The sequence below is a fragment of the Clupea harengus genome, chromosome 3, assembly GCF_900700415.2.
Source record: "Clupea harengus chromosome 3, Ch_v2.0.2, whole genome shotgun sequence".
In the NCBI taxonomy this organism is placed as follows: domain Eukaryota; kingdom Metazoa; phylum Chordata; class Actinopteri; order Clupeiformes; family Clupeidae; genus Clupea; species Clupea harengus.
The window spans coordinates 4,325,931-4,443,430 of NC_045154.1; the positions used below are offsets into that span (position 1 = coordinate 4,325,931).

General features: G+C 45.1%; 7 protein-coding genes and 1 long non-coding RNA gene across 13 annotated transcripts in view; 4 read left to right on the forward strand and 4 right to left on the reverse strand.

Moving 5' to 3' along the window:
* Positions 1–16,845, reverse strand: part of lrriq1 (leucine-rich repeats and IQ motif containing 1) — a 36,968-nt gene extending 20,123 nt beyond the window's left edge. Inside the window, exons 1-12 of the mRNA XM_031564286.1 lie at positions 16,339–16,845; positions 16,005–16,157; positions 15,666–15,816; positions 14,640–14,833; positions 13,625–13,752; positions 12,984–13,057; positions 12,117–12,210; positions 7,770–7,940; positions 3,458–3,973; positions 2,990–3,161; positions 2,014–2,139; positions 906–1,022 (exon numbers count right to left, since the gene is read on the reverse strand). Coding sequence (XP_031420146.2) covers positions 906–1,022; positions 2,014–2,139; positions 2,990–3,161; positions 3,458–3,973; positions 7,770–7,940; positions 12,117–12,210; positions 12,984–13,057; positions 13,625–13,752; positions 14,640–14,833; positions 15,666–15,816; positions 16,005–16,157; positions 16,339–16,833 — 2,391 coding nt within the window. The 5' untranslated portion in view covers positions 16,834–16,845. The remainder of the gene's footprint in view (positions 1–905; positions 1,023–2,013; positions 2,140–2,989; positions 3,162–3,457; positions 3,974–7,769; positions 7,941–12,116; positions 12,211–12,983; positions 13,058–13,624; positions 13,753–14,639; positions 14,834–15,665; positions 15,817–16,004; positions 16,158–16,338) is intronic.
* Positions 16,846–28,487: 11,642 nt separating this feature from the next.
* On the forward strand, positions 28,488–46,093 carry slc6a15 (solute carrier family 6 member 15). 3 transcript variants are annotated; one of them, XM_012825043.2, is made up of 12 exons: positions 28,488–28,851; positions 30,280–30,770; positions 33,255–33,412; positions 33,730–33,856; positions 34,291–34,472; positions 38,840–38,950; positions 39,980–40,221; positions 40,719–40,911; positions 42,407–42,599; positions 42,818–42,977; positions 43,423–43,585; positions 43,821–46,093. In XM_012825043.2, the coding sequence occupies exons 2-12, from the start codon at positions 30,470–30,472 to the stop codon at positions 44,205–44,207; spliced, it is 2,217 nt and encodes a 738-aa protein (XP_012680497.2). In that variant the 5' UTR covers positions 28,488–28,851; positions 30,280–30,469; the 3' UTR covers positions 44,208–46,093. The 3 variants fall into 3 exon arrangements, with proteins under 3 accessions (XP_012680497.2, XP_031420149.1, XP_031420150.1); XM_031564289.1 differs by lacking the exon at positions 28,488–28,851 and adding an exon at positions 28,859–29,796; XM_031564290.1 differs by lacking the exon at positions 28,488–28,851 and adding an exon at positions 28,859–29,753.
* A 606-nt stretch (positions 46,094–46,699) lies between these two features.
* ctsd (cathepsin D) lies at positions 46,700–52,758 on the reverse strand. The gene is given in 9 exon segments (NM_001309828.1): positions 46,700–46,861; positions 47,281–47,379; positions 47,689–47,833; positions 48,469–48,591; positions 48,766–48,965; positions 49,090–49,208; positions 49,710–49,833; positions 51,265–51,421; positions 52,697–52,758. Coding segments are annotated over 9 exon segments (1,191 nt in total).
* An 802-nt stretch (positions 52,759–53,560) lies between these two features.
* Positions 53,561–64,781, forward strand: rfwd3 (ring finger and WD repeat domain 3). Of its 3 annotated transcripts, XM_031564288.2 has the most exons (14): positions 53,561–53,768; positions 54,480–54,804; positions 56,320–56,568; positions 56,599–56,816; positions 56,969–57,030; positions 58,390–58,602; positions 58,793–58,884; positions 59,086–59,200; positions 59,321–59,519; positions 60,639–60,789; positions 61,074–61,250; positions 61,612–61,826; positions 62,293–62,489; positions 64,501–64,781. In XM_031564288.2, exons 2-14 carry the CDS (start codon positions 54,515–54,517, stop codon positions 64,642–64,644), a joined length of 2,322 nt encoding a protein of 773 aa, XP_031420148.1. In that variant the 5' UTR covers positions 53,561–53,768; positions 54,480–54,514; the 3' UTR covers positions 64,645–64,781. The 3 variants fall into 3 exon arrangements, with proteins under 3 accessions (XP_031420148.1, XP_031420147.1, XP_012680500.2); XM_031564287.2 differs by having other exon boundaries at positions 53,562–53,768; positions 56,320–56,816; positions 64,501–64,780; XM_012825046.3 differs by lacking the exons at positions 53,561–53,768; positions 54,480–54,804 and adding an exon at positions 55,621–55,726 and having other exon boundaries at positions 56,320–56,816; positions 64,501–64,778.
* Positions 64,782–66,084: 1,303 nt separating this feature from the next.
* On the forward strand, positions 66,085–90,433 carry glg1a (golgi glycoprotein 1a). Its single transcript, XM_031564291.2, has 26 exons — positions 66,085–66,488; positions 75,544–75,573; positions 76,229–76,315; positions 76,724–76,939; positions 77,244–77,447; positions 77,979–78,050; positions 78,893–79,079; positions 79,303–79,514; positions 80,308–80,429; positions 80,920–81,021; positions 81,493–81,646; positions 82,289–82,426; positions 82,956–83,042; positions 83,321–83,383; positions 83,723–83,836; positions 84,023–84,111; positions 84,294–84,411; positions 85,104–85,196; positions 85,366–85,503; positions 86,701–86,824; positions 87,450–87,592; positions 88,604–88,705; positions 88,853–88,960; positions 89,647–89,767; positions 89,893–89,999; positions 90,198–90,433. The coding sequence occupies exons 1-26, from the start codon at positions 66,171–66,173 to the stop codon at positions 90,363–90,365; spliced, it is 3,417 nt and encodes a 1,138-aa protein (XP_031420151.1). The 5' UTR covers positions 66,085–66,170; the 3' UTR covers positions 90,366–90,433.
* Positions 90,434–95,915: 5,482 nt separating this feature from the next.
* On the reverse strand, positions 95,916–100,130 carry LOC122132795 (fibulin-7-like). The gene is made up of 6 exons (XM_042707411.1): positions 100,119–100,130; positions 99,140–99,221; positions 98,686–98,862; positions 98,299–98,364; positions 96,929–97,064; positions 95,916–96,480 (listed from the first exon to the last, which is right to left on the reverse strand). The coding sequence occupies exons 1-6, from the start codon at positions 100,128–100,130 to the stop codon at positions 95,985–95,987; spliced, it is 969 nt and encodes a 322-aa protein (XP_042563345.1). The 3' UTR covers positions 95,916–95,984.
* Positions 100,131–100,673: 543 nt separating this feature from the next.
* On the reverse strand, positions 100,674–102,878 carry LOC105898034. Its single transcript, XR_004163194.2, has 3 exons — positions 102,603–102,878; positions 101,328–101,499; positions 100,674–101,005 (listed from the first exon to the last, which is right to left on the reverse strand). It is a non-coding gene; the product is annotated as an uncharacterized LOC105898034 (long non-coding RNA).
* A 5,213-nt stretch (positions 102,879–108,091) lies between these two features.
* The window catches only part of LOC116219966 (RNA-binding Raly-like protein), a 31,270-nt gene continuing 21,861 nt past the window's right edge, over positions 108,092–117,500 (forward strand). Inside the window, exons 1-2 of one of the 2 annotated variants that reach the window (XM_031564292.2) lie at positions 108,092–108,359; positions 113,884–113,959. In XM_031564292.2, coding sequence (XP_031420152.1) covers positions 108,323–108,359; positions 113,884–113,959 — 113 coding nt within the window. In that variant the 5' untranslated portion in view covers positions 108,092–108,322. The remainder of the gene's footprint in view (positions 108,360–113,883; positions 113,960–117,500) is intronic. The other variant, XM_031564293.2, reaches the window with a different exon arrangement.

Genomic DNA, 117,500 nt, shown 5'->3' on the forward strand with positions numbered 1-117,500 from the left:
TGATATCCCCAAACATAAGCTTTTGTATCTCGTGTCATATCAGTCGCAAGTAGAAATACGTTAATGACATAAACTCTTAACCATGTTAACTCTCCCTACACAGAGATGCTCTCACCGTCTGTATTTATTAGAGACCAGCTCTCCTCCCATGAGCTCCTGACAGATAGGACCCTACTCCAAGAATACCAGTTCCAGCCCGAGCACCAGGCCAAGGTTATTAAGTGCTTCATGTGACACCTCACACTCTTCAAAAACAGGTTCTGAGTTACTAAATCATTTCCAAGAATACAATTCCCTTTTTTCCCCTCCCGTGCTTCCACAGATGAACTGTTTTACTGCACTGTTCTAACACCCCTTCCCCTCCTCATCCTCCACCTCCTTCTCCTCCTCCTCCTCCTCCTCCTCCTCCTCCTCCTCCACCAGCCCATCCTGGCTCTGTTCACCCCAGCACGCCTGCATCTCTGGTCTGGCCCCCGGGGGCGCGCTCCCTCTGAGGTCTCTCTCCCAGTGCGTTCGTTAAGAGGGGGAGATCTCTCAAATCTCCCCCATCTCTCCCCGCCAGCAGCTGGAGCCCATCAGGACGGGACTACCGGAGATGTGGAGCTCAGCGCTCTCCAAAGAAAAGAGCCACGGCCGAGGTAACGGAGCCAGAGCCCCGTGTCTGAGGTATCCCATCTGCCCCTGGTGAGGAGCCTACACCTCCCTACACCTCCCTACACCTCCCTACACCTCTCCAAAACTACCCACACAACCCCCCAAAAAACACACATACACACACACACACGCACACACACACACACAGGCTCGCATGGACACCCAAAGGTGATAAATCCGGGTGGTAAAGAGAGGACTGTCCAGCACACCAGCGCGTCCTGCAGACAGAGAGAGGGAGGGAGGGCTGTTACCTTTGGCAGCGGGTGCCGCTCACAGAACGCTGACACCGGCACCGGCGCTCCTGGCGGCTCTCGGGGAGGCGAGACGCCATCAAAACGCAGCGCCGTCCAGTCCCTCTCCACAGCTTCCTGTTCGCCATAAAAATAAAAAAAAGGAGATGAGAACAAATCAAGAGGCCAACAAATGCAAAGCCATGGCACCCGCGAGCAGCGAGTCACACGAGTGCTCGTGAGGAGACTGAGTTCAGCTGCTCAGTGCTTTGCCCATGCCCCAAACGGAGCCATTGTGCTAGTGATGAAGCGGCTCTCCCCGGGGGGAATAGTCCCTTCAGAGAGAGAGAGAGAGAGAGAGGCCTGGTGAGGTTACGCCCGTGCTGATGTCAGGCACAGGGGCCGCTTGGCCGCTTGGATCTCTGACGAGAGCTTTCTCTTATCAGGCTGCACAAACACTCGAGTAGCACGTCCACTCTGAAACAGGAAGGAGGCACTCAGTTCTGCTCGCGGTGCTGTCATTTGCATATGACAAATGGCGGTAATTCACAATTTAAGGTGTGCTTTCCAAAGCAAGCTATACATTTCTGAAAAATTAAACATGAAAAGCACATTTATAAATTAAAACTATTTTAACTATTGATAGAGGGATTTAAAACTTTAAATGATTGGTCTATGCCTTCTTTTCATCAAAAAAAATAAAAGATGAATATTGAATGTTTGAACCCAAGGCAGATAAATAATGTGGGGTCAGGTCCCAGTCTGTGTGCAGCCACCGGAGCCTCCACCACTGCATGACTGCTGCGGGGAGTAACAAGCTTTTCTGTAGGCGAGTGAGGGAATGAGCAGCACTGTGTCATGTCAGTGCATGGCAGATCTGGGTAAACTTGTGTGTGTGTGTGTGTGTGTGTGTGTGTGTGTGTGTGTGCAGCAAAAAAACAGCAAGTCTAACTGAATACCTATTCCGAAATACCTAAATACCTCAATTACATCCATCTACGCTTGCGTGAGGGTTTCAGTCTATCCACGTATGGAGATGTGTATGTGTGTCCATGTGCGTTGCTTTGAGTGTGCATACCTGTGCCTGTGACAGAGTGTGTGTGTGGGTCACCTGTGTATCGGTACCCACCTCATCAAAAACAAATTCGTCCATGTCAACCTCCTCGAGGCCCTCGTCTCCCAGGTCGGTGCCCGCCGCTGCAGCAGCCAGCGCCAGGGCCAGTCGAGAGCGCAGCGCGTGGCCCCTCCACACCGCCTACAGGGACCACAGCACAAAGGCCCATAAGTCAGGCACCAACGTAAATATTGTGTGTTATCCCATTAGGAAGATAAAACATGCTAACCCCCGTTTAATTGCCCAGCGGTCTGCTGTTTGAACTCTCTGTGACTCGGGCGCTACAAGACAAATGGAACACCAGGACGTCTCTAAATCTCCCCAAAATTCCCAACGGGACCCGAAATGCCTGCGCGAGCCGAGCGCACTGGAATCCCAGCGCTCCCACTTTGGCAAAGTTTTGGAATCTGATTAATCTTTTTTTTTTTTTTCACCCATGGCCCAACCCTGCAGGGACCCATTAAACATAGAGAAAGAGAGAGAGAGACAGAGAGAGAGAGTGAGAGAGACAGAGAGAGAGAGAGTGAGAAGAAGAAGAAAAGAAACTTCAGGAGAAGTTAAGCATCTAGGACAGCATGTTTTCCCAAACAGTATCTACCAATTTAACACATCTTAATGGCAGTAAGCTCTGCTGTGGCGACCTCAGCCCTACTCAGACCCAAAAAGGCTGAGGTTTGTATTCTGTTATGGCTAAAACGAAAAGAAAAACATGGAACAGTTCAAAGACAAACATTGAAACACTTGGATTGCGGGTGATTTAAGGGATACTCACCATTAATATGAAGTATGACTTTGCACAGAGACTACAGAAAAAAGTTTTTTTTCCTCTCACTCACTGGACTGAGATCTAACCATTACAGGATAAAAAAGTAGAGAACTTGGAGGATGATTTGAAGACTGTCAAACTAAATACTCCCAACCAAATACAGGTCCAGAAATTCAACAAATTCTTTCAACATTACAAACAAGCGCAAGGGTGAGACAGCCATACCTGAATTACAGTGGCAGCATGGTCCCTGTCTGAAGGATTTGGCAATGCCATCCCGAACCTGCTCACTCCTGAAGGACTACATCTCCCACGAGCCTCTGGGTTTTCAGGTAGGCACTTCCTTATGCGGCACCGGTGTTCTCGCCAGTGTTTCTGGATGACCATAGCTGCCATGCTGCACAGACAGGATTAAATCACAGCTGACATCATACCTCCTGTGAACCTCTGTAAAAACATCTGGATGACACGTTCAGCATGATCTGTCGAGACGTGCTTCGACTACAATAAGTTACCAAGATAAATTCCCCACAATAAATACAGCCCTGATAAAACACATGTGAACATCCCATCCTCGAACAAGAACGCACCTCAATAATTCTTCATAGAAGCTCTGTAATGATGACAAATATGAGCTGACAGAAAACCAATATAGTGCACGCTGACAAGAGAATCCGTTCCAGGGGCTCATACCTCCTGAGGTCCAGCTTAGGGTGACGTGAGCCTGGGCTGCGTTGAGGGAGGCTGTGGCTGGGCAACCGCTCAGTCTGGCCCAGGGCTGGATCACCAGAGGCAGCTGGACGGACGGGTCGGCAGGCTGAGCCGGTACCATGAGGGTCAGTGGGCCGTGGTGCTGGTGGGGAAGGGGTCTGAATGCTGTGCTTCACAACTGGCATCACCTCTCCAGCACCAACGGGCATCACCTCCCTGGCACCAACGGGCATCACCTCCCCAGCACCAACTGGCATCACCTCTCCAGCACCAACGGGCATCCCCTCCCCAGCACCAACGGGCATCACCTCCCCAGCACCAACGGGCGCACATGCCACCGGGGAACAAGATTCCAGAGGGTTTGTCTCCACATGGTGCGTGTGTGTGATGCTGGTGTCTCCATATTCGTGGGCGTATCGCTGTTCTTCTGTGAGCCGGAAAAGTGCCTCGCTATGGCAACCAGATAGGAGCTGGGCCTCCAACAGCGAAGGAGCTGAACTGTTTAAAGGGAAGAGAGAAGGAGAGAAAGGAAAAACAAAACAAGACAGAAAGAAAAGGACACTGTTAACGTATTATTGCAACTATTAAATACTGTTGTGGAAATGAAACATCACAACTTCCATAATGGTTTATGCCAAGGCAATCATGGCAATAACCGAGTAATGACTGAAAATGTACAAAATATCTGGGCTGCGGTTCCCGATAACAGTGTCTCTGAGCGTTTTCCAAAGAGGTGGTATACAACTTACTAAAGCTGTATTTTGTAGGTTTGAGCATGCGTGAGATGAGTTTAACTCAGATTGGAGTGCAGGTGATCATTACTAGAAAGAACATCAACTAGAAATACTATCCAAAAAACATCCCAAATAACGACAGCCGTAGGTAGATGTTGTATTCGAATAATCATTCATTTATGCCAATGTATCTTTCTTTTTTATAATAAAGCACAAAATGTAATGCAAAATGTATCTTGGTCTTACATCGCAGTCAATGTCTACGTCCAGACACTAAGTGAAAACGTATCTGAAAACTATGTTAAGGTATAGCTAAGAGTGGTCCAGACCAACCATACAAAAGTATCTCTTACAGTAGGAATACGTAACTAAGGACGTTTTGGGAAACATCTTGAAATGTTAAGGTACAGCTTAAGGTATAACTTACGAATGACGTAGAATTAAGAAGGCTTCTGAAAGTGCAGCCCTGTTCATTTTCGTGTCAATCAAGAAAACATCACACAATCAATCATCTCTCTAAGTGAAACTAGTGAGCTGTGTATTTGACATATGCGCTGGTCTCTGACACGCTATGCAGGTTTCTGTCGCACAATGACTCTTTCAACTGGGCAGATAAGGCCCTCTACAAAGCCACCTCAATAGCACGCTTATCATGCTATTAGCACCAGCTACTTCTGACCCCCCCTGGAGGCTGACCTCTTGGGCCAATCCTCTTCTAGCCTCAGGTACCCCTGGCTGATCCACACAGAGACCCCGCTATTCAGCCACCCCCCAGGAAGGAACAGAGGGGACCGGACGGGTCCAGACAGACAACAGACCCCCCAGTATCTCTTGCCTCTCATACCCTCTGGTTCACCATGGGGTCGTAGTGAAAGTGCTGTCTGAGTGGAGAGAGTGAGTCTGTCCAAGGCATTACATTATACAAAAAGAAGAGCTACTATTGAGATGACTGTATTGCAGAAGTGAATGAATGAATGACTAGTGCTGATCCAATTTCTTCAATAAATAAATGAATGTCAAATTGTCTTGGCGAGCTTATATGATCTCTTTAGAAAGCACAACATTATTGCAAGTGAAGGAAAAAGTACTCCAAGACAAACACCAAAAACGTAAACCTTACACACACTCTCTAGTTAATGACTCAGATTACACATTACCCTCTGACACCCTTGCTATGCATTTATGAGTACATGACACACTTACTAGTTCAACTACTAGCAGGTCAAAGCGAGTGGTTCAGTCTGTAAGTGAAAGCTCGAGACGCCCATGGTTTTCAAGCAGCTGAGACTCAAAACTCGAATGAGGCCCGGGCTTGCCATGATGTGATGTGGTGTGATGTAACCAGAGCCCCAGGCCCGGTCCCTTGGGGCCCGCGGAGGCGGTTTGATGCCGGGCAATCTGGCCGCCGATCAGACCTGGCCCGCATCACACATCCAGGCAGCAGACTCCTCACCTTACTGAACCCTGGGGTTGACACCGGGTCGGGTCAGAAGTTAAATGGTGATGGTAAGGCGCAGTGCAGCCCCAAAAGACCCATTGTCCACACGGCCAAAGGGTTAGCGGTTGGGAGGGGCACATGTGTGTGAGTGTGAAAGTGAGTGTGTGTGTGTGTGTGTGTGTGTGTGTGTGTGTGTGTGTGCGTGCGTGTGATCTGTGTTGGGGTGTGACTGGGCTTAGCCTAACCCTTAGAGCCATGCGAGACCTCCGACTGAACCAGTTGGGGGTTACACTCCCCCGCTGCTTTCATCCACGACGCAATATCATTTCGCAAGGTCACGCCAACCAATGTCAAAACAGGCAGCAATGATGGCTGTTTCATGTGTAGGTGGTCTGCTGGGCGGGGGGGCGCTGTGGAATCTCCATTGTATTGGCTAGAGGTGCAAACGGCCCCGTGGTGCACAGTGTCTCTGCTCAGCAGCAGAGTGTAAACATCTTCGCCTACACAGACTCTTGGGTGGACTGGCTCTGTGGCTGACTCCGACCGAACGGAAACACGGGCGGACTGCACACGAATGCAGCAGTAGGTCGTATTACCAAATTACGATGCTTGTTTTCCATCTTTATTTATTCAGACTTAATACTGCTTGCGATGTCCAACAGAACTCTTTTCATTCATAGAGTTCTGCAAGTGCAAATACTTGTGACCAATGAGATATATTACTCTTTAACACATCTCAGCTGAATTCCCCAACAAAAAACCACACTAGCTCGAAGAACCTTTCCAAACAGGCTCTCAGCTTGATTGTGCAAGCACTGTGTTGAAGTGGTACTTCAGAGCCACTGTTCATTAGGGGGGTGCTGAAATATCAACTGACTTGACTTGATAAAGACGAATAAATGGTTGCTTCATCGTGGGTGTACATTGTGAATGATTCCTTAGTAAATTCAACAGACCATATACAATAAAAACACAAAAGCAAAGACAAAAAGAAAAATATTATTTTGGCATGCAGAAAAGCACCATTTCAACTAAATGTATTTATTGTTATCATTTGAAACAATTAAACTTATTTTCATCATTTAAATGTATAGGCTACTAAAGTCAGGAAGACCATTTTTGAAAACTGGAAATTCAGTCTATAAGCAGCTGACCCAAATGAATGTTTCTGTCTGAAATGCACTTCTATGTAACATGTGTTAGCTACGACTACTCAGGACTACTCATTAGTTAGAACTGTTTTCAAAAACGACTTAGATATGATGCTTTGGGTAAATCTGTAAATCTGTAAATCTATAAATCCATCTTTACCACTTAAGGTAAACATGCTTTAGGAAACCAGAAACCAGGATAGTAAGTCAATTGTATGTCAATTCATATCATCGAGGTGAAATAATCTCAGTATACTCTGAGTTTTATTTATATTTATTTTATTTATTATTTTCCTGTTTATTTTGTTTAATTTTGCACTCAGGCGAATCTGCTCAGACAAGACACCCTGGCATGAATAATACATTAATGCGTTGATTTTAGGCAATGACATTTCGAGTCATAAAGCCCAGCAAAGCAAACCAATATTTCACCCCTACAGAAGAAATACTAAGAGCACACAAGCAAGAAACTCAGAAACTATACAAAGGGCCTCTGTTAAAAGACAACATGGCACACTGATGAGTGTACTGTGTTGTACTATGGTATACAGTGCTGTTTAGATCACCTGTCCTGGGTGTGCAGTGTTGTGTTATGATACTCACCTGATCACTGTATACGGTAAGTACTGTGTTGTGTTGTGTTGTGTTGTGTTGTGTTGTGTTGTGTTGCGTTCTGAGACTCACCTGATCACTGTATGCGGTGAGTACTGTGTTGTGTTGTGTTGCGTTGCGTTGTGTTGTGTTGTGTTGTGTTGTGTTGCGTTGTGTTGCTGCACAGTGCTGTGCTATGAGACTAACCTGATTTCTGTGTGCTGTGATTACTGTGTTGTGAGCGTTCTAAGACTCACCTGATCTGTGATTACTGTGTTGTGAGCGTTCTAAGACTCACCTGATCTGTGCTTGCTGTGTTGTGAGCGTTCTAAGACTCACCTGATCTGTGCTTGCTGTGTTGTGAGCGTTCTGAGACTCACCTGATCTGTGCTTGCTGTGTGTGCTGCAGAGAGAGGAGCTGCTGCTGCTGGGCCTGGCACAGGGCCTGGAAGCTTCCCTCCGGGGGTCGGCTGGCCCGGGCTGACAGCGAGGCTCCAGTCGGCTCTCCGTCCACCAGCAGCAGGCCTGGCACAGCTGTCAGGAGAGAGGACCTGAAGGAGAGCACCCACACACACAACATCCCACTGTCATTGTTTTTCAGGTGAGTTTCACATTTTTTATTATTTTTACTATGAGTTCAACTTTCCACCTTTCATGGGCGGCAAAATTCTATTCTATTCTATTATTATACATCATACAGGTTATTCATAGAATTTTTGCAGACTGTCTCTGAATTAAGATAATTGAATTATATTGACAGTGAATCGTTCTGTCAGAAAATAAACTTGGTTAAAATAACAATGTATTTTCTGAGACGTGTGGCCCAGCCATTCCACACATTTGCATCTAGACCTAAGTGGTTACCCAGTCTGCTCAGGATGGTGGCTAGACAGCACATGACATGAGTCACACTCTGTCATTCCACATTACTTCAGACGCACAGAAAACAGAAACACAAATAGACACAAGTTCTGCTGCAATTTCTATGCATACTTTGTTATGAATAAAAAATCTTCAACTAAAAACACATAATGGCATTTTTAGCATCATTTTTTTTAAATAACAGTAAGGGACGTTTTTCAATTACCTTCGTTTAAATTGTTATGAATGCACAACCATTCAATGCTTGAGCCAGAATCACACCAAACCCACATGTGTGAAATATTCCAGCATTCAACAGGGAGCTAAATACACAATTCTACTCTGTGCTCCGCTCCAATCACGCAATGCCCTCCTCCAACTATCTATTTCCAGCCCTGGTTCCCTCCTTATGCAGGCTTTCATGGGAGAGTACTGTATTTACATTCAACAGATGACATTGGTTAGGGAATGGGAATGAGAAACTATAATGAGTTTGACATTTCGGGCCCAGGAGAGTCAACAAAAAGTGGCTCTGGTCAGAGAGAGAGAGGGGGTCTGGTCACAGTGCGCTGTTCTCAGGACAGAAGTATGTGATGACACGCCGTTTAGATTGGGAGAGCAAGCGGCCCTTTGGGCGCCGCGCCAGAGATGAGGCTGCCAGTCAAGCAGGGGGCCTTTTGATTCTTTATTTAAAATGTTACGACTTCTGACTCAAAGGTCTGGAGCTGGCTGCTGTGTTTGTGTGTGTGTGTGTGTGTGTGTGAGTCCACATGTGTGTGTGTGTGTGTGTGTGTGTGAGTCCACATGTGTGTGTGTGTGTGTGTGTGTGTGTGTGTGTGTTTGTGTGTTACCCATGTAAGTGGGTACTGAGTATGAGTAAGTTTAAATATTTGTGCATTTCTGTGTATATTTTATGTTTTAATGTGTTTGCATGTGGTATTTGCGACTCCACACTCTGAGTGAGTGTGTGTGTGTGTGTGTGTTACTGGTGGGCGGTAGGGCATGGAGAGAGGTAACTTGCCTCAGGCTGCGTTAGGGAGGACTAAGGAATGTGAAAAATCTGGCCGAGGAGCTGCTCCCTTACTAAACACTATAAGAGCTGATTCACAGAGATGAGCAAAGTATAAGCCTTTCATCACATCGTGTCTAATAATAACACCCAGCCCAGGATATTATTAAACACGTATTCATCCCTATTCATTGTACAATTACAAAAGCATTTAATGATGGGCCTAAGAATATAGTAACTTTCACAATAAAATATTAAATCTTTATTTGTCTTTCACCACTGTTGGACTGTCAATCCAATAGCTGATATAATGTTATATTTCTCAGTGTTTTATTAATTTACGTAGTTATTGGAAAAGTATCATAATAAGCCTAAATATTTTCTTTTTCTTGCGCTGCATAAACCCCAGGATTTTACTACATGAAAAAAACCTCATGCAGAATACTTATGAAGAAAACTGATCGCTTTAAAAACTACTATTACTGTAATTACACTAATTAAAAAAAATCCAACAACATCGTTGTAACAAAGAAGGGCATCCACACTGAACCCCTGCACATCAGTTCGACATGTTTGGTTTTATGGCAGTCTTCATTTCCCTTCCCTTTGTATAATACTCTCCAGGTACACACACACTGCTTCAGATTTAGCATCAGTAAGTACATGTGCGTGCGGCTAACAGCAGTCCCCGTGCTCTCCACACACAGGGAGGACTGTGCGCTGTGTCCTGTCACACTAATGATGTTTTGATGCGGCCAAACTCCAGGCTGCTCCGTGAGCTGGCATTATATTCCGAGTCAGCGGTCGTGTTTTCTGCCCGTCCGTCCCCAAAACAAAAGCAAACCCAAATAAAGCCCAGATCAAAGCGGGCGCTTGTTCCATGAGTCCGTTAAACGCAAAGAGATATTTACCATTAAGTTCCAATTAGGAGCATGAGCACAGACCTTGGCAGTGGCGTGGTGAGGAAGTCAAGCCCTTTTTCTTTAGGAAAAATAAATCACAATCCACGGGTTATTTGTGAAAGATAATACTTACCGGTAATTCACAAGACAACCGGGAACTGAACTGTTACTAAAATAAAATAATCTGAGTTTGACTGTGAATGTGGTTGTGTGTGTGTGTGTGTGTGTGTGTGTGTGACCTTGTCTATGTGTGTGAGCATATGTGTGAGTGTGTGTGTGTGTGTGTGTGTGTGTGTGTATGTGTGCTGACATTCAGTAGGGTGATTACAGTTTGTCTGCCTGTGCAGAGAGGATGTTCCTCTTGGCCGCGGTGTAGCGGGTCCAGCTGCGTCCCTCCTCCCGCCAGTGTAAGACCTGGTTCCATATTTCACTTAGTGAAAACTTCCCTGAAAACACAACTTTCTGGAGGGCTCCGATTAATCAGGCCAAAGCCCTGGCTCTTTCCCCTGAGCTTAGCTGCTCAAACGCAGTGTAATTCTTTCACATACCCTTTGGTGTTTTAATTTAGCTGGTGTTATGTCTGGCCCACGATGAAAGGGCCAGGGGAGAGGGGGAAAAACACTGGGACTAATTCCATTGGTGGCATTAGGGGTTAGACAAAGTTCAGCGGAATATTAAGACTGGGTCTGAGAGCACAGACGATGCTCTCCTCCCTCCCAAACACCAGACGATGACTTGAGATAGTCAAAAGAATATCACACAAACACACACACACACACACACACACACACACACACACACACACACACACACACACACACACACACACAAAAGTGAATAAAGACTCGCGTGAACCCTCTATAACACGATTATCAGATTCATCAGCAACCTCACAGACGCTGAGCATCTCATGTAAAGGCCACATTTGAAGGCGTTATGTGGGAGTGTAAAATAGCGTCTTAAATCACGGGTAAGACTGGGAGGTTACTGAGGGGAAACAAAGCGAGAGAGAGTCGGCGGAGAGAGAGAGAGAGTAGCCTGGAGCCGTGCATCTCAATAGCAGACCTGAGGCCAGTGCTCTTCTCCCTGTTTTCATTCTTCTAGGCATTTCTTAGTCTCATCTTCTTCATTCCTCCCTCCTCTCTCCATCTCCTTGGACTCACACACCGCACACCTATACACTCACAGCACTCCACATTGGCCCATTTCAGACAACTGCACATTTTTGGCACTCTCTGAGAGAGAACAAATTCACTCCGAAAATATTCCCCCCCACCTACCCCCCCCACCCCTTCCCATCACATCAATATTTTCGGAATTACGGTCACTTAAGTCCACGTGTGCAAGGATGTCGGCAGCTCATTGGGTAATCCGATCGGGCAGATTGAGGTCTGCGGAACGCTGTGGGGCGATGGGCGGGCGATGGGCCCCGGGACTATGCAGCGTAGAGCGGAGCGAAACAGACCGACGAGAGGCAACAGGAAGCCATGCGTTAGAGAGGAATGTTTATTCTGCCTTCCACGTCTTATCCAACTCCAGCCGCACCGGTCGTCTCCACATCAGTCTCACATTCTGTGACAAGTATGAAATTGTGGTGGCTTTGGCTGGAACGCCCGGGGCGCCCGATTCTACCTGGTGAGGCTCCAAAACAAACTGCTCTGGCAGAGCGTCTACTTCAAATCTCTGTGGAAGTTTCGAGATTTTCATTTTTTTTAGAGGGGGCCCTCCGATTGGCTCACTTCAAATCAGCATTGATTGAATTGAATTTTCTTCCCTGCTGTCTAGTTTCCCACGCATTGAATAAAACACAACATGTGCCAGGAATGAGGTAAAAACTCACACAGTTCACTACTGGCTGATTGTAGTAGGGTGCTGATGGAGGAAAAGAAGAAGGAAATGTAGTTTAAGACACACGTAAATGAATGCCCACTCAGTGGTGGTGACCTGGGCTTTACCTCCAGGTGCTTTCTTGCTGAAGAGGATTTCCAGCCAGGTTGAGTTGCTGGAGATGGGAGCATCGCTGAACACTCTCACAAACACTGTGCAGCTCTGTAACACACACACACACACACACAGACCACTGCATTAGGAGGGGACAGCACACACAACACAACAAGACGAACGTATCTGTAAAACATTCTTCTGCATTTCAGAAATTGTTAGTGCAGTATCTGGCAGAAATGTAGTCAGCACTACCTGTTAACACAAGCTGATGTGGTGCCTCATCACAAAACATTGTGCATGAAAACATGACAATGCTGTGATATTAATTATAATACAACGAATCAATAGAAAATACAAAATATATTCACTATAATGAAAAGAAAACAGAAATGATATATATTTAAAACGTAATATTAAATGTTCTTGGGACTAGCTGGGGCTGAAACACAGGGTGTCTATTTTATATTGATTTGCTTTTCTAAAAACAAGAAGGGAGAGAGAAAGTCCTTCTCTCCACCAGTGAGAATTACCTCTTAATTTTGATTTATTTGTGATCAGTGAGCCATCAAAAATCCTAAACACACACGGCATTATAACACAGCTTGTCAAATGTAGTGTTAATGCGCTGAGCGCAGTCGGTGGAAAGCAAATAAGCTTCTTGAGCGAGGGGAGGAAATGAGCCTGGGAGAAGCATGAGGTAAGTACAGCATCACTCCCCACCACTCCATATGAACATCAGCACACGGTTGGAGGGATGTCTCCTTCAGACAGTCAGGACATAACTCAGCGCACAGACCACCACTGTGACAGGCGGGCCGAGGGAGGGAGGGAGGGAGGGAGGGAGGGAGAGACTGAGTAAGAGAGGTGGGGGAACCTACCGGCGAGGCAGTTGTGGCCGACGTCCAGAGCCATCAGAGAGATGAAGTCAGAGAGTGGAGGGAGCTGGGTGAGACTAGAACACAGGGAGAGACCATGTGAACACCAATCAGAGCCAGACAGTTCCTGCCCCTTCTGAACACGCACAAATAGATACACCCAAGAATCTGGAGTCATCAAGACTGCCAAAAAATGTAAACACGGTCATCCACACATTTCTACACTACAGAATTGAATGGTAACAAATTCACAGGCTTTATGCTTGTTTTCTAAGTAATGATACAGTGTCAAAATGATTGCCTGCACTGAAAGAAAATGCCTTCATGATGCAGCAGAAGGAGCTCAGGTGGAACATGTGAAGGATTCCTTTAATACAGACTGATTAATCCCTCTTAGAAACAACACAGGCTTACACATGCATGCAATGACAGTGAGATTCCTCCTGCTCTTTCTACCCAAATCCACCAGGCACTGCTTCCATAAATAAACATCTGGTCACCAAAATAACATAATTGACAAAAGTGTAGTGTACTGGACAATCCCAAGTGTTTTAGGCCACACTGTTTCATTACTAGCTTATTGCTCAAGTCTTTTAAAGAGTGTAGGAGAGGTAAGAATGGTGGAAGGGAGCCACCAGGCCCACCTGTTCTGGGCCACGTTAAGGCTGCGGAGCAGAGGCAGCCAGCAGCTGGTCAGGCCCTCCAGGCAGGAGATGCTGTTGTCCTCCAGGCTCAGCTCTCCCAGCAGCACGTGGTTCTTCAGACAGGGAGCCTGCAGGAGAGACCAAGAGGCCAACACCAGTCAAGAGTAGATAGGCAAACCTAGAGGGCGATGTTGTGATACTATCACATCATACTATTTCTGTGGTGGCCTGGTGTGACTAGCAATATGCCATGTTTTATATATTTGTGATAAATATATTTATCATAACAAGTAGTGTCTGGGCTTCTGATACACTTTGCTGTGCCAATTATTGCCCACCCCTAGACACACAGTGCTGCCTAGTCTGTCTCTGAGCAGAGCTGCACCTGTATCTCCAGTCAGAGGTGGTAATTACCATGGTTCTAAGCCGAGTAACAATGAAGAACACTCATAGGAGACTTGTTTGGTTTAATAAGGCCTCTGGTGCCTGCACACACATGACTTGACAACTGACATGACAACCATAATTAAATTAAAATGGCGACAGCCTGCTTATGGTGTGGCAGATCATTAGTGTGAGGACAACTCTGTTCAGTGTTGACAAGGAATGTCATCATCGTATTGCAGTCCTTTCCCAGTGCTTGTTAGTACAATTACAGTGACAAGGTCTGCTCAGGAAATCTATCTCTGTCTCTGTAGTGGGGCCAAGCAAAAAAAGAGGGATTTTTCCAATGGTAACCAGCGCTATTATTACAATGCATTCGCTTTCTTTACAGGACCTGCAGCTTTTGCTCAGTGTCTATCCCCCGAAAGTCAACAGTCCGTCAAAACAATAAACTGCTTGAACTGGATTTTTCATGGATAAGTCCATTTTATATTGAATCAAAAGGGACCCTGCTAACTATTAGTACACCACCTATGCAATCTAGCTGAGACACAACACAGCGGGGTTCTTGGTTGGTCTTGCTACCTCCGTGATGTTATTCCTACAATGCTGGAACACTCAGAGGTCCTACCTCTGTCAGATTGTTTCCTGCCAGACGCAGTGTGCGGAGCAGGGCACAGTGGTCCAGCCCCTCCGCCCTCGTCACGTGGTTGTGCGACAGGTCCAGGTGCTGCAGCGTGAACGCCTCCATCAGGCCTCGAGTGCTGGTGAGCTGGTTGTGATCCATCCACAAGTTCTGCAGCTTCTTCAAAGCATCCAAGCCACCTTCTCAGGCACAACGACATTTAACAATATAAGAGGATGGACGTCAAGAAAATGCCATGGAAGGCCAGTGTGAAAATGACATTCAGCCACAATTTGAATAGGAACTCCAGCCGTAATCCAGTTTGGGCTGGAGGGGTAGGAGACATCTCATTGGGTACAAAGGAGAGTAAATGGCTTTAGACTCATTTAACCTCTTCCTTATGAAATATTTATTCATGACTTAAGATAGATGCCCACTTGCCTTTACTCTAACCCAGTCACATTTCAATAAATATTGAGCATTTTGTAAAACAGCTAAGGGATTGGTGGATTCAGGAAAAAGGCAAAGGCCTCCCCCAACTGGACACTCTGAGGTACACACTCCCTCTCCCTGAGTGTCTGAGACCGTGCTGATAGGCCACTCTGGCCAGAGCTGAGAATCACACACACATATGACTGCAAAAATAATCATTTAGTTATTATAAACATATATAATGTAGTTTGTGTATATGATTAAAACTAATCATTTGCGTGCAAATATAAGACATTCTTTCCGTCTTTAAGATAGCATCACTGAGAACTATTGCAAGCGGCTCTGAACACCACCAACAATTATTCCAAAACACATCAACACTGTCAGTCTAGTGATCAAATCTCAAGGCAGATACACATTATTAATGCCGAATTACTCTAAATAGATAATGGAATTACATTATCATGCCATTACCTCAGTCTGGGCCCACAATCCTTCACACTACAGAATACTGCACCGAGGAGCTGCACTGTGCTATAAATCTCACCGGAATAGAGGGTCGTGCGAGTGTGTTTCAAGGGAAGGTGGATGGGCTCTCACCGAGTCGGGAGATGCGATTGTGGGAGAGCTGGAGCTCCACCAAGGCCACAGCTGCGTCCAGGCCATGGATGGAGGTCAGCTGGTTCCTGCCCAGCCTCAACACCTGGAGCCGGGCCAGGTCCCCACAGTCCACGTACGAGACAGAATTTTCCTGGACAGCACACAAGACTAGTCAACCTCTAGCCATCATTTCTATTATTCCCAATAAATCACACCCTCAGACTCAGACAGCCTAGACAAACACAGACACAACGTGCTGAAAGGATATCCATGTAATGGAGGCATGTGGGCGGGTAAAGGAGACGCCGGCTCAGAGGATCATGCAGATCTGCCGCTGACCTGCACATCGATGTGCCTTAGCTGTGTGCAGGAGTTGAGTCCCTGGAGAGCGCTGAGGCCACAGCGCCGGAGAGTGAGGGACTGCAGCTGACTGCACGCAGACAGAGTGGACAGGCTGCAGCCGGGCAGGTCCTCCAGTGTTACTGTAGTCACCTGTTATCAGTACAGTACATCCAATGTATAGAATCATTCATAACAGATGAAGGTGGTTTATTTGGCCTCACAATGCATTTTTATGTGAAATATTTTGATATACTGTGTAAATCTGAAAAGTCCTTATCTAAAGCAACACCCAGCTGTTCTAAGTGGTTGAATGTCCCCTCTTCCTGCTTACCTGTGTAAGGGAGCTCCAGGCCCCTGATTGGAGCACGGTGTCCACAGACAGAGGCTCCAGGCTGAGTTGTGGAGGCCTCCTGGGCCCCCTCCTCTTGGCCTGCGGGCCTGGTGGTTGCTTTCTCCTGTTCTGCATGGAGAGTTTGGACCAGGGGGTGCAGTGCAGCATCCAGGTCAGGCGTTTCTGATCTGTAGTGTCAGGAAGACAAACAGACCCCGCATCAACAGCCTCTACGGTGTGGCCATTTTGGGGACCAATAGTCTGACTGCTTTCCTTTGGGTTGGCTTGATCTGGGTGAGCTGAGGTTCCTCTGTGCTCCACATTTGAGGCTTCTGGTGGAGTGCTGTGGGCCTGCTGGATGCCACTGGTCTGGGTCTGATCAGGCTTCACATCTTCAGAGCTTACTGCTCTCCCCTGGCCAACAGGCTTCACATCTTCTGCTGCCTTTACCTTCCTCTCCTCCTCCCATTTCCTTTCTTCTTCTTTTCTTTTCATCTCCTCCTCTAGTTTTCTTTTTTTCTCCCAATCTACTCTCTTTCTCTCTACCTTCTCCTCTTCTTTTATCCTCTGCTCTTCTGCCACTCTTTCTCTTTCTTCCTCCTCCTTTCTTTTCCGCTCCTCTTCTTGTCTCCGTCTCACCTCGTCCTCCTTTTTCTTCTTCTCCTCTTCAACTTTCCGCTGTCTCTCTTTTTCCTCATTTCTTTTCCTCTCCTCTTCCTCTTTCTCTCGTCTCTTCTTCTCCTCTGCTTCTTTCCTCTTTCTATCTTCCTCCTCTCTTCTCCTCCTTTCCTTCTCTAGCGTCCTCTCATGTTCCAGTCGCAGACGTTCCTCCTGCTTGGCCTTTTCATAAGCCACTCTCCTCCTCTCCTGCTCCTCTCTCTGGTATGCCTCCTCTTCCTCTCTCCTCTTTTCCTCCTCTTCTCGCTCCCGCCGAAGTCTCTCCTTCCTTTCTCTCCTCTCCTCCTCCATCCTCCTCTCCTCCTCTCTTCTCCTCTCCTCCTCTCTCCTCTGGTTCAAAGCAGGCCTGGTCCAGCGTCGGGTTAGGAATGCACGGATAGCCGCCTGTATCTTCGTCGCAGCCCCTTGTTCCTTCTCCAATTGCCTCCTTTTCTGCTCCTCCTGTGCCACCCCAAACACTCGCCTCTCCTCTTCCAATTGTTCCACCATCCTACTGATCACCTCCTTGGGAGATCATTTAAATAATCAGTCAGACTGATGTGGTCATTAAATGGCCTGGATATTCAAATACACTTGGAAGACTGTGAGAGCAACTCACCTGCTGACTGGCTAACTCCAGCTCCATTGTCTCTGCTTTGAGTCCCTCTGTCTCTTCCACTTCAGTGTTCTGATGCTGTTGAAAACCAAACGTGTCACTAATATGTAGTCCCATTATATTTAAATAGTATAGCGTATAACTACACTGTCAAGAGTGCAATTATATCTTATATAACATCTTACTTGTAAGACACACATTTAGAAAATATGTGAGAACAATGTCCAATATGCACTCAACCAAAAACCATCATTCTGAAATTATCTACAAATTCTATAGAGAAACCTATGATAATTCCTTTGAGACAAATCTGTGTGACAGCTAAGCAGTACAACATGTCCCTATTGTGCTTCCTCTAGGGTTGTTCAGACCTTGGAGAAAATGTTATTGTTTTGGCACTATATAAATAAAATTGAATTGAATTGAATTGAATTGAATTGAATTGAACTCTCTCACCCGAGTTTCCTCATCTATCTTCTTCAGTTGCTTCTCAAACTCCTTTTGCCTGAGCCTCCTCCTCTCCTCCTCCTCCTTCTCGGTGAGGAGGTGCTGCTTGCGCTCAGTTTCATGTGCCTCCCTCTTCTTCTCCTCCTCTTCCTTCAGCCTCCTCTCCAGCTCCTGCATTTCCAATTGGAGGCGCTGCTCAGACTCCAGGTACCCATTGGGCTCAGACACTAACAATGGCGACAGAATACAGATTGCATTACAAACGTAACACGGTTTTGGCTTCAGGTTAGGCTGTTGTCATCAGGAAAGAGTGACTGGGCTAATAGTCTAAGGCAATGGTAATGTTTCAGTATTTAGAATAGATTAGGCTAATAGCCTAAGGTAATAGGCTCTAATAGGCTCAAAATAGGCTAATAGCATAAGGTAATGGTTATGTTTACAGCTCAGTATTATGGAAAGCTGACTGCAAGACAAGATGAGGAAAAGGCAAAGGCAAAAAGAATCTGACATCAAGGGGAAATACTAACATCTAAAACACAAAATGTATTTCTTCATCAGCAGAGATAAAGAACCTCTGTTCATTATGTACTTTTGCCTTCTCAGTTTGTTTCCTGTTTTAGTAATAACACATAACCCTCTACTTCGGGGGAAAAAAGAAAAAACAGCTATTGCTTTGTTTTGCAACAGAGATTGTGATTCTGCATAAATGTTTAAGTGACAATATGCCTCACCTGCATGCTCACTGTGTGTCATGTCACTGTCTTCTACTGCCATCTGGTGGTCCAATGCAGCGGGTTGAGCAAGTTGTTCCTCCAGTTCAGAAATAATCTGAGGTATTTACATTTCACTTATCAGTACCTCCAATTTAACAACGTTCCCATCGATAAAATACTCAAATTACAAAACTTCTGTGGTATGCAGACCTTTCATAAACATTGCATCAAACCATCATTCTGAATTTAGTCTGCCGTGGCATCACGATGAAAAAAAATAAAAAAAATCTTCTTTTTAATATCTGCATCCAAAGCAGTAACTGAGGTAATCAACCATCAAAGTAACCAAATAAATCAACAGCATAGGCCTACAACTTACTCTTTCTTTTAAAGCTATAGGGTCATCATCAGCACTGACTGTCAGATCCTTCACAAGGTCTTCACTTTGACAGGTGACATAGGTGTCACTCCAAGACGCATCATCTGAGAAAGCAAACATTCTGGATTCAGGAAACAGGTCATCTGGACTGCCTGTGTTCCCCGTGTTGGGAAACCCTGAATCCCAAGTCTTACTGTTCTTCTCTTGGTCTTCCTGGATGTGTTTTTCAAGAACACTCATGCGGTCTCTAGCAGCTTCAAAATAAGTCAGCACTGACTCAGGCATGCTAACGGTCTGAAGACAAAAAAAAGCAAGAAACAACCTCCATCACTATTTTAATGTCAAAGAAAAATAAGTCATATAGATAGATGACAGTACATTGACTATATATTTTTAATTGTAGTTAAAACTCTATCTATCTCTCATTCCTCTTAAGCCTCTATAAACCTCAACACCTCACTTATTATTATTTTGTTACCTCCTTTCAATGACAATAGTTGACTGCTTTTTTTTTTAACTGTTAACAGTTCAGCTAATGCATAGTATGAAAGTAATTGGCAGGGATTTGCACAGCTATATAATAATGCTATCATAACCAGCAGAGGTAATTACTGTTAGCTACACAGACGTGTACAGCTCTGAATATTTATAAATAATAAAATAATAAAAACAGATAAAAATTAGCTGGAGCAGCCAAACTCACTTCATTGTCACGGTCATCCTCTGATAGGTCTAAGGTTAAGTCTTCCTCCTCATAATTGTCCAAATCTTCCTCTGAGAGAATTATCTTGTTCAACTGTTCATTAATTATTCTCTCGATTTCATCAGCATCCATTATTTGAGTAGTAAGGTTGATTCTCTAGCTATCTAGAGAAATTATATTAATCGAATTGTTGCTATCCCAATTGTAACCACCGTTGAATTTACAGCCAGCTAGCTGTTTCCATACTTTTTACATGGTATCTAGCATAATGTTTTAGCTAACATTAGCTGTTGCTAAACTCTTTCTTCATGGACTAACATTATCTGCAAGTAAATTCTAACGTCGCACCAAAGGTACAAAAAGTCATAAACAGCTACCTGTCGGCACGGTCAAAGCTTTACCGTCACGTTATTCACCGCAACAAATTAAACATGAGACTGTTTGCGAAATTAGCAGGCTGACAGCTCTTCTTCTTTCATTTGTCTGCGTCTGTATGGAGCCATGGTTTCTATAGAAACCCAAGCGGACCAGGTGGAACGGCAAGAGGGACAAACTTGGCAAGACTTTGAAACAATAATCTATCTTTGTCCCAAATGAAAATACTGGTTCGTTTGATGCGGCCTTTCACATAGACCGGTCTTACTTTTCATATTTAGCAGACTCTTCACCATAGATTTACAATACGATTGTTTTAACGTAAAAGCGGACTGATTTATAACGCGAATCTGGCCACTACTTGAGACAGTGCGGTCTCTATCGGAAGTAAAGGAAAATGCAGACAGAAATCAACTGGTTGTGCAGCTGCAATGGAGTTCACTGCTGATGCGTACTGCGTGCATGCGTATGTAATGCTGTTGCATTTTGGTTTAGTCTAGGATATAGCGGGATTATAAGTGTGATGCATGCATTATTGTTTAAGAAGTCAGCACTCCAATAGTATTTTACCCACTGACTACAGTAAAATTATCTAATAAGTTCTATTGGCCAGCCTACCTGTGGATGCATTAATAGTGTTAACAGGACGTGGTTTGGTTATTTCAAGGTGATGCACATATTTTATCATGGCTATGTGTGGCTGGGATATGTTTTGCAGCTCTCAGGAACATATCATCAAGCCATATGTATGAGGTGTCAGAGTTCTAAAGACTGTCTGCTGCACATGGCATGCCTTTTGAGGATGTGATACCTGTCCCTTGAGGGTTGGTGGTCATGCATCCAGAATAATTTTCGAGAAATATAACTCACAACAGTGCTAACCACAATGCGCTTTTAGCCAAGGTCATTCTGGGTGGTTGCCCCACTTCACTCGCTGAGCTGTGGCCTACTGGATATAGGGTGGGGATGGTCTGGCTTTTCAGCGGAGCCTGTTGTTGAAGTCAAACAGACTGACCATGTTTCATTAGACCCCTAAGAAGCATTCACCAAGTTCAATTGCTCAAAAAGGCCCCATCAGCAAGCCTTGTCCACTCCAATTAGGGGAGAGCAGTGTGCTGCCCTTTGTCAGTGGGCAAGGAGTCCAGTGCTTTTTTGTCTGTGCCCACAGAAGCCAGACAGGCACCAGACGAGCCGAGCCTGCAGATTTACACAGCAGATTATGGCCGTCAAAGGCGGCTGGGCTCCCAACGGAGCTCCGGTTTGGATAGTGTTCCCGTGTTTGTACAGTCTACGGTTTTTCTGTTACTCGACTGTAGCCGTTAACGGGCCCAAGCCCTAGGTCTTCTCCTCTCCTACTGGGTTTGCCTGAGGGTGCTTGGTGGAAGCAGAAATGGTGTCACCTGGACTCTGAGGTTCTTTGATACTTCCAAGGTGTCTGACATTAACTGTGCTGTCAGACGTTGGAAGACATTACAAATATTGAAGGGGTTAAAACAGGTTAATTCCATTTCTTATTTCCATTCCTTTCTAATAGAAACCTGAATATGTGAAAAAGTCAGGTGTTTCTCAAAGTACTCAAAAATGAGCGACTATCAACGTTGCTTAGATTCTGGCCAGTCTTCCCGCCATACAAGACATTTCTGTCCAAAATGTTGCACCACATGGAAAACCCTGCTACACCACTTTTGTTTCGCTGCAACCTATAGCCAGCATACAGCCACATAGCAGTAGGCTATGATCATCACAGAGCTCTTTTGAGTGACCTTTCGTGGGACTCTGAAAACTCATGATGGGATTTTAAGTAATGGGTAATAGGCTCATCCAGGTTGCAATGCAGTAATAGAAGTTAAAGTTGCAAACTCACGTGAGGAGCAAATACTTAACCCAGTTAATCCATGGCATAAGACCTCAGCGTTGGTTATATATTTGAAATATAATCTGCTCTAAACTGCATTCTTGAGATTAAAGGCTGCCACATTATAATGGTAAACTCACTCACACCAAATTCTAAACTAAGCAAATGTGTGAGTAAAACTCAGCAAGCAAAAACTACTGTAAACATTGCTATGAGTTTCACCGAAGCATTCATCATTTTTTGAAGTCCGAAGTACTGACATATAGTCCCCTGAGAAATAATTGGATCACTTTAACAAGTTCAAGTATGACTGCATCAAATCATGACCTTTTAAAAACCTGTGACCCATTATTTCAGGATTACCAGAGATTCCCCGCTAACCGTCAATGGCATAAAGTTGAGTGGAACGGTTAATCGAGGAGCTACATTTTATTGACTGGTGGGCATTGATAATTCTCCATTTTAAACACATAGCGTCCCACAACAGTAGGCCTAATATATTGAAGACTGCATGCTCTGCATCAATAATGAACAATCAACTAAAGCCATGATAAGTGTATACATCATTATATTTAGTTTCTACAGTAAACATCAGTGACATCAGTGCTTAGGGTTGAGGAACCCAGTGGGGCTGATGACTCGCAGGGCATGACTGGTACTGATGAGAAATATTAAAACATGTATCCCACCTCTCACAAGGCTTCCTGGAAACCAACATGGTCTCCCAGAGGAAATTCCAGTAATTACCCATCAGACCCATTCTCCACTCTGCCTGTGGTGCCCACTGTTTTCATGCTTCTGTGTTTCCACTACCAGCACTGAACTCTAAAAAACCCATCTGTGATCTATTCTATGTAATATTACCAATAACCGTAATATTAAATACTGTATAATATGAATGATGGCATTAATGCTAATAAATTATAAACATAAAATGAAATAAAATGTGTGGACAGTGGAATTTATCTAATAAAAGAGAGAGAGTGAGAGAGAGAGAGAGAGAGAGAGAGAGAGAGAGTATTATATTTTGTACATTATATTGAATGAATATGTTGGAATTCCCATCTGTTCTAGAAGTGGTCCATTGTGCTGAGTCATGTTATAGCTTGCTTGGAGATTTTTTGTAGAGTTCACAGGACCTGGCTCATCAGTGCACCTGGAGGCATGACCTTCATCCGCTAGTTGTTGATGAGAGAGAACAGATATCCCCCTTCTGGCCCTCCATTAGATGCTGGAATCCCCTCACCGAACTGTCTGAAGAACTGGAGGGATCCCTGTGGCCTGTATTCTCATGATCCCATGACTGAGAGGAGCCCCGTGACACTGGACCAGCCACAGAGAAAAGCAGGCTTTAGGCCCACACTGTACTTAATCCTCTCTTTGTCAAGCATCTCCAGCCGGAGCTTGAGAGGGTACCGACGTCCCTTTTCTAAATCCTCACATTAGTTCCATTATCTCTTTAGAGATCAGAGATTTCAAAAGGGGATGGACACCGAGCTGGCTGGAAATAAAATAAAAAGACAGAGAGAGTGAGAAAGAAAGAGAAAGAAAGAGAGAGAGAGAGAGAGAGAGAGAGAGAGAGAGAGAGAGAGAGAGAGAGAGAGAGAGAGCGAGAGAGAGAGAGAGAGAGAGAGAAGTGAAAGGTTTGGGACTCCGAGACTTGCATGGCTCTTTTATGCCAACGTTCACAAGCAAAAGGCCCGGTGAAGCCATGGGTGTCACTGACCAAGCAGACCGCTGCTGGAGACTGGGGATGTCAAGTCAAATGAAACACTGAGTCATTCCCATATCTCTGAGTGCGCGAGGGCATATCCGGACTACTGCTGCGTCTATCCTAGATCAGGCTGGGCCAATAAACTCAGGAATTAATGCAGAGCATGTTGTGACCACAGGCTAATATTATATTGTTGTCAAGATATTGTTTGTGAGCATGTTCTGAATGGAATGAATGGATTAAAGTCCCAACGATAGTGATTAGAAGAACAGATTGTATAATGTGAAGGAGAGGGACAATCAGGCAGGAGGCATTTGTACACATGAACTCTTATTGCGTCAGACAGAATAGCAATCCAGATATCATATCTTTTACTAGAGGAACAAAATGTTTTTAAATTACATTTTAACAAAATAATGTGATTGCTGTAAGGTTTTGCGTAGGCACACAGTTTCAGGAACAGTTTCTTTTATCTTTGTCTCACAACAATCATCCTCATAGTAAGCTCATCGGCCACCCTTAGTGAAAATGTTTAGTCTATTCTGGAAAGATTTTCCTGGAAGATGCAACTCTACTGTCTGGGTAAAGTTGACATGGAGGCTAAACGAGGCCAAGAAACTATAACATTCCTGGACATGGAACAAATGCAAGATATCTTTACTCTACTTGGTATCTCCATTGTATTGGAATAATTCCTTTTATCTATCTTGCTTGTTCTTTAGACTTGGAATACATCTCTTTCAGCCTTCTATGGAAGGATTGTACAGTTACAGGCATCTGTTTCTATATGCAGAACTACTAAAGCCCATTTCATCTACAATGGCAAACTAGCAATATTACTAGCAATTTTTCCATGTAAACTTTGATAAAAAAAAATTGTAACTTCACTTTTTTGTACTACTGCCATGACCTATATATATAGTATTATTATCAAGGAAAATCAAGAAACTACCACAATTCAGCAGGGTTTTCTCAAGAGGAAAGCCTCAAGTGTTTTTCTGACACTCTAGATGTAAACTCGTGACAGACTCATAGCTTCATGTTACCAGTGTCAGGATCATGTTAGCACATTAAGTATTCAACATGTAGGCAAGGCAGTCTTCCAACTGTGACCAGATCCATTTGTCATCAAACTCTCACAACACAACTCAATGGAGACTACTGTTCTCAGTGAGTGAGAATTAAATGGCCAAACAAATTTGACATGATACCCTCACCATTGTGGATAAATCATTAACCCTTGTCCCTTCTCACTCCACTGGCCCACCCTCTTGAGCTAACACACACAGAGACAAGCCACTATCACTATCCTTAGTCCCCTGAAGCTATATTAGCCCTTATGTTCATGAGATCATCATGTGTCTAAACTGACGTCCTCAGTGGAGCCACGATCCCATTTGTGCAGTGGTTAAGTCAATCTCTGAGAGATAATGCTACAAGGTCCTGAGAGTTGTACCCATCTCACTTGAGTTCCAGGAATCTGGGGCGTATCCGACATCATGAGCACTGCCTCTTGCCTTCCAGCCATCAGTGCAGACTGATGTCACATGTTTCCTTCACGTCTCGGAGGGGGGCACATCCTGGCCTTTCTCCTCTGTAGATACGCATGTCGAGTCATAATAACACACCCGTGTCCGAGAGGTATATTTTAGTCTTTTTCAGAGCAATTTCAATTCCTCTTCCTCCATCCTCTCACCTCTGTAAAACATGAGAGCAATATGGACACTTAGCTGTCAATGAAATTAGGGACATCTTGTTCAGACATACTGTATATGTTGCCATATTATGTAGTGCAAGTAAATATTATTATTATTATAAAAAATGAATAATTCTGTAAATGAATTACAGTTAACAGTGATGTGTCTGTTATACTGTACGTCTGGTGTTTTCTGGATGAGCTAACAGGTAATGTTCTTCTGATTTTCTTACTGTAAAAGGATTTGAACACCACACGTACCTCTTCAAAAGGATTTGCCTTCTCTTTAGTTATCTCCTTCCCCTGTAACTTTCTATCAAGTATTTTTTACCTTGAAAACTAATGCACCTTCTGTTCTGAAATTTAGAATATGTACATTAGTGTCCTTTAAAATAGGATTATGTATCTTTCTTTGAGCTTGAAATTTAAGACTGACATTTCTTCACATTAGCCAATGGTGAATGCCCAGATTACCTTTTTTTTTACTTTTTAATGAAATCTTTGCATTAAAGATGACCACATAAATACTGGTCCTGTATATTAGACAACCAGAATGGATGGTGAACGATGTGGCTGGCAACAGTTACCTGCAGTGATCTTCTCCCCCACATCTTGGGCACGCTCTCCAGTGAGCGTGGTGAGGTAGACCATGGTGAATCTCCAACCCCGTGGTTTTGGCCCACCGTTCCCAAGCAGGGTTCCCAGGCAGACCAGCAAAATGGTGTCCATGGCGGTGGCACTGGCAACCTGGTGCTCCCTCGACAGCTCAGGTGGGGAACACCTTGGTTAGCCTCATCCAGACTCTTGGAAATATAAGCCTTTGGCCGTACCAACTCCCACTGTAGCCGTGCAATGAGCTTCTCAATCTTCTCCGGTCTCCAGCACTTCTCATCTTTGGGTTCTTCTAGAGTGACGAGTCAGCAGTGTTGCTTTTGATGAGGCCAGAAGCCTTTTATTGAGGCGACAAGAGGGCAGGGCATACTTCACAATGACGATTATACTGACGGTGGACAGATGATGTTAAACTAACACAGGTAACTAACCTAGGACTTAAGCGCCACAACATAAAGACCAAATGAACAATCACACATACTTCAACTGGACACAAAAGGGATACACAGCCTGACCACTACAGCAGAGACTACGCAACAGTCTCTCGCCTGGAAGCTCAGTTAGCCCACCCCCAACACACTCCAGTATGCTCGTTCACTGGCCTGTGATTAAACATGATGGGTAATAATTCCCAGTCATTCTGTGAGGTTTGTGTGTGACCAGTAAACCATGTTCAAGTTTATCCAAATAAATTCTATGCTAGAAATGAGAAGCCTACTTTTGGAATAGGCACCAAAATAAAAGAACAAGAAAGTTGGTCAAATTTGAGTGAGCAAAAAGTTCTTGCGTTCCTAAAAGGGCCCAATAGGTTCTTCTACTCTTGTAGTACTTTAAGGGACCCCCACCAACCCTGACTGCAATTCCAAAGAGCCAGGCTCATTGGCATGGCAGTCAGAGCACATACTCAACCATAGTGACCACTCCGTCACACCGCCCTCCCCTGCGGGAAGCGTACCCATGCGCTTCACGCACACAGGCGTCCCTCACGCATCCTCCAACCGTACTTCTCCCATCCCCACATACTAGTGCTTCACCCATCTCTGGGGTCCCTCACACAGGGGTCAACCCAACTTGGGGGTCCCTCATATGGTTCACATACTGGGGACACCTCCAATGGCCTCACGGCAAGTCATCCCACTTCTGACACCATTCGTAGCAAAGGGAGAGAGCAGTCACTCGCCCGTCCTTGAATCCTACAGGGTCCTTCGGGGAACAAACTTGCACCTTGACCGCAATGCCAAAGAGCCACGCTCGTTGATATCGCAGTCAGAGCACATCCTCAACTGTAGTGATGCCACTCACAGAAGAGTTGCATCATTACAGTTCTCACATGTGACTGTATAGCCTACTAACTGCCCCCTAATGCAGACTGCACCGGTACAGATGCTGTAATATCCATGTAACAAATGGACATCCATACAATCTGATTCCAGGTCCATCTGTCAGGAGTATCCAAACCTATGAGCCCACTGAAGGCATGCTGTCCTAGATAGAGCATATGACACAGCTCTATGGGCCTATTAGGGGCGATCAATAAAGTCTGTCTGCTCATGCCTATTCAGCTCCAGCAGCAAGGGCAGTAGCCTACTGCAGTACCACATTACTGCAGAGGGAGTTTGTTTTTACGTTGATGAGGAGACATGAATAACATAAGAACACTCAAAGACATCTTGGGTCACGAACCGTGTATTAGAAACCCCACCTTCACATCCCTCACATCACATTGAGGCTGTCCCAAACACAAACGTTACAAACACACAGAACTCACACACATTAAAACACACAAGAACATGTGCTAGTAGACTAGTCTCGTGCATGATCTCTGGACCATTGGAGGTGTAGAAAAAAATGCAGCCGTTGCACAGAAACATAACTTATCCCCGTTTTACTCACAGCCATCACGAGTTCTCTTTTCTGGCCGGCACAGACAGCAGGCTACGCTGTTAACAGCTTTCTTCACGTCCTGTTAAACTAGAATGGCAAACAGACATCCTCTTTCAAGAGAAATCGAGAACTAGCGAGTATCTCGGCAAACGATGCTGGTTTCAGGTGGTTAGATATCAGTATATTCTGTTTTTGTCATGTGAAATAGGCTGATAAAAATGAAGGAAATGTACAATGTTAAAGAAGGCACATCAGCCAACCCAGACCTTATGACCCATGCACACAGTAAACCCGCTGTAAAGATAATTGCTTTGTCGAATTTTAGTTACATAAAATTGTAAGGTGGATTAATATTAATTTATCTTCAGACTACTCTGTACCTTTCAGTACTGCAAGGAGCGCAAGCAGACCCCCTGCGGAGTGGGGTAGTACCAACTACAGTAGTAAGGACAAAACCACTTTTTAAAAATAGAGGGGGATTGGTGGCCTCTAAAATAGAATTGGCAAAGCTTACATGGGTATCTCGTACTTTTATTCGCCACATTTTAAGCGCTGTTGTCAAATTAAATATATTTTAGATCTTCTAATGTTTCTGGAGGATTTTGATACGCTCTATCCGTATTTGTAATACTGAAAGCATCGGAAAATACCCCCGCACCAAGCAAAGACGGAGAGGAGCAGGCGTCTCCGCATAGCACCGGCTCTTCTGAATCAGATGAAGTGATGATGTTTAGTGTATAGGGTTTGGCACATGTGCTCTTGACGCTGTTATAACCTGTAAGGAAATAAAATCCCAGCAAATAAATAGAAATTAAAATTAGTGTTGGGAAACAAAATCGACCCAATTCTTTTGGCAAAGCAGGTAATGTACCATTATTTTTAATTGATGGGTAATCCTTCCTCTTATTGTACTCTGAGTCTGGAGGGTTGCGGTGTCTGATGAAATAGTGCACATGGATGTCATAGACGCGGGGCGAGGGAAATGGTTGAATCTTAATTCAGGTGACAAGCCGTTTTGGAGGGATAGATTTGTATGTATCCCACATAACACAATTTCGCCTGATTTATAAAGCATTTTGATGAATCTCAAAAATTACGTAGACTATTACCCTATTTTGTGTAACATAGGGGGCATCATGTGTTCATGTAGGCTATTGGTTTAAATGAGGTAAAATGGCCTGAATTCATTTTTAGTTAGGCCACCGTTGCCCACCATTAATTGTACAATCTAGTTTATTATTGGACAAAGGAACAGACCAGCCAACGCTATTTCCTTAAACAACCCTGTTATTGTTTCACATACTTGTTATGCGATTTATGGTGGGCTATTAAGTTAGGCCTATGAATATTTTTGATGAGCTTTTTGGGGAAATATTAGTGGAATCTAATCCTAGAGGTGTAAAGAAAATCTATTAATCACTGAAGCCGCGCAGGGGAGCGCCGATAGGCTGTCGCCGTCGCTCTGCAGAACCAGAACATTGTTTTGGTAACTGACTGTGGCTTGATTTATGAACCTCTTTTTATGTATGTGCATGTGAAATATATATGTGTGTCTTGCTTATGCCTGGACAAACCAAACAGAGATGGCGTCTAAGTTTTGATTGAGCTCTCCGGGTCGTGTGGAAAACGAATGTTTGGGTTCGTATGCAAATCGCCTCGTGCATTGCGTCGGGGATCAATTATTTAGGCGCGCGGATACGCGATCTTCCAGAGCACACCCACTATTCTTGAGGATTTTCCACCTGTCACTGCATTTGGACCCATGTGAGATATCAACATATGTTTCGATATTCTAGGTAGATTTAAGGTTAGTTTTAAATCACTGAACTTCAATAGCAGGCTACACAATCCGGCATGGAGCGTCTGTGTGGTGGGGCTTGGAAATGTCACCTATTTGTCTGGTGTTGATTGTCAGTTTTGACTCAGTTATCTGCGACATTCTAAAATGTAGCTGTGCCCTCTTTTGCATTGATCGGCTGCGGTCTGTAGAGGCATTGGTTGTACTGTACACCGAGAATAGATTGAGATAGGCAATTTGGTCCTACAAATTGTCTTCATAATTGAAACTTAAGCTTTTTGTATTACTTTGACGATTGTTCCTGTCTGTGATTGAAGCTTTTCTGCCTTCATGTACAGCTGTAAGAGATATTTAATGACAGTTTTGTCTTTTCACAAGAAAGCAGATGTGACAGAGCATTGTTTGTTGGATTACTTCGTTCATCGCCATATTCACTTAATCCCATATTTACTTAATCCCACATACATTTTCTTTTCTAATTTTTTTCTGTAGACATCTGGTGACAATGAAGAATTAAACCAAGGCACCAACACTTCATCTTTTTCATTGAAACTTCGCTAAGTTTAAAACATTGCCTTACTTTGACTGGAATCCTGCATCTATCAAGTGACCATTGCACCCCACACCTTCAACCACCAAAAAGACATTACGCCTCCCACCCCTGCCTTGGTTTGTTTATCAAATGCCCAAAAACAGCAAGGCCGTCAAGAGAGAGCTTGACGATGATGTTACTGAGTCAGTCAAAGACCTGCTTTCCAACGAGGACACTTGTGACGACTCCTTCAAGAAGAGCTCACTGATTGTCAATGATGTCTCTGAGGACAAGGACAAGGACAAAGATGTTGAAGAGGCCTCCGATGATGCTGAGGAGGTGAGGCCTGCTTGGAACAGCAAGCTTCAGTACATCCTGGCTCAGGTTGGCTTCTCTGTTGGTCTGGGAAATGTGTGGAGGTTCCCCTACCTGTGTCAGAAGAATGGTGGAGGTGAGTTGTCATGTGCTACACAATTTCTGTCAATATCTGGAGCTTGATGTATATTTTTAAAGCAAGGACGAGGATATCATTTATTTGGCTGTGCACCACCTCACTCCTGCTGTTCCTCCCACATCACAAGGTCGGCTTCCTCTCTTAAATTGATCGTTGAATGTTTCTGGATTTGTTAGATGGATGTCTTCTATGCCCCACTGTTTGTTGCTATTGCATCAGATTCATGAATGATGTGCTTTTCAGTGAAGAATATGTGTCTGGGGGGAAATCCTGTGTCTGATGAAATCTAACAACATGGTTTCAAATAGGAAACATAGTCTGTACGTGTCTGAGCAGAAGGTGTTTGTGTGATGTGGATGTCTGTCTTTCAGACGTCTCTGGGCAATCATGTGTAGTGTGGCATGTTTCCTTTATGGACCCTTATGTAATGAATCATCCTCTACGTGTGTCTGGAAGATAATAGCAGGGTATATTTCCATCTGAGATTACACAAAGCCAGTGCGGGGCAACTGAAAGCTGATTACAGAGCAATATTCCAGGGTCTTCAATGGTGGCGATGACAGGTGTATATTTAGTGGTAATTCCACCACACTGTGAATGTGCTTTAACCGTTTCAAGAGGACAGTGTGTGTGTGTGTGAGGCATGAGAGTTTTTGAGATTGTGTCTGTGTGTGTTCCACCACCGTAGCAGTGACAGCGGGTGAGTGGCAGCCGGGCCTTGTCATGTGCTCCAGGTCTTTTGAAGTGATGCTGGCTGCCCTGCTGGGCTCTTCTGTAATTAGATTAAAAGAGGCTGGCCCGCGACTCTGCTTCGCTGGCAGTGCTTTGGCCACGTGTGTCTCTCTGTGTGCCTGTCTGTGTGTCGACCCCTGACTCACTCACACACTGAACTGGGGTCAGCTAAACACGGCCACACCCCGCTCCTTCACTCAGGTAGTCCTGAGTGAGACCCTGACTGAGGGCATCGGGTTTCAGAGGAAGTGTTACCAATGCTAGGCTATGGCTGTATATCACAGCTAGATACCCACAATCACATGAATGAAATGGCTACTAATACAAACACTTTGCAAATAACAAGTCATGGGGTTCAGTATGACTTTGCCCATGGATATGTTTTTGTTTTGTTTACAGTCTGTTAGTACATAGTTCTCTAACATAGGGAACTGTTTTTGAAAATATTTGTGAATAAATTGTTTTATAACTGGCACATGATATATGAATAGCAGTCATCAGTTCATGGCCATAAATCACAGGGCATGATAGAGGTCTCCCCTCATCACAAACGTTGCGGTACAATGAGGCCAAGAGAACAGTTGTAACTCAAAGTGAAATCAGAGGCTGGACTTCAGATGCCAGTGTTTAGAGGAGGAACTGTGAATAAACCAGATAAACTGGAAGAACAGTAGTAAAGGAAGTCATTCAACCCTAGAGTGAAACAGCTGACCTGACAGGAAATAATTCGAAATTTGAGTTTCATTTAGATCCCCACACTTCTTATGGTGGTTAAAGCGTTTGAATGGGTAAACCCTAAAGCCTGAATAGATCTGACCAAAACCCTCTGGGGATATTCTTCCCCAAGGTTATGACATGTGCTTGTGAGAGCTGAATAATAGGAGCTCATTCTAATACACTTACAGAGTTGTGATCTGATCAGCGTCACACTGCACACACGCAGATCCTGTGAATCACAGCCTTGTGTGCGAATGGAATGTTGTCTGTTGTTTCATGGTGCGTTCTTTTGCCTTTTTTTTTAAACCACATTCCCATATAAAGGCTTAATGTGTGTGTAAGGGTGTAGTGTGTGGGGGTGTGTGGGTGTGTGGTGGGAGGGATGGAAAGAGATTGACTGCGTGGAAGTGTACATTTGTGTTCACTTTTGTGTGTGTGTGTGTGTGTGTGTGTGTGTTTATCTTCAGCTATGAGACAAAATGTGCTGGATGTTGTGATGTTAAATCATTGCATGACATGTTCACAAGTCCTGGGTTTGTTAAAAGACACCCAATAATGAATGGCCATTGCGTACACACAGAGTTCATACTTAGCACGTGGTTCTTCTGACTCAAATCACCAGAAGACAAACACACACACACACACAGAGCATAGTTGAACCGCCAACCCACCATGGCCTCAAGCACAAGCAACACTTCTCTGACATATTCTGTTTCTCTTTCCCTCTTTCTCTCTATCCTCTCTGTCTGTCTCACACTCCCGACACCGCTTTTATGCGTCAGCTGCGTGTGGTGCCTGAAGCCACAAGATAGAAATGCCTTTCAACCATTCATGGACGACAGTGTCTGCATTTCCTGTGCTAAACAGTGTTCTGCCACAACACCAGTGCAGACCATAAAACATATCTGTGTGTATGTGGAGGGATTAGACTGTGAGCATACTTGTAGATGTGTTGTAGCCCTTGCGTATGTGTGTGTGTGTGTGTATGTATGTGTGTGTGTGGCCTTCCTGTAACTCTCGTCTCCTCCTCAGGGGCCTACCTGGTACCGTATTTCATCCTGCTGGTACTGATTGGGATCCCGCTGTTCTTTCTGGAGCTGGCCGTGGGTCAGCGCATCCGCCGCGGCAGCATCGGAGTCTGGAACTACATCAGTCCCCGCCTGGGTGGCATCGGCTTCGCCAGCTGTGTGGTCAGTCTGCGACTCTTATCACATATTAGCGTGTATACACACGCTCACGCATACATACACAGGGTGTTATAGACACACATTATACAATGTGATGCATGCATCCGCGTATTCCTTATCATATATATATATATATATAGCACTCGGGTGTATCATATATTCTAAAGTACAGACTTTTCTCTTACAGAAACGGAGGTGTGTGCTTTAAATATGTAGCCCTTTAACTTTTCCCCTAGCAAAGAGCGTGAAACAGAAGCTGGCTAAGTGGGTCACGGCGAGAGAGTTGACATGTCTAACCAATTATCCGCCTCCCTCGGCAGGTGTGCTTTTTCGTGGCCCTCTACTACAATGTCATCATTGGCTGGAGCCTGTTCTACTTCTCGCAGTCCTTCCAGCAGCCTCTGCCCTGGAACGAGTGCCCACTGGTGAAGACCAGGAACACCACCTGTAAGCCCAGATAGTTGGATGCTCTTATTGTTGTTACAAATAATACCACCCTTGCTATCTAAAATGTGCTTTAATGAAGAGATTTTGCCTTGACAGTTATGTTTAAGGTTGTGCTGCATAGTTAAGGGTCAAGATTAAGTTTTAAGGTTAAGGCTGTATTACAGTTAATGTTTCAGATGTTTGATGAAACTCACAGAAGCCAGCTGTAATGAGAATATATATATGAGAGATGAATATGAAAGTTACCCTCATAGACTGTACCATAGAAGTCTAATAACTATGCAAGCTATGAGATGATGTAGCTCTCCAAAACAATAATACTAGAAACATGGGGATAAGCTGACAGACCCAGCCCATAGAGCATTAGCATTTCACTGAAACCCCTTGTCCTCCCGTTTGCCTCTCCTGTCTGTGGTGTTCATGTCTGTGCTCAGATGTGGTGCCCGAGTGTGAGAAGAGCTCAGCCACCACCTACTACTGGTACCGCGAGGCCCTCGACATCTCCAACAACATTTCGGAGAGTGGCGGTCTCAACTGGAAGATGACAGTGTGCTTGCTGGTTGCCTGGACCATGGTGTGCCTGGCTATGATAAAGGGCATTCAGTCTTCTGGGAAGGTGAGGAGAGTCTGCATCCTTCTGGCTTGTGATGGGCGAGATCTCGTCTGCAGGGTCTGCATGCAGGGAGCAGAGCTGTTTCATATGGTCCCAAAAGAGGCCAGGTTATGTACATCAGGTTATCGATCCTGGCTACTAAAACACAGTGATAGAGGCATTTTTAAAGAGTATAAACGGGATAGAAGATTTTGTATAGCCATTTGTGGCAGCAGATTAGACCTCCAGCAGCAAAGAGACCTCACTGTCCATCCACCTGCCAGACTGAGTGGCCCCTGCTCTGGGGCCCTTACCCAAATGGTCTCCCCGATCCCTTCCATCACGAGATAGGCATTAGTGGCCCCTCAGATCCAGGTCCAGGTCACAGAGCGTCCGTGATGTTGGAGATGATTCCTGGAAGTTAGAGCCATTGCCATTCAAACGTCATCTTCACTTTGGACTCAGGAAAATGAAATGTCTGAAGATGGGAGGATTATCCTTCTCATCCTCTCCTCATGCCGTGCTGTATCCTTATTTGTCCACTGGCCGTACACAACCCATTTGTGGCTGGTTTGCCTTGCCTTGCCAATCCCCCCACCCCTAGCATCACATTCCACAAGCGGTGCATGTTTCGGTCAGAGCTTTAAATGAAACATTGTTGACATTTCAATGCGCCTTTTGCCGTCTTAACATGTTTTTTTTCAATACTTGCTTGCTATTCACTGTTTAAGAAAGGAATGGGGTATCCTGTGTGTAAGGCCCCTTAATCTGTCAGTAAGGGCCCTGCTACCTTTGGCTGCCCCCTAGCTTGTAGGACCAAGTGGGCTGGGTTGCACCGTTGGCTGTGTTACAGTGGACACAGTAGGCCTGTGCAGCTGAGATAAGACGGTTAATTTGGTCCAGCCTTTGTCCTGCTCCCTGCATCACTCTCTCTGTCTGTCCTTCCCTATCTCTCTGTCACTCTCTGCCTCTTTCTCACTCGTAGGATGCGCCTCTCTTCTGAGTGTCTCATTCTTCTCAGCTCGTAACCGTCGTGTTGGCTCGGGGTGTTGCTTTCACCAAGATAAAAATATGTTCTGGTGTGACTGTGGTAGAAGTAGCATGCTTTGTTCACATCCTGTTCCATTTACAGAAACCATTTACTGAGGTGTTTATGTTATTTGAGAGAGAGAGAGAGAGAGAGAGAGAGAGAGAGGCCGGGTTTGGTCAACTAACCTAGAGACATAAAGGTCAGATAATCTTCTGTTTACAGACACTTTGCTTAATACATTTTTTCATGTCCCATTAAGATTCCAAATTGCATCAAGAACAGTTTGTTTTCCCATTTCAGATCACATTGCCACAAGCTAAACAAAACTGTTATATATGCTGATGGCCAAGAATGGATGGAAAATTGTGTGTGTGTGTGTGAGAGAGAGAATAAGCAAGTTGGGCAAGAGAGACAGGAGAGAGCAGGTTGACGAGAGTCAGAGAGAGAGAGAGAGAGAGAGAGAGAGTGGGGCTCCCCGCTGAAAGGGGTAAAGCAGGCCTTTGAAGCCCGATCAGGGATTTGCTACACAAAAGAATATTAATGTCCCATTCACTGTTTCCACAAAGCTTATGTTCTAGGAATATCCCCGCAGTGACGAGCATTTTTTGCCATCTGAGCTGGTGTGTGTGAGTGTGTGTGTGTGTGTGTGTGTGTGTGTGTGTGTGTGTGTGTGTGTGTGTGTGTGTGTGCACGTGCATCGGGTGTGAGTGTGCTTGTGCATGAATGGAGGGGAGAAATTCATTGTGGTTGCCATGGTTATTCGCGCACTTCTTTCCAGCCTGGCGAAAATGGGAGGGAGGGGGGGGGGGGAATGTGACTCAGTCCTCGATCTGTCCACTAGGCTCAGTTATGCTAATCAAACATACCACATAACCCAGAAGATAGTCCAACTCCCTGAAGTCCTTACAGCACTGGGGCATATGGTGGAGATGCTTATGTCATTCCCCTGAGAAAAGGTAGATTCAATTGCAGCTTGTTTCATCACCCTATGAAGTGCCACATTGTGAAGAAACTACTACACAGAGGTGAAAAGGATGGCATCAGATGCAACAGATGCAACACAGATAGAGGTGGCATAATATCAGTTGGACACATACAGTCAGGCGGTGTGTGTTGTGTGTGTGGCTGAAAAGACTGTGTGTGTGGCTGAAGAGACTGTGTGTGTGTGTGGCTGAAGAGACTGTGTGTGTGTGTGTGTGTGTGTGTGTGTGTGGCTGAAGAGACTGTATGTGTGTGTGTGTGGCTGAAGAGACTGTATGTGTGTGTCTGAAGAGACTGTGTGTGTGTGGCTGCAAAGACTGTGTGTGTGTGTGTGTGAAGTGTGTGTGGCTGAAGAGACTGTGTGTATGTGGCTGAAGAGACTGTGTGTGTGGCTGAAGAGACTGTGTGTGTGGTTGAAGAGACTGTGTGTGTGTGTGGCTGAAGAGACTGTGTGTGTGTGTGTGACTGAAGAGACTGTGTGTGTGTGTGGCTGAAAAGACTGTGTGTGTGTGTGGCTGAAGAGACTGTGTGTGTGGCTGAAAAGACTGTGTGTGTGTGTGTGTCTGAAGAGACTATGTGTGTGTGTGGCTGAAGAGACTGTGTGTGTGTGTGTGTGGCTGAAGAGACTGTGTGTGTGTGTGTGTGTGACTGAAGAGACTGTGTGTGTGTGTGGCTGAAAAGACTGTGTGTGTGTGTGGCTGAAGAGACTGTGTGTGTGTGTGTGACTGAAGAGACTGTGTGTGTGTGTGGCTGAAGAGACTGTGTGTGTGGCTGAAAAGACTGTGTGTGTGTGTGTGTGTGTGTGTGTGTCTGAAGAGACTATGTGTGTGTGTGGCTGAAGAGACTGTGTGTGTGTGTGGCTGAAGAGACTATGTGTGTGGCTGAAAAGACTATGTGTGTGTGTGGCTGAAAAGACTGTGTGTGTGGCTGAAAAGACTGTGTGTGTGTGTGGCTGAAGAGACTGTGTGTGTGGCTGAAGAGACTGTGTCACTCTCTGTTTTTGGCAGGTGTGTGCACCAGGCACACTGACTCATCACGAGTTTACACCATCATTAATATTACTCATTCAAGCAGTAAACACATTGGGATAACCACAAACATGGATCCCACTTGCGCTGAGTCAGCCCAACCCAACCCAACCCAGCCCAGCCCAGCCCAGCCCAGCCCAGCCCAGCCCAGCCCAGCCCAGCCCAGCCCAGCCCATCTGGGGACACCTCAGCTGAGCACTGCCCATCACTAGGAATAGAGTTTAAAGTCAGTTGCATGAACGCCTCTTAAACAACAGGCTTAGACAAATGCCTTAGGAGTATATTTTACTTTCAAGCTAATATAAGGGCATAAGGGTATTTGAAAGCTCTTCAAAATATACTGTATATACAGCTCGGACTGAAATCACTTACCATGACAATTACATGCAATCGAGTTTCACAGTTTAGTGTTTTTTTATGCATTTTGAGTGTGGTCATGATTCACATGCAGTAAGTACTCAGGATGTCTTTGTACCAAGTGTTTTTGTGTGGCCTCCAGGGTTATTCTGAAGAGTCTGTGAGAATGAACACAAATGCAGCAACTTACTAGCAGTATTAACTAGTAGTATCCCCGACAGGATCACTAGCCGTATTAACTAGTAGTATCCCCGACAGCATTACTAGCAGTATTAACTAGTAGTATCCCCGACAGGATCACTAGCAGTATTAACTAGTAGTATCCCCGACAGGATCACTAGCAGTATTAACTAGTAGTATCCCCGACAGGATCACTAGCCGTATTAACTAGTAGTATCCCCGACAGGATCACTAGCCGTATTAACTAGTAGTATCCCCGACAGGATCACTAGCAGTATTAACTAGTAGTATCCCCGACAGGATCACTAGCCGTATTAACTAGTAGTAAGCCCGACAGGATTCTAACCCTAACCCTTACTAGCAGTATTGGCTATTGGATTCTAGAGCTTTGGGGGTAGCTGTGGCATCACACTTTCCTGCTTATGGTTGTTGTTCAAGGCTCTGCCCACAAGGGCCCGAACCACAGGGTGCCTGCTGCCACAAGTAGGCAGATGAGGGTGATTACTATGGTCACACCTTCAGAGCAGCGTTGCACAATTGTTCCAAGTTTCCGGGTTGGCAGAGTGTCCTCAACCATCTAGTTTGGGCTCTCTTTCTGATCTTGTTGACTTGCGTTACATAATACCGTATACTATAGAATACTATGAAAAGAATGAGTATTGTTAGTATGGTGCATAAAAAGTATTGAAAGTTGTCTCAAAGATGAACATTAGTGTAACCCAGAGTTTTTTTTTTTCTCAGTGGTTTTCTATGTTTTCATATGTACTGATAATGTGGCCACATAGTAAGAAATATTCCACTGTGATTGGCTGCAGATCATGTACTTCAGCTCCCTGTTTCCTTACGTGGTCCTGATCTGTTTCCTGGTGAGAGCCCTCCTCCTTGAAGGTTCAGTCGATGGCATCCGTCACATGTTCACACCCAAGGTAAGTCTGTGTGTGTGTGTGTGTGTGTGTGTGTGTTTATGAACGTGGGTTAATGTGAGGGCGGTATTAGGGTGAATGGTTCACTAGAGTTCATTTGTTATCACTAGTATCTATATCCCAGAGAATATATTCTCCTTCCTTCAAATTCCCTACTGTGCCTGCCACAAGTCAGACCATTTAAGCCCCTCTAAGTACATCATGACTGGAAACCATTGATGTTGGAACCAAACAGCCTACACTCCATCACCCAGAATGCTTGAGTGCCAGTACTATGGCAGGGTGTGGAGATGAATATGTCACACAGACACATGCCACAGAGAACTCAACTCCTCTCCACTTTGGAGATGACTCACCCTACAGTCACATTGGTATGGGCATGGCTGTGTGTGTGTGTGTGTGCGTGTGTGTGTGTGTGTGTGTGTGTGTGTGTGTGTGTGTGTGTGTGTGTGTGTGTGTGTGTGTGTGTGTGTGTGTGTGTGTGTGTGTGTGTGTGTGTGTGTGTGTGTGTGTGTGAGGGGGTGTCTGCATGCTTGAGTGTGAGAGACTTTGATGTCATGGAGAGATAAAACTGGCAGGATGTTGTAGTGTTAGCACATGTGACAGTGCAGATCATGATGACATTCAGAGATCTTTATAAAACAGAGGTGGAAACACACACAAACAAACACACATTCACCCGCAGACAACTTTAGATGCATGGATATATATATATATATATATATATATATATATATTCATTTGTACAAGTAGGCTTTCACTGTCCCTTGCATATGTCATGTTCCACTACATATTTCTGCTTGTATTGTAGTTTTCCAGATTACCAAAACCATAGACCAATCTGCATGGCATAGGAAGATTTTATTGTAAATGATCTATTTATGGAGGCTTATATAGCTATTTTATATTTAAAAACATTTTATATGCATAGATATAAGCTACACGTTACCTCACCCCATAGTAGATTCCCATCAGCTGAAGATAGTTTGTGTGTTGAGTGAGCCCACTTGGTGGTTTCCCCCCCCCCCCCAGTTAGAGATCATGCTGGAGCCGAAGGTGTGGCGTGAGGCGGCCACGCAGGTCTTCTTCGCCCTTGGCCTGGGCTTCGGAGGCGTCATCGCCTTCTCCAGCTACAACAAGCGCGACAACAACTGCCACCTGGACGCCGTGCTGGTGTCCTTCATCAACTTCTTCACCTCCGTGCTGGCCACGCTGGTGGTGTTCGCCGTGCTCGGCTTCAAGGCCAACGTCATGAACGCCAAGTGTGTTGCCGAGTGAGTGTCCCCCCCCCCCCCCAAAAAGCAAAAACAAACCGACCACAAGCAAAGCTTTGGTCCAAGCCAAGACTATAAAAGATAAGACCCACAGAGACCCACAAACCTTCAATCTGCACATCTTTGTGCTGGCGTATCTATAATCTCAACTATCTATAATCACCCATCTACAATCTTCAGTGTCATTTTTCAGATGAGAATAGACATAATAGCTATTTTCACTCAGCTAGAAATAGAAAAATAGCAGCCAATTGTAGGAAATCCAAGCCAAAATTATGATCACACTTATGCAACACCTCACTTATACAGCACAGTGTTCTTTCATGTCATTCGCAGGAAAGAGTGATCGATAGAAATTTCGTCTTTTGTGTTAACAGTCCATGCCTCAAAGAACACAATAATGCATTGCTTTCATTACTGCTATTTGTCCCTGAAGAAAAGGCAACGTGCTGTTGTTTTGTATAGCTAACAGCGAATCTGCTCTCACTCCCTGTTAGAAACACCAAGAAGATTGAGGGTTTCCTGGGTAACGGGATCAGTCGTGACCTGATCCCTCATCACATCAACTTCAGCAGCAGTGTGAGCGCCCAGGACTACACCCAGATGACCGAGATCCTGCGGGGGGTGATGGAGAAGGACTACTCAAGCCTGGGCCTGGACACCTGCAGCATTGAGGACGAGCTCAACAAGGTACACGCCGCGCTCAGCTCACATTCTAGAACAGAGGCCTTCACCAGCTGCTGATCAGGAATCAATACGCTCTTCATGCAGCCATTGTTTCTAATGACGGCATACATGACATAAGGATGTAGCCTGTAGGCCTGTCACAGCAGGCAGGGGTACTGGCCCCTCAGGAGGAAAAATGTGTCCCTTCAGTTATTCTGTTGCCCATTTGATCTTACAGGCAGTGTTCTATTTATATTTGAATCCTCAAGCAACTTTGCAGTGGTCGCTCGTTACAACCTTAGGATTGATATGACTTGTATTTAGCTTAGACCTTTGTCATGTTGACAAGACTATGGTGGTGCATAATTTCTAGGCCATTCTTAGGCCAATAACCCTCAGTTATTTCGTATGCACCCTTGATTAATGAATCCAGCAGCTTTGTCTGGTAATCTCAGAACTCAAGTGTTACCTGTATTGAAATAACAGAATGGTTTGGTTTGTGGAGCTGTAGGAGAGACTTGTGCTCGCAGACAAAACAAATGTGATCCATTTAGTTGAAACAAAAGGAAGGACAGTGCGTCACATGGTGAAGTGTTTACGACTCTCAAGGAACAGCACCCATTCAGCTGCCCTCCAGTGCTTTGTTTTTCCATCTGACTTTCTATCTGAAGATCTATTTTAGGTCCGTTTCTCTTCGTGGGTTCAGTGCATTGGCCGTGCAAGTGCTAAAGTGCTGTGAATAATTAATGGCTGAGATACTTAGAGGGAGATACACACAGGCCACAACATGTGTAGCCTCACAGCATTGCAACAGCATGGAGGGGCCGCGGATCGGTCTGGTTTGGTTTGATATAGTCGGCACTGAAAAGAAAGACCCATAATGCCCCTGTTCTAGAGTTCCCTCTGTCCACAGTGAGCTCACATAGGTATGCGTGATGGAAAGCCTGTCTCTTCATTTGGGATGATTTTACATTCAAGGCTATTATTTTCTCTATCTGAAGGATCTGTCTGTATGCCAGGCCAAACCCATGTGACTGGTCATGTTCTTGGAAGGAATGTGATTTAGTGTTTAGGAGACAGTGTGTCCAGGGCCTTCCCTGGAGACACTAGTAAGGACAGGTGCAGTTGGCACACTCCGCAGTGGGGGTGGACCACATCTGTTGGTCCTCTCCTCTCTATTATGACACAGTACCCATGACCCCTGAGAAAGGCTGGGATCGTTTGTGTTGAGGCACGTGCTCTTCATGAGTGCATGTGCATTAAAAAATGTGTGTATGTGTGTGTGTATTTTTGTACTGAGCATGTCAGCAATTTGCCAGGGGTTACAAACATGCGTGTGCTGAAGGTTGCGAGGTTAGCTGAAATCCATCTGTTCATGTACAAACAATTAACACATTTTCATGTTGAAAGCTGCACATTCTTAATACAATTTGTAAGCAATTTGATCTTAAATCTTTCTTTGTGTACCTCTCTCTCTCTCCCGCCTCCTCTTCCTCCTCCTCCTCCTCCTCCTCCTCAGGCAGTGCAGGGAACAGGGCTGGCCTTCATTGCCTTTACAGAGGCCATGACTCATTTCCCAGCCTCTCCCTTCTGGTCGGTCATGTTCTTCCTCATGCTGGTGAACCTGGGTCTGGGCAGCATGTTTGGCACCATTGAGGGCATCATCACACCCATCGTGGACACCTTCAAAGTGCGCAAGGAGTTCCTCACTGGTGAGACAGCAGGAGGCGCTAGAGGGCACTGCCATTAATGAAAATAAAGGCACCCGGAGAAAGCTTTGTGTTTCCTGATGCTGGTGATGGAGTATCTGTCTTACACAAAATCTCTCCGTCTGTATGTCTGTCTATCTCTCTCTCTCTCTCTCTCTCTATCTCTATGTCTCTCTCTCTCTCTCTCTCTCTCTCTCTCTCTCTCTTTCTCTGTCTCTCAGTGGGCTGTTGTCTGCTGGCATTCAGCTTTGGCCTGCTTTTCGTCCAGCGCTCAGGAAACTACTTTGTGGCCATGTTTGATGACTACTCAGCCACACTGCCCCTCCTCATAGTCGTCATCCTGGAGAATATTGCTGTGGCCTGGGTCTATGGCACAGACAAGTGAGTCACACACACACACACACACACACACACACACACACACACACACACACACACACACACACACACACACACACACACACACACACACACACACACAGACGGAATGCTACACACTGTGAAGCACCGGCCCTCTGCATCTGTGTTAGTTATATCCCCTCCTGTCACAGGCCCACTCTCTCAAGTCTGGACATTTGTCCTCGATCCCATTTCAAAGTGGAGCGCTGCCCTCTAGTGGTGAATACTGGCTAGTTTTTTAGGCTGAACAACACTTCTGAACATCACAGACCATACACTCACCAGTACAAATACCTCAAAATGACTTAATATGTTATTATTATATATTATTATTACTATAACATGCTCGTCTTCTGATCAGCCAAGCCACCATCCATTAGCTCCAGAGGGCCGCTGGTTCCTGACCTTGGTTCTCTTTCTCTATAAGGTTCTTTGAGGACCTGAAGGACATGCTGGGGTTCTCGCCCTCGCGGTACTACTACTACATGTGGAAGTATGTGACCCCAGTGCTGCTGCTGACGCTGCTGGGCACCAGCATCATCCAGCTGGGCATGACACCCCCCAGCTACAGCGCCTGGATCAAAGAGGAGGTGAGGACACCTTCTGTCAACGGACCTCCATTCTTACTGTTTTTATAGAAGAGGATGAAGGCTGTATATGCAATAGTTTGAAAAAAAAATGATTAGCATGCTGATCATTTTCTAAACGTTATATAGCAATTGAGCATTCACAATACATTTATAAGGAGATTAAACAAGGAGACTGTCATGTGTTATGTTGAATCACTTGCCTTTCCTCATTTCCTTGTGTGTTTGTGTGTCCCAGGCTAAAGAGGTGTCCCTCAGCTACCCACCGTGGGGTCTGGCCGTGTGTGTCTCTCTTGTGGTGATGGCTGTGCTGCCCGTGCCCGTGATCTTCCTGCTGCGCTACTTCAACATCATGGACGACAGCGCCGCGGGCCTGTCCGCCGTCTCCTACCGCAAGGCCCGCATCATCAAGGAGAGCGTCCGGCGCGAAGAGGACGACGACGACGACGCCAGCCTCCTCAACGCCAAGACCCCCAGCCAGGCGCCCTCGCCCATGCCCCCCAACAGCATCTACCGCAAGCAGAGCGGATGCCCGCTGCCCGATGTCAACACGGCCCCTAATGGACGCTACGGCATCGGCTACCTCATGGCCGACATGCCTGACATGCCTGAGTCTGACCTGTAGAGGGCGGTAGTGTTTCACCTTAACCTGTGGATCATGTCCCTCCCGCGTTACCTTATCACAACATTCCTTTGCAAAGTTACACACATCCTGATACACTTCAACTCTTGTAAAAAAAAAAAAGAACATTGTCTTACATAATACCTTTTATTCATGTCCACATACAGCACAACACCTCCCCCCCCCCCCCCCACACACACACACATACACACTCACTACCCTGGCTTAACAGCAATCACCAAAACAGTATCATATCCCTCCTCCTCCACCTCCCACAACTCAGAGAGTACCCCCGCTCTCTCAAACACAAACACAAAAACACATCACCCTCTCCCCATTCTCAGCAGCTAGATTTGGCAACTCCCTCAGCAATCCAGCCCCAACCACCTACATTTAACGTCAGCAAAGGTACTCTTGACCTTGACTCTTCACCTGCGTCAGCTTCTGACATCACCTTTGCTTGGCATCTCCACTGGCTGTGCATTTCATTGCGTTTGGGGAAACGTCTGTGTATTTCAACTTGTATATATTCTATGTGCGTATGGCTGTAGATAGGTTAACGCCCCACTTTCTGATATGACCGTAGGGGTGTGCCATAGAATGGCAGGACATGTACCGATCACGTCACGGGTCAGTGCAGTAACTGTCCACCAACCCATGATTGTTAGAAGCAGCATAGCCGCTTTTTCTCCAGTGAGCCTAGAAAGTACTGATTTATGTTTAAGGCACAATTACAGACTTATTTCGCATGAGAATGAGACTAAAAACAACCAGCTTCATTTTCAAGTTAAAGGACAACGAAAGGGACAAGGAAATGAAAATGTAGCTTGCTTTGTTGCTGGTAGTGTCAAATCCTAGTGACATTTAGTAAGACTACCAACCTATCAAGCAAGCAAACGGCCAAGTCTGCAGTCCTACACGTCCCTTGGGCCTCTTTGAGTATTGAGTATTGCCACACCAGTATTTGTTTGCTTTATCTGCACTTGCTTTTTTTATTTGTTTTGCAACTCCAGTCTGTAATGAGAATTGGCTCCAAACCACTTTGAAATTGATTGAATCAGCTTATAGACTCAGAGGGAAAATCTGAGCTTGCACTATTTGACTTGCCAGTGTGAGGCTGAAGTAGAGGAAGTGAATCCTTCTCTCTTTATGCATCTTGTGATGAAAAGGATCCATCCGTACATATCTGCTTCGGGCCCTTCAGCAGTCGCCATGCTGTAGCTGGACCTCAAATGAAAGTCCTTCCTCCTCATCTTCACAAACTCCTCCCCATAACTCGCTGATTGGATCATCATGAAAATGGCTGACAATACTGTTCTAAAAGGAGTCTCTACACCATAATCCCAACAGTAAGAGTTGAGATGTAGCCTGGCATTTAGACAAACTTCTCTAATTGAAAGAGATGGTTTATTTGAGTCACTTGCCAGATCTCTGTCTTTCTCATGAATTAAGTTACCCGTTGTGCTTTTAAACACGCAATCGGACTTGTCTCTAGTGGGTTCACCACGTAGCACGACAGTGAATGGAAGGCATAAACACCACAAATGATTGTTCTAAGCAAAATGTGTGCCTAATTTCTGATATTTCTTAATAGACTACAAGGTGGATGTTGTATATTTACAGTACTCTGTAAATTATATATATGTATATTATAAATATATTTGACTTAAGTTTCGATATCAGAACATGTTTTTGGTAAGTGCTGAAAATCCAAAACTCTGGTCTCTTTTTGTCCCATCTGTCTTTTGTGTCCACTGATGTGCAATCATCAGAAGTTCCAGAAATCTTTTTCTTTTGTACATATTGTATTTTTCCATGAAACTGCTTTGACGCGCAATGTCTTTCTTTCTCCTTGCATTGAGATTAAAAATTCCATAACTGATCCATAATGGGCTCTATTTGTTCATCATTAATATCCAAACTTACTCTTTCCTTCCCATTATGCACAGAGTTGTTCTGGACGACGTATAAATACATAAGTAGAGATGGACACTCTTCAAATATGCTTCTATAGTGTCCGTTACATGAGAACATTTTTAAATGTCAGCAATATCACTTGACAACAGTAATGACCATTCACCCACTAGACTTTAAGGTGTTTATTTCATCATCAGTTTCACACCACTCTTGAAGTCCTTTCCAAAAAAAAAATCAACAACAGTTTTAAAAATCATGATCCTTTCCCATTTAGCATGAATAAGAAAAGACATAAAACAAAACTAAAACCCATAGTGTTGATGCCAGTTAGCACAGGCCCTGAATACGTTCTCAAAAATGCTTCATTTTCTGTCTTGACACATTAAAATTCCACAAGCTATATTTGCCTTAAAATTGATTTTAAAACAATTTGTAAGCTAGGTTAAGATCAGTGCAAATAGACAACAATATAGTAATGCTACTCCCCACTCCCACCATGACAAGTTTTCACTGAGATTCGTACCGCCCTTCACACCTCACTACCCGTTGATTGACATGCGGCCTACGTCAAAATGGACTTAGGTGGACTTGGCAAAGCCCACTCTATTGCTCTCGCGGTCAAACACAGTGTAGTACTGGCCAATGAATACATCTCCCAGAATCCACAGGGGCCCAGCAGGAGGAGGGATCTCCAGGCCCATGAATCCGCTCAGGCAGATGGTCTTCCCGCCTTGGCTCTCCTGCGTGCACAAGAACAAAAGCATGAGTTCCACAGCTACATGGGAGTGCACGCTTCCAGTGCCACACGTGACAGATGAACACGCTGAAGTAGCACACAGCGACGGCAACCTTCTTGGTGGTTGCATCAGCCAGAAAATGCCCAGAAATAATCTATTCCACAGTCAACCGCTATCTTGATGAGGGATTAAGCTCCACTCGCTGCTCTTTGTTCACGTTACACCCTACACACTGACTAGAGAACAGGTCACATGCTGACATCTAGTGGACAAAAGCGCCCATGGCAACAGACTGGTCATACACACATGCACTCACATGCCTGCCACATGTCCTTTGTAAAAGACTAGCAGGGAACAAACCCGGACATGGCAGGAAAAAAAACAAGAACATACACAAAAAGGGAAGTCAAGGCAGGACCAACCTTAAGGACGTACTGCTCTCCAGTGAGCGAGTATGTCTTTCCACCCACGTTGAACGAGATGGTGGGGAGAGTGGGCACTTTCTTGCAGTCGATCATGTACTGTGAAAACAAAGAGTAAAAACTGCTCAGACTTGGGCAGTCATCCGTGTTCCTAAAACAGATCATTCCTCTTGCAACTGGTACAATACCTCAAGAGGTGGGGAAAAATAAATAAATAAATAAAAGGCTTTCGTTCTCAACTTTGCACCTGGGCATAACTATAAGGACGTTTCTGAGGTTACTCTAACTTGTGTGGGTTAGGTCGAGATAAACATTAATGAATTCATTAAGCGGGTTGAGGATAGAGGATGTATGATTTGTTTTTTCAGTGCATGAAATGTACTTGGATTAACATGAGCAAGTGTGTACCTCTCCCTGGATGAGAGGGATGGCTCCGATGGCCTTCTGCAGGGCCTTGACCTCAGCTGGGGGGCCGGTGATGAGGGAGGTACCCGTGTCCACAATGGCCTCACATCCATCCTTACACAAGGTCAGCTGGCTGCCAATGCTCATTCTGGATTCATCAACAAGGACAAAAATCAAACACAGGTCTCATATCGACACCATTTGATAGAAAGAGACTTGGGGAACAGTAATGGGCTATTCCAAGGGCCCCTGTGTGAGATCTATTGTGTCGGACCGACGAATAAGAACAACCTTTTGGAGCAGTGAATGTAGGTGAGGTTTCAAGCACCTTTGTGACTGAAGCGCAACACTAGGGTATTGCCACTGGAAAAGAGGCCAGGCTGTGCGATCAGAGAATGTTTCAATGTTAATGCGCCTGGCCCTGTAAATGTCAGCCAAGAGCTCTGTGTCCTTGGAAGGGGGATTCCAGGCCTGGACACTGCCCCGTGTTTGGAAAGGGCACTTCACCTTTGTGGACAGAGCACAGTGCTGGGAACAAACCCTGACCCAAAGTCTCAGGTCTTCTTAGCACTGGGGTGGATTGGATTGGATTTCTGAAAGGGCTGCTAAGGGCGTCTACCTCATTACTGGGTAAGCTTTTACTGGCTAAGAGGGAAGCTAAAGTTTGTTGGTTGTTGTGGCTGAAAAACAATCATCTGAAATGCCAAACCCTGGGATTACATTTCCCAAAACCTCAAGACAAATCTTGCGTGACTAGAAGCTTCTAGAAGTTTCTGTGCTCACCCATCCATGTGAATCTGCCAGTAGGCCTGGCGGGTGACGGGCACGTAGTTGAAGTCTCCAGTGTAGTACTTTGGGTCGGTTCCCCCGAGGAGCAGCTCACCACCTGGTTCAGTGTCGGGATTCCTGAGAAGAGGCAAGATGGTGAGAAAACACTGAACAGGGCTGCAGTTAGGCAAGTCAATCCAATCCAAAAGAAGTCATTGTATTATTAAAACAAAGTAAGCAACACTGACCACTGCAACTTTTATATGTATTCCCTTGCACACATATATAGCCATGTGTAGAACCTTCACACACCTGTTGAGGTAGAAGGAGAAGACATTCTGCTCCACCTTCTTCTGGCTCATCATCATATCAAACACAGGTGGTACTCCATCCACGGAGATTCTTGGGTATGCCATGCCCAGGATGCCATCGAACTTGGCAGCAATGAAGGCCACCCCAGGCTGCTTGATTGCTTCTCCAAACAACTGCTTCTCTACAACTATGTCTCCAATCTGACAATAGAGCAAGAGGGAGATGCAGAAAGAAAATCAGACCTTCGAAACGCTACTCCTTTAAAAAAAAAAAGCTCCTTTGTTTGCCAAAATGTGACCATGACCAGAGCATTTAAATGCCTACCGTGCAGCTGTCCTGACTCAAATAGCCAGAAAGGCTCCCAGACCCATACTGGATTGCAAACTCCGTGCCATTCTTCACATATGTGCTGGACTTGGCTCCGTTGTACTTATGATGAAGCACTGCAAAAGAAGACCTTTACCCTCAATATTTCCTCTAATCCACCAATTTACAGGGACTGTTATAGTTGTTAATACAGTTTGTTACATCTAAAATAAGGAACTACTTCAGCAATTGAAAAGAAAATACAAATCAGTCTTTATCAGCATTTATTGACTGTTTCATCGTTCCACAAGCAAATCCTCAAACGCAAGTTTTTCTCCTCACTGGCATATTTCGGGGAGCAGATGGTGATCCCCCGACTAGGGATTAAGCCCATGCCTGGACAAACACTTCACCCTGTAGATGCCACTCAATGAACTTGGCCAGACTACATAAACTCGCCCTGACCTTTGTACAGGGAATTAATCCCAAACATGATATTATGCATTGAGAAGGATTTCATAAACAACCCAGAAACGTTTCTGAACATCACCGATCCTTGCGGTTACTATAAATAATATTAATAATAACAGAAGTCACAAAGTACAAGACCTTTGACCAAACAGAGCAGAAACACTTACAGCAGGCGATGTCTGTGAAAGAGCAGTGGATGGATGGCACCCAGAGGTTGGAGGACCCGGTGTCAAAAACCACTGTGAACTTCTGGACAGGAGTGCCCAGTCCAATCTCCCCATAGTATTGAGCCTGTGGACAGACACATTTAAACACATTACATCACACTGCTGTCTTACAGCACTGCAAGTGTAGTCTTAAAATCATTACGTCACTTTGCATTTAGTACTTTGAGTACTAAACGAATGTAAGTAAATAAACAATAATCTGCTTTACTTGCTGTTGAAAGAGAAAAACATCACACAGCAGTTGGCCTTACTAATGAAAATACGGAGACCGATGTGTGCAAGTATTAAATGAATCTATGGTTCCACTTTAGTACACACCCCAGTGAGTCAGCATATTCTTGTCTACCCCAGTGACTCAGCATATTCTCGTCCCCCTGATAGAAGGTTAGCAACAAACTAACTGGTGTCTTTTGGCAGTATAGCTGGCAATGACACACTTTGAAAGCTTTCTTCAATTTTTGCAGGGTATTCCAGCCCGGTATACAGAACTACATAGGGCATATCCTGGATGGCTAGTGGGAAAGACACAGGTGTTTATCTGTCCTTCACATGACCATATGCCATACAAATTCATTTGAAGATGGTACCAAAACTAGTTGCTTTCAAAACCATACCTCCAAAAGTGTCCAATTGTTGCATAGTGTTACTTTAAGCTCAAGTTTGGCTGTCAAATGACAACTAAATATTCAAAGACATCCAAAAATGTATAATCAAATACAGCATATGTTCAGCAAATCATTTTCCCCTTCTGTCCCCATTTTCACTAGGAACGGGCTCAAGGCTGATGACAGACAAAGAAGAAAGGGACTATGTTTAAAAAAAAAATTTAAAATTATTTCAGTGACTGAGACTAAAGCCACTCCAGAGATGAAGCTGACACTTAGACAACCTCAGCACTAACGGTCATTGCTAAAGAGTCACAACGAAAATCACATTGTAGAAAGTAGTGTGACCACACTTAAGCTGATGTGGACATCCAAAACCTCATGACAATGCCTCTTTCAACATCTTAGTCATGCACTTCACATGACTTAAAAGAGTGCAACTAAACAATATGATTTCTTCTGATACATTGACAGGGCAACTTTCTCTACCGCAATACACCAAATGACTAATGTCTGAATGGTCAGGCCCACGGGATATGACTGGGGGAAGAGTTTGATCAAAAGCTACAGCCCTTCAACTAAGCAATGCTGCTGCATCGCAAAGGAAACCACATCAGTCACCCAGACCATGTGATTTCCTTAAAGAGTCAAGATCTGACAATTATAGGCAACATCCTGGTTGCCTCATCTCTGTTCCAGCACACAAATACAACAAATAGGGCAAGCGCTGAGCACCTGTTAAACATTACTAGGCCAAACCTGCTTTCCCACCAGCCATTCTCACAGTGACCATGAGATTAGCGAGCACAGTGCAACACAACAAACAACAAGGCACTGGCATCTAATCAAGACAGATCTACTTAAAGAGTTTAAGGGGTAGGGGCCCTCACATCCATGTAGTTCTTGAGAGTCTCTGGTGTGGGAGCATTGCTGGAGGGGAAGCCCTGGTTGTGTTGGAGGGAGTTTGTTCCAGCCAGCAGCTGCTCCACGTTAAGCCCCGAGTCAGAGAGGGTGCGTCTTATGGAGCGGAACTTCTTCAATGGAATCCTGTGGACATAGACAGCATTCATTGATGATGAGGGTCTAAGCTATTATTTCAATTGTCATAATTAAAAACTGTGTGCTTTAACTAGCCCAGATGAGGATATGCCAATGGTAAAATACCAAAGATAAAATAGCTAAGAAACTGCTTGTCTTCCCTATTTTTTAGGTAGTAATGAAGGTTTCGGCTGGGCATTGCATTTTACCCCAAAGATATGACAAATGGGTAGCATGTAGTTTCGAAGAGTTCAGAAAATATTTCGCAGATTTTAAATTAAATATGACATGAGTGAATCATAATCAGAAAAAAAATAGCAGAGGCAGACATTGCATGTTCTAAAACCACACACCGCTATGACTACCATATGCGATTTGTCTGATGTTTAAACAGAGCCCGTCTAGAAATGCTCTGGTTTAAACTGCATAAACAGGTCGAGGCGTGTCAAGAAGTAGAAGTAGGTCAAGGTGGTACAGCGTGGCGCTTAACTTAATGTGTGATCTATTTTGTTGATAACCAACTACTTCATCTTTTCTAGGCTGTACAACCTAGACACAGTCGTAGAATAATTAAATCACAGTTGACCTTATCCAAACAAACGATTCAGTGTCTGCATTAAGTGTCATGACCGCGTCGGAGGTGTGGTGTGAAATACATTAGTGGAAGCACTATGTAACTAATTCGATAAATTATGTTATGATAAATGCCATTCAGACATTTGATTTATTTATTTGTTTGTTGTTGTTGTTGCTGCTGTAGTAGTAGTGTTACGCAGTGGCTGACGCTATTCTGAAATTACAGCACTATAGTAGATACAATACTTGATACATTGCACTGATAGGCTTTGGTACTGTTTTTAAGACTAGCGGCGTTGTCCCTTAAGTAGATTGTGTTATCGACTTATTATCACGATTTAAATAACATGCTAGGGCAATGTGTCACATCATTCATGAGCTAACATTAGTTGGGGTAGGGAGCTGGCCTGAAACGTTACCGCGCGAACAATCCTTATCAAGAATACTAAAACAGAAAAGCAGATGCTGCTAGCTATACAATTTCATTTGGACATCGACCATGCTCGCTCTTCAGTTATTGTGATTACAGCCCAGAATGTGTATTAGTGTGCTAAATTGACTATGACATCAGCTAGCAGGCTAGCCATCCCACGTTAATGCTGCCTTTAAACGCCAAAGAGTAACAAGCAAGCGAAGTGGCATGCTACAAAAGTCAGTTCGTTAACTAACATTAGTAATTTCCGAGGCCATTTAAACGTTCTTTCTTACCGCACGATCGCATCGGAGGTCCATGCAAAAACTGCAAACAAAAAGAGATACAGGAACTTCATTATGCTGCCTTCTATGCGAAGCAGACTATGTACGTTTCTGAACTGTGACTAGTGCAGTCGAAGATTACTAATAAAAGCTCTTCGGTCAGGTGATGAGAGTGACTCACGTGTCATGTGACTACCTTTTCAGGAAGCGTTCAAGACTATCAAGGGAATGTTTTTTGTAATCAAAATCTTTATTTATTTTCCCCAATTAGTAAGACTGTAAATATAATTAATCCTGTAAATCAGATGTAGTGTATATTAAGTGGGATAGCTACTTTAAAAATGCATGAGCAAACATTAGCAAGTGAAATGTAAAATTGTCTTAATTGGCACTGAATTCATTCACAGACCTGGATTCCCATACCAAAAATAGATAAAATAAACTTACTCAAAACGTATTTGTTGTATTTCGACATAAAAAACAAACGTGTCAAATGGAGGGTAGATCACAAGGAGCTTTAGCATCCTGGTCCTGCCCATTTTGATACACCGCTGTAGCCTATGGACATGGCCTATACATATATATGTGTGTGTGTGTGTGTGTGTGTGTGTGTGTGTGTGTGTGTGTGTGTGTGTGCACGTGCATCGGGTGTGAGTGTGCTTGTGCATGAATGGTGTGTGTAGCCTATGTAGACCTTCCACCATAGTGACTGTCAAGTTGACAACATAGTCACAAACTGCGCTACACTACTACACTAATCTCTCTTCAAAAACAAGGGATTGCCTTTTGGACGATTGCACGCCGTGCCTAAAGGCGGCGCAGATGGGTCAATAGTAGGAGTCCACATCTTACAGAAAGTACAACATTTTCTCAAGAAGAAAGAATACACTGGCGGGGAGATTCGATCCGCTTGTTGTGCTAATGTTAGCTAACGAAATTGATTGCCTTGGTAGATCATTTCTAAATAGGTGTACAAGGCTTTTTTTCTCTCCTTGTGAAGTACTGGTGAGTTTTTGGTAATGATTGACCATTCCTATCATGTAACGTTAGGATTTATTTGCAGATCCGTCGTTAGTTGGTACAGGTAAGTGCACAGCTTTCTAATATTTTAAGTCAGTATCGTTATCCTAGCTGCCTAAATTGACCCAACCAGTAGCGTCAAACAATTTAACTTTTTGTAACGCCGCTGCTGAATTAAATGAGACCAGGCACAGAGTTATGTTTTGTGTTTTAGGTGTTACTTATTTGCCTGGTTCGGCCAGTGTGTTAGAGAAGTATTAAATAAGATAGCGGCTTAACCGACAGTCACAGCATAACATGTTGTCTGACTTGATCGCAAGTTAGCTAACGTGACTAGCCAGTCACCGACCAGGTTAAATGCGGTTCTACATAAGCCACACATCCACAATTGCATTCAAAGATATTCATGTACCATTTCTTGACATGCCCCTCACATAATGTACCGCAGTGCTGAGCTAGGCTGTGTAGTTCGAAAACAGTTAACACTAGCTTACACTTCAGCCTCCTAAAGTAACTGCTGTCCGTGTACATTGATGCCGACATCACACAATTATCATCCACTGTCAAGATATTTTCTTGAGACACTTTAAAACGCTAAAACTTAACATTGTTTCTAGGAGAAGAAAGACATTGGGGGATAGAGGTTAAGTGACCCCTTCTTACGCAGGTTGACATTGGCCTAATCCTACTCTCTCCTTGCCTGGAGAATGTAATGCTCATTTGTCACCACAGAAATGGATTTTTGTCTAACATTTGTCGTAATTACTTTTCTCAGGTTTTATCTGTTTCTTAATCGTCTTCATATTTAATATGGATGAGGCGATGGATGTCGACATCCATTTGGGAGGATATGTCAACGCATCTGCAAGTTGGTATTCCCAACGGGCACTGGGCACAACCCAGGGGTTTCATTCTCCAGTTATCATCGAGGATTCCGGGAGTAGCACGGAGGTGGAGGAGGAAGAGGAAGAACCCAGAGACCGGACCGCTCCATTGTCTACAGCAGCAAGTCAGTTACCAGGTAGCTGGCTTCTTAACCGCAGAGGTGAAGCCGGGCCCCAGAGGCCTACCCTAACGCTTAGGCGGAGACGCATGGCTAGGTGAGTATTGTGGTGAGAATGAGCACTAGGCCGTCCTGGAATTAGGATGGCATTGCATATTTAATGACAATCAAATAAGTATCTCTGTGTGCGCTATATATTGCAAAACTGTCAGTCGAAATTCCTTCTGTGGATGGCAATATCTTGTAAATGTACATTCAAATTGGCTTATTGTAGCCAAAAGGGGGCAAACTATCAGCTAGTACACAGAGCATTCGGCTACTTACATCATCAGCAACCCCTACATATTTGGTGCTATCAGTCATACCACCATCCAGTCATCTGGTTAAGTTGGAGTGTAATTCCTGCATGGCATTTGGGATATTCATGTTTGGTCTTGAATTGACCCTTGTCATGTGGGCAGCATCAATCCTGCCAACCTGTGCATAGTTCCACAATTTGACCAGTCTTGCCAAAGTTCTGTATGCAGATCAGCCCCCTTGACACCACTATATCAGCATCTCCAGAAGGTTGTTTGGGAAAATATGTTGTCTTAGGACATTTAGGGTAGAATGTTTCCTCATGGTGGATAAGGAGAGCGGGAGGGAATTGATTTACTTATCCTTTCCAAACAAACATGTTGTGGCATGTTATTCTCCTACATTTTGCTCTCTGTCGCCCCATCGTATTTACCACTCTAGCATTCTTGTGAGAAGGTGAATTCCCTCCCTTCTCACCGTGGCAAAAAAAGGGATGTTTCCCCTTTTTAACTAGATTAGACTGTGACTCCCCCACCACAATGGTTTGGTCCAGGCTTCCCCACGACAGTGGTAGGCTCCAAAGGGAACTCATTTGACTAATTAAGCCAAAGTGGCTGTGCCCTATTTAAAGGGTGCCTCATTTTCATGAGGAGAGACTTTTTGAGAGAGGCACTGGGAGAGAGAACTATGGAGAGCCGTGAAGGTTTGACACACCTGCTGATGTGAGGTTAAGTGTAAATCTGTGTCTAGCTGTGTGGACACTGTCTCTTTGTGCCTTGGGTTATGCCTTGTGCTTTGTTTATTGTGCTTGTTTCCTTTGCTCTGTTTATTGTACCTAGTTTGGGGCCTAGCTTGGGCCTAGAAGGTGCCGGTATTTGGGCCTAAATCGGCCAAGCAGGTGCCCGGGATGCAGGTTACTGTGGGTACTGTTTGTATTTATGATATGTTTGTTTTGTGGGCACACGTGTTGGGGAGGATATAGAGCCCCCCCTTGTAAATAAATATATTTTTGTATGGAAACTCTACCATCTCCTTCCCCATCTTCACCTAGTCCAGTCGCCACATCCCTGAATAACGTGGGGTGACCGCCCGGTCCCTCACAATTCTGCTATCCTATAAACGTCTCATTGACATAACCCTTCCAGTTGGGTGCTTTCCATCATTGGTTAAATGTTGATTGCCCTCTAAGACGTCTGAATAAATGCTCTTTTTGCCTTTCTTGGTATATTGATTACAAAACTTGTTTTCTGTCGCTATTTTTGAAAACAATTGTTTTACTTTTCTCCACCTCTCCTTCTCCTCTGTCACACCCCAGGCGTCTGCTGTCTAACCCTCAGTTAGCGCCCTCCCACAGGGGTCCACTGGATACCCTCCTGCGGGCCCCTGCAGCCAGTGACCCCGGACAGCACCCAGAAACCACAGAGGAAGTCAGTGATTCTGAGGAGGAGCAACAGGAGGGGGCAGCCGCCACAGCAGCACCAGGGCCTCCCCCTGAGCAGCACAGGCACCCTCTGGTTCCCCCTGAGCAGCACAGGCACCCTCTGGTTCCCCCTGAGCACCACAGGCCCCCTCTGGTTCCCCCTGAGCACCACAGGCACAGTCGGCTGTCTAACACTCAGTTAGCGCTCTCCCACAGGAGTCAACTGGATACCCTCCTGCGGCAGGGCATCCTCTGGGACCCTCTGGCCCCCCCTGAGCACCACAGGCACCCTCCGGTTCCCCCTGGGCCCCAGGCAGACCCTGGGGCGCTGCAAAGCTCCAGCCACAGCTCTGCAACCCAGTCAGCCACACTGCAGGGAGTGACCCTCTCTGGTAGGTCATTTGTGGTGATGACACAATGAGGACCTAACAGCCACAAGATGTTTTGATCTGTGGTCAGTTTATGTGAAGTTTGTTGTTATTCCAATGCCTGTGTGTTTGATGGTCATTGAGGAGTGTGGGATGTGCTTGTGTCTTGCATGCAGAGCCAGTTGCTGAAGCTCCAGCGGACCCACTGGAGGCTACAGCTCAACAAATGGCAGCAGAGGTAAAACAGTCTTTGTCTTTCACATTTGGACTACAAGTCCCATTATCACAAATCTCTTACATCTTCATATTTGCTTGTGAATATGAGTGGTGGATTTTCCTTGACATGGTTGTGAAAGAGTATGCTGTTCCTTGGCAAATTCCTTGATGAAAACGCCAAAGTCGGTTCTTTGGTTCAAGTTTGCTTGTTCAGAGAAAGAGACTTGTGGAAGACGAAAGCTTAGCGAAAGAATACGTTTATTCCGACGCTTAGCATAGTAACCCTCAGACAGCAGGGTCACCAGGAAAGCTTTCTACAATCTTACAGGAATACGTAGGTTATAAAGAGTAGAATTCTCATAGCACAATGGCATAATCCAATTATCCACAGGTATCCGTCTGGAGGAAATGTTGGGGTGTGGGCTACTTGGGACCTTTTGGCAAGGGGGGGTTTAATTAAGTATGTGGGGGTTAGCTGCTGTATGTATGTGTTTGATGTCTTAGGGGGAGTTTGAGGTGGTATGTGTGTCTGGGGATCAAGGTGTGATTGTAGGGGCCTGAGGGGAGAAGTCAAGCAGAGGGGTCCAGTTGAAATGCTAATATGTCTGTCTCCAACCATCTGGTGTGGCTGAAGCTAACAGCGTGGGGGATTTATTAATATGTCTGATATGTGAAATACACCAAAATCTAACAGTTGTTACATTGGGGAAAAAGTGTCTGCTAGTCAAATACATTTAAATATTGCTGGAACATAGGCAAGGCAAGACAACTTTATTTATGTAGCCCATTTCATGCACATGTGCAACTCGATGTGCATGTGCAACGTACAAAGGCAGTTCTGGAGAAGTACATCATCAAATTTGCCAATAAGAACATCCATCCTGTCCTTGCTGTGCAAACAGTGACCCAACACAACCCCATGGTGGCATGATTGCATTTGTTACCCCCTTTTATTAGTCCCTTAGCACCTTTATCAGCCCCTCCTCTAGTGAACAAAAGGTCACCTTTTTATGTTGTGAATGTGTGAACAGAAACAATTTGTTGCAATTTAGCCTTTTGGCCAGTAAATAGTCCCATTTGGTATTTGTTTATTTCTTCATGACTGAGTTCAGGCTGTGTTGTTCATTAAATTCTACATGTGTCAACATTTACAAATGGAAGGGATTTTGCAGTCCTTACGTCTGATCATTGTTAAAGTTGTATAAATCTACCCAACATATCCAGCAACAGAAGCAGATTTCAAATGACTGTAGTTTTTAGTGACTGGTTTCCCCAGAATTGACTATGCTTTAAAAGCAGTCAGATATCTCTGTAATACACGGGCTGTAGAGAATGCTGTGTTAGTTGGGAGATGTACTGATATAGGTACACGGATCTTCAGTGTGTTCCAGCCCCTGCTTTGCCTCCTGCTGCCCTGCCGTGTCCCCCAGCTGAGCCCAAAGATGAGGAGGGGGAGGGGGAGTCCTGCCCCATCTGTTTTGAGCCCTGGACCACGTCTGGCGATCACCGCCTTGCTGCCTTGCGCTGCGGCCACCTGTTTGGCTACACCTGCATTGACCGCTGGCTGCGGGGGGAGGGGTCCAAATGCCCACAGGTCAGCAGTCTGACAGGGCTGACACTCACATCCCAGCCCAACGTCTATTGTACACACGCACACACACACACACACACACACACACATTCATTCATTCATTCATACATTCATTCATAGATACCTTCAATCACACAGGTCAGAAGCTACCTTGCAACCTAGGTCTGATATTTGTGAACCCATGTCTCCGCAGTGCAACAAAAAATCCAAGCGAACCGATATAGTGCTGCTTTATGCCCGGAAAATCCGAGCTGTAGATAACACGGAACAGGAAACACTAAAGAGGTACAAACATCTCTACTCTCGTCTCTCAGAATTTTAACTATCATGTCCAGGAGACTGTTTCTTGGCATTCGTTCATTGTGTGTGTGTGTGTGTGTGTGTGTGTGTGTGTGTGTGTGTGTGTGTGTGTGTGTGTGTGTGTGTGTGTGTGTGTGTGTGTGTGTGTGTGTGTGTGTGTGTGTGTGTGTGTGTCTGTCTACTTAGATCTCTGGAACAGGAGCACGCTCTGCGCAGGAAGGCTGAGCTGGAGTGTGCCCAGTGTCGGTTGAATCTGCAGGTGTCCAATGAGGAGTGCAGTAAACTGCGTAAAGAGTTGCAGGCATGCTTAATTCATCACTCCTGTTCCCTCACTCTATTCCTCTTCTATAATACCCACAGATTCACGGCTTGAAGAACTGACTAAATAATGGCTTTTGGATTCTCTCCTCTACTCCTCCAGAATCTGAGGAAAATGAAAGCTCAGTTTGGCCTTAGCTCCAGTCAGTCTCAGAGCTCGTCTTTGCACTCCAATGGCCACTACGTCTATTCCACGGGAGTGATGGTGTCCCAGGCGGGCGGCTGCAGGGTGATGGCATTCTGCGAGCCCCTCGGCTGCGTGCTGGCCTCCCAGCCCTCTGCCCACTCCTCACTGGTTCCCGGTGAGACTCCCTACTACGCCCTCTGTATACTCTTGTGTAGTATCAGCTTATCTGTGGAAATCACTTATAGATTTATGATGATGATGATTGTAACTTGATAATGAAAGAGTGTGCTGTTCTTGGCGACTTCCTTGATGAAAACGCCAAAGTCGGTTCTTTGGTTCAAGTTAGCTTGTTCAGAGTAAGAGACTTGTGGAAGACGGCTTAGCGAAAGAATACGTATAATAAGTCAGGATTAGTTAGATATTAAAGTAACATTATGCCACCATTTTACCTTAAAATAACAGCTTCAAAATCATTTTGGTGGTACACTGACTTGTAATACAGTGAATGGGTTCTGTTCTACTACCACTGCACGCCTGGTGTGCCTGATATTGCACTAGGTAACTTTGGGGTACTTTTATGTAATGCTTTATGGCACCACCTTATACAAAAACAACTAGACCCATGCGCTATCTGTAAGAGGAAGTTAGTGCAGTATTCATCTGTATGGATATCATGGCAGAGGCGACGAAGAAGCTGAGGAAAACGTTGGAGGATAGGAAGAGAAAAATAGAGACTAGCCAAGCAAGAGTCTCGGACTGGATTTTACTCGTTGGCTTACGTTTAGTTTAGACTTATTTTCAGTTCTTACACTAGCGTCACGTGATTAATGAGTTATTGATGTTAATGTACTAAATTAGGCAAGACCAAGAGTGATTTTCATTCATCAATAATTTTCTTCTTTGCTGTATGTGCTGAGACCAGCCCTGAGTACTCGAGTCTTTCTGGAAATGATTCCTCGATTAAAAAAAAAATTATCACAGTCATATTGTATTATGTACTCGTACAACCCCTAGTGCTCAGTATGAAAATGATATTAATGATGGTTGTCCAAGAACCTTTCTGGCCCACATTTCTATTTCCTACAACAGCTCGTAGATCTTCTACAAGTGTAGAAACTCACACGTGGACATTGGACACCACCCGCTGAGCAGTTCAGCTTAAACTCCATTCAGCCAGAAGAGAACCGCCTATGATCGCCTGAATACTTAGTTTGCATCTGTTGGACTAGATGGTATCTTCCCTGTAGCATGACCTGACTACATGCTTTAGTGCTCATTGTGTCTCTTGCTGCAGGCTTCGGGGTGAAGAAGATCAGCACAGCCACCATGAAGGCCTGCCAGTACATCCCTATGCACATCAAGCCCATCCGCGGCCTGGCCTTCAGCCGCCAGCAGGACAGCCTGCTGCTCTCCGGCTCTCTGGACAACACCCTCAAGCTCACCAGGTCAGACCAGCAGACCCCACCACGGCCCTTTAACGCGGGACTAGGTGGTTCGGGTGCATAGGCTCAAGGCTTGGTATGGTAATGTGCAAATGGGCCTGCAGAGTTATGCAGGTTTTGTAAATTTGTAGTTTATGTGAATTGGCACTTTCTAATTTTTATCCTAGAAATAGAGAATAGGTGTTGCTAGTTAGTACAATACACAATGCTAGGGCCCAAAGGGGTGCAAATGAGGACTTCAAATGATTGATGGCTGGTATTGAAATTCTGTATTCATTTTACTGTAGCTTGTTGACGAACACGGTGGTCCAGACCTACAACACTGGCGTGCCTGTGTGGAGCTGCTGCTGGTGCCATGACAACCACAACTATGTGTACGCAGGCCTCACTAACGGCTCGGTGCGGGTGTACGACATGCGGGACACCAGCACACACGTGCATGAGCTGCTCCCGCTTGGTACCAGGTCAGGGTCACAGCATCTTTAAACCCCCACATGTGCACTGAAGCAATGTCACACAATTGCAAATGAAACTATGATTTGTAAATAAAACATTTTAAGTGAAATCAATAATAAGTGAAATAAACAGTCAATACATCACAAGCAGCAAGATTAGTTTAATGGTGCTTTTCCAGATTCTGCTGAATAATTTTCTATAATAAATTATTTCATACCAACCTTATCAATTGACCATGAATCATAAGTTGTGTTCATGGCCATATATATTGATACTTTTAGCTCAAAAGAATGATTTACTTTATTCCACACCTGCACCCCCGGGATGCTCAGACCGACCATGTTCTCCCCTGACCTCTCCTCTCCTCAGGTGCCCGGTGGCGTCTCTGACGTACCTACCTCGCGCCGCCTCCAGTGCGTTCCCAATGGGCGGCCTGCTGGCGGGCTCCCTAGCGGGCGGCTGCTTCTGGGAGCTGCAGGAGGGCACCGCTCACCAGCCCCATGCGCTGCCTCTGGAGGCGGGGAGCTGCACAGACATCCAGCTGGAGCCCACGAGTCGCCACTGCCTGGTAACATACAGGCCGGGTGAGTGGATGGCCAGATGGGTCTCTCTTCCACCTGCACCTGCTTACTCACTTCATATATGGTCCTTCTGACTCTAATGCAGTGCAGTATGCTCTGTCATTAGATGTGAGTTTGCAGTGTCAGACTGTGTTTGTAAACTGGACAGCATAGTGTTATAATTATGCTTTTATTTTAGACCCAGTAGTGTCCATTTTCTGCTTCTCAGATATGACATCAGATAGGACATTTTTACCTGATTTTGTTGTGCAGTTCATTCAGACCAGACTGAAGTGCTGGGCTTTCAGTAGAATCTTGATTGTCCACGTCTTCAGCTTTCCCACACTGTTAAGTCAGACCAAGACAGACGCAGAAAAAATGGTTGAAGATTGACCAGCGTTATACATTACAATAGAGGTCATGCATTTTATTCTTGTAATGGTAAATCAAAATGTCTTGTTGCTGAGCGCTGTCTATTTCTCGGCTGTAGGGCGCTCTAACCCGTCTCTGCGCTGTGTCCTGATGGAGATGAACCGCACGGCTGAGGCATGCTCCTGTTCGCCAGTGCAGACCTTCACCGCTGGAGGCTCCTCCAAGATGCTCACCAAGAACTCCATCTTCAAAAACCCAACCAAAGACAACTCAATGCTGGTGTGCGCGGGGGATGAAGCCTCTCAATCGACCATGGTTGGACACTTTTATTTAATTTGTTTTATTATTACTATTTTTTTTTTTTTTTTTAAGCCATCACATAGGTCTACACCTTCTCATTGCTCAGTAGTGTTTTTGTAGGGTTATATGGAGCTGGAACACTAACAATTAATTTATTCTCTCAGCTTCTCACGCTCCATGTTAAGCAATGCTCCTGTTGTGACGTGTAATTAAAACCTCAGACTACACAGGACAAAGATACCACTTCATTTTGAAACACAGTTTTTTGGGAGGAGAAATCAAGAAGTACAGTGGGGCAAAAAAGTATTTAGTCAGCCACCAATTGTGCAAGTTCTCCCACTTAAAAAGATGAGAGAGGCCTGTCATTTTCATCATAGGTATACCTCAACTATGAGAGACAAAATGAGAAAAAAAATCTAGAAAATCACATTGTAGGATTTTTAATGAATTAATTGGTAAATTCCTCGGTAAAATAAGTATTTGGTCACCTACAAACAAGCAAGATTTCTGGCTCTCACAGACCTGTAACTTCTTCTTTAAGAGGCTCCTCTGTCCTCCACTCGTTAGCTGTATTAATGGCACCTGTTTGAACTCGTTATCAGTATAAAAGACACCTGTCCACAACCACAAACAGTCACACTCCAAACTCCACTATGGCCAAGACTAAAGAGCTGTCAAAGGACACCAGAAACAAAATTGTAGACCTGCACCAGGCTGGGAAGACTGAATCTGCAATAGGTAAGCAGCTTGGTGTGAAGAAGTCAACTGTGGGAGCAATTATTAGAAAATGGAAGACATACAAGACCACTGATAGTCTCCCTCGATCTGGGGCTCCACGCAAGATCTCACCCCGTGGGGTCAAAATGATCACAAGAACGGTGAAAAAAAATCCCAGAACCACACGGGGGGAACTAGTGAATGACCTGCAGAGAGCTGGGACCAAAGTAACAAAGGCTACCATCAGTAACACACTACGCCGCCAGGGACTCAAATCCTGCAGTGCCAGACGTGTCCCCCTGCTTAAGCCAGTACATGTCCAGGCCCGTCTGAAGTTTGCTAGACAGCATTTGGATGATCCAGAAGAGGATTGGGAGAATGTCATATGGTCAGATGAAACCAAAATAGAACTTTTTGGTAAAAACTCAACTCGTCGTGTTTGGAGGAGAAAGAATGCCGAGTTGCATCCAAAGAACATCATACCTACTGTGAAGCATGGGGGTGGAAACATCATGCTTTGGGGCTGTTTTTCTGCAAGGGGACCAGGACGACTGATTCGTGTAAAGGAAAGAATGAATGGGGCCATGTATCATGAGATTTTGAGTGAAAACCTCCTTCCATCAGCAAGGGCATTGAAGATGAAACATGGCTGGGTCTTTCAGCATGACGATGATCCCAAACACACCGCCCGGGCAACGAAGGAGTGGCTTCGTAAGAAGCATTTCAAGGTCCTGGAGTGGCCTAGCCAGTCTCCAGATCTCAACCACATAGAAAATCTGTGGAGGGAGTTGAAAGTCCATGTTGCCCAGCGACAGCCCCAAAACATCACTGCTCTAGAGGAGATCTGCATGGAGGAATGGGCCAAAATACCAGCAACAGTGTGTGAAAAGCTTGTTAAGACTTACAGAAAACGTTTGACCTCTGTCATTGCCAACAAAGGGTATATAACAAAGTATTGAGATGAACTTTTGTTATTGACCAAATACTTATTTTCCATCATAATTTGCAAATAAATTCTTTAAAAATCATTTCTCATTTTGTCTCTCATAGTTGAGGTATACCTATGATGAAAATTACAGGCCTCTGTCATCTTTTTAAGTGGGAGAACTTGCACAATTGGTGGCTGACTAAATACTTTTTTGCCCCACTGTACATTTCAGTGTGTCTAGATCACATATTGCCTTTCACTCAACAGGGTATCATGCCATGGTTTTAAACACATGATAAGGAGTACCTACCCATGTGTGATGGTTGATATCATGCCTGTAGCAGCAGGACTCAGTCTTTTTTTTTTTCTTCCCCTCTGCAGGTGTGGGATGCTGGCAGTGGGGCTCTGCTGCAGAAACTCCCCTCTGACCTCCCAGTCCTGGACATCTGCCCTTTCCAGGTGAACCAGGGTCACTACCTCGCTTCACTGACAGAGAAGATGGTCAAGATCTACAAGTGGGAATGAGATGATGTGGTAGCAGCAGAAGGGCTCAGGTGTTGTAGTTTATGGGATCATGCATTATTTTATATGCACAACTGTGCCATATTTTCTAGAGCTTTTATATTGTTGATTTAATACCAAATAAAAATGTGTTTGTATATATGTAAATGTTTTTGTTTTTGAAAATAAATGTTTTGTATAATGTTATGGCTCTTTTGAATGAGGACATGAAGACAAACCAGAAACAGTTCAAAACCTTACAATATCAGTCAGCAAAGACTGGGCATTCAAAGCCAGTCTATTCGAAGTCAGCCCTAAAGCTGAGGTGGCGGCCACACAAACTATCAGGAAGCATGGAGGTGGGAGTGTCTAAAAAGCTCAACACATTTAGATGTCTATATTCTGCCTCTTTTTCCTCTCTAAGATGACTTAATCGTCGTGTTCTGGCAGATGTACACCACTGTCCTTTGCATTTGTTGTTTGTAGACAGAAGTTATGAGGCATCAAAGAGGAACAAATGTTAAATTTGTCCAAGATCACGCAGTCCTAAAGTTGGTTTTTATTTTGTGTGGGATGATGGGCAATTTAAACACAATCCACTGCCATTGCATCATCCAAATTATCCCTGTGACCTGGATAAACAGGCCAATAGAAAGTGAAAGATTCAGATATCTTCTCCCCTTTCACAACTGGAACACGAGCCCCGTCTTGAATCTCTGTTACATGCAACCCACTTATTAGTTTGCCGAGTGACGTATCATTGGTTGTATAACCTGTGTGAGAAGTTATGGAGATGAGCAGTGACATTTTATATGCAGAGGTGATATGGAGATGAGCAACGACATTTTATATGCAGAGAGATCAATGACCATCACTGCTGTGCTGTGTGCTCACTGATAACAGGCCTGTACTTGTTGGTGCAAGAAGCGGGATTTATCTTTGAAAACCTAAATGTTAACAAAAATGGGAAGTGTCCCGGGGAAGAAAACAGTAGAAGTGTAACCTACACTGGCCTGATTATGCACTCCAGTAGAGAGACCTCACACGTATAAGTCTGATCGTATGGTTCATGTATTCGTACTGTAAGAGAAAGCTGCCATTTAAACCTCTGATGACGTATTTATTTCTGAGATACTATCAGACATTCATATAAAAATATAACCTCTCTGAAGCTGAAAAAATATTGTCACTTAAGGCCTCTGTTTATATTCTGTGGCATTTAAATGCACGTGGTTACACAAATTTCACGCAGTGACACTACACAGAGCACAGTTTATGTCCCATGAAATTAAGTACTTGTGTACAGTTGGCTCATTGAAATTCCAATTTTGTTTTTATTTTAAGTTATTAAATTGTCCAATATGACATATGAAATGATATCAGACATTGCAAATTTACAACGAAATAATCCGTGTAACACCTTCGGAGGGGTTATTCAGTGTACATCAATGCGCATGGCAACGTACACGCAAAAAAAAAAAAAAAAAAAAAGGAAGAAGCTAGCTAGCCTCTCTTTAGTCGCCACCGCGTCGCCAGCTAATTTGCCGAAGATGGCGGCTTGTAGACGTGTTCATCCTCTCTGGCTTTTGTTATCCCTATGTATATGCGTGTACTTTGTTCAAGCAGGAAAAACACAGGTTGGTGCCAACGAAAATGTCGATAATATTGGTAGTCCACAGAATCCAGGAGCTGTACCCGCTGCAGCGAACGCAGCTCCCGTGGCTGTGGCAGCGCAGCCCCGTCGCTCCACCGGCTGGAAACTGGCTGAAGAGGAGGCCTGCCGGGAAGATCTGTTAAGGCTTTGTCCAAATAAGCATTCTTGGTCTAACAACTTAGCCGTGCTGGAATGTCTGCAGGATCATAAGGAGGTAAGAATCATAGGAAACGTTTATGTGAAACCTTAAGCTTTGTGTATGTGGCCGCTGCATAGCTTGCCAACGTAGCTATTTGGCTAGATGTAGAGTGGGTGTCGATTGATTGTGGGTCAGCAGATCACATCTGGGCTAGACACCCAGGGCTTGATCTCGTTGGCAGTGGCAGTTGTGTGATTGTTAGCCTGCTAACGCCATTTAAATCAGAATTGAAAGAAGGGTAGGGGTGCAATTTGTCAGCATAGCTAGCTAGCAAGCTAGCGAATATGAACTGGGTCTGTATTTTAGCCCTCCCGCTTCTGTACTTAAAGCTAACTAACCTTTTCCGACAAGAAAAAGTAATTATTTTACTTATAAATCTTGTAGGCAGAAAGCTGTCGTTTCTCACCTCGTTGGACAGAATACGCTTTTTCTATTACTTAACCTTTGATATAGAGCAAGAGCTTGTCAGTGAAGGCAACAGTAGCTAACACTGTCCAAGAACTTTTGTAGTCTCACTGGTTTATGTGGATAAATGATTTCAGCTGCGGTTGTCATTACCAGACGATACAGTTTATCAAAGGTTACTTTTCTTCAGCTTGGTTATCTTTTTCCTAGTGATGTGTATTTGCCCGTTATCTGAGTGTCATGCCACCCTAAATTGTGCCTTATGCAAATATACTAATAGACAACCTAAATACATCTATAGTCCTCATAGTTGTTTTATATATTATTATGACCTGTGTAACCTGCATCACTCAATGGAGGTCTACCACCCTTTGACTTAAAGCAAATATCTGCGTAAAATACATGTCAAGCACCTAGGATACTGTGTCCTGCACTCTGTGTTATGCCCCTGCACGCGCACACACACACACACACACACACACACTCCATTCACATAGCAAGCAGTACAATCTGTTTAATAATTTCGCTTATCTCCTCCTGGGAAATCACTCTGTGTCGTGGGTGTCAGTGTTGAGCCATTTCTTGTCCATTTTCAGCGTCTCCATCTGTCATCATTACAGTTGGCTAGTGGGAGATTCCTTTGATTAGCGAGGAAGCTCATGTCTCTGCCCTGCAGCCAAACCTAAGGCCCCACACCTCTGCACGGGCTGCCTATCTCTATAGGCCAGTTAGACACATCAGGGTGGTGATGGAAGGAACAGTACTTCCCTCGGTGTGGCAGGCTCAGTCAGAGTGGTGTTCCATCAGTTGTCCCTACCCAGTCCTCGCACTCAATCATTACGTCAGCAGAGCATCAGAACACACTCTTGATGTGGAGTCTGAAGTTGGGTCTGAAGAACTCCAGCCAGTAAACTGCCCGAGCTTTGTATGCAAAGAAAAGTTCACCAATCCAGGTAGAATCCAGGTAGAATCCAGTTCTACTCAAGCTTCCCTGTGCTGAGAGCGCTAGCTAAGAGACGGATCCCTTGGAAGGAGGAAGAATGATCAGATCCCTCTCTCAAATCATTTATCCGAAATTAGGTCAGCAGTAAAGTTGTGGACCCGACTTGTCCTGGGGTCCCGTCCCCAAACACCCCGTTCATAGAGGCACTCTGAGACTTTTGCAGTCACATCCCGCCCCCGTTTCCAACCTCTGACAGGGGTCAAATTATTTGTCAGAGCTGTCCTCCCCAATCACAGGGCTGAGTGCCAATTCTATAATAAGGCCTGTGGGCAAAGTGAAGGTATGCAGCCATGCAGTGCAATGCCGGAACCAGCCTCTGTCTCTCGCCCAGACGTCTGATGTGGGTAGGCTGTGGGGCTCCTGATCATGGGTGTTGTGTTTCGCCCTTCCCTCCCCTCCCTGCTGTCTGAGCTAGTCTCTGGCTTTGTGGTCCAAGGAAAAGTCTTTCACTGCATCCTTTTCAGCGTCTGAAATTTGTGACAGTCCTAACTTGACCTAACACTCTCTGACAGGAAAAAAAAGCATTGCGCTCTCTTTTTCTTATGCTGTGAGATACTGCTTTGTGTCCATCTTTGAATGTTTTACAAAAATGCCTCCTTTGCACTGTTGGATGTGTATGGTAAACAGACATCAGGCAATGGGTATACAATGCAGACTATTCTTTTGCACAGATGACTTTAAAACCTGCTACAGGAGGAGTTTAAAAGGCTTTGCAGCAAATCGGGGTCACAGCAGGTTGCAGTCAGTCAGTTTGATTGGATTTGAGAGCCTGTTTTTAGATCATTGCTGCTCTCATCGAAGCTTTTCTTCGGAATGTGAATCATAATGGACTGATTTTGTTGTCACTCCTATGATCCTATGGCCATATGAACATAGCACGTCTCACAGGTGAGGTGGCCTAGGCAATAGCTGCTGCCTTCTGTCTTCTGTCTTCTATAGCATTAGCTCAAAAATAGTTTATTATGGGCGAGGTGAAGGATCTTTGCTGCATCTGGGAACCCTGCCAAAACACCATAGCCAGATACATTTGACATCTACTGCTTTTTCAGAGTAGTGTACCCAGGAGGGTAAGCCTGAGTAGTGTTTGGAAGGGATGCAGTCTTGTCCCTTGTCAGTCTTCTGTGTTGTGAAGTTTAACTGGTGATATAGGCTATTCCTAAAAAGATGTGTGAAAGTGGCCAAGCTCTGTCTATCTCATATACCTTGCTGTATTCAGCCCTGGGTTCGACATGCTAGTAATGGCTGAGGGTGTAAGATGTGACAAAGGGGGGGAAATACACAGGTTGCATTTCTTTAATTGATTTGAATAAAGTGAAATTGGGAGTTGTAGCACGTAGCTGAAATGAGGTGGATCTGTGTGCTGAAAGCAAATGAGATTCTGAGGGATGAAATCCACTAATATCTTGGCTGCTTCGGCAAAAGGAAATGAGCCGACTGGATTCTGAGAGAGAGAGAGAGAGAGAGAGAGAGAGAGAGAGAGAGAGACAGAGAGAGAGAGACAGAGAGAGAGAGACAGAGACAGAGACAGAGACAGAGACAGAGACAGAGACAGAGACAGAGACAGAGACAGAGACAGAGACAGAGACAGAGACAGAGACAGAGACAGAGACAGAGACAGAGACACACACACACACACACAGACACACAGACACACAGACACACAGACAGATTCTCCCTGCTTTGAGAGAGAGATTTGAGCAGGTTCGCCCTTCTCTGAGAGGCTGCGCCGGGGCTTTGGCATCTGGAGGCTGTGGCGTGTGGGCCGGAAACGTGTTTAGCTCCCTTTGGACTCTGCCACTTGCTAATCCACACATCCCACCATCTTCCAGGCCTTCAGGAAGCCACGATGTGCCATGCCCCTGCCCCACTACCCACCCCTCATAATCTAACCTTCACCCAGGTGAACCAGCTCAACCAGTTTGTCTTCTGCTGCCTGCCTGCCCTTTGGCCTCTTTTGGGGAGACATCCCCCAAGTGGTCTGAAAGTTGCAAAATGTGAGAGCTTGTAGACTTGATGAGAAATCTTGTAGAATACGATGTGAACTATGTCAGTACAATATTCAAGCGTGCATGTAATCTGAATTTGAAGTCCCCAAAAAAAACCACATGAGAGCTTGTAGAAACAATGTGAACTGGTATGTTGAAATGTTCCCTCACGTGGGTTTTGAATGTAAAAATAATTCACAAATTGACATACAATGACCGCTGCAAACTTGTAATCCAGCATTTACTCGACTACAACTCACACTTAGTGGTCACAACCTCTCAAATAGGTCCCTGCAACTTCACAAATGTATACCAATTTTCTCTTCAAGCTCTCATGTGTTTATTTTTTTTCCTATTACTTCAAATTCATCTCACATGTGAACATTTTTGTTCTAAAAGTTCTCACATCGTATTCTTCAAGTTATCTTATCAAGCTCTCTCATCAAGTGTACAAGCTCTCATTTTATAACATATTTTACCTTCAGAGAGGTCAGGAGTCAGGTTTAGGGTGGATGTACGTACATTAAACATCTCCCAAATAGTGTAATACCACGGAGAAAGAGTGTGCCCTTGAACACCTTTACAAGACAGCACGTGACAGTCCTTTGAAGACTTTGAAGCAGTCCTTTAGGAGCATTCAAAATTGTATGGTGATTCCATCTTGAATTAGGAAAACCATTTAATAACTGGTTAGTTCGGAAGTTAGGCTGATATTACAGTCTGAGCTTATGTTTGCTTGCAGAGCAGATGGGACATGTGGGGATCATTTAGAAGAGCTGGGGGACTGATGAAGAGATAATGGCAGAAATGTTGCACCATAAACCTGGGAGTATATGACTCTGTGTGTGGAGACTTTTTTCCTGAATTGCTTGTTTGTGTCCTGCACCTGACCCCATTCCCTATTCACTCTACCTTCCCTTTATGTTCTGCTTTTATTCATTCTGGCATCAGTTCAGTACCAGCCTGTGCTTTTATGAAGCTGTAGAGAAGCAAAGTTGTCCGTTGTGCTTATTTGTGCAGTGGGCCGCAGCGTCGGAAATACACATTACATTTACATACATTTACATTTAGTCATTTAGCAGACGCTTTTGTCCAAAGCGACGTACAAGGGAGAGAATATTCAAGCTACGAGCAATAGAACCTGGTGTAACAATAAATAAATACTACTTTACATAAGAAATATAACAAAATAAAATAAAAAAGAAAGAAAGAAGTGCAGAAATGTAACTGCTGTAATTGCAAGTTACGCACTAGTCGAAGTGCCAGTTAGGACAGGAAGTGCTCTCTGAAGAGTTGGGTCTTCAAGAGCTTCTTAAAGGTAGAGAGGGACGCCCCTGCTCTGGTAGTGCTGGGTAGTTCATTCCACCAACGTGGAACTACAAATGAGAATAGTCTGGACTGCCGTACTTGCACAGACGGCACTGCCAAACGACGCTCACTAGAAGAGCGCAGCATCCTGGGTGTAACATTTGCCCTTACAAGAGCATTTAGGTAGGTGGGAGCAGAACCATCAAGCACTCTGTAGGCAAGCATAAGTGACTTGAACTTAATGCGAGCAGCTACAGGCAGCCAGTGGAGGTCAATAAGAAGCGGGGTGACGTGTGCCCTCTTCGGTTGGTTGAACACCAGACGCGCCGCCGCGTTCTGGATCATTTGTAGTGGTTTCACCACGCAAGCCGGCAGGCCCGTTAGGAGGGCGTTGCAGTAATCAAGGCGGGAATTCACCAAGGTTTGCACCAGCAGCTGGGTGGCATACTGGGTTAGGTACGGCCTGATTTTGCGGATGTTGAATAGCGCAAAGCGGCAGGACCTAGAGACAGAGGCAATGTGGTCCGTGAAAGTCAGTTGGTCATCAATAATGACCCCGAGGTTTCTTGCCGTTTTGGATGGAACAAGAGACAAGGAGTCAATATTGATGCTGATGTTGTGGTGGATGGCCTGTTTGGCTGGAAAGACCATCAGTTCCATTTTGGCCAGGTTCAGCTGAAGGTGGTGGTTTTTCATCCATGTGGATATATCAGCAAGACAGTCCGAGATCCGCGCCGAGACAGTGGTGTCCTCAGGAGGGAAAGACAGAAACAGTTGAGTATCATCGGCATAGCAATGATAGGAAAAACCATGCGAGCGGATGATAGGGCCCAGCGAAGTGGTGTAAATGGCAAAGAGAAGTGGTCCCATCACCGAGCCTTGGGGCACCCCTGTGGTAAGGTGGTGAGGTACAGACAGCTGACCTTGCCATGACACCTTGAACGAGCACCCAGTGAGGTACGATTCAAACCAGGAGTGCGCCTTGCCAGAAATGCCCATACTTGACAGTATGGACAGAAGGATGCGGTGGTTGACTGTATCAAACGCAGCTGATAAATCAAGCAGGACGAGAGCTGAGGATTGAGCTGCTGCTCTAGCTGTTTTCAAGGCCTCTGTCACAGACAACAGGGCTGTTTCGGTGGAGTGACCACTTTTGAATCCAGACTGGTTTGGATCGAGGAGATTGTTCCTTGATAGGAACTCTGTGACCTGTTTGGAAGCTGCCCTCTCAATGGTTTTTGATAGGAGCGTGAGAAGTGAGACCGGTCGATAGTTTTCCACCTGAGTGGGATCGAGAGACGGCTTCTTCAGCAGCGGTGTTACCCGAGCCACTTTAAATGAAGAAGGGAATGTTCCAGAATTAAATGAAGCATTAATCACCTGTGTTAGTGCCGGTAAGACGGCAGGCGATATGGCTTGAAGGATATTGGATGGGATGGGGTCCAGCGGGCAAGTAGTTGGACGGCTACCTGTTAGGATTTTGGAGACCTCACTCTCGCTGAGAGGGGTGAAAGAAGGAAATGATGAGCCATTGACGGTTGCGCCCTTAGGGGGGGGAGACAGTTGGTCGAACTGTTTCCCGACAAGCAACACACCATCGCCTACGGTGAATGATAACTAGTAATAATATATATTTTTATTATTTAGTTCGGTTTAGCTAGTTAAACCTCAGCTAGTTAAACGTTAGCTAGCTCTGATCAAAAGGCAATAATAAGACTATTAAGCAGTAGGCTACTCTACAAATTCAAAGTGTTTTCTTAGATTTTTTTGAACAAAAAACAAACAGAAAACATAAATCAGACAATCATATTCTTATTTCTTTGTGGTTATTAACAATTATAAGTTTTGTCTTTCTTTTTTATAATAATAACTTATTATATTTCTTGATTTGTTTTTGTTACCTTTAATCATCTCCCTAACAGGTAACAAAAACAAATCATGAAAATATAATTGTCTGATTTATGTTTTCTGTTTGTTTTTTGTTCGAAAAATCTAAGAAAACACTTTGAATTTGTAGAGTAGCCTACTGCTTAATAGTCTTATTATTGCCTTTTGATGACAATCCCCATATACTCTAAGCCTAAATAAGTATGTTTATTATTTTGAACATAGTTAAATGTTATTTCACAAGTGCCCCCAACTTTATTTCAAATGCCCCTGGATTTCAGTCAGTGGGGGCAAACATTGCCCCCTAAAAAATATGTACATTTCCTACCCTGGCAGTGGCTTATGTTAGCTTCACTTGGATCCTGGAATGAATTTCATGGCCTATTTTTCAATTAGGCTTAAACATCTGAATATGACCTAAGACCTTTCTAAAGTACTCATTTTGGGGCAGAAACTGCTCCGTCAGTGAAATAGGCTCAGTATTTGCTGCAGAACTGAGGTGAGAGATTTTTCTGTCATTACATACTCCTCTAGCTTCTTGCTCTGCAGTGGTTGGCAGACAGCCACAGGGCTTATTGTGTTGGTTAATGCATTGATACTCATCAACTAGTGATCGTTGTTGATTTAAAGAGGCTGGACCCAACGGTGTTTGATGTGGCAGCAGTGGTCCCCATTCACAAGAAGATTTTAAGTACTCTCTGTATGCGTTTGTTGTGCACTAGACAACAGCATAGAAGACGTGAGAGTATGTGGTATCTCATACTGCCAGAGCTGTGTTCCAAGGTTTTTAGCTCTAAATTGGATGAAAGAAGCTATCAGTCAGACAGACGGGGATGACGGGCTGGGAGTCTGTTCTTGCCTGCTAGCCAAAACAAACATGTAGAGGTGTCGGTGGGTGTGTTGTTTGTGTTTAGTCTGCGTTTGATTAAGCTGATGCTGCTGTAATGTTGGTTGGTTTTGAGTTAACATCTGTTTTTTTAATGATCAGGGATTCTCGGGTGTTTGTGGTTAGGCTTATGTGGTGTTTTGGAGTTTGAAATTAGCCTCTGATGTCTGTTTTTTGGCATTACAACCAGTTTGCTTTTGAATTAGGAATGGAGCAATACTCAGTTTCCCACAGATTTGTGTGTGTGGTGCCGTGTGACTAAAGACCATTTCCTAGAATCCTCCTGGCCACTTTCAAGGAGTGGAGCTACACTGATCGCAACCAATGCTCCTACCCGTCTGACTAATCCTTCCCCATGTGCCCAGGTGAACAAAAAAAGAGTTGAATCAGCCTTGCTGCAGCTGATTCCCCCTGACCTCCTGTGGAGAGAGAGAGAGAACCAGCCATCTGGTGGGACGTTAGACTTGGATCAGGCCTGAGCCTATGACTGTGTGCAGGCCAGGTGGAACAAGAACCCATGTGGTTCAGTTCCCCTCAAGGCGTTGTGTTTTCGAGTCGGCCATTTGTGATCCAGAGTGAGTAAGAGGGCTGAAGGGAGCCACTCCTGTAGCTCTGGCTCTTACATGTCTCTCCATTAGAGCTCTGCGCTGCGCTGCGGTTAACACGGCAACAAGCTCCATCCACTGTCATAGTGGGTGGAGAGGTCTAACTGTCGCTATGGTGATGACTAAGTGAAAGTGCGTTGATGAAATCCGTGTCCCCTCTGGGGAGGAAGCTGTCTAGCCATCCCTGGCTGAGGCACAGATAACACACTCATGTTCACACTTACACACACACACACACACACACACACACACACACACTGGAATCAAGATAACCGTGATAAGATAAGAGTGTTGTCCCCTCTTTGTATGCGTGATTGTGCCTGTGCTTTTTGTGTGTCCCTAACTGATAGTAGTTATATTTGCCTGGGTGTGAGTGTGAGGAGACATAGGCAGTGTCTGTAGGTCTCAACTGTGACTGTTGCCCTTAAGGTTTAGACATGTGCTCAGACATGCTCTCAGATATCCAGCCCCCAGACAGTGTCAACAGTCTATCTGTAAAACCTGACTTATTGGTGGACACACAGCCCCCTCATTCTGTGGATGTGTTTGTGTGGTTTGTGTAGCTTCAGGCTTTGTGTGATTTGGAAAAGGCTGGGGTGGTAAATGGCCTGTGTGTGGGTTTGTGTCTAAATAGCCACCATCATCTCTGCCATCATACAATACAATTCATTTAGCTGACTCATTTAACACACTGATTGCTCTGTAGTGTAGGCTACTGTAGGGCAGCAAAGTGTGTGTGTGTGTGTGTGTGTGTGTGTGTGTGTGTGTGTGTGTGTGTGTGTGTGTGTGTGTGTGTGTGTGTGTGTGTGTGTTTAGGACCGTGCTTCTATGTGAGGCTGTGTCAGTCAGTCAGAGGTTTGACTATTTAAGAAGAATAGCCTCTGCTACTCATGGGGGAAAAGCCTCAGGCATGAAGAAAGACATCTGTTTTTGTTTCTTACTCTGCCCCCTCTCTCTCTCTCTCTCTTTCTCTCTCTCCAATTCCCCACAGGACACAGAGCTGGCTCCGGACTGTAATCATGTAAGTCATTCTCTGTTCAGCAAGTTCTCCTTAATTCTATCTTCTCTAACGTGTCATGTCATAGTGCATAGATTCTAGCCTCCTCCTCTGGATTGTGGAAGTTAAATAAAATAAATTGCCCATCTACCATTACTGCCATTAGCTGTAACTCACAAAATGTCGAATACACCAAAAAATACATCTACTAGATAGAACACCACCATAGTTCTGATTCTCGCAGGCAGACTTATAGAGGACTCACAGAAAGGCTTATCGAGAATGTCTACCCCACCCCATCAAACTGTAGTTTCCCCTCTGGTGTATGTATAGCTGCAGGGGGCTTAATCAATATTGCAGAGGAAGTGGAGCTGTCCTGTCTATATTCAGATTAAATAACATCTGGCACGTGTTGTAATTACATGTAATATGATTACTTCCTCCACTAAAGTGGTACAGTAGCTTAGCTTACTATAGCGGGCGGATGTCAGTAAGCAAGAAAGTGGTGTCACATGTGTCTGCAAAGCATGATGGCTAAGCAGTTTTTGGCTCCATCTTTTTTATGAAAAGTCTGCTAGTTGAAAATGAAGAGCTATACCAGCTTGCTTTATGGTACTGATGGGAATCTGAAAACTCTTGTGGGAAAATGTATTTTTAACATGTCACAATCATCTTCCAGCTATTATGGAACTACAAGCTGAACTTGACGACTGATGCCAAGTTTGAGTCCGTGGCCATGGAGGTGTGCAAGAGCACCATCAGCGAAGTGAGTGACTAGTTGTGAGGACCAGTAATTCAGAATTGGCCATTGTTTTACATTTACATTTACATTTAGTCATTTAGCAGACGCTTTTGTCCAAAGCGACGTACAAGGGAGAGAACAGTCAAGCTAAGAGCAATAAAAAAGCATGGTGTAACAATAAATACTACTTTACATGAGAATTAGAAAAAACAACAACCTAGAAAAGAGGAAAAAGAAGTGCAGGAATGTAACTGCTGAAGTGCAAGTTAAGCGCTAGTCAGGTGCCAGTTAGGAGGGGAGGTGCTCTCTGAAGAGTTGGGTCTTGTGTGCTTATGTCCAGCTATGTTTATGACAAATCTTTTATACTGTCAATCCCTCTAAACCTCTGAAGAGAGACCTAATAAAAGCATGTTGGGCGACTATCTTGCACAGATAAAGGAATGTGCCCAAGAGGAGAAGGGGAAGGGCTACCTCGTGTCCTGTCTGGTGGATCACCGTGGCAACATCAGTGAACACCACTGCAGTCAGTACATCACCAAGATGACCACCATCATCTTCAGTGACTACCGGCTCATCTGCGGATTTATGGACAAATGTCGTGATGACATCAATACACTGCACTGTGGGAGTATCAACACGGGGGAGAAGGCGAGTACCTCTCTCCTGCTTTCTCCCTTTGTCTCTCAGTCTTCTTTCCCTCTCTCCTGCTTTCTCCCTTCGTCTCTCAGTCTTTCTCCCTCTGTCATTTTTGTCAGCTGAATTATGAATTAGAGATATCTTTTAGCTTGAACAGATTGAATACCGTACCACTGTATCTATGTAACTTGTTTGAAATGGTATTCCACTTGGCACAGTACTTGGTCCCACCTAACTTTTTTAATTTACACAAATAATATTCAAAAGCTTTCACCAAATACTGATTTTTATTCCCCTCTCTCCCTTTCCCTTCCAGGATGTGCATTCTCAGGGGGAGGTGATTGCCTGTCTGGAGAAAGGGCTGGTGACTGAGGCAGAGCAGGCGGCTGGCCAGACGGGCATCAAGGAGGAGTGCAAGAAGGCCATCATGCGAGTGGCAGAGCTCTCATCGGATGACTTTCACCTGGATCGCCACCTCTACTTTGCTTGCCGTGACGATCGTGAACATTTCTGCGAAAATGTATGTTGCCTTTAGTGCTGCTTTCTGTGACTGTTCTCTCCCTTGTACATCGCTTTGGACAAAAGCGTCTGCTAAATGACTAAATGTAAATGTAAATGTAAATCTTCTCAGAAGGTGGTGGTGTTAATTTAGTGCCCGCTGCAACTTGTGAAAAGAGTGAGTGTGTTTATTTGTGTTTAGAGAGAGAAAGAGGTGGTTAAGCTGGTATAAATATGGATGGTGAAAAGAAATGCAATGTTTGTGAGTGCAGAGAGGCGAGGTATGTGTTTGTGTACAGAGCAACGAGGTGTGGTGTGGAAAACAAATTCTGAAACTGTAGTGGCAGTGTTAATTTATATAGCGGGCAAGGATGTTTGGCACAGATTCATTGAATTACAGTGCATGCCCACATAAGTAAACATACTGCACATACTCATAATCCTGCCTGTTTGAGCCCTATTTTAAGCTCCACACAGTGTTTTGTTTTTAATGCTGGTTATGAAATGTGAGCACTTTGATAGTGGAATGAGAACATCATCTGTTGTGTTCCAGACTGCAGCAGGGGAGGGACGGGTCTACAAGTGTCTCTTCAACCACAAATTTGAGGATGGCATGTCAGAAAAGGTAAAACCGCTGAAATGTCACCTTCTCAAATCTGCCGTCGCTGCAAGAGCTATTTCACTGAACGAACCAGTGGTTGATTTTGGAAACTCCCTTGCATGCTGTATATTCCCATTCAGTTCATTCCTGGTTTTTTGAAGTCACTTTAGTAAAAGTGACTGTTGGTGAAGTTATGATGATCATTGTTGTGTGTTTGGAAAGATAAATGATGTCACTCAGCCAAGGCCATGGTTTGCCATTATCAGCAGCCTATCTCCCATATGCTCCTACTGCATTATAATTAAAGGTCGCCTAAGCTGTGAAAACCAGACACACTTCTGCTATCCGCAGGAGGCTTTGTAGCAGCACAAATGGCGGTGGCTTAGCATGGCAGCTAGCATTTAAAACCAGCCAAGAAGTGTCTTTAACGGTGCTCAGCGAGGGGTTAGTGGCCATTGTGCTCCCTGAGAATGGATCTGATCCTGGGCACGGTGCCATCCTCAGGGTACTGACCAAATGGAGCGGTAAAAGTGTTAAGCTCTTGTGCAGATCCATGCTCTATTGGTCTATTGGCCTATCTAATGTTATCCACCAGGAGCTGGTGGCATGGCTGTTCTGCTCTGACCTTGCCAGAGCACTGCTGATAAAAACAAAGCGATGTGAAGACTGGAGTCAGTTCTTTAAAGTCATAATTTATCTGTACTCCCTCTCAGTTAAAATGGAAACCCATGGCCTGGTGTGTCCTTTCTGGAAAAGATTGAGCAATTGAATTATAAATGACAGAAGTGGTTCTGGTAGTTATTTATGAAAGAGATTGTTGTGTTTTTGTGTGTGTGTGTGTGTGTGTGTGTTCTGTGGGGGTGCAGTGCAGGGATTCCCTGTCCACACGTCAGAAGCTGATCGCTCAGGACTACAAGGTGAGCTACTCGCTGGCCAAGGCCTGCCGCGCAGACCTGCGGAAGAACCGCTGTAACCAGGACACCAACATGCCTCGCGCCCGCGAAGCCAAGCTCTCCTACCTCCTCCTCTGTCTCGAGTCAGTTCTGCACAGAGGTGTGTATGTGTGTTCACTCATCAAAGCTTGACATGTTCTTTCAAGTCCATATATTTCCTTTTGACACAAAGTCTCTATTTGTTTTTCCTTCTCTGAAATGTCTTTCCTGCTTTGTTCTCTCCTTTCCTCCCCCTCTCTCTCTTATTGATCATATTTCCTTCCCTCTCCCTCCCTCCATGCCCCCCCCCCCCCACCCCTTCCCTCCTCTCTCTCTCTGGCCAGGTCGTCCTGTCAGTGGGGATTGTCAGGGGGAGATGCTGGACTACAGGAGGATGCTGATGGAGGATTACTCGCTGAGCCCAGAGATTGTGCTGCACTGCCGGGGCGAGATTGACTCGCACTGTGGCCTGCACCACAAAGGACGCACACTGCACTGTCTTATGAGGGTGGTCCGCGGGGACAAGGCTCCGGTGGACAGCCTCTGCCAGAAGGCTGTGAGTGTACCCCCCCCCCCCCACACACACACACACACACACACACACACACACACACACACCCACACAGATATGTGCACACGTTGAAACATACACTCTCACCTGCTCAGACTTTTAGATGTTGTTGGTGAGCAAGTGCAGCCAGAGTTGAATTCCAGGAACCCCTGAATAAATGGCTCTGAGAAAAGATGTCAGGGTGTTCTAAAATGAATGCAAGCGCACGCTCCCTTCTGAGACAGCTCAAGGACAGTGCCAAAGACATCGGTAACGAGGAACATTTCACACATACTTAAACACCACAGACTCAGATGATCTATGCTCTTATTTTCAAAGCTTTTTGAACCAACCCCGGATATGAAGTGGTCACAGGTTCACTGGTGTTGGGGTATTATCAATCATATGTTAATGGCACTGTTGAGATTAAATTAGCGTCACCATCTTGACAGCTTCTGTGCTTGTGATGAAAGTATGTTCTCTGGCTCATGGAATTGCTGCATTAAAAGGCACTCTTTTAGACCTTGAAGGCAGGCACCCAATGTGATGCTGACCAGAGAGGAAAGTGTGTAGCTGAGGATGGACAAGAGAGCAGGAGAGAAAGCAGAGCCAAGATAATGCATTAACAAGGCCAGGCAACAATCAATACGGCCCAAATGCTTCCAGGCACATATCAAACGAATAACAAATGAATGGAAATTTGTTCCATAGCATCAAGTAATTATTTTGATAGAGACAGCAAAGCCAGCCTAACCTGGTTTAATGTTGGTTGTTCATGAAGTTCTGTATTGTGTAACAGCTCCAGAGTCTGGTGCAGGAGGCAGACCCCGGGGCAGACTACCGCATCGACCGGGCCCTCAACGAGGCCTGTGAGTCAGTCATCCAGACCGCCTGCAAACACATCCGCAACGGAGACCCCATGTGAGTCACACACACACACACACACACACACACACACACACACACACACCATCAATGTTTCATACTCCATCCTATGAGATCAATTAGCCTCTCCACAGCATTGCATCTGTTTCTATGATTGCTTTGGTCAAGGCAGGTTGTTCATCCGAGTGTCTAGTTCAGAATTTGTCTTTTCGTTGTGATGTTGCATATTTCAGGATGGGAATTCACACAGGTTTTGTTGTGTGTTTTTATGTATATGTGTCCTACATTCAGATATGGATCACTAGCTCAGAGTCAAATCAAAGGTGGTTGTTGGTTTGTTTTTATTTATTTATTTATTTATTTATTTACAGTGCTACAGCACTCTCTTCTGGGATGTACAACCCATATAATAGTCTGTGAATGCTAGTGTTTTGAGAAGGCTATGTGTTTATGCATCTGTGTGTTTGTTTGTTTGTTTGCGTGTATACGTGTACGTTTCTGAATGTATATGTTGTCTTTTCTCCAGGGTGCTGTCGTGTCTGATGGAGCATCTGTACACGGAGAAGATGGTGGAGGACTGTGAGGTGCGGCTGCTGGAGCTGCAGTACTTCATCTCCAGGGACTGGAAGTGAGTAGAAGCCCTCCACCCTGACAGGACACCTCCAGACACTAAATAATGAGAAAGAGAGAGCGAGAGAACTGAATAATGAAGGATGTTGAATATTTCTCTTTGGGCTATTTCTCAGCTGATATAATCTTATTAGCCTCTGAGCCTTCAGGGACACCCAGTGAGCTTGGAAGCTTTTTTTCTTTTCGTCTGAACTATAAGCACATGTTCAGCACTGACGCAAGTCTCCAAGGGTAGTCAAATATACATGACTCTTTTTGTGTGTGCCTGTTTTAAAGTATGCCTCTGGAGACACTTCCTTCCCCTTGAGAGTGACGGAACTAGACACTTTCTTAGGATTTGCTTTTAGTGTGTCTTTACAAGTCCTTTGCCGATCTAGAGTGTGTGTGCATGTGTATGTCATTTTGTGTGTGTGTGTGTGTGTGTGTGTGTGTGTGTGTGTGTGTGTGTGTGTGTGTGTCTCCTTGGCAGGCTGGACCCACTTCTGTACAGGAAGTGCCAGAACGATGCAGCACGAATCTGCCACACTCACGGATGGAACGATACCAGCGAGCCGATGCCCCCTGGCGCGGTGTTCTCCTGCCTGTACCGCCATGCCTACCGCACCGAGGAGCAAGGCAGACGGGTACGTGCTGAACAGTAGTCACCTCCATATGGTGTCACTGTCATCAGTGTAACTCATAAGGCCATTAATGCGTGACGTTCAACAGAGAGTGTCCTCAGAGAACACCTGCATGTAAGATCCCAGAGACACACCTGGATGGCTGATCAGGGTGTAAAGATAAATGGAGTGCTTTTAAAAGAATTGGCTGCTATTGATTTGAAAGTGATAGAGGTCTTGTCATTTAACACTGCTTTGACTACAGCCCTGAAGATGATGGCGGTCCAGACGAAGGAGTGAGTAGTGTGGAAGCAGTACGTGTGTGTTATTGTGTGTGTGGCATGGATGCACGTGACTATGATGATCAGAGGATGGTGATTTGACCCCTCAGGGACAATGAGAAATTGGGAGTACATCACACTGAGAAATGACGAGAAGTTAATCCAGAGGCAAATTCTCTTAATTGAGGATGTGTTGAGTTTGTGGTGGGAGTGGTCATTTACATGGAAAGGTGGCTGGTGTGACATAATTGTCGCAATTGTCTGTAAAATCTGATGCTGGAAGGTAATGACAATGACGAAGTACATCTTTATACTATCAGGTTCTTACTGTGTGTCTGTGTGTGTGTGTCTGTGTGTGTGTGTGGGTGTGTGTGTGGGTGTGCAGCTCTCACGAGATTGTCGGACAGAGGTGCAGAGGATCCTACACCAGAGGGCTCTGGACGTGAAGCTGGACCCTGATATGCAGAGACGCTGCATGACCGACCTGGGCAAGTGGTGCAGCGAAAGGACAGAGTCTGGACAGGTACACACACACACACACACACACACACACACACACACACACACACACACACACACACACAATTAAACAGGTTTCATAGGGCTCTAACTCACACTCATTAGGGGTGTAAAAGATATCGATACACTTGAGTATGACAATATTAGGTTTTGTGATCCTGTATAGATTCTCAGAACACTGCATGTAAACTATTCATTAAAGATCAGTACACAGATTTGTGGCAGGCAGTGGTTCATTCTGTGTTGTGGAACTGTGATGAATGCAAATGCAAATACCACTGTTCTGATTATATAAAAAGTGAAACCTTTTTTTAACTCAGATTTTATGCATATGGTGGTGTATACTATCGCATTTTTTTTGGTAAATTAGACAAAAAACAAATCCCAATATATATATCCTTGTTTACAATATTGCAATATAGTTAATCTGAATCCCTGTATCAGGATATCTATGTTATTGCCAGACTCTTACCCATGCATAGCCCTAACTCTCACACCCATATGCTGTATCTGCTCTGTGTTGTCCGGTGCAGGAGCTGGTGTGTCTGCAGGACCATCTGGATGATTTGGGCCCTGACTGTAAGGACGTGGTGGGAAACCTGACAGAGCTGGAGTCTGAGGTGAGAGAGAGAGAGAGAGAGTGCATGTGTATAGGTGTGCCTGAGCAAACACGCACACGTGTGATTAAAGTGTCTGTTTCGCACTTAATCGAGCGCCCCTAAAGTAAACCCAGAATAATCCATCAGTAGAAAGGACAAATATGCATCTGAGCAGTCTGTCATCACTTTGATCCTAATTTTCCTAATCCTCCCTCTCTCTCTCTCTCTCTCTCTCTCTCTCTCTCTCTCTCTCTCTCTCTCTCTCTCTCTCTCTCTCTCTCTCTCTCTCTCTCTCACAGGACATTCAGATTGATGCTCTGCTGATCCGTGCCTGTGAGCCCGTCATCCAGTCTCATTGCCATGTGAGTCTGGAATCAATACATTGTCACTGATGTGTCATTATTCACCTCTTGCGCTCCTTCCTCAGCTGTTGCCTGGCTCTCTTTCCTGTTCTTCTCTGGATCTCTCTCTCTGTCACTGTCCCTGTCGATTGGCAATGTAAACGTCATTATGTGGTTCCTGGTTTCGTTCAGTTGTACCCATAGCACCCTCTACTGTCTGAAATCAGATATTGTGTCCTAAAGGCCAGACCCTCACATCACATCTGCCTCATCTCCTCTCTCTCTCTCTCTCTCTCTCCCTCTCTCTCTCTCTCTCTCTCTCTCTCTCTCTCTCTCTCTCTCTCTCTCCCCTGCTCTCAGGATGTGGCGGATAACCAGATAGAGACAGGAGACCTGATGGAGTGCCTGGTGCTCAACAAGCACCAAAAGGAGATGAACGAGAAGTGTACCGTAGGGGTCACTCACTTCCAGCTGGTAAGCAGCAGCTCCTCGCATCCACACCAAATGACCACTCACACTCCTCATAGGGCGTTCAGTTGAGAAGGAAACCTATGATGACCTACGTTTTTCAAGTGCCACAATCTGCTGTCTCTAATGTCCTGAGGGAGCAAATAAGAGCTCCATCTAATCATCTCTTCCATCTTCCCCTCTGCCCTTCAGATCCAGATGAAGGACTTCCGTTTTTCCTACAAGTTCAAGATGGCCTGCAAGGAGGACGTGCTCAAGCTCTGCCCCAACATCAAGAAGAAGTGAGAACCGCTCCGTGTTTAACAAACCCATCTATGAGGCACCCGAGGCCAGACTTATACAATCAAACTAATTTGTTCTCTCTCTCTTCTCTCTTCTCTCTTTTCTCTTCTCTCTCTCTCTCTCTTCTCTCTTTTCTCTTTTCTCTTCTCTCTCTCTCTCTCTCTCTCTCTCTCTCTCTCAGGGTGGATGTGGTGATCTGCTTGAGTACTACAGTGAGAAACGACACGCTGCAGGATGTGAAGGAGCAGCGTGTGTCTGTGAAGTGCCGCAGACAGCTCAAAGTGGAGGAGCTGGAGATGGTGAGAGTTTGTCACGTCGCCTGCATTCTGTGAACAATGGCTTTCACCTCCTCCTGAAGGGCATCACTGTTTGAATGGAATACTTCACTTAAGCTCTACAATAGCTGGCCCAGTTAGGATCTCTTTGGTCAGTCTGTCAGGGATAACACAACTGCCAGTCATCTCAGCACTTTTATTGTCAGGTTTTCTGATGACACTGCCATCTTGGGACTTATACAGACACTGCCGTTTCTGGCCATAGTTTGGAGGTTAACAAGTTTGTGCAATGGTGTGAGGCCACACCCTATAGGTAGTGGCAGGAAGGCGAGACAGTGGGGTAAGGGGGTTCACCTGTGGGGGTAGGAGGTGAGAAAAGAGGGCAAAGGGTGATAGCAGGAAGTAGGCTATCTGGGGGCAAGGGGTTCCGATGCTAATCATTCAGATCTCAGTGAGACAGAGGAATGTTACCATGTTATCAGATGGTACAAATAACAGTAGAATTGTTATATGCAGTTCTATCAGTCCCCCATTTGAGCACTTCTATGCTCACACTGTGCTGTGCTGTGCTGTGCTGTGCTGTGCTGTGCTGTGCTGTGCTGTGCTGTGCTGTGCTGTGCCGTGCTGTGCTGTGCTGTCCTGTCATGTCAGTTACTGACCGCTGTGTGTTGTTGCTCTGACTGGAGCTGCTGTTTCTCTGTTGTGTTGTCCTACAGTCAGAGGATATCCGTCTGGAGCCTGACCTGTTTGACAACTGCAAGAACGACATCAGGAAGATGTGTCAGAACGTGCCCTATGGGAACGCTCAGGTCAGCCCACAATACACCTAAACCTGCCCACACACATCTATGACTGGTGGATCACTTCTCATATTAATATTCAATTACAGAACAGATGATTTCATGGTGTCTGTGTGTGTGTGTGTGTGTGTGTGTGTGTGTGTGTGTGTGTGTGTGTGTGTGTGTGTGTGTGTGTTAGGTGATTGAGTGTCTGAAGGAGAATAAGAAACAGCTGTCCCAACGCTGCCATCAGAAGGTGTTCAAGCTGCAGGAGACGGAGATGATGGACCCCGAGCTGGACTTTCAGCTCATGAGGGTCTGCAAGCAGATGATCCGGGTGAGCAGCCAGAAGCAGCACACACACGCACACACGCACACACGCACACACACACGCACACACGCACACACACACCCCTCAGGCCAAAGCCCCTTCAAACACCATACCGGCTGTTCCCAGGACAAAGGATAAAAGGAAAGGTCAAATGCCCCAGGTCACTGGTTAGAAAAGATTGTTTGTGCCACCCCAAAACGAGGTGTGTTGGTTTTGTTCAAAAAGAAGTTGACCTCTGACCTCAGAAGAAAAGAAACATCACAGGGGACACCCTTTTACTTTCTGCCCCTCCCCCCTGTGCTGTGAAAATGGAGTTCATAGTTTTGAATAGTTTCTAAGGTACTAACTTGCTTACTTTTGTACTAAGGTAATAAAGAGAATGCATGTCTGACATTAAAACATGACTTCTGGATTGCTGGGCGTAACTTTATTTAGAGGGACATAATGGACTCTCAGGTGAGGTCTGTGGGGAGTTGCCATGCCCCAGTCAGTGGACTCTTAACTGAACTGAAACCTGTTCACATTTGTGAGCTCTGAACACTGTGGAGTGTAGATGTGTGAGAGCAACCCATCTGTGCATTTGTGCCACACTAAATTGGCCCACTTTGATGGAAAGCGTTGGACGGGTGACCTCATTTTGTATATTTGTCCAGCGGCCTAGTCTTTGACAGGGGCAGTGGATGGCTCACGGTGAGTTTGTTTACTTGCCGCTCCCATGCACCTGTAGTCAGACTGATTTAACAGCTGACACACCTGCTGTGCTCGTCCACTGGGTCTCCTTTGCACAGAGCTGAAAGGCATAATTCATTTTTAATGTCCTTTTTCATGTATGTATCAATGTACATTAACCCATACTGACATCCACATTTGCCCATTTATAATACAGACATCATATGAACACACCTCCCATAACAGCTGATTATGGTGGTTTTTGTATACCCATAGTCCTAGGGGTCCATAGGGTATGTTCACCTGCTGCTTTCCTAGCAAGGTTAATCCTACACCTGCCCTTTATGAGTTGAGTGAGGTGTAGGTTTATAGTTGTGTATTATATTGTGTGTGTGTGTGTGTGTGTGTGTGTGTGTGTGTGTGTGTGTGTGTGTGTGTGTGTGTGTGTGTGTGTGTGTGTGTGTGTGTGTGTGTGTGTGTGTGTGTGTTTTGGCCAATGTGTAACTGTTCTCTGCACGGTCTGTGTTTCCGCAGAGGTTCTGCGCTGAGTCGGATGCTAAGAACATGCTGCAGTGCCTGATTCAGAACAAGAACGGCGAGCTGATGGACCCCAAGTGCAAACAGATGATCACGAAGCGCCAGATCACCCAGAACACAGGTACTCAGACTCTCTGATCACCCAGAACACAGGTGCACAGACTCTCTGATCACCCAGAACACAGGTACTCAGACTCTCTGATCACCCAGAACACAGGTGCTCAGACTCTCTGATCACCCAGAACACAGGTGCTCAGACTCTCTGATCACCCAGAACACAGGTGCACAGACTCTCAGATCACCCAGAACACAGGTGCACAGACTCTCTGATCACCCAGAACACAGGTGCACAGACTCTCTGATCACCCAGAACACAGGTACACAGACTCTCTGATCACCCAGAACACAGGTACTCCGACTCTCTGATCACCCAGAACACAGGTACACAGACTTTCTGATCACCCAGAACACAGGTACACAGACTCTCTGAGTCCTGACTGCACAGACGCTCAGCATGGTGGTGTAGATGAGGCATGTCTCAGATGACACGGTCTCAGGTGATGTCTTATGAATCCCATACAGTCGAGACACACAGGTGCTCACATAGCCCAGGAGCACAGAGCACATAGATACTTATCCAAGTCACATTGATGCTAAGCTGCCTTATGATATGGTGAATGACTGATTCATTCTTTGGTTCAGTTTCTATGTTAAATCGTGGGTGTGTTTGTACATACAATATTTAGATTACCGGCTGAACCCAGTGTTGAGAAAGGCCTGTAAAGCCGACATCCCCAAGTTCTGCCAGAACATTCTGAACAAAGCCAAAGATGACAACGAGCTGGAGGGCCAGGTCATCTCCTGCCTCAAACTCAAATATGCAGACCAGGTCAGTTTATGCACACCCACATACACACCCACATACACACCCACATACACTTTCACATGCACACACACGCCCACATACACGCACACACACACACACGTGCTTACATACATGCCCACACACGCACCTAAATACACTTTCACACGCACACGTACCCACCCATCTGCACGTGAGCATGCATGGACCAAACTCCTATACCTGAAAACACATCCAGGCTCTTTTCTCCACCTTCTCAGAATCCTATTTGCTCGCTCTCAAGCTCGCACTCAACCTTAAATGTCCACACCCATTACTACACACGTCCTCACTTGCATCGTCAATATTTATACTTTCACAAACTATAAATCAGGGATTTGCAGTAGCTGTATTCGTGGCTACCAAGCCAGGTCCTGAAAGAAAATAGATCCCACGGACGCTTCGGGCATTTTTGGCTGTTAGAGGCCATATCTTGGCATCCGCGTCTATTTATTTGATCTCTTGATGTCTTCAGTTATCATTTCCCACGGCTGCCTCTCTGACAGCGCGGCTCCAGCTGTGTCTGTGTGCAGCGCGATGCTCCCAGGCGTCATGGTCCATTTCCTCAGCTGGGTTGTTTGGGCCAGGCTTGTTGTCGTTTCCTCTGATCGCCGAGGCCTTTCATTGGGCTGTTTCTGGTTCGTTTCCCTGTGTGCAAATAAAACCAGGAGCACGGCTTCACTGCTCCTTCATGCGTGAGACGTGATCTGCCCCGTGTAACGGCTGCTGCGAGCCTGACTCCGGGGTTGGAGAAGCTGAGCTTTGTGTAGGGCGACAGGGGGGCCCATGTTGTTCCGTCATTGAATACTCACAGTGGAACACACAGGCACAAACACAGTGTTGTTTGATGTTGTCCACACATCTGAAAACATACACAACACCGCTGTGCATCTCTACTAGCAAGATGTTTTACAATTTTGTTTTTGTGTGTGTGTGTGTGTGTGTGTGTGTGTGTGTGTGTGTGTGTGTGTGTGTGTGTGTGTGTGTGTGTGTACACAGCGTCTCTCCCCTGACTGTGAGGACCAGATCAGGGTGATCCTGCAGGAATCTGCTCTGGATTACAGGCTAGACCCTCAGCTTCAGGTTCAGTGCACTGAGGAGGTCAGTATGCGCTCCTGCTCTCCTAAAGGTCTGTGTGTGCATGCATTCTTTTGAATGGCACCCTAACTGTGTGTGTGTGTGTGTGTGTGTGTGTGTGTGTGTGTGTGTGTGTGTGTGTGTGTGTGTGTGTGTGTGTGTGTGTGTCAGATCTCCCGGCTCTGTGCTGAGGAGGTGGCGGCCCAGGAGCAGACGGGTCAGGTGGAGGAGTGTCTGAAGAGCAACCTGCTGAAGATCAAACACGACGGCTGCAAAAAGGCATGTGGCCCTCACACTGAAGCAGCTACCGCCTAAATACACACAGCGGGCTTATACCAGTAAAGAGTAACATAGGTTGCTACATCAGAACTAGTTGGTGCTATCGTTTCTATCATTTTACAGTGTTATTTTATAGCATTTTGTGTGTCTATATCTGGAAATGTCCACTGAGCACAGTGAACAGATACTCTATTGATCTCATTCATATCCTCCTTCTAAGGGTGAGCTCGAGGTTTTAGGTTACGTTTTCTCTTTGGTCTATTCTCACTGTCTCACCCTCTCCCAGTGTTCTCACTGTCTCACCCTCTCCCAGTGTTCTCACCCTCTCCCAGTGTTCTCACTGTCTCACCCTCTCCCAGTGTTCTCACTGTCTCACCCTCTCCCAGTGATCTCACTGTCTCACCCTCTCCCAGTGATCTCACTGTCTCACCCTCTCCCAGTGATCTCGCTGTCTCACCCTCTCCCAGTGTTCTCGCTGTCTCACCCTCTCCCAGTGTTCTCACTGTCTCACCCTCTCCCAGTGTTCTCTCTGTCTCACCCTCTCCCAGTGTTCTCGCTGTCTCACCCTCTCCCAGTGTTCTCGCTGTCTCACCCTCTCCCAGTGTTCTCTCTGTCTCACCCTCTCCCACTGTCTCACCCTCTCCCAGTGTTCTCACTGTCTCACACTCTGTCCTCTCGTCCCGCAGGAGGTGTTGAACATCCTGAAGGAGAGTAAGGCTGACATCTTTGTCGACCCCGTGCTGCACACGGCCTGTGCTCTGGACATCAAGCACCAGTGCGCTTCCATTCCGCCCGGCAGGGGGCGCCGTAAGTCCACCGTCTCTCCTCTCCACTCTCTCACTGGAGAGATCCACTGGAAGATGCATGATTCATGGATATGGAACAGGGCCCAGGAAGAATGTTGATTTTGGTGTGTGTGTGTGTCCTCTCAGAGATGTCCTGTCTGATGGAGGCGCTGCAGGACAAGCGAGTGCGTCTACAGCCCGAGTGTAAGAAGAGACTGCAGGATCGCATCGACATGTGGAGCTACGCCGCTAAGGTTCACACATTTCTATTTCAGAAGCACACACATACACACATACACATGTACACACACACACACACACACACACACACACATACTGCCTCACTCACCCCCCACTCACACTCGTACTCATACAAGAGGCAAACAGCACAGACATTCAGTCTCACTGACTCTCGTTTCCGCCCGTCTCTCTTCACCTGGCTTCTCTCACAGGCGGCTCCGGCGGAGGGCTTCGCAGACCTGGCGGGCGAGGTGTTCTCCTCCCCGGCCAAGAACTACCTCCTGTCCATGCTGGGCATGGCCTTCACCCTGCTCTTCCTCATGGGGCTGCTGTGCGGCCGCATCACCAAGCGCGTCACCCAGCAGCTCAAGGACAGGTAGAGGGCAGCCCAGCCCAGCCCAGAGCATCTCCCCCACGCCCACCTCCACCCCCTACGCCACCCCACCCCATCCCAATCACTGCCCCCCGCCCCACCTCCCTCTCCTGTCCTCCCCCTGCCCTCTCCACACACCCTCACGCCTAGGACGCCCTCACTCACTCCCATCCACTCCCAGACGCTACCCTGGTTTTGGGGGGCGTCTGGAGGAGGAGAAGGGCAGGGGATGTGATGGAGGAGGAGGAGGAGGAGGAGGAGGAAGAGGAAGAGACTGCTGTACTGGTGGTGTTGCCGTGTGACTATTGGACCACGCTGGGACCGGAGGATGTTGCTCCGCCACCACCTGCTCCCCACTCGGCTCCGCCTGGATCTGCCACACAGAAGAGGAGGGACAGGCCCACCCCACCCCCTCCCCCACCTCCTCCGGATGGACAGACTGTCTCCCCCCCCCCCCCCCTCCTATGTGTTCTGTCTTAATGTTTGTCTCTCTATCTCCATCTCTGAGTCTCTCTGTGTGTTAAGGAGATGATTATTTATTTCCATAAAATGTCATGACTCTGACACACTACTGACATACTCAAATACGCTACAGCTACTCTCCGACACACTACTGACCTACTCCGATACACTTTTGCGTTTGTTTGTTATTTATGTACTCCAAGCTTCCTGTCCCCTGCACCCTCGCCTGCGCTGGCTTTCTCCTGCTGCTTGATCTTTTGCCATGTTTCCTTATTGATTATTTGCAGAGGGTTTTATGTTTGGGTTTTATGATTTTGAGATATGCAAGTTAAGAAGAACTCAAGCCGTTTTGGGTTTTTGGAAAGGCTGCAGTTTTGCAGCATGGCCAATTGTGTGTGTGTGTGTGTGTCTGTGTGTGTGTATCCATAAGAGGAGTGGCTTGATTTGTTGTTTGAAATTACCTTATATGAATGTGTGTGTGTCTGTGTCTGTGTGTGTATGCATAAGAGGAGTGGCTTGGTTAGTTGTCTGAAATTACCTTATATGAATGTGTGTGTGTGTGTGTGTGTGAGTGCTGGTTTGAAGTAAGCTGTGGTGGTCATTGGCTCGCCCTAGGAGCGTAAATGTCATTCGTTGCCCTGAAACTGCTGGCAGAGGAGAGGAGAGGAGAGGAGAGGAGAGGAGAGGAGAGGAGAGGAGAGGAGTGGAGAGGAGTGGAGAGGAGAGGAGAGGAGAGGAGAGGAGAGGAGAGGAGAGGAGAGGAGAGGAGAGGAGTGTTGTCCACTTGCCGTCTCTGAGTCATAAGGAGCCACTGGAGTCCCTGCAGTTTCCCTCCAGAGGAGCAGCCAGGGCCACCTAACCCCCACTGTGCTTTACTTTCAGTCATGGTGATCATAACAACCATAACCTTACAAGAATATCTACAAATGATGACCATTATAATGTATTTACTTATATTTGACTGATTTGTTTTGTTTCTTTGTTTTTAAGTCAGCAAAGTCTCAAATCCGCACACGCCGTGCTTTATGTGGTACAGAGAATATCCTCGAAGAATAATATATACAACTTTTATAACAGTATTGTTAATAATGATAGTTCTACATTTCTTCCAAAGCTATTAGTTGTCAAGATCTGGATGCACTGGGGCTGGTTTATAAGGCACTGGAGTTCTGTAACCTTACAGCCAATGGGTCTGAGAGTCCAGTGCAGGACAGGTATGTGTGTGAGGCACTGGTTCATGCAGATGAAGTTTACAGGGTACCGTGGGCAGCTTCCAGAGTCGTGTGTGTGTGTGTGTGTGTGTGTGTGTGTGTGTGTGTGTGTGTGTGTGTGTGTGTGTGTGTGTGTGTGTGTGTGTGTGTGTGTGTGTGTGTGTGTGTGTGTGTGTGTGTGTGTGCGCGCGCTCTTTGGATATCGGAGCGGTGAAGAAGTTTCTGGAATGATCCCCACACCATAGCCACATGATTTTGACATAATTTCACAGGATATGCATATGGCTGCTCTCCTAGACCTCTTTGAACCTCTGAGACTCTTGTCACATGGTTGCCATGGTAACGTGACCATAAACCGAGACCACCTACAGCCCTTGTGGTTCCGTCTCCATTTCCTGCTTATGGCTCTGTGGATAGGTCTTCTGTTGACCAGGGTGGCACTGTGCATGGGTGTCACATTAGTATAGAGGGCATGAAGTCAATGCACAATACTGGAAGTGAATTCTCCGTTTATTAGCATTTAAATGTGCACAATTTATCCTCCTTATTGGGTGGGGTTAGTCTTAGCCTTGGCTGGTTTGAGATATTCTAAGCTGATTTTTCGGGTGGATCACTCAGACTTTCGTAGCTAATTTGGGGGTGAGATTCTGAGCCGCTTTGGGGGTGAGATGTTTTGGCCTGATTTTGGATGTTCTCATGATGCCTCCTGGACACATGGGCTAGCTGCCCAGGCTCTGCTCCCTCAGTGGAGGGCGCTTAGGTTGAGACTGAGACAGTGGGATCAGGCAGAGGGACAGAAGACCATGTAGGCCGCAAATAAGCATTAAGCTCTGGCCCTCTAAATTCCAAGCTCTGTTTGTTTACTGGGCTGTACGAAGGTGTGTGCATAGCCTTCCCACACACAGAGACCACCCTCTCCCTTATCTGCTTCACAGCTCATACTGTAGGGTGACCCGAAGCCTGTCTCTTCCACCATCCTCTCTTTCCTGAGGTCCAGAGAGTCTGACCTCCTCCCCGTCTCCTCAGTCTGTGCGTGCCTGCTGTCCGCCCCTCCAGCGCCTTCATTTCCCCCCGCCACGCCAGCCTGCCCCACTCGCCACTCGCCACTGTCCAGGGTCCTATTCGCTGTTGTAGTATGTTGACCATTACTGCGACCAATGGGCTGTCTTCTCTGAATGCCCTGTTCATAACCCTTACACCTGTGCTGAATTGGCCTTGTCATTTGGCTGGAACATGTACTTTTACTGTACAGAGCGTAAAGTGGGCCGTGCAGATTTATATTTCACTTTAAATGTGCTTTCTAACTCCTGCTTAACGTCACGATGGAGGGAAGCCTTTGTAAATAGCTGTGAACATTTGCATCAGGAGAAAAAAAGAAAGGAGTGAAAGCGCTCTTAAAGCGGCCCGAGCGTCCAGGTGTCGTGGCAGTCCAACAATCCTCCTTAATGTGAAGAATGTGTTCAGTCACGCTTAGAATTTGGCGTTGTGAGGATGAATGAATCGTTCCTTCGCCCCGTCGACCCCAGAAGTTTTGGACTTTCTCTGTTTTAACGCTCCGACTTTGATGGTGTTAGTGCGTTTTTCTATGCATTTGTCATCAAAGTGATCAGAAAGCCCTCTCACTCACCCACCCACCCATGGGCCTCAGTGCCTTGTGAATGCCCCGGAGTACAGTGGGTGAGAGCGACCCCCAGCCCCGGTCTGCGCCGGCCCTCAGCAGATGTCAGCTACTGTAGCTCCACACCAGGCAAAGCGGTACATTACTCACACTGTACAAATTAAAAAAAAATGGTAAACTGGAAGTTTTCAGACCCTGAATTTTCTTGGTCATTTTCTGGACAAAACGGCTGTCTCACGCGCTTACATGTGCAGGTGTGAAAAAGGCAGTCATTTTTTTTTTTTTACTGATACTGTCTGTGTATGTACAAAGTGAGTTCCTTGAAGTCCGGCTCAGATATATAATGACTTTACTGATCAAATGGTAAATGGTTCTAAAACATTTGTTTTTGTATTTTTATTTTGACTTTTTTTCCTCTCTCTCAAAGATGATGATGACATGTACTATTGAGATGTAACAGAATAACATTGTGCATTTCTTTATGTTGTATTTTTTTCTGTACAGGTCAAATTCAAAAGTTGTTAATAAAATCAGTCTACTGCTTTTTATATTCTGCTCCATGTCAGTCATTGCAGGATTGCTATGTTTACCTAGAGAGCTCTAATGATTGTACCGGTAGGCTATTCTGGGAGTAGTCATTTTGAGTTTTCAATTTTTTGTTTGTTTGTTTTTTTAATTTTTTTATTTGTTTTAATTTCTTCTCAGAACACATCCCGTTAAGTCAGTATTTATTTCTAAACCCCCAATAAAGGGCCTGAAGTTCAAACATCACCACACAAAAGCTCAAAACAGTGCTCACCTATGCATGTGTGTGTTTCGTGTTGTAATCAAGTTTACAGTCGGAATTGAATCTCAAGAACCTTTTCAGCTCGAATCAAAATCCTCAATTTATCTGAACCCTTGGATGCTTTCAACAGATTTCCATTAGTGTTAAGCAAGAATTTTTGCCTCACAGAATTTTCTCAGTCTGCTTTTTCAAAGTCCTATAGTCGAGGAAATAGTTCAGCATGCATTCATGATATAAAAAAAAACTTTACATTAATAGACCAGTCATATTGTCTGCCACGGCCTTAAACGTCTGGGTTTGGTCTATTAAATAGTGTCCTTAAAACACGGCATACAGCCAAATATTCACTCCCAAGATGCTTAAAGTTTAAGGAATGATGAGTTGGCTGTTTTTGAGTGGCCCATACAGACCTTTCTAAAGAGTATATATAGTTGATCATTTGAAAATCTTCCTACCAGGTATGAAGTTGTAGGCTTTTGACACTTTTTATTCTGGACTTCTTTAAAATGAATAGGCTATTATCACCTAATAAATTAAGCATTTCTATAAGCACAAATACAGCTTTAAAATTAATAATTAAGGGGGGAAAAATGGGTAGGAAACAAAAGTTTAACAGCAGAGGTCAGACACAGTTTTTGTTTAGTTAAGAAACCTAAAATATTCCACGCTCCAGTCTGTAAACATTGCAAGGACTCTCTGAAACGAATTTGAATGGAATTTAAGATGAATGCAAGTGTCTGACAGTAGGCGTTATCTGACTGTTGACTGCTCTCCTCTCGCAGTGAGTGTGAGACCGAGAGCTTCCTGTCACCAAGGTGAAACATTTTTGTGAGAGTACGTACCCCATGCTCTCCTTTCTGTTTGCTGACCCTCCATGTTCTTTACACATGCTTGAAAAAACATTCTGTACGGGCAGAGTGGCCATAGCTATACCCTGCTAACAAACTACTTAAAAGGTTGCTGCTGTTGGGTCACACTTTCAGTTTTATGTTGAGATGAAATCGAATGTTTTTCAACAACCTACCAAAACAATGAGTCACACATCAGTCCTGTGTTGATGACTTTAATACATTTAGGGTGTTTCTCGCATGTCTATAAATATACCAGCTTCTGGATGAATGGAACATAATGACAAACACCAAAGCAGATTAGACATTGTAATAACAAATAAGGGAGAGAAAAAAACAACATTTCAAATGAAACAAAATTGTACGATGCTTCAAACCTTTCTAAATGTATCTATCAAAAATATAGACAAATAGCAGTAAGATCCAGACAGTCTCTTTGAAGAAATATTTTCATAGATTTTCACAAAACTGAATCTCATATGGTTAATAGATGAGGGTGTTTCCCTCAAACTGTGGCACCACATAGTTAAGGAATTCCATCATCGTAGCCCTGAAACAGGGCAAACTCAACCCACTCGTGTCGATACCCACCGGCCCCGGAGTTCTCCGTCTCTCCGTCTCTCCTTCCATCTCTTCTCTCTCTCTCTCTCTCTCTCTCTCTCTCTCTCTCTCTCTCTCTCTCTATCTATCTCTTCCCCCTCTAGAAGGTATACGGTGACACAAACAGGGTAACCTTGGTGACATAGCGACCCAGCAACTTGCGTTTCTCCAGCTCGCTCATCTCCACCTCCGCTTGCAGTGTGTCCGGGCCCTGCGGGGGGCTGACCAGCAGCAGCTGGCCCGTCGTCTGGCCCGAGCGCTGCACGGTGAAGTGGCGCTGGCCCCGGTTCCCCAGGAGCCCGAAGCGCAGCGTGTCCCCCAGCAGACGGGCGGCAGCCACACGGAACAGCACGCGCGGGGCGGACATGTTGGACACCACCGCCATGTAGTGGAAGGACACGGAGTTGGGCGCCTGCATGCAAGCCTTGTCCCACACCATGCAGGGGTTTCGCTCGCACCTCCTGGGGACAGAGTGAACACTTAAAAGTGGAACTGCACCTCCAGAAGTTTCCCTCTTCCACGTACTAAGGGAAATTAATTCAGTTTCAAATTCTGTGAACCCCTTCAAATTAAGCAGTGCTGCGAAGAGAAAGTATTTTCATACATCAACCATTAATCTCCTTAAGTGCTGTTGTTTACGACGTCAAGTAGCAGGTCAAACACTTTAGTATTTTTTTCTGGGAGTTATAAGTACACTACCCGAAAAGATCACAAAGGTGAAATTGCAATTTGACGCCTGCTTGAACGAAAAAACAACAACCACTCTCAGTCTGCTGCTCGTAAACATGCAATTTTACTCTTCAAAAAACAGAATGATGGCTTTGTAGCAGTGAGTCATCTTCTGTCTGCCAGAGACCTATTGTGATTATCCAGTGAGTTATCCAGTCTTGGATTCGGAGACTGCAACAACAACACTGTGTCAACAGCATTCAATGCATAGTTTTTCAGGTTCCATTCATCGGACCAGGGACACAACAGATATGTGCCACTACTTGACCCTGTGAAAGCAGCACGTGGTGGTGAGCAGAGCATGACACTACTCACAGAGCCGAGGTCTTGACGTAGGTAGCGTTTCTGAAGTGCGGGCACTCTGCGTCCACACACTCATACCCTCCATATGTGTTCACACACACCTTGCCTCGTGTGCAGTTCTGCTGCCCAGTTTTACACTCATCAATATCTGCAATGACAATATTGACAAAAAGCTAAAAAGTACATATGACATTTTTTTATAAAATACTTTTTTTTTTTAAGTACACTACTGCACCTTCACTATTCTTATAATAGAATACATTGCTTAACTTACTGCATTTAGGCCTGTTTTTTCTCCCCCAAGAACATCCGTTTTATCGCACACAGAAAGTAAGAACTACTAAAGGAACTGTACTCTGTCCCACAGTGAGAGCATTTTATTACGGGCCATTTGCTGTTTCATTTCCTCGTCCCATTAAGGTCTGGTTCCAGTGGGAGTCCAGAGAAGCACCTCCCTTCTGCACTGAGCCTGAATCTGGCTGTCTCTCAACCCTGTTCAACTGTGTTCTTGTAGAGGGCAGCTGCTGGCTGATTGTGGCAGTATCATAAGGCACCATTCCAGGACCAGTTCAGTCTAACTAGCCAACAACTACTCTGTGTGGAAGTGGAAGACTATAAAAATGAAACTCCCAGACTAGATCAAGTGTGGTGGAAAGCATGTGAATGAAAACTCAATAATCTGTGTGTGAAGAAAATTAACAATCAGTATAACCACTATGACAGTCAAGACAGATAGATGACAAACTACTCAAAATGATTTACACTATTGAAATGAATTAGATTATGTGCACTCTATGTACTCTATGTTTGAATGTGTACCAAGGATAGCTAACATACTGATGTGTGAGGTGTATCGGGGGAGCTGTCTGCATGCTGGCTGAGTCCACTGTCTCCCAGAGGCTATTCATTCTTACCCTGGGATCAGCCCGTATTCTCCCACATGGCTTACTTTCTAGTATACCAGGAGCTATCTGTTGGGCCTCTGTCTTGAAGGCAAGCTGGTGGCTGACCAAATATGACATGAATATTTCCGGGCTCAATAGATCCTCCAATTCAAAAATAACCCATGGGGAAGGGCCAGGGAAGATTTAGTAAGACAACATAGGTTCATCAGATGTTTAAGAAGGGAATGCAAAACTCTCTAGACTTGCTCAGGTTTATGCTGTTGGTATTGTACTAGCAAAATAACCTTTTTTAAAACCAAATTTTTGCTCCACACCCTGCCTGACTTCTGAAGTTCTTTGAAGATTTTTCCTGAACGCCAAGAACAAAGAGTTTTCTCCAGATCTTAAAAGAGGAGTTTTCACTTTATCACAAATCAGCCCCGACAAAAGCCCTTTCAGAAGACAAGCTACTGGCTAGGGGGGGGGACCTTCACTGACCTTGGCAGCTGTGGTTGTCTCGGCCGAGGTTGTAGCCGGGAGGGCAGACACAGAGATAACTTCCTGCTGTGTTTACACAGTTGTGCACACACAGCCGTGCTGACTGGGTCCTGCGATAGAGCTCGCATTCATCAATGTCTGCAACACACACACACACACACACACACACACACACACACACACAGAAAACACTTAGAAATGATTTTGTGCTCGTTGCTTAACACAGGCAAACACTGAAACTTTAATTGACTGAATCAAAGTCACACACATCTATAAACACACTTGAATGATTGCTAAGTAGTGTCTAATGTTAAAAGGATCTCCTCATATTTCAGTAGGAACTGCACGGGCATGCAAGGGCGCAGTAGTATGGTCAGGGGGCCCCACCTGTGCACATGCTGTTCTCAGTGCCGGTCAGAGCGAACCCCACCTCACAGGTGCAGTGGGTGGAGCCCTGCAGGTGGATGCACCGGGACGCTCGCACAAAGTCCGAGAGGGTGGCACGAGAGGCGACGGGAGCCGGGGTGGTTGGCACGATAACGGAGCTGTTAGCCTGCCCAGTCGCTGAGAAGAGCCAGAAATGTTCCCTTGTTGTTATAGTTAGAGTATTTAGCAGATGCTTTGTCTAGTGACTAAAACAGAACAAAAAAGTAATAAGCATAATGAAAATAATACAAGAATTTAAAGTATCAATTAAACTAAAAAAAAAACAATCAATTACTGATAATAATAATACAATACAAAACTATAATTATATTCATAAAGTATGCCTTTATGTAATCAAGAAGTAATTAGACAGATGATTTTAAAAGGTGAGTTTTTAAACGCTTTTTCACTGTACCAACGCTGTCACTGGAACGGACCGCACTAGGTAGGTCATTCCAGGTACCACGAGTGAAAAGAGTCTTGAGTGCAATCTCACGCTGCTGAGAGAAGGCTAAGACAACAGATGCTCATCAGAGGAGCAAAGTGGTCGAGAGGGGGGAACAGAGCTGAATCATGGCATTTAAATAGGCTGGTTCCAATCCAGTGGCTGTCCGTCCTATGGGCGTGAGTGAGGGATTTCAAATGAATTCTAGCAGCTACAGCGAGCCAGTGCAGGAGTTATACATGTCCTCTTTGGCGGATCAAAGACTGAATGTGCCACTGCATTCTGAAGAATCTGCAACGGTGTCACTGTACATGCAGGCAGTTCCTCTAAAATCGCATTGCAATAGTCTAGTTTAGAAATGACCAGGGCCTGCGCAGGAAGTTGTGGAGCATATTGCGTGAGATCTGGTCTGATGTGTGAATGTGAATCGACAAGACCTCGAGAAAGAATCTACATGCTCAGAGAAATTAAGTTGGTCATCAATTATAACACCCAGGTTTTGTGCAGTTTTAGTTGGGTTCAATGAAGATAAACCAAGCTGGATGTTGATATTTTGTGGGATAGCTGGATTGGCTGGGAACACTAGGAGGTCAGTTTCTGACAGATTGAGCTGAAGGTGTCGATCCCTGATGCAGAAATTCAAGGCGAAACCGTTGAGTCACCCGGGGGAGGGGGAGGACAAGTACAGTTGAGGATCATTTGCATATCAGTGATAGGAGAACTCACAGGAAGGGCTTATCTCAGAGGCACAGAGACTCCTTCCTCATTGATAAGGAAGAAAGAGTTCAACAATGTTCAGATGTCCAGACAAGTTCAAACCTGTTCAGGAGGAGAGGACCATTGCGCATTAATGGCAGCAACCTTTTGAAGTCATCAGCAGAGAGGGAGGTAACTGATAGTGGAGGTGGAAGGTTAAGAAGATTCTTGAAAATAGAAAATAGTTTCCTACTGTCGGTGGCATTGTCAACCTTTTTCTTGGTAGAATGCCTTTTTAGATGCTGTGACTGGGGAAGAAAGGGCAGATAACAGAGACTGATCACCCAGATCATTTGGCATCTCTGGAAAAGACACTTTTTCCTCAGCAGCTCTAGGGCCTGTGCAGGTCTTGTAGATAGAGGACATATATTATCCAGACAGGAGCTAAATGTAGAGCAAAAAGTGTCCGTAGCATCATTAACCTCCCGATGAGAATGAACAGAGTAGGTAGATAAGATGCAACCAAGGAGAACTCATTGCTTGAGAGACTTCCGCGGTTAAGATTAGACGAAGCCACAGGAGGAGGAATAGTAGGATGTTCCAGGAGACGCACAGAACCTCTAATAAAGTCATGGTCAGATACATATAATGGAGAGACCATTAGCTTCTCTGTAGTGCAATTACACGACAGTATGAGATCTAGATCCTTACCAGCTTTATGAGCAGGAGGGCTGTGTGCACATTAAACAAGTTAAGTAGGGACAAGAAGTCTACTGAATGAGAATGGTCCATATGAATATTCATATCACCAAGGATTAGTAATAGACCATTATCCACTGGAGATGCAGATTATCATGAGAGACTAGAAAGCCTGTTCCACCGCCTTTTTTATTTATTTATACTTGTTTTTATACTGTGTTTATAAGAATGTAATAGAAGGGTTATTATTGTCACTGGCGTGTTCCTTACCCTTGCAATAGGGCTGCTGCCCACTCCACCTGAGAGATTCTTGGCACACCCTGGTCTCCGAGCCAAGCAGCTCATGTCCAGCACTGCACAGGAAGTGCACCTCGTGACCCACAGCGAGGACTCCGCCCAATCTCCGGCCGTTCTCCAGTGATTCTGGGAGAGGGCATGTGGCTGCAGAAGACAACAGAGAATGGACAGAGAACAGTTCAGGTTATGAGGACATGCATTCAGTTGGTGTGTAGGTTTGGCCAGTCAACATGAGAAAGACTGGGCATATGTGTGTCCATTTTGAGCCTGTTTGGGTAGTTTACGAGAGAACAGCTGAATACCCTGGCTAATGCACAATATATTCTGACTGACTGTCTTATATTTATTTTACCCACAGAAACACACCTCTTGTAAGATACATGATTATTACAGGTCTAGATAGCTCAGTGAGAATATAAACCAACATAACATTGAGGAACAAAGACATGTATCACAGGTATCTCACCAGTGCTATTGCTGCCTCTCTTGATGCTGACTTTGGTTGTGTTGTTCTTCAACAAGTTCAGTTTCTTCCTCAGGTTGCGGAGGCTTTGGATGTACGATGTCTCGTGGGCCGTGAGCAGCTTGTGGACCTGACGCAGTGCACCCTGGAGCTCCAGGCCGGAGGGACAGTCCACCTGCATCAGACAGAGTCACTCAGACACTGGACTTTCTTTCGCCTAGGGTGGATTCCATTAAAGCATGTAGTGCAACAATGTTCTTGTCAAGACAATTAAGACGTAGCCTGTGGGTGGAGTTGTGTAAAGGGCAGATTCCTGTGTGATCCACTGACAGTATTTTCATTTTCATTTCATTTTCAGTTGTCTCCAGATGATTCATTTTACAATGAATTTCCAAAGTCATCTTTAAGACAAGTCACTGAAAACTCAGCAGTAATATTTAACATTAAATATTGCATGGTGACACAGTGCCTCGATAATCATACTCCTCCATGCAATTTTAGAATCTCCATTGAAACATCTGTGGTGAACCTGAACCTGTGTAAAACGCTCATTAGTGTGTAACAAGTGAGGTTGTACAACAGCACAGAAGACCCTTGCCACCTTAGTTAGTCTCAGCTCTGTTTAAACAGAGCACGTGTTTTAGGTGTTAGGTCTATTTACAGAGCTCCCAAGTTGACATACCTACCTGTGAAATTCTGTGGCCCATTTTTTTTGGGTGTCAGTGGTGTGCTAGCTGACTAAAGGTCATCACCCTGACGCCAAAGAAGCCGTTCATTAACAAGGCATAATGAGCCAACTTGCTGTCAACACGTGAGAATGCTGCCTTCAGTTCATCTTGATCAAGTGTAAATACATATACACACACACACACACACACATAGATGTATTCTATCATCAGCTGATTACTAAATACTGGTTTACACATATGGAAATATTGGTCCAAGAACATCTTCAAATGACTCCAAGATGAACAATTTCGTAAAGTGAAATATGTCATTAATTACATTCGGACACTCACCTGAGCGTAGCATAAACTGAGCTGACACACACAGAAAGCAACTATAAAAACAACATACTCCTTCATCTTGAAAACAACGACGTTGCCCCTAGAAACACAACAAATCTTAAAGCTAACAGAAAATTACTTTTGGCTGCACTTTAAAATGTGAAATTATGGATAAGTTCAGTTAGAGTGGAGTCTCGACCGTTTCCCTGTACAGTAAAGAAGTCATTGAGTGAGAGCATCGCACGCGAAGTGCCAGTGGCCTGCCTCCTACCTCCCTTCCTTTCTTCCAATCTCATGCCAAGATCCTTTCCCCTCGTCTTGGCCGCCCCGTTGTGGTATTTTTACGCGCAGAAAAGGAACTCAGCGGTAAAGCAAGCAACGGTGCTCACATCTGTGAGGAGGTCCGCTGGGCTGCGACCACTGCAGCAGCACTTCACGCAATACGCCTAAAATAGGCATGTGGCCTACATGCACGACTAGTTTACCGCTTGCCTGTAATACTCCACATGAGAAGAAAGTACCGCAATGACGTGTCCAATGTAAGGTCTAACCCTGGCCGGAAAACTGAAATCTCACAATAATATTTATCGTGCAAAATGTTTTGAAACTTGTAGTCGTATTATCTGCATGGTTATGGTTTGGGATAAAAGGTGGGGACGTTGTTTCATCCTTTTAGTTGCCTAGTAAGTATTTGCTCCATTTACTTGGGTCAGTGAAGAAGGCTGATAGTTAAAATGCTTAAAAACAATCGATAGATCCATTGCTGCCTTCTGACATGACTGTGAGAGGCTTTCCTAGTTTAAAAGCCCGGCCTGTTGCGTATTTCACAACCACTGCAAGTGGGCTACAACGACTGCCTTTCAAGCGAACAGTGTAATTATCTTAGATAGTTTCGGTTGGGAAATAAATAGCTTTGTCTAAACCACACACGCACATTTTTTTAAAGCGATCATCAAAACAAACATGCATCTTGATTAAACTAGGTCAATTAATCCAGGGTCATAAGTGCAGGCCACATGTTTAACATGAGAATAAGGCACCTCTCTCTATACAAGTGAACCACAAGCAGTGGGCGAACAGGAAAGACCTTGTAGACTTATTTCAAAAAGATCTTGTCGCTTCTGGAATAAGCTTTGCCCTTTTCATCTGTAATCAATATAGCCAAATAATATATATAGCTCTCCTGTCTATCACATTTTCCCCAACAAACCAATGGACTGCATATCATGGCAGTGTCTAAGACTGAGGCAGCCTGGTGTGAAAACCTTTGCTAAATAAACCCATTCTTTCTGAGCCTGTCCTTAAACAATGCCACAATAAAAAAGTACAGACGTAGTCTTTATGGTCAGTGTATGCTGTCATTTTCTGGGAAATTCTGGCTATCTGCTGGGAGACCAATCCAAGTTGGTTAAAAAAAAACAAAGACCAGCATACGTTTTTCTGACATTGAATGGTCCGCTCAAAACCAGCATTTCCATCCAAATAAAAGCAGAGTCCAACAGAGACGTGTATGTATTTCTGCGCTTTATTGTAGAGTGTAATGTGTTAGATATCCACAAGGTGGCAATATAGCACATCTCAGCAGATAATTGCATATGGGCCCTGTTGTCAGTTTCAGCAGTAGAGAAATAACTCAGTAAGAACTAAATATTAGTCTTACATTATATAAATTCCGTTATGGTATGTCAGTCATTAGTCTGAAGGGCCATGTTTGATTTGTATGTTGGCTGTGGTGCTGTGGCTATTAGTAGAGACAGTCTACATTTTACAAACTGGAAGTTTCTGACCTTTCTGTTATCTTTCACTTCAACCGGGACAAATATTTGTTTTAATTTCCTATTAAATTTAGAATATAAACTGCTGCTGTCTTTTGGCATTCAGATATCACAAACATTGTCACCCCAGTTTCCTCCTCTTCACAGCAAAGTTTGTTTTTACTTTATAGCTTCTCTGAGATAGAGCTTGTTATATGAGGCCTGAAAGCCCAACCGCATCCCTGGGCAGATATTTATATTTATGGGACACATTTTTGCTTTATTGAGACTTTTTTAACAATGTGCCTCAACGTTTTTTCTAAACCCTCTGTTTCACTTGCTTCATAAACAATGATGTAAGAACAAGGCAACTGCTCTGCAGCTCGTTAATGCTTAGACGCCCGCATCGACCGCGAAAACAATGTGTTGATTGTGTTTAACCCTTTCCCACCCGGAGTGCCTCCAGTGGAGCTCCTTAGTATTCCATCCCCCCACACAAGCAAATGAGGGAGGGTGAAATATACTGATGACCTCATTTGTGCAGTTAACCTGCAAATGGAGTATTGATTGTACTGTGTTTGGTGGAAAATGGAAGTCAGATAGAGGCTTGGGCATAAGAGGACTGCGTATGTGTTTGTTGGCATGGCTGTCTGTGTGTTAGCTAGCTTCAGAGGTGGACTTCAGAGTCTTTTCTTTTTGACTCCTCTTAAAATGTTACAGTTGAAATCAATCATGAAATTCTTACTCGGGTCTTCACTAGCAGATAAAACGAGTTCGCCCATGCAAGGACATCAGACACACAATAAATATCACAGTCAGAGCGCATTTATCTCCTCAATACTCCAAAAGTAAGAGGAGTGTCATGAGCCATCATTTCAGTTGATGTTAATATTTGTGTGCCCCTGTGTTTCAGTAACTCTTTAATGGCATAGAAGTTTACATTATGCCTGTCCAGCGCTCATCTTTACAGTCAGTACATCTTACTGTGCACATAAACCCACTTGTGATCGTGTGTGTGTGTGTGTGTGTGTATGCGTGTGTCTTGTCTGTGTGTGTCTGTGTGGTAGGTTTTAGGAGGGCTCTGCTAGGGTTGAACAGAGAGACACAAGTTTCCCCTCCAACGCCTCTCCTTCAGTCATGCTCCTCTGATAAGGCTGGACAAAAACTTGAGAATTAAGGTGCCTGGCAGCAGGACAGTGACAGAAGGATTAGCTGCAATTGTTATGCTAATGTAGGCAGTATTTTGCTGCAGAGTTGGACATGGACTCGCTATAATCTGGCAACACGCAATGTCATTCCCCCGGAGACAGCTATTGTAAAAAAGGGATGACAATTGCAGCCCTCTCTGAAAATGAATGTTTTCAAATGGCTTTCCATTCAGGCGAGGAGAGGAGGGCGCGAACCAATTAAAGTGTGCGCATTATGCCAACCTGGGAAGCGTGGCCTCTCATTATTTAAGGCTCCAACACCTTTATTGAGCTTGGGTAATGAACTGTGGGAGTCCTCTCTGACTTCTGCACAACTGTGTTCATACACAACTCATATGCAGTAACACAACTGTGCTCACGTACACGACAAGTCATGTACACACACACCAGAACATTCACCATTCTCCAAATGTTGGATACATATTTGCCCCTCCCTTTCCCCTTTCTCTCCTACTCAGTTCTTGGCAGTTTCTTGAGCTCCTGCCTTGGTTAGGGAGGGCATTGGAGTACCACTGGCCTCCTCCAGGACACATGGAGCCGCCTACCGCTTCTTATCAGCACTACAGTGGTGCCTTTCCAGAGGGAGCTAGAACACGCGCCCACGGCCACACTACGCCTGCCGCATTCAGACATCCACAACAGCGGGAGTCACTGTTGCACTGGTGGGGACCCAACCGCTAGCACATCCTATCCACCAAACACTGCCTGTGGTGTTCAGTTGTGTGCCCAGCAACATCGAGACTTGAGCTCAAATCCCCATGATAATGCGTCGCTGGTTGCTCATCTCTGCGATCTTAATGACTATCATCAAGCCCATTCCAACCATGTTATTCCGACACTGTGAAACATAGTTATTTTTTTGCTGTTTCAGAGATTGTTTCCACTATACTGACAAGACAAGAGACTGGGCAAGACGAGAGGCAGTTGGCTCTTCCTGCTCCTAATGGGAGGAACTGCGGTTCACAGATACACACACACACACACCCATACAGAGACACACACACACACACACAGCAAGTAATAATAAGGCCCTGGCAGCTCTGAACATCCTCTTCCTCTCTGACATTTAATTAGAGGACGTCTGGAGCTGGGTCAGGAGGACTTGGTTGTAAGGCAATGAGGTGCTGTCAGAATCACGCCACAGTTCAGAGATCTATTACAACCCACGGCCCTTTAGTAAAGTGGCCATCAAAGAGTACTAGTGGATAATGATGTCATCCTGGTAAATCACCATGCGTTTTATTTTTCATTTGTTCCCTCTCATGCTCATGAAGCCAGGATGGCCCAGAATGGAAAAGCGAGTGTGAGATCTGTCTCTGAGCTCTGAGTAGGCTTTGGCTGGCGCATGGATGTTTAATGTGGTTTGCAGAGGCTCCTCTCCTCTTTTACTGAGCATGTTTCACTCCACTCACAGGTCCACCTCTCGCTTGTGCTTGACCACTAATTGAGCTGCGAGCATCACCAGGTGACCACTCTCCCATCTACAGTGAGCCCCTGATCCATCAGGCTCGTCTAATGGGATCCCTCGCAGCGCGGCTGACCCTCATTAGCATTTGGTTGCCACTCCGTGTTTTAGCCCCCCCCCCCTATTTAAGCAACACTTTGCTCCTCTTTGATTCTGTTGGAGGCTCGGCTGAAAAAAAAGTCTTTTCCATCGATGCGGGGTTCAAACGCTGTCAGGTCTCATATAGGGATGTTGCCTTTGCCAGCTCTCTAATCAAAGATGACAGCGGTGTGTCATGGTTCATTAAGGAATATGCTAATTCAATCAGCAGTTTCTTAAATGGTGTTTCACGCCCTGCACTACGCTATTTTAGTTCTTCCGAGGTGGGCGGATGAGAGTGGGTTGCAGCGGTATAGTGGGCAGCGTGAGAGCTCCTCTCGGCTCTCGGAAAACGCTTTTATCCAGGGGAAGCTGCACGCAACCTCATGGACAAAAGGAGCAGCCGCAGTGCTCTGCAGAACAAGCAGTGTTAAAATGCCTCATTTGCACAAAGGCTTCCCTAATCTGAGACCATTACGGGGCGGATGGCAGTGGAGTTGGGGAGGAGGAGAGCATCGGAGATGGACAATAAGTCCGTGCGTGTCTGAAGAACATTACGGCCCTAATTGGAAAGGACAGCTTTGGATTAAATGTAATCATTCCAGTGGTTTTCTCATTAAAATGGCTCTGATGCCCACTCTCATTAACTTTGCCATCCACGGAGCCTGATTTTACAGCCAGTTTGAGGTGTGTGCCTGTGTGTGTGTGTGTGTGTGTGTGTGTGTGTGTGTGTGTCTCTGTGTGTGTGTGTGTGTGTGTGTGTGTGTGTGTGTGTGTGTGTGCGTGCGTGTGTGTGTGTGTGTGTGTCTGTGTCTGTGTGTGTGTTTGTGTGTGTCTGTGTGTGTGTGTGTGTCCTGGGCACAAAGGACAAGCTGGAGTGTTTGTATCTACCATATTGGCCTTTTACAGCCGAGTTGGGAGGAGTAAAATTTGTCAGTGTGTGTGTGTGTGTGTGTGTGTGTGTGTGATAGAGAAAAAGGTGTGTGTAGAGGAAATAATAGAAAAGATTATTGATAGATCTGCACTAAAGTCTGTTCTACAACAGAGGTTGGACTGGCTTCAAGACATGAGTCCAAATTGGCAGGAGAGAACCCGGTCTGATATCTCACAATCAGACTCTACTGATTTAACTATGAAGGACTGGCATGGAACTGATCCATCTCCACTGATTTACCCCCTCTCTGTATCCCCCTTCCTGGCAGGACTCAAATGGGTTGGCCCAATGTCTCATCCCCCCCCTCTTTCTGTGCAGTGGTGGGAGAGATGGTACAGCCTGCCAGCACAGTTCTTGGAGCACAAGCATTGATTCAGTTGTTAGCAGTCACCTCTCTCCTCTCTGTCCTCTCTCTCTCTCTTTCTCTGTCTCTCTTCTTCTCTCACTCTTCCCTCTCTTTCTGTCTGAGTTGGAGGAAGGTCCGGTAGAGAAGGATTTTTCCGCTGTGGGCAGCTGCCTCTTTGTGAGTTTCCAGCTCTGCGAGCGACTGGTATGACCCTCTTCAGGAGCGAGCACTCCAGTCTGAAACGTGAGTGTAGCAGACTCCTCTCTTTTGTTTCACTCCCCCCCTCTTTCCACCCCTTTCTCCTACTCCTCTCACTCTCTCACTCTCTCTCTCTCACTCTCTCTCTCTCTCTCTCACTCTCTCTATTTTGTCGGTCTTTTGCATACCAATCCTGTTTTGCTTGTACATGTGGAGTAGGTTCAGGGAAGACTGTAGATACACTTGCAATGTGTCTAATTATATTCGCATTCGTAGTAGAGGTAGTTGGAGATGACCAAATCATTACTTCACAAGTGGTTGGAACATGCCCTAAAAATGTGACTCACTCTATTAAAGTGAAGAGACAATGACTAGAAACAGCACAAAGCACCCTGTTCACTTTAAAGTAACAACATCCCTTAAAAATGAGCAAATGAATATTTAGTTATTTATGGTTAGAAGTTATTAAGATATATCTATGTGTCTATCTATGTATTAGAATATATGCTTGCAGTTACTAGGTAACTATAATTCTCTCTATGTGTGACATGCCGACAAAAAGCATATAAATAAAGTATGGTAATCACTCTGCCTTGTTGTATCCATCACAATGGGATTTCCATCTGGCCACTGGCCATGTGAACTGGCCCCTTCTATGTGCCCTTCCTCCAGCTGGGCTCCTGGGCCCCGGGACCTCTGCTTAGAGTGAACCTGACAGCTTCAGCCATAACAGGCAGCAATTACAATCTGTGCTCCAGTTTTGTGTGCAACAGCCTCCCAGGCTTGACATTCATGAGTCTGAGCATGCACTTAATGTCTGTTCGAAAGAAAGGTCTTGTGACTAAAATGATATTGAAAAATAAAAGTAAGAACAACAAAGGCATTCCAAGCACCCATAGGTGTCATGTTGAATTAGCTTTCTAAAGGACTGCTTCAGTAACCTTGTAGGGCTTTTTCCCCCCAACATCTGCAGAGGACAGGTGTGCAGCTCTTTCTCCTGTGAAGAGCGTGAGCTTGCGCAGGGGTCACAGCTTGTCAGTGCTCCACTCAGCCCTCCATATGCAGCACCCAAACCTCTACCACCCTCCCCCTAACCCCCAACCCCCAACCACCCTCCCCCTAACCCCCATCCTCCAACCACCCTCAAAAAACACTGGCACAGTACTCAATAGGAGAGAAGGGGTGGCGGTGGGAGTGGGGTTTGGTGAAACACTCTTGGTCTTTTTCTAGTACACAAAATACTTTCCAAATGGCCCAGACCAGAGATGCCCAAATGTACTGAATGAGAGCACTGGGTGAAGAGGAGCATCCAGATGGAGTGTGTGCTTACGCAATGATTTCACCTTTTGCCTCCTGTAGTGCAGAATCAGTCTGGAGCTTCTAGAAGGTTTGGAAAGATATACATGAAAAAACATACTTATCCTGTCCAGATACTTATTTTGTAAATATTTTGATAGTATTTAATCTGAATTTCCATTTAGATTTAGTCAGTTTCACCAGTGGTTTTGTTAGTTTCAATTTAGTTTTAGTTTATTATAGATTATAGTTTCAGTTTTAGTTTTAGTCATTTTAGTAATCTGTTTATCACTGAAGATATCAACATTTCAAGACTAAACTGATAACATATGCAATACATTTATTTCTAGACTGACAGTCTGTTAAAGATGCAATCTGTGATTTGGTATGGGTATTGCAAAAGGTTGTTGATACTTGTACTCAACAGCCAATCAAATTACACCCCTCCCTTCCTGAAGCACTGTGTTGATTGGCTGGGGTTGTTTATGGCTCGGTGCAAGCCACCATGTTTGTTTCCCATTTACAGAGTAGAAACACCAGAGTTCCAGACACTGAACGAATAGTTAGGGCTGTGAGGAGCAATTAGCAAAAAGTGTTATGGGTTTCATTTTGCAGACTGCACCTTCAATAACGCTCTCGTTAAAAGATCGAAACTCAGCCTACCTTACCAAGAAAATCTCTCCTGACTCTCCTGGTCCCTGTTGTTGTCAAACTCCCTCAAAATTGTATTGATTTCAAAGTATTTACGAATACTCATGAGAGCCAATCCTGTTATTAGAGGCTGTTATTATATGTTTCCTCTTCAGAACATCTTTAAACGTCTCAATCTAAATCTGAACGACATCTAAATGACCTTTCTGCTGAAGCAGTTGAGACAGGCATCGTCAGTTGAACTTTAATTATATTGTGAACGTTTGGGTACATGTTCATCGTGTCTCTTAGGATGGTGCACAGTTAGGTTGTGATGTGCAGCTTGAGTTCCTGCTTGACATCTACGCCACAGATGCTATTGCCTGCATTCGCTTGTAGGCCTACCGCTTTCACTAACACATTGGAAATAGTCCCATATATGATTCACACACTCCCTCCCTGACATATCTGACTTCATCACTTGATAACAAATCAAGACAATATTGATTCCTCTAGACAATTCCTCTAGACAATAATGACAAATATTTTTTTTGTCTTTCCTTATTTTATTAGTTTTTAGCAATCATTACTAGTTTAATTTAGTTTTAAATTAAAACATTTCTTCAGGTAAATTATTTTATTTAGGTTTACATATGGCTTAAAACCATACGTTTAAGATAATAACCCTGGTGCTGACATTCTGACAGTACTTTGGAAATGTGCACTGTAGATATGCCCATAGGTGAAAGCTTCTGACAAATCCCACACAGGGCCAATGTTGCACAACCCCAATATGATGTAGTAGTCAACCTTTCCTGCTAAAAGCCTGATGTTTTCCTGTCCATGGTGGGTTTATTTGTCACCAGGGACTCTGCTGGCCTCCCACACCACTCACACAGTGTCTCTTTCACTGTGTTTCAAGTGCTTCGTGTCAGGTCTCTCTGGCTCTGGAGCGGACCTAGCTGAAATGTTGGTGTACCATACATGCTATTAATCGACTCCCCCTCCACCCTATGCCCACAGTGGGCATACTAAGTGCATGGAGGGTGTGCCAGTGAAGCCTTCCAGCTGGCCTGGCAGAGGTATGCAGAAGTGGAGCCCTGATGAGCAGTGACAGCACCGCTACGTGTGCTGCCCTTTTGGACGGCCATTACTGTTTATGAAAACTGACTGACTTGAGACGGTTTGCTGAGAGCACAGGAATCACTGAGCCGAATCGAATCAATCCAAACTAAACAAATGAATTGGCTTATTCCCTTCCAGCGCGTCTATGCTGAATTTGCAGTGAAGCCGCCCTATCAATACTGCAGTGGCTGAGGTCATTAAGTGTCTCAGATGTGTGGCTACCACTGAAGTTCTCCCCCTCCACTGGTGTTAACCAAGGCATCATTCGGGTCTGCATACAGCAACGATCCACCCATCTGTTCTGTATCTGACATTAATATTGACTCTGTGAAGTGTGAGGATGTGGAAAACTAGGTGCCTGCCTGCTTGCGGGTCCCAGAGAGCTCCGTCTGGGGGGTGAGGAGCAGAAAGCTTGTGGATCTGCAGCTCAGATTCAACAGGAAATTGCAGGGCCTAAGCTGTGCTCTGCTTCAGGTCCCTCTCGAAGACCAGAGTTGCTGCTTAATATTGCCAAACACTCCCCCTCCCTCCTTTTGGATGCTGGCTCTCGGCTAGCGACTGGGGTTGAGGGTTCGAGGATGCAAGAGCAGGGAGCAGACGACCAGCCCCATCCAGCTTTAGAAGTACACCTTAGGTGACCTCAGATGATCTGCAGAACTCTGTGTCGTTGATTCAGTTGTGTTTTTCTGGATGTAAGCCATCAGTCCTCATACGTGGAGCCTTTCCAGGAGAGTTGTGGTCTTGTCAAGTTGAGCCAAGAGCCAGAGAGCCCGATACACGTCCAGGAAAATGGCAGTGAGTGATGGAAAAATATAGAGAAATTTTAAGAGTACCCCACAGAATAATGTTTTTATGAATTTATCTATTTACTCCTCCAGTGTTTCTTGAGATGTCTAACTTTGCTTGGCTCTTAAAATAGAAGAGCATAATAGCGGATGCTCTTTAGTTTAATAACCTCCAATTAGCCTACCTTTGGACTGCAGTTTGTCAGGCTACAGAAAACAGACCCATCTTTCTTTTTTGAAAATAACAGTAATTGTACCCTCGCACTTGGCAGATTTCAGCTGCTGCTCAGATCCCACAGCTCAATTTATTTCTGCCCGTCACACAGCTGCCATTTCCTCCAGCGCTCGTGGTCCTCTGTAGAGCGGCAATAAGGCCATGCCAGCTCTGGGTCCTGTCTGCAGGGGCCATGTCTTTTCATGCTCAAAGTCTGCAAAGCCAATGCCTTGAGTGAAGCAGCTGGTGACACTATTTCTGACAGCCTGTGTGATTAAATTAAACTGAGCGCAGAACAGCGGCGACAATGAAAAACCAGTATGGGCGTAGTTTGAGTCCCTAAATGTGTCACTGTGGAGACACAGAACACATGCAGTTCTTTTGGAAGTGCTCTCATGAATGCCTTTGAGGAGGTGTCTTTTATGACTCTCGGTTCCTCTACTTCTGTAGATTTGTAATGTGAGTAAGCAACCGTCAGGGAGAGTCAGTAACTTTCCACAAGGTAAGGCGACAGGTAAACTCCCTGCGAGTCAGACACTACGTGGGTGTACCTGCAGCTGTGGGTGTACCTGCCAGATGACTGCTAATACTGAAGAACAGACAACCAGGAGGCCATGTGTGGGTTTCAGCTGTTGCTCCTCTCAGCAGGCACCTACCTGAGTTCTGTCAGACAGACAGCCTTAAAGGGCTACTCCACCGTCTGACTCGCCAGACAGGTTTAAGGCAGCGCTCAAATGTTCATCTGTATGTGCTCTGTCTCCCAAACCCTATCTGTGCGCTTGGTTTGTTTCATTACGGGGGGGGGGGGAGACACAGACAGGAGAAAAACATAGAGAGGCAGTGCAAAAGAAGTGAGGGAAGACCTGGAGAATGTCTGATGAGGTTTCGGAGGATTGAGGATACAGATGAACACAGCAGGGTGGGGTGGGGAGAGAAACAAAAAGAGAGAATAGAGAGAATTGAGAATTTGGGTGGGGGACGGGGGATAGATGGGCATTCTGTCATGACTAGCAGGGTCTAAGGGGGGGCGGGATTAAACTGGGGAGTCAGAGGCAATTCATTTCACAGTGGCAGATGGAGTGCAATTAGGCTCCAAAGGCCTTAATTTATCAGGACCCGCTGTGTCCCACTCTTTCCGTCTCTCTTCCTCCGCCTCCCTCTTTTTTTCTGTTTCTTTCCCTCTGTCTTTCTCCATCATTGTCTTTCCCTCTCTCATCCCTCACCACCATTGATCTGTCTGTCTTCCTCGTCATTTGTCAGCCTCCTTAGGTGTATCTCTCTTAGGCTTGCATACCTTCTTTCCTTTTCTCCCTTAGTTGCTAGCCCACCTCCACATAGACACCACTTGAGACCTAGACAAATCCACAAATCCACACACACACACACACACACACACACACACACACACACACACACACACACACACACACACACACACACACACACACACACACACACAAAGAGGATGCTTACCAAGCCTGGACTGTTCTAGTTTGACCTCTGCCTCCTTTTGTTGCAGACATAAGCATGAACGGTGAGAGCAGGTCCAGTCGACCCCGGGCAGGAAGCAAGAGGTCCAGCAGTGAGATGTACAGGTAGGTCACTTCTCCACCACTCTTGCATCCCCATGGTAACTGCCGCCTGGGTAGTTACACTTATCTCTGCAACCTGCGCAACCTCACCGCACAAGGCATTTTCAGCTCTCGTCATTTGCATAAAGCTCCATTTCGGGCGGTTCACTTTGTCTTCCCCTCCCCACCACAGCCAGTTTATTTCCTGAGATGTTATGAATGCCTTGCCACATCTCCCTGACACACTTTTATAACAGTTCACCAATCTTTGTGACAAAGTGCTGGAATCAAGGCAACGTGCTGTTAGCTGCTGCGCTTGTGTTTTTGCATGATGGGATTGTGAGTTGCCGTCATTTATCCCTTCGGCACACTCTCTCTCACACACACACACACATACACACACACACACACACGCACACACACACACACACACACACACACACAAAAAATGCTATCCTCTATCTCCTGACTCTTATACTATCATTGCTTTGTCTCTGCATTGCCACTACTTTGAAACATTACTTTCCGTTATGTAAAGTGGTGCGGCGGTATCTGTGTATAGGTGCTTATCCACTGCAGGTGCTTGCGGGCCATTTTATGGGCGAAGGCACCTTTAGGCAGTTTTCCACTGCAGGACCAAAAAAAGTACCTACTGTGTGGCCCTGAAATGGCTGGGTTGCGCTTGGAATGATGTTGGCGTGTATTGGGTAAACACAACGTGAGTGGAACAACAAGCAGCATTTTTAAAAGCAGCAGAATTTATCAGAGGTTACATACAGCAAAATAAATTATAGCTTACATAGTTAGCATAGGACTGCAGGGCCTGTGTCATATGTTCAAAAACACAACAAACTCTGTTTAATAGACTTGAGTCCTTTACAATAAACTTGTATTACCAGAGGAAATACCAACAAACCATCAAACAGTACTGTAAGTCACTTGACATGAAGGAGTAAGATGAATAATGTATCCATGGTACTTAATGACATGCTAACAAAACTCTCGCCTGCTTCAAAATATCATACTAAACGTTCAGTTCCCTCACATAACTTATAACCCTAGTGCACCACAAAATGGCTTAGTTGAGCACACAGCCATGCCTTAGATGTGGAGTTCCCTGTTTATTACAGAGAAGCCACATTCATAGACAGGAGATGTGTTTGTGTTAAACAAAGAGGAGGAAATGGAGAAACAAATCAATTTATGTTAATATATTATTCATGACCATGTATTATTCATGTTCCTTTAGTATTTTCAGTTGTCTGTTGTGACTTGTGTACCATTAATTCCTCTGATCCTGAAGGCACTTTTCCTGAACGATTCTAGACCATCTACAGTTTACGAAAAAGACTATAGAAGAGACGCTCTCTCTCTCTCACTCTCAGTTCAGTTCAATTGAAATGCACTCTTGAGGCATGAAGAAAAGTGAAATGCATTATTAAAAAACCTCTTGAAGAAATGGAGGAAACAAAGGTTACTCAGTATGAACATACGCGACCAATTGTTTTGTCTACTTCAGCAGCCTATAGCAGCTTGTTGTGGCTGCGGGGCAGATGTATGTTGTTTGATGTGCGTATGTTGGAGAGTACAACATAAACAGCGACTTGGCCAGTCTGCAGAAAGGGCATTGGATATAGGATTTAGGATTAAGGATTTAGGATTTTATTAGGAAAATTGCAGAACATCAGCTACTTATCCTGGGGTCCACGGGCATGCTGTGTCTTTTCATCCTACATTGAATGTACTAACAATGTACTGAACTAGTGTATGATTGTATAATGGATACACACTTGTCAGTCATTTTAGTCAAAGGTTGCGACACAATTACACAATTACACCTAAAACAGGTACTAACATGTCAGCACATCTGCCCCTGTGAGTATTACAGAGCAGAGAGCACGCCCCTTGTTCAGAGGTGCGTTGCCCGCAGGATCTATGCCAAACATGTATATCTTGCCCCTCCCATCAAACCCCACCCCTTCAACGCCAAAACAGAGACAGTACATTAACATTAAAAAGTACTGACATCGAAAAAATCCAGAGTTGAAAAAGGCTGATGTGAAGAAACAAAGAAAAATTATGTCATTGAAAAAACACATTCGAATAAACAAACAAAAAACACATCAAAACAGTGTCCAAAGTTGATTTCAATGCAGGTGTTTCCATCCCAATGTTCTATTTACTTTTATTTTTTTTCAATGCCAAACTTAAATTCTCTGTTTTAGCTCCTTAGATTTCTTGCAGAGCTGTCAGTCAATCATGTACATACATAGTACAGGCCCACTGTACAGGTAGGCCCTGAATATGGTAAAATAATAGTAATGTATTGTAGTCCTCTATTTCATCTGCATCCATCTTGTTGAATCTATGAATCATCATCTCTGTCCATCACAGAACACAAAAGACACAAAAACAGGTGTGCTGCAACAGCAGCATCTCATTAATCACAGCACACAACTCCTTCAGTTCAGTCTCTCTCTCTTTTTCTCTCTCTCTCTCTCTCACACACACATACACACACACACACACACACACACACACACACACACACACAGAGACACGCACAGCTACACTTACCCAGCTATTACTGGCGTTTCAGTGCTCACACACAAATCTCACAAAGAGAAAACCCAAGCTGTAGACATGATAGCTATTTTTCATCTTTGGTAGAAGCAAGCATTGGAGTACACGTCTGTTTGGCTCACTAGGGAGAAATGCTGTAAAATAAACAGATCTCTAAAAAATTAAGTCTTTCCTTCTCTGAGAGTGTTATCCTGCGCAGTAGTAAAGGTGTGTCCAGTGAATGCTCTCTCTCTGCTCAGTGTTGCATTTCTGTGTTCCCCGGGCGAGAGCGACTGTATTTGTGGAGCTCACTGTGGCCCTCTAATAGCCCATCATTAGTTTTCATTACTGTGAGGGGAGGCCCTCGCAGGAGCGCCAGGACCAGGCGCTGGCTGCCCAGGCCCCCATCTGTCATTATGGGCCAGGCTGGTCAGCACAGTCTGGACACCCTGGAAAAGGGTGCCAACGCAGCTGCCTGGGGGTAGCAGTGAATTTGGGGAAGAGGACGTATGTGAACAATAGGGTGTGTTAGTGTGGTGGTGATGTTTATGGCAGGCTGTTTTAGCTTTCATTGACAGCAATGATACAAGACTTAACACAGGTTTTACTTCCGAAGGAAAATGCTGTTGGCCCACATGTCCGTATTGTATTTCTGACCTTTCATAACTTTTTTTGAACTGCAGTTTAGATGTCTATGGTTCAGACACAGACACATGTATTGAGTGTGTATGTGTATCTGAACCAACAACTTTCTGCAGTCAACATAGATGTTGTTGATTAAAAACCCATACTTGAAGAAATGTAGTTTACATTTTATTTCCTCTGTGAATTGATTGAAATTGAGTAGAGAAGATGAAAGGTTCCACTATCTTAATTTAAACAAGGTTTTGCGTACATTCACATTTACAGTGTCAGTTCAAACTATGAATGTCTTTGAGGGTCCCTGATGTCAATATGACAACATCATACCGAAGAAAACATTCACTGTTATTCTTTGCAGTTT

Bases quoted from the DNA above. Each gene is read 5' to 3' on its own strand.
- LOC122132795 (XM_042707411.1), bottom strand. The intron at 98,863-99,139 runs GTACAGTGAAAA...GGCTCTTCTCAG, and splicing joins CCGTTCCAGTGACAGCGTTG to CGACTGGGCAGGCTAACAGC. The intron at 96,481-96,928 runs GTGAGTAGTGTC...TGATGTATGAAA, and splicing joins TACGTCAAGACCTCGGCTCT to ATACTTTCTCTTCGCAGCAC.
- slc6a15 (XM_012825043.2), top strand. From the start codon at position 30,470: ATGCCCAAAAACAGCAAGGCCGTCAAGAGAGAGCTTGACGATGATGTT. The intron at 40,222-40,718 runs GTGAGTGTCCCC...ACTCCCTGTTAG, and splicing joins AACGCCAAGTGTGTTGCCGA to AAACACCAAGAAGATTGAGG. The intron at 42,978-43,422 runs GTGAGTCACACA...TTTCTCTATAAG, and splicing joins TGGGTCTATGGCACAGACAA to GTTCTTTGAGGACCTGAAGG.
- rfwd3 (XM_031564287.2), top strand. From the start codon at position 54,515: ATGGATGAGGCGATGGATGTCGACATCCATTTGGGAGGATATGTCAAC. The intron at 59,520-60,638 runs GTGAGACTCCCT...CTCTTGCTGCAG, and splicing joins CCACTCCTCACTGGTTCCCG to GCTTCGGGGTGAAGAAGATC. The intron at 61,827-62,292 runs GTGAGTGGATGG...TCTCGGCTGTAG, and splicing joins CCTGGTAACATACAGGCCGG to GGCGCTCTAACCCGTCTCTG.
- glg1a (XM_031564291.2), top strand. From the start codon at position 66,171: ATGGCGGCTTGTAGACGTGTTCATCCTCTCTGGCTTTTGTTATCCCTA. The intron at 76,316-76,723 runs GTGAGTGACTAG...TATCTTGCACAG, and splicing joins GCAAGAGCACCATCAGCGAA to ATAAAGGAATGTGCCCAAGA. The intron at 82,427-82,955 runs GTACACACACAC...TGTCCGGTGCAG, and splicing joins AAAGGACAGAGTCTGGACAG to GAGCTGGTGTGTCTGCAGGA.